The sequence below is a fragment of the Nesoenas mayeri genome (assembly GCF_963082525.1).
Source record: "Nesoenas mayeri genome assembly, chromosome: 3".
Lineage (NCBI taxonomy): Eukaryota > Metazoa > Chordata > Aves > Columbiformes > Columbidae > Nesoenas > Nesoenas mayeri.
Window position 1 is genome coordinate 36,497,645 of NC_137544.1, and position 115,312 is coordinate 36,612,956.

The 115,312-nt window shown below is 40.0% G+C and overlaps 1 protein-coding gene across 26 annotated transcripts; it reads right to left on the reverse strand.

The window, feature by feature from the left end:
* Positions 1-6,078: 6,078 nt before the first annotated feature.
* Positions 6,079-69,627, reverse strand: SNAP91 (synaptosome associated protein 91; the record flags this gene model as incomplete). 26 transcript variants are annotated; one of them, XM_080340786.1, is made up of 28 exons in its annotated part: positions 6,079-6,171; positions 8,390-8,494; positions 8,565-8,648; positions 10,799-10,822; positions 11,708-11,819; positions 13,230-13,260; positions 14,606-14,755; positions 16,040-16,177; positions 20,602-20,685; positions 21,530-21,613; positions 22,068-22,139; positions 22,244-22,321; positions 22,529-22,786; positions 23,313-23,420; positions 29,527-29,697; positions 29,841-29,855; positions 34,545-34,645; positions 35,777-35,886; positions 37,892-37,919; positions 39,311-39,381; positions 42,017-42,058; positions 43,362-43,468; positions 44,923-45,034; positions 46,299-46,392; positions 48,269-48,371; positions 50,154-50,229; positions 51,306-51,448; positions 69,498-69,627. In XM_080340786.1, the coding sequence occupies 28 exons, from the start codon at positions 69,625-69,627 to the stop codon at positions 6,079-6,081; spliced, it is 2,724 nt and encodes a 907-aa protein (XP_080196912.1). The 26 variants fall into 26 exon arrangements, with proteins under 26 accessions (XP_080196912.1, XP_080196931.1, XP_080196932.1 ...); XM_080340805.1 differs by lacking the exon at positions 10,799-10,822 and having other exon boundaries at positions 22,532-22,786; XM_080340806.1 differs by lacking the exon at positions 10,799-10,822 and having other exon boundaries at positions 22,250-22,321.
* Between the last annotated feature and the right edge of the window lie 45,685 nt (positions 69,628-115,312).

A 115,312-nucleotide genomic window follows, 5' to 3' on the forward strand; every position in this document is an offset into this window, starting at 1 on the left:
TAGCAAGGAGAGAGGGAGATGTGCCCACTCCTCCATACTGAAGGAGGGAGGGGGAGAGAGAGGGCAGCGAGGGGGAGAGAGGGGGGGTTACATTCTGCCACAGGTGGATACAGAGGTAAACTGACAAATCTCTTCTGTCATACTAAACTATATTTCAAAAATAGGGGTCAGACTTCACTGTGTTCAATCATGAACATTTGAATGTAGATGCTTCACAGTGCTGTTGCAGGGTAGACATTCATCAGACCCTTCACAGGTTTCCCTGCAACACCAGGGAAGAAGTTTGCTCACCTTAGTCCTTGCAGTAGAAGTAACTCCCATGATCCCCACATTTCTTCACTTGTTTCAGTTTTTGCTTCTGCTCTACCACCTTTGCTAACTCCCAAAGACAACTATTCTTACACTTATTATTGCATTCAGAGATGTCTTGGCAACAGAATAAGCATCAGGCTTTTGCTACCCATATCATTTGCACAGATTAATTAAGGGAAAGGGAAGAGGTGGTGAATCTTTAGGAGCCAAGATTTATATGTATAGCCTCTCTCCTTCTGTAATCCCATATCTGAAATTCTTATTTTGTCCCGTCATTACCACTCAACGTCTGCCACTTCCCACACTGCTCAGAGCACCAGCAATATACAATACATGGAAAAAAGGTTTTATCTTTTAATAAAATTTCAAATATATTTCATGTTCTAGAAGAGCAGGATCAGTAACTCAGAGTATTATCTTTATATCACTGCCACTGTTTCTACCATAGGAAGTTTCAGGCGGCTTTTCTAGGCACTACGAGTTGTCGGGATTCTTTATTCCCCATGTAGAAACAGTTTCCTGAGGCAGCTCTTATTCTGGGGCAAGATATAGGAAGGAGGAGCAGGATCAAAGATTAATGCCAAAAAAGACAAAACAATGTCAGCTGTCACTACTGGACATTTCATGAACTAGATGCTGTCACCCACCAGTAAGTAGCACCTCATATTACCAAAGTCTTATATGCATTTACAAAGCAAATCTTCCCCTTCCCCCCGCCCCCAGCTATCGTTTTTGCTCTAGACTTTCCTGCCTGCTTTTTTTAAAAGCAATTTATTAGATTTTTCAGTTGTCTTACTAAATCTTAGGAATGGAACTCTGGCGTAGCCACCTGATTTTGCAACCATCCTGAAATGTTAAGGTGGTCCTCAGGATCTGAGAAGACAACAATTATTTAGTTTTCACCATCCAGGCTTTCACCTAGGGAAACACTAGCATCAATCCAGAAGCCCTCAACTCAAACTACAGTACATTTTGAAAGGCAAATATTATATAACACAGCTAAGAATCTCAAATAAAGCCAGTTAAAATGAGTGACCAATGAATGCAGAAGACAAACAACAGACAGTGCTAGCCCCAAACATTCAAAAAAATAGTTAGCTTTACAGAATCTTTTTTTTGTTTTGTTTTGTTCAAACATCTACAATAAGCTAAGCTCATGTTCTCCAGGTATTTACCAACCCCTAAGGCCCTGAAGGCTTAAAGGAGAGCTACCAAAGTCTCATGCAACCAGAGGTGCCAGCTTCTAAAGAAGTCAGCACACAGAATAGCAAGAACTTGGGGAAGGGTTATATCAGCTGCTTGAAACTTGTCCTCCCCTCATGAAAAATGCAGGGGAAGGAGACAGTTGCTTCCCCCTCACCCACTCTATAGATTGTAGTGAGAAGTGATTAGTCATTACAGAACACAGATGCGCTCATGCCTGATTGATGAAACTCAGATGGTAACAAGAACATGTTCTCATCTACAGGCCAGGAGACAACCACTTGTTTTACTTCCAAGACAGATTTTATAACTCCTTTGCGATGGGGAGAGCAAGAGTCACTTTTGTTTAGCCTTACTCAGCATGCTGGGGAAATAGACTGGTTTTACTTCTTACAGTGTGTAAGCTTCTTGCTATTCCACCAAGTTTGCTCTCTCTCTACGCTTCCATTTCCTCACAATTTGTCAAATGCCGCATGTACGACAGGCTTGCACGAAGCTGTTGGCCGTGAGATGTATACTAAACTAACAAGAAGAAGGACCAAGCATTGTGGACATGTTGCAGAAAGGCAACTGCAAGAGCATGTACCTGGCAGAGAAAAAGGCCTCATGCTGACGTTTTGCCTCTTGAAACGCATAACAGTATATCTTATAGAAATAATCAAAGTTTGTTATAGAGAACATTCATTGGCAATTCAGTAGTTCTGCATTATCTTAATTAGAACTACACACCAATGAACTGCTCTGACTACATTTGCATCCTGTGTTTGGTTATGACTGTCCTCTGGAAATGCCGTCCTCATTTTGCAAAGGCACACAAAATACAGTGGTAAGAAGTTAAGCACTCCCTGTGTACGGTGGCACACAGTGCGTAGGAAGGTTGGGCAAAACTTGATCAGCCAGAGCCTGAGAGCACCATGAGCCTTTCAGGGGAAGCAGTTACCTTGTTCAGGTCTTGGTGCTCAAATAGGGAGAAAACACAGTGATTTGCTGAGCCTTACCGATTTATAATCTAGGACAGTCTGACTCAGCAGGACACTCATCCTAAGGCTGAATATGCATAAAAATCAACTTTTCAAATGCCAAAATTGAGAGATTCAGAATATCAATGTTGTAGCCAGTAAAAAAACCAAAATGAATAATCAAAAAACCTCTCAGGCCATGGTACTGCCCTGCTGGTTGGACATCTTGGAAATGTCTTTGGAAACCAATTCAAGATTCAAATCTTACCAGAGCATAATTGAGTCGCTTCAGTGTTTTGTTGTTTATAGAGTACTTCTAAGCAACCCCTGGCATTCAGTGCTGCTTCATCTCTCTCATTTTGTTACTCAGTCAAGGAGGTGTCTACTTAGTCACCTCATACCAGAAAGGCTTTAATTTACTAGACTTTATGAAATGTTTTATCCTCCTTTTATCCTGCCATAAGATGAACCTTAGCACAAGCAATTCCTATAGCACCGTAGCTGTGCTAGGTCTCAATAAGCTCTTGAATGATACCTCATAGGAAAGAAATCAGGACTAGTATTATAAACTTTCACAGTTCCAATATTATTCAAGTTTAAGGAGATGGGGAGCTTTAATGAGGTGTGATATGTCAAACTAGAGAATTCTGCTCTCCCCACTTTTCTTGTGGCTTTGTGTTCAGCCTGGCTTTGTATGGATCTCTCCTGTACTGCTTAAAGATCAGCAATGTGCAGCAGAATCAGCAATCAGTGTCAGGACCTAAACACATTTTTCCCCTCTCAAAGTATATCATTATGTTCAATATCTCAGTCATCATGAAACTGGCAACAGAATATTTACTTTGATCAAGGTGTTTATTGCATCTCAGAGGGCACACATGCACTGGGGTTTTTTGTTTTTGTTATTTTTTTTTTTAACTGAAATACAAAGAAGAGCCATTTTGAAATTAGCTTTTTATAGAACTTTTCCATCACGGTGTATGTTATCCCCACAGCAAATTCAGATACAACCACTTTTAATGGTACCATACATTGATTAAATAGTTCATTTGAAAGACTTCAGATGAATATCTTTCCAACCCAATATGCTTTTACAGAGAACTGCCAAGCCACTTGTAACACTGATCAACAGTGACCTCATTGAAGAGTCAAGATCTTACGCCAAGCCATCAGCAGAAACAGTATGAGAACAAATAAAAATTAAAGAAACACAGTATGTACAGTAAAGGGCATGGATCTCTGGATCAGAATTTAATCTAATCACCAATAGTACAAAAGCTACTCACAGCGCATTCGGGGCAATGGAGAAAACACTAGCCTAAGGCATACACAGGAAAGCACTAAATTAAGAGATGTACGTAAGAACTGAACAGAGATGAGTAACATCACTTGTAATGTTTTGACTACAGATATACCAAAGAGTGCTCCCGTATTTGAAATTCCTTAATGCCAGCACAACTATGACTGCTTTTTTCAACTACATGGAGAGAAATGGACCCTTTACTTCTTTTCAGTGCGTTTAGCAAGAACCGATAAATATGCCAATTTTAAATGCAAAATCTTAAATAATTAAAACAGATTTCAAAATAAAAACAGCAATAAATATGGTATTCTTTCAGATATGATTTTTCATTCTTGGTAAATCATTGAAAAAGTACTTGGAAGTTTATATTACTTTAAATTATCTTAACATATACAGTGCCACAAAAATAAAACATTTTTTCACAACAATTGAGATTCCTGTGACTGGAAAAAAAAATGTATTCCACACGATTTCATAAGTATTTTCCTTACTATCTGGTATTATCACACTATGTTTTGTAACAGATAAAGGAGAAATTGAGTCCTAGGGAAATTTTAGGTGTCCTCAAAAAGTTATATACATTGAAACCTTCAAAAACCACAGACATCGCTCCAAATGGCTCACCAAACAACAGCTGCATAATCTGTCCCTGTAGGATAGGTTCAGAAAAGCACTAGAAGGCATCAGAAACATACATCCATTGTTTAAATTGTAAAACACAAATAACCCAAGTACACAAATTTCGAGAGAGTAGGGATAACAGCTAAGGTAGTACACATTCCTAATGTTCACTTTCACAGCTGTGCTACACGTTTCAGGAGGAAGAGAAAGTCTGAGTAAGCACTGGGTTTGGTACTGGTGGCTCACTTTGAAACTCTGAGCATCCATTTTCAGACTCCAAACTCACATTTTTATCATCCAGTCAGAAAAACTGCAGCTGTGAATATAAAAAAAAAAAAAAGTATTAGATGAAAACCAGAATAATGAGTTAGATAAAGCACGTTCTAGAAAGAGCACCAAATCTGATCATTATTTCACACCTCAAAGGAGTTGTTATCAGTGTTTAATGAAGCAGCAGTCTTCCCACAGAGATTTATGAACCTGTCTACTATAAACCCAAGTCCAACAGACAGTTATGAACCTGTCTACTACAAACGCAAGTCCCAGCAATGAAGGTGCATCTCCATGCCTGGACATCTCCACCATGTGCCACGTACACCTTCCCAGGGCTGGAATTTGGAGAATGGGAAAGAGGTAATGGGTGGTGCCTACTAAGAGTAGCCTGATCTCATCCACTGCTGATAACTCCAGCACAGAGGGGGCTTAGAATAAGTCTTAGAATTAAGCTATAGGAAGAAAGAAAAGGGATTTACAAATAATGCTTTAAAGATATGAAATGATTGTCTTCTCCTCATCTGGCAAGTTATTCCAGTCTTAATTATAAAATGCCTACTTCTGCAATATTATTTTTTAATTGGCTTAAGTGTTCAATCTGATGTTTCTACTTGGCCCTCTTCACATCCTACTCCAAAACCCTCACATAATGTTTTTACCTTTTTTTTTTCCTGCCATTCTGTAGTACTGATTTCTTGCTTCCATTTTTTTTTTTTCTCCTTCATTTTTCCTTTTTATTTACTCCTCTGTCCTTCCCCACTGATGTTCTACATGGCACTGCTCAGGACCTCATGCCTCAGCATCCAGAAAAGCAGTGCCTTGAAAAATTGTATGGCAGGGGGAGAACATTAGCTGGCAGCAGTTAAGAGATGCAAACAACCTTCTCTTGATGATTAGGATACGCAAGTTCTTCCTCTTCTGATCCCTTCACACCTATGATACCAAATCTGCCTCCACACACTAGACTGGAACAACCCTTCAGCAGTTTTGCACCCAGTATTTTTACCTTGTTATGATTCTATTTGTGATTCTATTTGTTTCAGTATTAGTTTCAGGGGGAAAAAAAAAAAAAAAAAAGAAAAAAAAAGAAAAAAAAAGAAAAAATGTGAACCCTTGGACCAAGTGGAAACAAGGCAAAAATGGAAGTTATAGATTGAAGGTAATTTTTCCTGGTTGTTACTTTTGGCAAAAAAATAGTAGTCAAAAGTCAAGTTTCAGGCTAAAATTAAGACTGAGAATTCATTTTTTTTGTTTAAACCATCACATTATCAGTGCATGTTTCTACCTATCTCTGAAGCTACAACTTGAACAGTCATATTCAATCTACCAGCCTAATCAACATCTGTGTGCCAGACACATACCACAGCATAACATGCTTAGGCAGGCAGTCACAGAATACCTTATAGTTTACAAGAAATCCTTGATGTTAAGATCCGCTAATGGGTCCTTTGTTGGAGGTTTCTTGGGACTCTGAGTAGCAGGAGTTGGGCTTGGAGAAAGCTAACAGACGGCAGCCAGGAAGGCAGAAGAAAAAAAAAGCAGACAGGGACACACAAGCATTAGGTAGATATAGCTGGTTCCCACACAAGCACATTGCAAGCATACAAAGTTCTAATTTTTCTAAAAGTTGAGCCTACTTCCATTTTGCTCAAGCATTGTTTAGACTCCATCATTACTACAATGTCAACAATGTTTGGCTGGTTTAATGCATAAGGCTATAGATACCACATATTTTAATTAGCATAGCTTCAAATCACTTTCTCCCAGTAAGACGGAATGTTGTTAGGATCATCAGCCCAGAGAGAAGTTATGCACTTGTTAGATGTTAAACACCAGGGTGCAGAATAAGCAGAGTGCGTGCTGCAGAGGACATGTGAAAATCCCAGCGACTGACATTTAAGTGCAAATTGTTCCAGATTAGTAGTGCAAATAAGAGCCTGAAGTGTACCAGAGATGTGAGTATACTATACTCTGTGCCTCCTTTGGTAGATATAAAAATCATCCATTATTCTACAGAAAGGGTTGGTTTTGCAAGTTCCATGCAACACTTTTCACTATGGAACCAGATGATTCTCCCATCCTGACCTTTCTTCCCCTTGTCCCCACCTTGCTCAGGGAACCAGGCATTTTGCACTGGAAGAAACCCAGTAAGCTAACAGTTCAAACCAGATCAACTTGCATTTACTGCACTTACTGTCATTAAAGAACTTGAGACCTTAAGCTTGTTCATGTGCAGAAGGTCAGTTTTCTGAAAAATGCTCTAGGTGGGCTGGGAGGGAGTATGCAGAGTGCAGCTCTAGTAAATGTTGACAAGCTCTGAACAGAATAGGAATGTCCATCAGCTTCATTTTGAGCTTTATTCAAATGTCCCCTAAAACCCAATCTTGGATGTAGTTAGCTGTAGGAGACTTTTCTAACCTGTTCCATTGGTCTTGTACAAGAGAATCGGAAAAAAAAAAAAGATCAAAGTGGTTCATGTGATCTGTTGCAAGTCAGCAGTTGGCTTGGATAGGCTTATTCTTTGCTGGGTAAAAAACTAGCTGGATGGCCAGACCCAAAGAATTGTGGTGAATGGAATTAAATCCAGTGAGCAGCCAGTCATGAGCAGTGTTCCCCAGGGTTTAGTACTGGGGCCTGTTCTGTTTAATATCTTTATCAGTGATAGGGACTAGAGGATCAAGTTCACCCTCAGTAAGTTTGCAAACAGCATCAAGTTGGGTGGGAGTGTTGATCTGCTGGAGGGTAGGAAGGCTCTACAGAGGGATGTGGACCAGCTGGATCACTGGGCTGAGGCCAATTATATGAGGTTTATCAAGGCCAAGTGCCGGGTCCTGCATTTGGGTCACAACATCCCTAGGCAGCACTACAGGCTCAGGGAAGAGTGGCTGGAAAGCTGCCTGGCGGAAAAGGATCTGGGGGTGTTGATTGACAGCTGGCTGAACATGAGCCAGCAGTGTGCCCAAGTGGCCAAAAAGGCCAACAGCATCCTGGCTTGTATCAGGAATAGTGTGGTCAGCAGGACTAGAGAAGTGGTCATCTCCCTGTACTCAGCACTGGTGAGGCTGTACCTTGAATCCTGTGTTCAGTTTTGGGTCCCTCACTACAAGAAAGACATTGAGGTGCTGGAGGGAGTTCAGAGAAGGCCAATGAAGCTGGTGAGGGGTCTGGAGTACAAGTCTGATGAGGAGCAGCTGAGGGAACTGGGGCTGTTCAGCCTGGAGAAAAGGAGGCTGACGGGAGACCTTATCGCTGTCTACAACTACCTGAAAGGAGGTTGTAGCATGGAGGGTGTTGGTCTCTTGTCCCAAGTAGCAAGTGATAGGATGAGAGAAAATGGCCTCAAGTTGCACCAGGGGAGGTTTGGATTGGATATTGGGAAAAATTTCTTCACAGAAAGGGTTGTTGGGCATAGGAACAGGCTGCCCAGGGAAGTGGTTGAGTCACGATCTCTGGAGGTGTTTAAAAGACACATAGGTGTGGTGCTTAGGGACATGGTTTAGTGGTGGACTTGGCAGTGTTAGGTTTACAGTTGGACTTGATGATCTTAAAGGTCTTTTCCATCCTAAGCAATTGTATTATTCTAAGTCAGGCAGCTGATACTGTAAGAAATCTCTTTTACAGTTTTATGGCTAGAATTGAACTGAGGTAATGCATCCACACAAGCTACTTTCTAGAGAAATATAAAGCAATTAAACTTTCATCCAGTGGTAATACTTACCTGTACACCAGGACCAGTGGCAGCTCCAAATGGTGGCCTCATCATAGGCTGCCCATACATAACTGGCTGCTGGGGCATCATGGGGACGCCTGTGCCTGCTGGAGGCTGTAAATTAATGCAGTGTGAGTAGCGTTCTGGGTGAAGAAAGGAGAGCAGCATAACAAGAGAGACTCACCATTCCAAATGCTGCTCCTGGCTGTGGGACAGGTGGAGTGCCGCCTGCAGCAGGAACAGCACTTGCTGGAGGCACAGCTCCTGTCTAAAAATTTTTTAAAAAAAATTAAAAAATATAATAACCTCTGTAACAGTAGCCATCTGGAAACTGCATGAAGTCCCTAGCATTTTCAAAGTTGTTCTGGAAATTAGGACTGTTATGTAGCAGATAATACCTAACCTAAAAACCACAATGCTTCAAAGGATAAAAGAATTGAATGAGTCCTTACACTGATGCTCAGCTTGCTTTTTCATAAGAAAGCAAGGGTGATGGACTCCATTCTCTTCATTAATGGAGTCCATTTACCGAATACAACTCAAAGTAGGCCCAAGAAAAGATGTACTTTCCTCCTCCTTCTACATAGCATAAGAAAGAAATCAAATTTCCTAACAGCCAACACACCATAACAGTTGTTATAGCACTGTGTTTTAGTAAAAGCTTAAGCAGATTGTAAAGCTAAGGGAGGCCACTGCTATAACTAGTTTCCAATTAAATTAAAAAAAAAAATAGTATTTTTATTCAATTAGATTCACTTGAGTTAAAAAATAAATTCACACACTTAAGCCACAATCGCAAACATTACATACTTTACTAGGGAGAGCTTAGTTTATCTTGTCATACTTTTTATTCACATACTTATGGTTTTCATTCAAATAACACAAGAAAAGAAAAAGGTAATCTTTCGCTAGGATTCAGGAAGATAGAACTGTTAGTTTAGTAGTCTGACTGGATATACAACACAAGAGCACCTTTGAATAAGGCCACCCCACTGATCTAGTAGAACCTATACATCCTTCCTTTTGGTTTCCTTGTCTGTAAGTTCTCATGCATAGAGTCTCCTTATGGCCTTGAAAGCATCCAAGTCTCTCCTTTTTACAGATGTATACACAATCCAATTTACTAATAAGTCTCAAGAGAGGCAGGAAACAGGGAAGGGATTTAAAAATGCTAGTAGGATTTTTTAGGAAACTCATTACAGCTATTGTGTGGCCTAAGTATATTGGCACAATTTCTCAAGTTATTACAGAAGCTGTAGGGTCATGCCTGAGTCTCCACATCCTTATCACCTACCTTGAGTCATTTATATCCCACTGCACTTTGAAAGCAGCTAGCACATTTTCAGCTCAAAGCACAGCACGTCTCTGGAGATATGTTGGAATTACTGCACAGTCCACTTCTGTGAATGCTACTTTTAGTGCCCTTGGTTGATCCTTGCTTCCAGACTAAAATATGCTAGTTTCTTAGGAAACTGGCAACAAGTCAAGATAAACTTAAGATTCATCAATGAGCAAACATCCTGCAGTTTCTGGCTAATAATTACAAACCTCTTTTTCAGTCTGAAAGTATTCTAGAGAGCTTTTCAATAGCGAGCTGTACTGTGCTAGCAGAACAGCTGTCCCCAAACTAAAACCAGCATCTGGACACTCAGATATGGAAAGCAGGGAATAGAAAGATACGGCTTAATGACATCAGATGCAGTGAGATCTGACTACAGCCACAGGAACACATTGTAGCTCAAAATCCAGTTAGGCAGATGCCAAGAAAAATGGCCATACAAACTGAATCTGCTTTTGCCTCAAAGCACTAGGGTCACTTGAGGGAATGAGTTTTTATGAAATTCTGCTGATTTTAATCCAGAAAGTGAAAGGTCACAAGGAAGGGAAAAAGTGACCAAAACTTAAGTGGTTCAACTGTGACATGAAGGAAAGCTTAATTTTGGTCTCCACATTTATTTTTCCTGCACATTTATTTTTCTTTGGTTTCAAAAAATAACTAAGTGTGTGATTGTGAAGAAATAAGTGTAGCACCTGTGTTGCATTAAATCCTATCAAAATCACACAGCTTTCCAGAAAGTCTAGTTACTTATCGGATCATATAATCACTACAAGATCATGCTGGTGTTACAGAATTTAGAAATTTCATGTAATACAAGTCATGAGACAGTTCACATCCAAGTAAAGCAAAGACAGTTTGAAGCGATTATTTTCAAGCTTACAGCACAGAAATGGTTAATCACTATTACCATATTGAACATATTGCCTGAGAATTGTCAGCTGGACAGACAGTCCAAGAGTCATGTTAGGTAGCTTATAGCTAGTTTTAAGCCAGCAGTAATAACTGTAGTGCAGGTGAGGTGTTGTTAGTATCTTCAGGTTTAGTAAGTACAATACGAGATAAAAAAAAAAATCACTTACACTGTACAGTATTGCCCATCCTTTCTATTAAGAAAAAAAGTTGACATTACAACTAATACATTCAATGAAGTACCAAGTTTGGGGTATTTTTGTTTCTTCCCTAGAGCTAAGGAACAAGCTGGAACATGCTTAGTGTCACATTAACATCTGTCCGTGGCAGCAGGGAACTGAACTGGTCATGCTCCCCTTTGACAGTCCTTTCCTTCCCTTCCCTTCCCAGCCCAACTTTCATAAAATAGAGGCTGTTTTATGCCATGTGTGGCTTTGATGAGAAGAGGTATGATCCCTCTTTAGATTAGTGTTGTAGCTTACTCATTATGAAGTTGCTCTTGCGCCAAATTTAGATTTTTAGCTCAATTCAACTTTCTTCTCTCAAAGTTAGTGCCATCTAATGCATTTTACAGGGCAATCTTAAGTCTTCCAACAGACAGCTTTACTCTGCTAAACAAGCTACCCACTTCTAATAATAATATTTTTCAATACTGTGTAGTCTTTTGATTTGCTTCATTCAGGAAAGCTTGAGAAAAACCTTTTTATTTTCTCTCCTTCCAGTACTTCAGCTTTGCATCAATACCATTGTTTTGGGGTCAATCTACCTGGGCCTGGTGCTGGAAAGACCGATATGGCTAACTACATGTTGGAAAATGTCCACGGGCACTACATGTACATGTAGAGTAACATCTAGATACATACACTAGTGTATTTTCATCGACCTGAACTCAATGACTTATTTATGCCAGCTGTAAATCTGATCTTAAAAATGTGACCTGAAACAATCAGATCATTTATACAGAAACAAACTCTTTAGCTGAAGTAGACAGGAGCAGTGCCTACATGTATGCTTGCATAGTCTCACAAAATATGAGCAATATTTTCACTATGAGTGGTATTGATAGATTAACCACCTACCAATGGACCACCTGGGACACCACCAGTTGACCATGTTGCAGGTGCTACTTTTGGCTGCCAGTTGGCTCCTCCTGTTAATTTCTTCTCTCCAGCATTCCACTGAAGGTCTCCCCTAATAGAGAGGAAGACAGACAGAGCTGCTGTTTACATACCATGAAAATGAAAAATAATTAAAGTATATATTAACATTAAGCTTGCCGCTACATTAGTTTATGGCGTATGCAGTTTAAGTTATTAATGCATAGATACACTTTTAGTACCACTCTGTTTCAAGGGTTGTTAGTGGTAGACACCACCACACTCTATACTAAAGTCAGTTACATGGTTATGGCCTTTGTGGTGAAAATTAGAGAAGTTTTATTTAGTATTGACTGAAGTTAACGTATTATTGCATATACCCTTGCAAAGTAGGAAGAGGGACTGCTACTGCCTATTCTACTGGGACCAGGCAGTAGAGCTGCCTGCTAGAAGTCTTTGAAAGGTCATTTCATTGCTGGAAATCTTGCTCAGACAGCTGGAGGAAAGCATTCAGTTCTGAAAAAAGTTGATAGATACAAGAGAAACAAGTCATTCATACAATAAAAAGGCTGTTACAAAACCAGGTTTTGTTAGAAGCCGCTCTATGCAGAAAAAGATACACCATTTGAATTAAGTAGATTGATGGAAGCTAAGTTTTGGGGATAAACCTCGTGATTTGTTTCTACCTATCCCTCCTATCATCTCTACAGAGGGAAAACACATTTTGAAGTACACTCATCACAAACTGGTCCTGTGCACAGAGGACCACTCAGCACAGAAGTAAGCAATCAGTTAGGTCAGGGGTGTCAAACTCTTTCACCGGGGCCCACATTAGCCTCATGGTTGCCTTCCAAGGGCCGAATGCAATTTTAGGACTGCAGAAATGTAACTACTCCTAAAATTACATTCAGGCCTTGGAAGGCAACCTTGAGGCTGATATGGCCCCTGGTGAAAATGAGTTTGACACCCCTGGGTTAGATTAAGAAGAGTTACTGAAAAATAAATGCAATGCTGTAAATATTTCTTCCTGCAAAAATAAGCTTTTTACTGAGTGGAATGAACTACTTTTCTATTTTACAAATATTCTGGTGCCTACAAGAGAAGCACATCCAGAATCTGTAAAAAGATAATGAAACTATTCCATATTATCCTGGATTACTGAGGAGAGCATTCCAATTTATTATCTGGACTATTTGTTCACTTTAAAGAGTTTGGAAATCATCTCTCCAACATAAAGACAGCAATTTACAGAAAAAAAAAAAAAAAAAAAAAAGAGACTCAGATTAAATCCAGCAAGTTTAAAAGCTACGTCAGGAACATTTAAACTTAATTATCCATTTAACCTATATAGAATAGAATACTTTTTCCAGAATTTTTTGGAACTGATGTTTTGGGGAGATGGAGCACATGACCAATTCATTGATTCTTAATAAACACTGAAATAGATGTAAGACTATACAGCAGAGTTAAACACTTTATTTTTCTTAAACAAAGTTGGACTCACTTTTTTGATGCGGTACCAGAAATTCCAAGATCTGAAAATTGTAAGGAGAAAATAAATAATAAAAAAAAGAGTCATGTGCTTAGTAAACTAGAGCATGACAAAGTAATACTTCACATTTCATTGCACATGGGGTTATGCAGAGTAATGAAGTTTCAGCTGTCTTCATTTAAACAGCACCAGAACACTGGCCACATCTACTTCTTTCTTCAGGACAATTCTGAGGAGCCCTGCAGTTGTCCTGTGCTTCAGGAAGCCATTTTTGTCCATGAGCAGACCAAAGTATCAATATTTAGATCTACAAAATGCTAATTATTTAAGAGCACCAAACCTATTTACCACGAATGACAGCACTAGTTTCTGCTCCCTATTATACATACTGAAATAAAAAAATATTTTTCACATACACATAAATCTGAATGTTACTTTGAACATTTGCACTGTTTTATCTGCTCTGTCATACATGGGAACTCCAAGTATTTTCCTTAATTACTCTTTGGGAGAAGTTTTACGCTAAATTTTAAATAATACTCTTCTTAAATGACCAGTACAAGTCCTGTAAGTCACAAATTACTAAGTTTATTATTTTGTCCCCCAAACTTGGATATACCAAATGACTTGCAGAAGAGGTTTCAAGTGATTGAGAGTCCTATTGACTCCTAAGCATAGTAGTTTCCACCCACACCTAACAGAAGAATATGCATCATAAGATCAGTTATGTTTTTGCTGTGGTGTGTTTACATATACTAACAGAATATTTAATTTATGCAATCCTCCAGAGTAGAACTTGATAGTATTATACCTTAGCCTACGAGGGCCTCTGTTAGGTTTTTTAGGAGGATAGAGCTTCTGATCTCTGGTTATAAAGGCTCTGGGCCTTTTTCCTACTGCAGAAAAGGGAATACTTTTTTGTTCAGCGTTTTAAACTTGTTTTGGAACGTACACTGAGAGAAGGTGTTTTCTTGGCTGTGATGCACACTTCATCCCGCTGCAAAAAGCCAGCTATTTGTGTCAACCAGCTTATCTGCTTAAATTCCACAGTGCTATCAGATGTCTTGGACAATTTTCACCTTTCCATCTGTTATTACACAAGTGCACATTCACTAAGAGCCTGATGTGCCCTGAATGTACCTGGGACTTTCACATGGTAAAAATCATACTTACCAAACATCCCATTATTTGGCTCAGATCCTGGGCACAAACAAGGACATGTTACAACCCCAGACTACCAGCCTTACTCCTGTCTATAGCTTCTCCCATGTCCCCAGGGAAACAGGAGGACATTGAAAAGAGTAAGCTAAAACAGACAGGTATTTGGCTCCACAGAAGAGTAACACAGTTGTATGACACACCACTTAAAATGGAAACTTGTCACTTACTGCCTACTAAGTTTGCAAGAGACGAATCCAGATCACTTCCAAGGCCTTTGCTTGCTGCCGAAGGGGCAACTGTTGCTGTGGCTGAAGGTGCTATAGACTGACCAGAAGGAACCATAGTTGGCATAAGAAGATCACCTAGGCCATCAAACACTGGAAGCAAAGGGAAAGCAGGTTAGAAACAGCAGCTGTGGTAAGAAATACACTACCTGCCACTTTGCTGTTGCTCCAACAAATACAGCACAGACAACCATGTCACAAGTCTTACCAAGACACAGTTTGACATTAAAAGTAATGCCAACAAGGGCATGCATTTCATTTTACTAGACACTGAATGTACAGTAATCCTGAAAAAGCTATACCAGAGAGAACTAATACGACAGGACATGGCCAAAAGGAGTTTAATCGGAGAATTGAATCTACATATATATAGCATCACTTCCACATGACACAGTCTTTCTTACAGCCATCATTAGAGAGATGTCAGGTGCACACACATTTGTCAGGAGATATTCATTTAAAGGCTTTTAAAATGAACATCTTGCAGCAAACACCAGTCAGAATTACTGTGGCAGTCTTACACCTCGACATCTTACAACAATAGGATTGAAAGTCTCAAGATGTTACTATTCACTTGCAAGCAGCAGGGAGTCAGGAAAACCTACTAATAATTTATGAGATCAGAAGGAACCAGAACCATCCACACTGACAGAGCTACCCTCCTTAGTCCAGTCATCTAACTGAGAAGTTCATTTTTCAGATCCCTTGAAGTCAAACCACCTGGTATTTCTCATGCCAGCATTCTATCTTCTGATCTGTATTTGAGGTACATGCTAATGTTAAACCAACAGGAAGGGGTAGCATGTGCACTGGCAAGCAACCACATAACCAAGCAGCAGTACTACTCCAACCTTTTTTTTTTCTTGTACAGTTGCAGAACTCACCAATTTTAAGTTTGTAGCAAGGACCCAGCATGGAAAACATAGAATGGAAGAGATACAAACAAAATGGTAGCAGTGATGAAAGTTTAAGCTTAAAGTCACGCAAATAACATGACCTCAGTCTCTGCCTTGTGTATCTTCAGGTGCCATGCAAGCTCAAGAACAGCTTCAGCAGCAGCAGCAAGACAACTTGCCTATATACTTGATTTATAGAACAGTGTTTTCCTTGACTAGCTCCTGATTCATGCAACTGAGCACATGCAAGGATAATGTTACAATAGTTTGATTTTACTGACATGGTAGAATAAAAAAATGGGTACAGAGACCTCTTGGGCACACGCCAGCCTCAACACCACCCAGAGTTTTTCCAGTAGAGAATGAACAGGGAAATAAATCACTGATATTGCTTGTACTCAGAGCCTAAATATGGTGTAATTAACTCGTCTAACACATAAAACATGTTAGAAAACACACAGGAAGAAACCCTGTGGCTCACCTGATGCATCAAACGAACTGCCAGTTGTTGGAGCTGTTGTCCCAAAAGCTGCATCAAAGTTAGGCTGTAGTAAGCTGGTTTGAGCAGGAGTGACTGGGGATGGTGATGGAGAGGGAGAAATAAAAGAACCTCCAAAGCCTTGAAAAAGCCACATAAGAGAGGTGTGGACATTAGAGTCAGTCTTGTTGGGCTGTGTTTAACAAAAGCTCAATCTATAGAAGGCAGAATCATAGACACAATTCTTACTAGACCATTGCAAATAACTCAGTAGTACACAAGCATTCTTGGTATGCCAGGTATGATCCAGGGAATTTAAGCTTTTGTGAGAGTCACCAATAAAAACTTTAATGTTTGTTATTTAGATTTCTGCAGAGGCAAAGCAATGGAGTAGAGAACACAATTCTTCCAGTACTACACACTATATAGTTCTAGGTAAGTAATCTCACAGGCAGAACGCAAGAAACGAGAATTAGTTCAGAAAAAAGAGAAACTGAGAACTACTTTGAGAAAAGCATATGAACACACATCAACTCTTTTGGAATCTCAATTCAGAAAGCAGTGTTTTACTAATCCAGTTTACCCTCCCTCACCATCTTAAAATATCCTGGTCTCCCCTATCAAGCTTTGGCTCACCCACACGCTCCCATGCCAAAGCAGGATCAACAGCATCCACAAGTGAACTGCTTGTAGGCTGAAGAATCTCCATGATTAAGTTTAATGTATATATGACAAATCCTGTATTTATAGAATAAACCCTACTCATGGAGATTCTCTAGCCTACAAGCAATGCACTCTCATGTTTGACTATTCTTATTCTCCCCTGCCCACTATATAATTTGACCTTCTTTGCTTTTTAAACTTATTTGTATTATCTACAGAGTCTGGAGGCAGATTAAATACGCAAAGACTCTGCCAAAAGAAGAACAGACATATGACACTTCTCAATTCTCTTTAGTCTATAAGCCATTCCTCTTGTTCAATCTCTTCTTGACAGTAATGTCCGAGACCTCTGTACTACATCTTCAGTCTTTCAGGTTCCTTTTTTCCCAGCTGCCCTTGCACAGAAAGGATCAGACCTGAGCTCAGTGCTCTAACCGCAACTACATGACTACAGCAGGAATATCACTTTGCACAGCCTGCAGCCTGTACTTTTTTCCCCTGTATCAAAGTAGGAAGCAGATTATTTTGCCACAGCACAAGACAGTAAGGAGCCAGCACTCAACCACTGTCTTCAGTTTCTTTTCAGGCAACATCCTGCCTTACAGTCTACTGTCCTTATTTGTCCAGCTGCCTGTGGACCGAAGCTTTAACATTTATGCATTTGAAATTCCTCCTTTAGACACTTTTCTCCAGTTTATGAAGACCATTTTAAGTCCTATTCTCATCCAAAGTAAATACAGATCTTTTCATGCAGGTGAACTCCGAAAAAATTAAGCATGTTACTTCAGCAGTTGCATTGCTGAACTTAAGTACCAAAAACAATTTATAAATTTAGAAGAGATAATCTATTTACACTGAATTCTTATCACCATTTTCTGTCTTTTTACTGAGATAGTTTGTATCAGTCTTGTTTAAGCAGTCAATTAATTCCTTCATTCCTTTCTTGGTGTACTCTTGTTTAGTTTTTTTGGTTGGTTGCTTGCTTGGTTTTTGTTGTTTTTTGTTTGTTTGTTTCCCCCCTCCCCCCAGCTTGCTTTAGTTTCCAGTGAAGTGAGGGAGTCAGCTTTCTAAAAATGAGAAAATAAAGACAATTCCGAAATTGTTCTAACCGTGTTTTTATCCAAACCGCTTTGCATGGTCACAGGGTATATCAATTACAGCACATTATGCAGTCATCTTACAAACAGTGACAACAGCACATTTCCCAGCTATGAAATCAAGCATCTGCCAGACATTTAACTACAAGACAGATTAGAGGTCAACATTAAGAACTTGTGCTCAAATCGTGACCATCAGTTATATCAAATGTTACTGCAAGGTTTTTCAAAGCCCCATGAAGTGCCCATTTCTCCAGCTACAGAATAGAGTTCTCCCCAACTTCAGGTGAAGTTTGCATGATGATTGGTCTTAATTCCATTGCTTTTAGCCTTGTGCAGTTTAACAGCAACATCAGAAGCCATAAAAACGCTTTAGCAGATTAAGTTCCTAGTTGTCTAAGGAATAAGACCTGGAGCAAGTTTGCAGAAACAGCAGCAACTACATTGGGTGTGTTGTCTGGACATCCCCAATTACCCCATTTTGAGGTCAATTTTACTTAGTAAGGTAAGAACACGCTTTTATGTAGTACATACTAGGATATACAGGCATACAGGTTAACTGGATGGAAAGATCTAGAAGGGAAAGTGGTGAGACTATTGTATTTATCAGCATAGTTCTAGTCTTGTCTGATGAGAGGCTTAGAAGAGTATGAAAACAATTCTACTATATTTTCTATGTGAGCCAAGAAGAGACTACAAGCTTATTTGAACACTTAAGGCGATGATGCATAGTAAGTACACTTGCAACATTATGCATATAAACAGTACAACCAAACACTCATAAACCATGAAGGACAAGCCTTCAGCCACCATATGAATTCTGGACAATCTTAAAACTGGATTACACTGCAGGCTACACATCTGCCATTATCTAGGGTGAACAAATGCTTAGCAATATGCTGTGATGTTTACAGACTCCCTGTATCTGCCAAAAAAAAAAAAAAAATCAAATCTACTTGGAGCCTTTTAAATGTATATTCAAAGCAAAAAATTAAACGTATTATATTTTTAATGAAAACCAACATCTATTGACCCCAATTGCTTCAGGTCTGCTTGGGTATTTAGACTTTTAACATCTTTTTTATAATTTAGGTTTTGATTTAATGTGACTCATCAGATTCAAAGAGTACACCGCTGAAGTTTAGGCCATCTGGAGCATCATTCTTATTGGAATTTAAGCTTAGTTACTGATAAGAACATAAAATATTTTGTATTGCAGCGTTTGCAGAAGCAGAATTTACATCTGCCCAACAATATCTTTGCAAAAACATCTTCTGTCTCCCAATAATGCACACAACTGCAAATGATGGGTACATTTCAGAATATGCTAGTCAAAGCCTGATCTCCAGCCTTAAGCTACCCATGGACTCATTAATGCAAAGATCTACTGAAGCAATATTAAAACAAAGGCGGTTCTACCTGAGGCTGCTTGTACTAAAGCTTTAGCATGCATTTATGCATTATGTTCCACTAGCTTGCCAGCACTCAAACCAATTGAGAACAGACATGCATTATTATTATCTTGACTCCTCCTACCTTCCTGCAGCACAACTAGGTGATGCCTACACTTAGAGCAGGTCCTAGAAAATGTATCCTCTTCTGAGATGGCTTCAGTATGTGAGCACTCACTTGTGTCAACTCACAGCACTTAGAGCAGATTACACACGGAGGTATCTCACATTATGTATTCTTATAACAGAGGACCTCTCACGAGCATATGAAGGCAAAACATACACAGGGTTGGACTTCTGACATAGCATAAGTTAGCATGGGAGACCTTCAGACATACAAACAGGAGCTGATGTCAGGGCTCACCATACCTACAGTGGTTAAGTTGCATAAAAGTGCAGAATATCACTCCAGCTCAGAATTAAAGCCACAAAGGTGCAATTAAGCTAACAATCATCTTTGAAGTTCATGAAGGATAACCTACCAACCAATTCTACTGACAAATTCACCTTTCAGAAACATGGGGAAAACTAAGCCAACTCTTCCTCAAACCAGAAGCACATCAGTTTCCCATAAACCTGAGAAAGACATACTGGGATTTTGTTCTCTACAAACTTAAAACAGAGATGGGGATAAGTCACAAATGTTTAGCACCATCGCTATAGCCACTTAAATACGTGGTATAGCACATATTTTGGAGAACGGTACAAGCAGAATTCGGCTGAAGCTGTTTATTTGTAGGATGCAGCCTACAATGATAGTCATTCAAACTTTGAGATAGGTGATGCCACATTCAGCACTAGCAGAGACCTCATCTCAGTATAATTAGAGTGCTTCTGTTGCTTCTATGCCTTTATACTCAGAAAAGATCTCCCTCATCACCACAACTCTCCTTGGCTACACACAAGACTGCTACTAAGTTATCCATTCAATCTCCTAACATCTAAGTGTGTAACTTGCCTCAGTTAAGTCAACCAAGAAACAAAGATGAATTACCAGTAAGGAAAAAGTAGCATAGCCTCCAATACTGCTTAAGTACTGCTACAGTCAGCCAAAGAAATTTTATGTATAGACTTCTATTCAGTGAACAGTACAGAAAAGTAAGGTTGGTGTAGGAAGTAGGAAAACAGAGACAATCTAAAGATAATCTATGAAGTCAACTTGTACTTCAGTATAATGCCTCTATTATAAATCACTGTACTTTTAATTTAAGACATCTTAAGTACTAAGAAATCTTGCAAACAAGAGTTTTATTCCACTGCAAAAGTCCACTTACACCCAAGGAACATAAATATTTCAAGGATTATTTCTTAGTTTTGCCTTAAAAAAAATAAGTTTTTAGAAGTTCTTTATTACCAGCAAGTAGGTCTGCAGAAGCTGAGGAACTAGAAGCAGCCTGGGTTGCGGGCTGGGGTTCAGAAGCACTACTTCCAAAAGCATCTAAAGGGAATTCCAGAAAGCATCAAGAAAGGGTAAAGAGTTCAATATTAAATGCATCAATTTATCGCTTATCATAAACAAAAGGTGATAAAAGGATAACCACTTCATTTGTCAGAAGAGGAAAATGAAAGTGCTTGGCCATCTTATTGCAGAGCAGTGCCACAGACACAAAGCTCAGGTGGGAAAAAAGGAGGTGCAACAAACCAGCACTTGAAAGAAATCTCTTCTCCTTTTAGTTGAACCTCTTCTCAGAAAACCCATACAAACCACAGCATTCTATATTAGAGGGTTAAGCCCTTTGGAGATGAATGCATCAGATGAGATTGGAGTAATTCTCCAGCTAGAACCTGCTGATTCACACTAATTTTGAAATTTACTACTTCTAAGCAACATTTCTGTTCTACAACTTTCCCAGAGTTGGTTGTGCCCATCCTAATTTCCACCTTATCAAATCCAACGATGATCTTGTGATTCAGATACCCAATTTGAGACAAGTCACCCTCAAAACTTCAGCTGCTTTGAGAAACAGAACCAAGAGAAAACATGACCAGAGAGAGTTGAAAAGAAAAAGGAACACAACAGACTTTCATTAGACCTCTGAGGAAGAGCCATACATGCATTGACTGAAGACAGAATGGCAAGTGTCATGACAACAGAATGACCACGCTGACAGCTTATTTGCAGTTCGTTATCGTGCAATGCAAAGAACTGGACATGCTGGTCTTAGCGGTAATGCCACACAGGAAAGCTCTGAGAAGGGGAAATCTGCAGCTTTAGCAAAGTGCAAAGGTAATTGAAATGAAGTGATTCAACACTGAAGTGGTGAGGAAAGAAAAATACCCACCACCAAATAGGTCAATCACACCTGAAGAATCCACCTTTGCTGGAGAGGCAGTGGGTAGAGGAGAGGGGGCTGCAAATGCATCCACTGCAGTAAGCATAGGATAAATAATATTTAGTATCAGCAAGGCAACAATGATAGCTAAATATTTCAAAGTCTCATGGGCTCCACCAGTTAGAACCACAGGGTCAGTAAATTCAGGTAACAGTCTTCAGAACTGCAAACATAAGTGTTACGTTTCTCACACAGCAACTGAAAACCACAGTACTTTAAAGAAAGCATTGTTTATTAAGAATTTTCTTATGCTTAAGAGGAGTATTTACTCTCTCAACAACCACATTACTTACTCAGCTTCAGTGTCAGCCACTTTATGGTTTGCATTTTCATCAGCTGTTAATTTTGTGACCAAAGTGTTAACAAACCCACAACTTTGTATTTCAGCTTAAAGATGTAGACTGGCAATAAGTCTTGGGTTTTTTTCACTCTTGAGGAATAAAACACATAAAAGTCTGCAGGATGACCTGTGAAGACAAGCACTCACCAGATAAGAGATCAGCAGTGAGAGAACTCTCAGGCACGGGAGAAGCTCCATGTGGCGGAGATGAAAAAGCATCTTCCAGAAATGAAAGAAAAACCGAGAAGTAAGTATCTTTCAAGTCAGTTTACACCATTGCACAGCATCAAAGTGGCAGAGTATTGGAAGAATTCTCTCTTTACCTGTACCAAAGAGATCTATGCTAGGAGTAGCATCTGGTTTAGGTGCTGCAGGTACATCAGGAACAGACTCAAATAAATCTAAGGCCAAGAACATAACACGTCTTTAACTCAATTTTGAAAGGCAGGACTGAAAGCAGAACTTTCAAGTTTTGCGCATCATATTTGGAATTAATAGGCTCTCTGGTTTGAAAGCCTAGCACACAGCATGCACGCAACAACAATTTGTTTGTTCTGTACTCCTGACAGATCAATCCACCAGAATCAAAGAGTTAAAAACAAAATTACCACCAAAGATATCTAGAGCAGGAGGAGCGGAGGTGGTGGCGGTAGCAGAAGTGGTGGCAGTAGTGGTAGTGGCAGTAGCTGTAGTAGCGGTAGCAGCAGCAGCAACAGCAGCAGCTGGAGAAGGAGTTGTTGCAGGAACTGGAGTGGCTGCACTAGTTGTAGGGGTAACTACAGGAACAGCAGTCTCTGTTGGCTTCATAGCAAAGAGGTCCAGCTCGGGAGCAGCCTCAGCACTACCTTCGGATGGGGCAAAGGGGTCTTGTAAAAAGGAGAGGGGAAATATATGTGTATGCATACTCAGGACCGGTGAGGGAGGAAGTCAAGAACAAAGCAACTACAGGCAATGCACATACTGCAAATACACACACGCACAGACGAGTTTGCTCTAACATCTAGCCTATTTATCCAGACATGTTACTTATGTTTTTCCAAAATAAAGACTATTTGAAAGGCTGAGCAATCTAGTTATGAAAGAGCAGAACTTTCAAAGGCTATTTGGCAAGGCCAAAAATAAATAGAAATATGACAAAAGAACATCCAGTTTAGCAGGTTACTGCTTACAAAACTCAGCACTCCCAGAATCATTTATTAGAACTACCAAATAAGCACAAAGTTACTGGGACTCAGAAACAGGCAGTTTCCTTAAGCATGCTCTTCAGTCTAAGGTTTGTTTTGACCAATTGCAAACACTATGAAAGTTTCAGAAAAACACACTGCCATGTAGTTTAAACAAACCAAAAAAAAACCAGCAAAACAAGAGACTATCTAATGACATAAAACCCACCATTTCCTGAACATGCATCAAGAGCTGCTGCTACAGGGGTTGGGGTAGCTGGTGCTGCTGCCCCTTCAGCTGCTGCAGGGGCTTCCCCAGGAGAAGCTGCAAAGGCATCTTGGGTGCAGTAAAGAACAGAAATTAAAAGGGGAAAAAAAGGATAAAGAGAAGAAAAATATAGTAAAAGAACCCAGTTAAATTGCACAGGTAGATTCCCTTATACAACATGAATGTTGTTACTTTGACAGCAAGACAAGTCATGCAACGCAAAATGGTTTGTCTCCCCCAACCCCACACGAAGAAGTTCTAGACAGGGTTTGAAGATGGAGCTTCTCGGGTTGCCCACAGGAAGTACAGTGAGTGTAAAATGTGTTATTATTCTCATTGTATAAGGGTTCAGAGCAGCATGCTCACGTACTACCCAAATTAACTAATGAAAAAGAGCAGAGGTATGGCAGTATTTGTGTGCTCAAAGCCTGTAATACATGTGATTAATCTGTTACTGTGAATTTACTTGCACGGTGCTTTGCAAACTTAAGCACTGTTACGAATAAAAATCCAATTACATTGGCAGAGATCTGCATGTACCTTTTCTAGCTTTTGAGTCAAGACAGTCATGCATCATCTGAGAAATTGAATTTACATGTTTCTTAAGTTTTCCAATTGGATCTTTCTGAAGTCATAACCTGATGCATAGGTTACATTTACTTAGCTTGCTTCTGACAGATCAAGAATGTTCATCTTAACTACTGGCCAGACATAGTTTGTCTCTCCTTCTTTCAAGATCTCCTCTAGGCCAACCAGCCAAGTCAGAGAAAACAACTGTTTTGAGGTTTTGGAACAACTTGCTCATGAGTTTTCTTTGACTGTCTTTTGTTTGCCACTTGCTAATTGATATGATTGAATTTCAAGCTCTGAACTTTTACAGCATTATTCCTAAGCTTAAACCACCATCTGTAGCTCTTAATTCCATGAAGTAGTCCTAATGGACAGTGCCATTTGAACTATCCTCATAAGCAAGCATTTTCTTCACAAAAAGACTGCACAGTTAAGAATAAATAGATCAAGATGCTCATAAAGGCCATTTTTCTACTGCTACAAAGTTAGCAAGTTAAAAAAAAAATTGTCGGGGGATACTGCAATTGCACTGTCAAACTAGTACAAGAGAAAGCTTAACATGCTTTAACTTGAATGTCAATTTTAAAATGAAAACAACCATTTTAAAAACAAGTTTGTGCCAGCTAATCTAAAAAGCTCAAAAGAACATGCATTGAAACATCAACAGAAGAGATGAAAGCTAATTAGACTTCTACAATAGAATTAAAATGAGTTAGTAGCAAAAGAAGACCTGCTAATAAGCCATTTCAAATATAATTCTATTATTCATGTAATAGGTTCAACAACAAAACTGGATGGCAGTTGTCCAAATAAAAAAAATCATAACTAGTTAAACATCATAGTATCGTACGTCTACCAGACACTGGCATATACTGAGTAGCAGAAATTCAACGCATAATTGAACTGAAGAGTTTCGAACTGTCCTAGAGAATATGCTATACGTATGGTCATGTGTGCTGGGTTTTGCTCTACAGGATCAGCTTTCAGGTGGAGGATCACTCTGAGCTCTTTCAAAAAAGCACATTTCTATCTAAACAAGCTTGTAGGTCAACAGCACAGAAGTCGATCAATAGTACTTGCAATTATTTCGCAGCATGAAAGGATAGACTCCAGATTTCTTATAAAGTGGGATTTCAGAATGCATTGAGTTAGTCATTAGTTCTATGTTAGGACCACTTCAGCCTCAGAGTAACACCTATTCCTGTCCAGATGTAGACTATCAAAGTTCCATATGCAACAGACATAGAAATTTGAGTGGGCATAAATTCCTTCCAGCCCATAGATGGAAGGGAATAGCTAGCTTGGTGCCGGCTTTATTATTTATTGCCACTTCTGAATAAGTTTGTTGCCAAGCACAATAATTTTCTTTAGCATCATACTCTGGTTAAGAGACAGGTGGGATAAACACCTAAGTTCACAATCAAATCTAAAGGAAAAATGTCATATTAAGAACTTTAAATATTAGTCACACTGAGAAGTTCAAGAAACCTGCATCAGCAGAGACAAACCAACCTGAATATTGGACCCTACAACTTACAGTTCAATTCAAGGGTTTGTTTGGTTTGGTTTGTTTCCATTTGTTGGTTTGGAGTTTGGTTTTGGTATGGGATTTTTTGCTTGTTTGTTTGGTTTTGTTTGTTTGTTTTATTTAATGCCTATCAAGTTCTTTGAAGCTTTTCACCAGCACAGATGCAGTTTGCTAAAATCTACCATGACATGCAGAAATTGATACAATTCACTACTGCATATTTTATTAGTAAAAAAAAGATGGACTATTTTATTTTTTGTTCCCCCATATTGCCATAGTAACCCTATATTTGCATTTCCAGCACTGCAAGAGATCTTCTCCCCTTAAAGTAGTTAGCATATTTTCTCAATTTATGCCACTTCCTTACATTTGTGCATCTTCTGGTTCAAAAATAAATCTAGAGTGTGATTTCTAGAATCAAGTGGCACATAATCCTCACTTGGGTTTATAGACAGCCTGGAAATTTAAAGAGATGTTGCTCTGCAAAGTTCACACTGCATGGAACATCTATTAGGAGTGATAAGTATGTATTATGTACTGCATAACTCTTAAATTCTTAAATAAAAATAGTTCTTACTGAAATGATGTGCAAACAACAGCATTTTTATGTTCTGAAGCACTGAAGTAGTGCTTCAGTACATCTCGTCTGCAGCAACATAAATGTTCCTGAAGAGTTGATCTGTTTAATTTTATACATTCAGGCTTTATTTGATGCCATGGCATCAACACATGATAGAAGTTCCTCACACATCATATAGTTGACTTATAATCATTTAATGTATTATGCAACATGTGAAAGAACTCTACGGAAAGCCACAATTATAGGAAAGATCATAGAACTAAAGTGTTACAGGTGAAAATAATTTTTTCCGTTTCCACAGTTTTTTCCTCTTCAGTCACCCTTCATTACTTTTTGACATGACGAAGATGACCTGAGTTAACAACAAATATTCCACTAGGCTCAGCGCTAGGAAAGAATCATAAGAATTACAGGATTTTTGTTGTTGTTATTTTTTGAAAAATAAGTGCTAGTTTGCTATACCTGCATGTTCCAACATAAGGGACATTCATCAGCACTCAAGTGTCAAAAAGTCTTAATCACTTCACCTTTAGTTTCTTTAAAGGGAAAACAATAGTTCTACCTGCAAACTATTCATGTCATCTGAATGCCTAATAACTGACATTTGCGTAGTATCTACTACAACTTGCAGTATAGCCACACAATGGAATAGAACTCAAGAGCACATTCCTAGCGTCCAAAAATACTGTGTTCAAATTCTATTACTGAGATACATGGCATTTCAAGATATTTCGCCTTTCTTCTGCCTTTACATTTCCCCCCTCAGGAACGATTCCAGCTGCACTTTGAAAACAGCCTCTTGTTTATCTTAGAAACAAGATAAAGAATTCTAAAAATATGGCCAGGTAACTGAAAGCTTGTGCATTAATCAGATTGAGTTTTTTAAAAAAAATGCTATGCTGGATCAATCCTGCATTTCTCATCTACTTTCCAAGATCATGTCAGAGATAAGGACATAATGCTTTTCCTCTGAAAGACAAAGCCCAGTCATAGGCAGCATGCAGGCTCCTATCAGCTAAAGTACCAGCAATATAGTGCAAGAGAATAACAACAGTCAGTCATTCCTGCAAAACCTCCTCCTCTGCTTCTTCCATCAACTTGGCTGCCTTTTTCCTGCAGCATTTGGCTCCCTTTCCCTACCCAGCCAATTCCCTGTAGACTCTTTACATTCTTTCTCCCGAGATCACCACTCCTGTACCTTCCCCTGCCACAACTCACAGCGAGGAATCATGTAAAGAAATTGAGAACTGGCAAGATGCAAAAAGGTGACCTTGAAGACTCCATCTCTAGCAGACGTCAAAGGTCAAATACCTTCTTATTAAGTGTAAGCATGCCTAGCAGTGTTGGCCCAAAAAGTACCACTTTTTGCACTGTACATAGTGGTAAAGTAACAAAGAATGTTAGTATGGGATATCACTTACAGCAGAAGTTTCAGAAAAGCAAACAAACAAAACCCAAACAAACTCCCATGAGTAGAGAGACAGGAGTTTAATATGGACTCCAGGATCTTAAAAGAGTCTGGCCTGTGGGTGTCTTGAAGGCACTGCAAACACACCTACACTGCTGAGTGTGTTTAGAGATTCTTCTTGAGAACTAGAGGTTTTCTCCTATTGTAAATGATAAAACCTTTATTCGCCCTGAAGTGTTCCAGGAAAAAGTCAGCATTCATCTAATATACAATCCACTGGAGATTTATAGTATTTGAGCAACAAAATACATTCTCTTTAAAAGAAGAGATCAAGTCACAGAACTCTGGATACTGTAAAAGTAAAATTCTTTCCATATTGGAGGATGAAGGCAACTCCAGTACTTAATATGTGCCACTAAGTAATCTAATGATTAATTAAACCTCCAGAAACTAAAAGCATCCAGCTCTTGGCCACTTTATAAACATGGAACTAGACATATGATTTGGTAGCAGACATTCTTCCAGGGACAGAATAGTGGAAAAGGTAGAAAAAAAGAAGGGTACATCTTGGTGCTCTAGTACTGGAAGAATAGGCAAAGGTAGGTGTTTTCCTAATGCTGTTGCAAGTTTACAGTGATTTCTAGCCATGTAACTATGGCTCCTTTTTTATTTTTTTTTTAAGCTCTATATATATGCTAAATTAATAATACAATTTGAAAGTGCTATATCTAAGAGTTTCTTGACCCAAACATCTACACACCAGAAGCTTCACACGCTGTGCATCTGCAGGGGTGTTCGTGAGCACAGGCCTTGGCTTCTACCACAGGCTTCTGAGAGTACCCAGTGTAACCAACATCAGACTCTCTCTTGCTGCTAGTGGTGTCCAAAACCAGTGCCACCGACTATTTTAAAATTGCTTCTGAAGTACCTGATCCTGTGGCACTTGGACTATTATTCATTTTTGTAAAAGGAGGGGTTAAGTAGCAGGTAGCAGTTTTAATCCTTACAGCTTCTCAGAAGCTTTATTGGGATATCTTGGAGGCATTCGCTGAAGTCAGTCCTAAACAAAACTTCTAACTGGGAACTTTCCATCTTTAGGAAATACCTTTATAGTCAAACTGCTTGTGTATGAGACCTATCTAGCACTCCTTTACCTAGAAACAATAGATAAATGCACTTCCGCAGGGAATGTGCTGGAATCCAGTTTTGATAGCAAGTAAATTATTCCTAATTCCTGACATCCACTGTCATGCTGGAACTATGCATCACACGAAGGAACAACTAGAAAAATACAGCAGTCAGGTGATCTCAAACATGTTAGTAGTTTGTAAGTCAGAACACTTCTCCACTAACCTGGGCTGGCATAGTACTGAAAAGAAATGATAACTTCTGACTTGCTGTTGAGATGTTTTCTGCTCCACAAGAGTGACAAGGAAGCTGACAGCATACAGGGGGGACCTTATTCTTACTCAAGGGGTTAGCAGCTAACAGTGGAGACTGAAAGAGCACAACTAAGCTAAAAGAATATGTTTCCTATACATTAGCTGTGTAGTTGGCATTTGTTACAAGTTCCTTGTCACTTTAATTTACTGCTAATGCTATTTGAAACAACACCCAGACTCAGGAATGCTGAAATGTAGTAATTTCAGCTTGGTCAATACTCTATTCACAGGAAAGATCCAAAAGGAACGTAATGCAACTGAAGTGTGACAAGTAATGAAGGAGCAGGAAGGTGCCATGTCCATCCTTCCCAGTGCAATAACTAAGAAAGCACACTGCTTTTCCCAGAAATTTTAGTACAGTAGCATAGTTATTGAATGACATGAAAAGAATACCTGCTTACTCCAGTGTGGATCTGAAAACTAATGTTCTTAGCTGCTCAACCATAAGGTAACTCAATCTTAAGTGTACACAGTTTTCCCTTTCCATGTATATGCAGAGAAGTCTATTAACTAAAAGCACAGCAAACAGAGGCAGTTGGACAATTTACATCTCCTGTTCCATCAAGCATCCAACACACAGGCACCTCTGGTATAGTTAGTTAAATACCCTATGAGCTAATGTAGAGCACTAGAGCAACCTAACTAACCTCCAAAGAGATCCACTTCAGCAGTGGTAGCAGTAATAGTTGTAGTTGTAGCAGCAGGGGCTGAAGTAGTTGTAGTATCAGTAGTTGCAGCAGTAGTTGCACTGGGCTCTGGAGCAAATGGATCTGAAATCTGTGGCTCAGGTGTAACACTGGAAAGTGCAGCCAGATTATCTATATGCAACCATATAACAAAGATCAAACGGGAAAAGTAAGAGGAAGAGGGAGAGACCACAAATATTCATCTCCAGAAAGCTGGAGCTTTTAATAAGGAGTCTTAACATTGAAAAGTCTTAGAAATCAAAAACATTACTCACCCTCTCCCAAGAGATCTAGTGATTGTCCATTAAAATGACAGCAGAATAAAGAAACAGACCAATTAGTAGAACTGCCAGACTGAAGATGTTAATTAGCTATAAATTCATTCTCCAAGTGACATGTTTGGGTTAAACAATTTTTGCACTTGATTTTCCAGCATTCAAGAAGTTATTGTTACATGACAAAGATTATTCTGTTCAATACTTCTATTCAAATCAGAACCAGTGCATAAGACTCATGTATTTGATTAATTCCTTCATATCTACTCAGCAAGATGTTCAAACACTGGTAGTATTTATCACTTCTGTTTTATACAGCTGATTTTCTTAAACTGCAACAGAGAACCAAGTAGTGGCCTGTAAGGTTGACAGAAAGGTCTCCTACCTTTCACTACTCCAAGGTCAGGCCAAGAACCACTTCTAAAGAAGCTCAGTTCAGCACTTTACTATTTTTCTCTTGCATCTGGCTTAGCAGTATCTTACAGTAACACCAGTAGTAGGTAGACTTCTTCAAAGTTTATGAACAGCTAACAGTACCCAAGAACACTGAAAATTTTGAATGCAAGTTCCTGGGCTTAACAGCATGCAGATTCAAGACTCTCACCACCTGTACATGGGAAGAGTGAGCCCCAAGGAACCTCAGTGATCACATATAAGTACAGTAAACAGGCATAGTTCAAGCTTATTTAAATCAGTGAGCTATTAGCAGAACATACTCAGATACCAAAGAGAATCTCAGGATAATTCTGCTTTAGTTGAAAGTATTTTCTGGACCAAAGTAGTCAGAAAGCAGTTAAAAAATCAACATTACAGTCACTAAAAGTAGACAGAATTCAGCTTACTGTTCTGCCAAAGTAAGCTGTTGTGTTCCACCCATCAGCCCTAGAACCCTTCACAACACTGGTACTAAAGCCAGTGTTGTACTCCAACAGAGACCAGCTTGCAAATACAGTGTTAAATTACTTCAGGATACAATTCATGGCATCCCTACTTCCCCAAGTATATTCTGAGAGGCAGACAGGCTGTAGTTCTTGTACTTGAGACAACTGTTTAGCAAAAAAAAAAAAAGGAAAAAAACAAAAATAGGAGAGCACTCATCTTTGAAAGCTTTTCTTGCATTTATGATAGAGCAAGCATACTACACAGAAACAACTACCTCCATTAACACTCGTTATGAGGAGTATGATTGATTGACAGCATAAGCAGGTTGGTTCCTCCAGCTTTGGTCCCTTAACTGTTTTCAGAGGTCAACAAAGCATCTTTAACAGACTTTCCTACATTTTTATGTTCTCTGAGATCAGACTGAGCCCAGACAGAAGCAGCTTTGCCTACATAAAGCAAATAAAAGCTATAAAAACCTGTGAAAACGAAGCAGTTTGGCCTACTACATTTTTATATTGCAGTTAGGCTAGTCTGAGCACAACTACCTATTTACTAACTAGTAGTTCAGTGTTGCTTCTAGATTCACTGTATTCCTTAACAGGGTCATGGGTTCATCTGATCCACACTGAACAACAAGCACAGATGCTTTACTACAGGTCAGAATGTAGGAAGCAAAATGCTCTGAGGAAGCACAGCTCCATGAGTTTGTCTTTATTTTACAACATTTGTTAAAAAGGCATCAAGAAACCACATGTAGGTATTCTTGTAGTTGGTTCCTTGGGGGAGCTGTACTTGAGACTGAGTGCACAAGCTGAGGTAAGTCAAAATACCAGCATAACAGCATATTAAAAATGCAGCAGTCTGGTATCTCATTACTGCACACCAGGTGAATGTCTCACAGCTAGGCTTGAGATAAACAACTGTTGGCAAACTTCTACCCTCTATTAGCTTATTCTTCAATGCATTTTTGTTATCCAGTTACATTATAGATCATAATACAGTGAAATTATAATTTTCTAGCATGGCAATCTATACTTACTCATAATATGGGAAGGACTAAAACCAATGCTTTATTCTATAGTAATATTAAAATGACAGTGCTAATAGCAAATCCATGTTCTAAAGCACACTGCAAGGTAGTTCAGAGCAAAAGTTCAAGTCAATTTGGTTTTATATCTGAGAGTCAGATCTTGCAAAGACGCAGAATTTGACGTACTGTATTTTTGGTAACATTACAGCCCAGCCTGCCTGCCTGCAAAATGCTTCTCTATTCACCTTGTGCTATGCTGCAGGCAACATATAACACTACCTTGGTCATCTCCTATGAGCACAGAAGTGTAGATTTGTACAAGTTTCAGTTCATTTGCTAGATAACTTTACATCATATTCAGAAATATGCTAGGTATACAACAAAATATACAGTGTACTGTATATACCACTAAATATACAGTGTACTATATTGAATATACAGTATATACCAGAATACATAGAATCTACATTGCCAGTGAGACTGAGAAAGCAGGATTGTTTGTTGATGACATGTATTCATGAGGTTTATGTGTCATTTAAAGTGCCAGTCTTGAAAAGTCTCCAGAAATGTCCACTAGCTCACATCAGGGATCTGCTCCAGTACTGCCCTACCCTCCAAGTGAACTAATTTTTTCCTCATGTCCAATCAACATCTGAAGTTGCAATCTGTTGCTATTACCCTTCATTATAATCAACTCCTATTTCCAAGAAAATTTTGGCTCTGCTCTGTAACTCCCCCTTAAGTAGTCATAGACCTCTATTAAGAGAGCCCTTTAGCATCCTTTCTGCCAGATGACAGAGGCCCAAATCCTCAATCTCTTTCTGCAGAGGTGTGCTCTAGACCCTTGGAGTCCTCGTAGTCCCCTGCCAACCCCCTCTCTCTGAAATGGGAGAGCCCAGGACTGGATGTAGTATTCCTGATGTGGCCTCTCTTGCACTAATTAAAAGGCTCCATAGTACCTACGAGAATGTACAATTTATAACGAATACCAGCCTCATCCTGCAGCTTTACTTTAAAAAAAATAAATAAAATAAAATGACCCTTAACACAGGCTCAACGATTTTCTCATTACCAGATGAGACATGAATGGAAATAACAGTATAACCATTCCAGTTCTTAATTCATGCATGTCTGAAGAGTGTTTGGCAATTATTTAAAAGAGTTTAAAAATGAAAATAAAATAACAGCAAGATTCCCATGCAGTAACAGGTCATCATACCTGGACTCCTGCCAGCAGTAAAACAGACAAACTTGAAGTATACTAAGTTACCAAAATGCCATTCCGAAAGTTAAGACTGAAGTATACTTGAGGAGGTTAGTGATAATCTTGGCCAAAGGAAAAAAGTCAGCTGTCCTTTTCCATTGTGGAGTAAGAGGACTGGGTACATTACTAGTCCATTTTAAAGTTTTCAGTAATTCAGAAAAATAAAGACACCTAAGTTCCAAACTATAGGTGCTTTGTCCAAAGGAACAAAGCAAAAACTCAAATAAATCAGCTTTCAATTGCAATGCAAATCAATATTTTACAATATTAGTGGCTATTTACTCTGCATAAATGAGGAAATGCTTAAAAAACCAAGAAGCCTGAGCTCTTTCGAACATCTCAAAAGCTTATGTTCCAGTACTTGGCCATGACAGAGCAAGACAAATAGGATGCAGTCAAAAAATTGCAGAATAATTAGTCCCAGGCAGCATAGAATAGATGATTCTTTGGTCTTGCTTTCTGGGTAAGATTACATTTCAGTTAATAAAACTGACATTTCTGAAAAAAAAAATAAATAATCAATTCAACAGATTAAATAAGAATATGCAAAACATGGTCTACACGACAGCCATAGCTAGCCACACATAATGAAGTGTCTGAGACACAATGTCATCTTTAATGAACTAAAGATAAGAACAAAATAGGGAATGCAGAAGCCACTAGTATCCAGTATTAGCATTCACAGCAGAATCACCGTGACTCAGTGTAGCACTCCTGCTGTGAGGGGGCTGATGAGTTCATTAAGCTGCCAGGCAAGTGCAGATCTCTTAAGATTACACCACAGTGGGTTTACAACTATGTAAGTTAAATCACATTTACTGGCCTAATTCCTTGTCTTCACAGGACAGGAGTGAACATTGCCTACATTTATTGCGGTCGTCTTAGATCACCAGCTCCCAGTGCTGCCTGGAACAACAGGCTCAGTTCATCAGATTGCTCAGATTTCAGAGAGCTGGTTAGGAATTCCTATTCAATTGCAGTTAGCCCTCTACTTCTCTCTTCATATTATTATTCTAAGCAAACAAGGAAGATTTTATTAAAATATGTTAAGGATTGTCAGAGATACTCATGCTTGCAGCAGAACTAATTTGCCACCATTGGCTTTAGATGCATTGTTGTTTTAAAATATATTTTTGATCCTCTGTCTACTGATCTCCTGGCTTTGCTTTATGAACCGAAGAGCCAATTTCTGCCCTCACCTTGCCAATAAGCACACGAGCAGTTCTAGTTCTTCTGTTTTAAACTGCCTACCCTACCTGTTCACCTTCAACCATCCCCTTCCTGCTCACTTTTAGTCACTTAATCCTGGTTCCCCCCAGCTTTGCAGTCAGGCCCTTATAAGCAGCTTATACTATTATGCATATCCCTGGAAAAAGGAGTAGCCTTGTGCTGCAAAGAGATGCCTGACTGTTGGGTCAGCAGAAGTCTGGGAACATCCTATGCTAGCAGAGAAAGAGCCAGGTTTCAGTTCAGCTGGGCAAGAAGATGGAGACTGCAAGAACAGATGTTGACAGTGAGGTTTCTCTACCTCCCCATGAAGTTGCTCCAGCAGAGGCTGCTGGAGCCGCCTGCCCAGTAGCAGCAAAATCTGGCTGAAGATCCAGAAGATCACTGGATGGTTTGGAAGAGCTGCCAAGGAAAGGAAGAGAGGTATTAAACACTGGAGGAATTTGCCCATTTAAATCAACTTTAAAAAATTATGACTGGGTTGTTGGAATTACCCTTTATTTGCATGGCTGATGAAATAATTTCAGGCCTTAGGATTAGAGCAGCGGTCATAAGCACCTCTATTGCAGTAAGTGCCAAGAATAAACTATACCCCAGAATGGGACCTTAACTTCCTTTACTTGATAATGACATTGCAACAGATCTATGAGACTTTTACAATCCTAAAAAAATGAACAAACAAAACAAACAAAAAAATCCCCAAACCAAACCCCAAAATCTTCGGCGTTCCATAAGAATAGAACAAATAACTGTTGTGACTGAAAACAGCTTCATTCTATTAACACTTCCATATTTCATTATGCCGTGTCAGAAAGCAAGAAACCCACATTTCCAGGCAATAAATAGGCAATAGATAGAAGAGAGATGGTAATAATTCTGTGGCTTAAGCCGGACAGATAATTGCTTAAGAAACATGGTTTTGTTCATTTAGAACATTTAAATAATAAACAATAACTTTTTCTTCAGTTAATTACTTCATCTGACATTTAACTGAAAAGTTAGTCATGTCTTCAGACTTTTGGTTCAAATTTAGAGCTTCTACGTGTCTAGAGTTCATTCATTGTGCTCATTACAATAAGTAACAGTGGTTTGTTCCGGTTTTCACTTGAAAGCAAGGTTCAGATTTTCTCATTGGTCAAGTGTTCATTTTTTACTTTAACCTCCAAAAGTTCATTATTTTTGTGCTTCATTAACTGATGTGAACAGCAAGATAAAGGAATCTGAATTCAGCAGGTTTAGAAACAGAATAACGAAAGTCAGTAAACACTACTTTGGATTTGCACATTATTTCAGTCTATTCAATCAAAAGTTTTCACTGAGAATGATACAACATCACTACTACACTAAAAGCAAATCAGAGTAACCACAATTTTTTTGTTTTGTTTTGTCAGAGTTCACTTGTGATCTATGCTGGTAGAATAATATAGCCCAATCAATGCAGATGTACACTACCTGTAAAGTAAGAACAATCTTGTAGGCAAGCCTCCTGTTCAAAGTATGACTTTGGCATTTACATTCAGCTTTTTAGCTTACCTTACTGGAGCAGCTGTAGATGAAGTTGCAAAAAGATCAACTGGAGGAGATGTATCAATAGTTTTTGCTGGAGTAGAACTAGGAGATGTAACAGTTGTGGCTGGAGAAGACTAGAGAAATATTTCAAATACACATTCGATATAGCAGCCTTTCTCCACAAACAACTCATGCACAGATTCACATACTTTAAAAATCCAATTTTGACATCAGATCATCTTATTGTGAGCTGTTTCCCGCTTTGAAAGAATCAAAGGAAGACTGGGCTAAGTTTGCAGAGGATAGTGGAGTTGAGGAATTCCAATGTGTCTCCACCTAGCAATGCCTGGCTCAAAAGGAAATGCCTATATTGTGCATTCAGAGCACCTGCAGACACCAGCAGCTGGTCTCATATGAGCTTTAGACCCTTGGGTTCCAGACTCAACCAACATCTAGGCAACTAATTCAGAGACCTGTAATCTGAAGTTGCCTTACCTGCATTTTAAAATCCCAGTTAGGGTAACTAACAGTTCCTGTGTGTCACAGGATTCTCAGCAAGTTCCAAGAAGATAGTTTGCTGCCAGAAAACTCCTTCCTCTCAGTTTTAAGACCATCTTGAAGATGGAAGAAACAAAGTATTTTTGTGGTTTTCTTTCTACATTTCTCAGATCTTTCATTTTGTCCATGGAATTAAATATCTGTTCACTCACAACAGCACCTTAGTGCTCCATAGAAATGGTGGGAGAAAAGAAATGGTTAAAAACTAAGTTAAAAGTGTGTACGTAAACCTTCAGACTGAAGAGAGTTTAAGGAGCCATCAACAGTGCTAAGGGTTAAGTCCTTGGGAAGATATAAAAGACAGCTCAGCCTATGATTTTCTTTCATTAGCTCCTCCAATTCTGGATAAAGATATCTTAAGTACGGCAAGGACAGACACCCAGGACAGTATATTGCAACTTTTCTGTGCACTTGAAGCTTCAAGTTACCTTGAAGAGTGTCAACTTAATTCTAAAAGATACTGTGATCTTTGCTACAGCCTCTCACAAACTAGAGAGATCCTTTTCCTAATGAATGAAAACAAGTCCTATGTTTAGTAGTCTGTCATTCTGACCACTGCCAAGAAAGAATAAGAATGGCAAATCTGAAGCAATTTTCTTCTGAGTTCTGCTACTGCCATTCCATCATCACAAGTCTAGCAGTAGGTGGATATCAGCTTTCCAGACTCTCCTCAAGGCTTTACTGAGGTTTGAGACTAGAGCTGTCCAAATTCTTCACATAAACCAGGGAAGAGAGGATTACTTCAAGTTGTAAGAATGCTTTCTGAGCCATCATGTAGTTCTCACTGCTACAGCATTGTCAAGAGAGTTTTTTGGTTGGTTGGTTAGTTTTTGGATTTGCCTTTTTTTTTTTTTTTGAAGGACTTATTGGAAAGAAATTGAAGAGCTTTCACGAGAATCAACTATTGAACTGTCTCCCTCAGATTCAGAGGTTTTAACTGAGTTCTTCCTGCACAACACCTGCTATTAAACACAGAACTATGGCACCTGGCAATGCTTCAGAGATAGTAGAAATTACTATTAATAACACCATAAAACTCACTAGATTATCTGACACTTAAATCAAGATGTTTTCACTGGCAACTCTTGCTTTCAATTAGGGTAAGCAGTCTCACTAATAAAGGTCAATTCTCAAATTAGGTATATCAGATGAAAGTTTTCTTCTTAGCTTTTCACATAAATAGAGTTTTATAAGAGTCAGCACTTCCTCAAAAAAAAAAAAAAGCAAATTAAGTGAAGAATTTGGATGAGAAACAGTATGGAGCAAGTTTCTCAATGATATAAGGATTAAAAAAAAAAAGCTGAGACAAAGATATGAGTATTTTTTATGTTTTCAAAAAGCACAACCAACAAATCCTGCACTGGTGTAAATACTATGGCCCTTCAGATCAGCAAAGTGCTCTTCTGGGGCCATGATTTACAAGGCCATTAAAAGATGCAGCTTTGTCGCTTAGGTAGGGCCCAGGTGACAAAGCCTAAAAAGCAGATTAGGAGATGGAAATTTAACTCCTTATGCCCTTAAGATGTTCTAAATCATATACCTGAACAAGAATTAACTAGTACAGCAATTGACAGTATTTACCTTGCTCAGAGGAGAAGGAGCCCCAGATCTAAGGGAAGGAAAAAAAAATATATATATAAAAAAAAGGAGTGCTTTCAGGTAAGTACACTTTTCTAAACTGTGTTTCTGGTAATAAAAGCTCATGCATAAAGACCAAAAGCTAAACGTGACAGCTTTCTGAAGATCTCTACAATTCACATGACCTTCCCATTTCTCAAACTTTCACGTGTCACCTCAAAGATGAAAATTGTTGTTTCAAAGCTTAAATCAATCTTTTAAGCTAGTTGGTGTCACAGGATTATTCTGCCTTTTAAATAAGCTCTACTAAATGGAGGAAATGCAGAGATGCATGCAAGTGTCTTGTGTTAGGGCCTACAGAAGCCAGCAGGAAAGAGTTATTGGGGCAAGATACTGCCATATTATAAAATCATGCAACAGCAGCAGAATAAGACCAATATGGAAGCAGTTATCTAACATAAGTCTTCTGAGGATGCGTCATCGAATTTTCGAAGTCTACTCTTCTTTTACAGAAAGTCAGAGTTACTTTAAAGTAGTGATATCTAAAAGTATGGAAACAGTTAGTTGGCAAGTCCAACCTGAAAGTCCTTCCACATGCAGGAAAAACACACTAATACTAAATGACAGAGCCTTAATAATGAGTTCAAATGTGTGTCAGTGCATTTGCTTACTTTCGTTATTATGAGATATGAAAATACTGCTACATATTTTTAGAGCTGCTTTGATCTTAGAGATGAAAGGAGGAGTTGAAGTTAAAACTGTGCCAGTATTGAACTAATCATATCCATCCTATGGGTTACTTGAATTGGGTAAGTCCTAGGAGCTGTAGAAATGATTAGAAGATCTGGAGCTAAGACAGAAATTACTAAAAATAACTTAAGGACTCTACAGAAAAGTAAGCAACAGTTTAGGTACAATTAAAAGCTATCTATTTCTAATTTTTCAAGCCATCTTATAAAAAAATAACCACATCTGCATGCAAGTGATATGGAAACATATGTACTTACCCTTCGCTAAATTGCAAGGAAAGCAACAGTAAAAGAGAAAACACAGGTTTAGCTTAATCCTTCCTAGACTTAGTCACAACAAGTGTATAATAAGAAGATGCCAAGTCATTAGAAAACAAATCAATTTTGATGACAAAAGCCTTAGTAGCAAGGGAAAACAGTTACTTTTAGGAGTTTTCCATAGTTAATTTTAATTCAATTCGGAAAGCGTCTAGTTGTTCAGTGTGTCACTTGGCCCTACCTGAGTTAGAAAAATAAAGTTGCCATTAAGACAACTTTGTAAGGCAAAGGAAAAGCCCAGTCTTACTGCAGCTTATTTTCCAGCTAAGTGGCAAAAGGAGGATGGGGAAGACAAACTTAAAGATCAACTAGTCTCACATTTCACCTCGATACATAGTAAAATATATACACTTACTTGTTGCCAGGTTTTTTTCCTTCCAGCGAGTTTAGATGTTGCTCAAGGGTCTCCATGAGACTGCTAGGAGCCTTAAAGCAAAGAGAAAGACACACTTCTAAACACATTGCACTGATCCAACAACATTTTGAAGCCCAGCACCAACTTCCCTGAAAACAGTCGATTCCCATGCTAGAAGTATTCAGGCAATGACAGCTTTTGAAATATAATACTGTGTCCAAATTTGCAGAGAGAAAACATTTACCTCTACTAAAGAGCATCTGAAGCCTAAATCCAGGATGTGCTGCTGATCATGCTTTGAGTCAGTGTTAAACACTGACAACAGCACAGACATCCACAGGGGCGAATTTAAAAGTAACAGGTTCAAGGTCATCTTTTCAGTTTTGCTTTCGGCCAGACCTCCAACACCTTTTTCATGACCAGAGGGCTAGATTATATGTGCAGTATAAACAAAACAAACTAGAAGTCCTTTCCAACATCCCCAAAAGCAATTTCCTTTCATTCAAGACTCTCAGCATCACAAAATCTTACAGCTGTGTCTTCTCAAAATGGTGGCCAGACACAGGTTACTGAGCCCAGCAGCTAACTCAAAATTGGGAAGGATTATGTTTTTAGACAACTACAAAAACTAAGCTTTTTCAAACCTCCTTGATCTTAGGTTTGATTTTAAGCAATACCCACAGGCATGCATTTGCTGTTACAACGGTAGATAGGAAAAGTAGCCCTAAATACAAATGACAGTGAGCTTTGCTACTCCAGCATGAAAACAGCAAGGAAGAAACCCTCAAGAGAAACAGTAGCATATAATACTCATGTATTTCATCAGGGTTACCCGTTCATCAATGGTACAGTCTTTCATCAAGAGAATTCCCTGTTTAACCTCTTTAAGATCAACCACAACTCTTGACAGCAATACCTATGGTGTTTCTCATAAGGTCTTTAATTTCAGGGTTTGTGAGTGCCATGAGGATGGAGCCAGGCTCTTCTCGGTGGCAAAAAATGATAGGACAAGGGGTAATCGGATCAAGCTGGAACACAAGAGGTTCCACTTAAATTTGAGAAAAAACTTCTTCTCAGTAAGGGTGACAGAGCACTGGAACAGGCTGCCCAGGGAGGTTGTGGAGTCTCCTTCTCTGGAGACATTCAAGACCCACCTGGACATGTTCCTGTGCCACCTCACCTAGGCGTTCCTGCTCCAGCAGGGGGATTGGACTAGATGATCTTTTGAGGTCCCTTCCAATCCCAAACATACTGTGATACTGTGATACATATGCATCAAAAAGCCAGTTTGTGATGCTTGAAAACAGACTATCCACTGCTCATATACACAGGATGCTGAAAAGCAGTTGCCTGGCTAAATCAAATGTTTCAGGATGCTTAGTACCTGCTGGTACCAATGTACAGCTAAGCGTACTTAGAGGATAGTGTCTGCATATTAGTTTTGGCATTAAAACTGAGCAATTAGGTAACTTTACACATGCAGAAACTTAAAATGCTCAAAAAATACTTAAATGATGGCTTGAGTTTATATATGTCCTACGGACATATTCAATACAGAAACATCTTAATCATTGATATTTTATAGATATATTTATTCGTTTTCAACTAATTTGAGGACAAGAAAGAATTTCTTAAATACATGTGACTTATTTAGAATTCTCCACAGCAAGAAAAAGATGAACAAAGGCTCTCAATTGCAGGGAAAAAAAAAAAATCAGACTTATACATATTAAAAATGGCTATAGTGTAAGATACAAATTGTGTCCACTTAAACACGTAAGCAGAAAGCTATGTTTCAAAAAAAAAATCCATTATTATTTCCTATTACTAGTTACCTCTACACACTTTAAATAGCTTTCCAATATATTATTCATAGGTTTCTTAAAAGCCAGCAAGGTAATATGAAACTCTTTTGTCTAAAGAGGAAGCTTTAGAAAATTTCTACCCAGATGCAACAATTTGGAAATTAAATATTGTCTGGTGACCAGTTTGCAACACTTAACATTGCTTAATTTCTTCTAGATGCTGCTTCAGCTATTTGGCACAAAACTGCCATACTTTAAGAATCACTAATACATAAAAATGAGCCAAGCTCTTTGGCAGCCAAGGTGTCTCCTCAGCCTCCAAAACTTTGCAGCCAAACTAAAAAGTCCAAAGATGACAGTAAATATCCTTTTCACATTAGACACAAAGCCATGCACCCAGGCCAATTTGCAAGTGTTATTGAAAATGGACCAGAACAATAGAAACAGCTACAGCATAAGTAAGTTTTGATGTTCAAAGTTTTGATGCATACTGACAGAGAAGTTCAGCAATCAAATCACAACTTCTGCATTTAAACTTCAAGTTTACTGTACCTAGACCAAGACAGTAGTGCTAGTGCTGCTCTGAATTTCATCTCTGGAAAAAGACTGTGTCAGGGAGAGATTATGAAGCAAGTCACACCACAACCTCTACGCTGTCTGTTGTCAAAAATGGACTTGAGTTACAAGCTGCAAAACTCTGTCCTTTAGCAAGGAAAGAACAAAACAGTCTACCCTTCAACTATAGGTCACAAGTCATAATGAAAGATACTATTTTAGTTATATCAGTCTTAAAAACAGCTTTGGGCACTTCCTATTTGCACACATTCCTGGCGTGCTTCCTAGTAACAGAAATTTTAGTTATTACACAGATCCAACAAGACTACAAGAGAAGCTTACCTACCTGTGTAAGATCAGGGATATCACCTTTGTCAATTCCAACTTGCTGTGGATATAAAAAAAGGTAAAACTTAAGTGCATTATTCCATTACAGCAGGCACTAATTTTGACTAGAACTGTGGTACACTCTTCAATGTAGAAAAAGACTACAGTACACAAGTGCAGATGCCCAGCTTTCCAGTAGCTACCTTCAATAGTTTGTGTTTGGGTTCTGTGTGTTTGTTTTCTACAAATTACATACCCATTAAAGAAAAAAAAAAAGTTTGATTCCAGCCAGATAAAGGTTCATGCTCCATAATGTAAGTCAGGCAGGGTTTTCTGGTCACACACAGTTGTGTCAGGGGACAGCATCACTGAGCTGCCAAACACAGACACCTGACTATCCTAATGAAGTTCTCTGAAATTCAGCCAGTGAGCAAATCCTAGAAGACATCACTTCCAAAAAATGGTAAAGCTCAAGTCACTTTGTTGTTCTGCCATTCTCTCCTAGCATTTCGAACACAGCAAGGTGAGGTCTAAGTCTGCAATCTTCTATCAGCTGTCTTGTTGCTTCACTCTGTCTCTTCAAGTTGCCCACTGGTTTGGCTTTTGTGGAAGAACAAGCTCCACTGCCCCCTAGTAAATCTGAAACATAGTCACTACAATACCTGTCCTGCAAAGCTGACCTATAGGTGTCTAAAGTACATCACTCCCTCAAGTTAAACATTCATCTCAGACATACGTGTCATTCAGGAGTCTAGCACGTTCATTCATAAATAGTAAAGTAAATTAGCAAAGAAACAAACTTTTTATTCAGCTAATTACTGCTGTCTACCATAATGAAGCATGAAACATGGAAAATGTACATCTTGTGCCAAGGAGACAACTAGCACAAATGGGAGCCCAGCAAAGGAGTTAATTAACCATGTAGTATTTGTATTATCCACATAAGAGGATGATAACCTCACATACCAGTTAACTTGCAGTTGGCTGCAAAGACTCAAAAAGTAGACTTATAAAATCCTCATGTGCTTATTCCTAATTGCTGTATCTTCCTCTAATGCTCAATGCTGTCCTAGAAGCATGCATGTATTACAGCATTTCCAAGAAAGATTGATGTAGTAGAAGTCATGTCACCTGTTACCAGGAAAGTTGAGGCTGGCTGAACAGTCAAGACAGGTGGAAGTTCTAAACAAGGCTTAATGAGTTCAAGAAGAGCTGAACAAGCAGATCCAGGAACTTGTATATTGCCTCACATTTACACACACTAAGTCAGATTCTTAACAAATGCTATTAATATTTTATATAGGTGCTAAAAATATTCACAAAATACTTAAGTGCCAGACTTCAGAAGACTAGAAGTCACTTACCTCTGCAACTTTAAGAAACTCTGATACTCTGGTCATTCGAGTAAGAAATCGTTTGTAGATTTCAAGAGCATCTTTACATTGTCCCTTTTTCATTTCAAAAAATTTCTCTAGAAAAAATAATTGGGTGAATTTCAGTTAAGATATCTTACATTATGTTTGCATTCAACAGCAACTCTAGTTTTCAGGAAAATCATGTTTCAAGAGCATTGCACTCCATTAAGATTTTTTTACTTGGACACTAGTCCAGTGATGTTCCTAGTCCTTAGCAGAATTTAGAAGCTGGGCTTGCCAAGCAGTGGAAGGGTTATATAGCCTGGAAGATTGCAACCCAACCAGCTATAGCATTGTGTTTGATCTTAATCAGGTTCTTAAGGATAAAAAGTAAGCAGGTGAAGTAGCCACCAAAGTTAAAATTAAAAATAATTAAGGGTACTTAAACCTATATTATTAGGACCTCTCCCAAGTTGTGTTCAGCCCAAAGAACAGTACTTTTTCCGCTTGAGTAGCCCTTTAAAGTTGGTTCATGTCCATTATCAAGCACAACTGCCACATATTTCAACTTGAACTTACACTTCAATTAGCAGTAGGCAGCAAAATCTTAATCCAATTGTTATGCTCAACACATTTGTATCTGCTCCAAAAGCTTCTCATGTCTACAGTTTCAGCCAAAACACCTAAGATTTCCTTTTATGAAACCATCAGAAAGCATTGTAACACAGGCACAAAAAAGCTGTCTGAGCTTCATGGCTCAGGAACATCTTTTGAATTGCCTGTTCAATCTCTGTAACCCCTCTGTTCATTCCTGTTGCAGTCAGAGTTTCAGGTCAGTAACGCTCACCAAGCAATCTCAGTTTTTAGCTGTCTTTATAGACCCACTGAAGTGCTCACTAGTTTTAACAGTTAAAGCTCATTTTCTAGAGGACCAGTTAAGTTTCCTACAGTTTACAGCAACTCCTGGTTTTAGACTTCATAACAAAGCCTTTTGCGGGTACAGCTTAAAGTACATTATGCTGGTGATCAGACTAAGCTGTCTGAGCTTCAGAATGTGTTCACAGCCTCCAATAGACTTTGCAGCCTGATGGTAGGAATTGTTCTGTTGAGGATCCAGCTGTGGCAGTCATGCTTTCAGGCAGGTCAGGAATGTTATTCAGGAGTATATTACTTCATGTAAGGCTATCACATACCATGGATAACAGAATAATCTGGGCATCTTAAAAACACAATCAAATAGCAAAAGCTGCCTTGCTAACTTCACAGAATACTGCACATTTCTTTGAGCACAGAAATGCTCCCTACCTATAAGTAGATTTCTGTATGATTTTAAGGGCATATGACACTAAGGGCATATAACAATCCAGCCTCAGATGAACACTGATATAAGAGATTATGGCTTAAAGTTTTCTCTCACTTCAAAATAGGTTAGTCAAGAAAAATGTATTCATTTTTTAAAGAAAATTAAGTAAAACAACAACATCAAAAAACCAAACAAAAACTGAAGCAGATCTGAAACTCATTTCTCATTTGCTCATGATATGTGAAATATAGACACCAGATTACTTACCTAGTAAGTTAATAACTCCATCATTGTAGCAAGCAAAAAGTTTGATAAGATCTTTAAATAGAAGCATGAATGCAGCATTTATGACGCCATTTGTCAGTTCATTTGGATGAACCTACAAATAAAATATCAGTTATTTATACCAGATTTACTGAATGCAATCAGAGGTTTTAGCTTGCACCAGGTATCTGATGCTGCTATAGGATCAAGCACAGAAGACAGGCTTTCACACAAAGAAACCAAACAAATATTTCAGTTAGCAGATCAAGGATTGTTTTCTTCACCACTCCCAAGCAATCCACTACAGCAGAGGAGTATTCCCATCAACAGTAAACATTGTAGTCTTGAATCCTTCACTTATCACAGAGGTGGAAAGCAGAGAAGCTATTAACAAAGATGTAATGAAACTGGACAAAAGATGTCAGTTCACAGTAGAGCTGAACAAAACCTCAGTAGTTTACTTGGTAATACATTTGGGTTAATGATGTCAAGACCTTTCCAGTTCTCACATGAACTTGGGCAGAAAATAAGTGCTTATTTATTAAAAGATCTTTGTTTTATTAAAACATATGTCCTCTTTCAAGACCATTATCACAATTCCAATGCCATTTAAGTAATGAAAATACATTACCAAGACATGTATTTCTAAGGCTTTTTTCCCCTGAAAGCTCTAGTGGGCCCAGTATCTGGGAGTGTGTCCTTCCGCCCACAAAGAACAGAAGGAACTTCAAGACTGATTCCTTCAAAGACCTCTTTCCAACATTACACCGTACCTCCTACAACAACTGACTCCTATATTTATCCTTAAGGCAGATAAATAATTCCACCAACATTCATAACATTATTACATTATAAATATATTGTAGACGCTTATTTCTCTGAATAGTCTAGATCAGAGTTTATCCAATCCAGTTTACAGCTGAAAACAAGATGAAGGTTTTGAGGAAGCCAAACAATGGATGTGTGATATTTTAACTGCTTTTTCTCTATCCCCAAAAAATAATCTGGTTGCCAAGAGACAGAAAAAAAGATTCTTCACTCTCCTTGCTTTGTCCATTTCTTCCCCTTAGTAATGCAGAAAACGAAACTCCCAGCTCCGAGTCATCGTTCCTCAAGAGCCCTCATTTCCCACACTGTTCCCCTACTCCCTCTACAATACAAAACAACGACAAAAAAGTAGAATCTGCACATTTTGTACATATAGGAAAGGGCCATCCTTCACCTTACTCTACCCTAGTGGGATACAGAAAAGGGGATTTTTTTCCCAACATAATGGGATGATCAGTAAAGCATTACCTACAGAGTGAAATGTTTAAATTACAATGCAGCATTTATAAGTCACTGCCTAGAGTCAGTGCTGGGTCAACTTCAATACATACATCAAATTCAAGTAGTGCATCAATTTGTTCCTGCAGTATTGGCATACTCTTCAGTAGCTTTTCAGGAGCCATTGTTCTCATTACACCGTCAGCTCTGCAAGAGCAAACACAGATTAGAAGCCATGGTGTTTCCCCTTTCCTTCTCCTCAAACTGATTTTTTTGTCTGAATTTCAGCTTAAAGCTGCCATAATCCACTTCAAACATTTGGAGCACTGTCTGATTCTCCTGCTTCGCACATCGCAAGAGCTGGCATGGAAAATATTTTACCCAGACACCCCCCCCTGACAGCAGGCAAAGAAGGATTTTGTGTTAGAGTGATGAATGCAAGAGATTGATCTCTTTATGGAGAGAAGACACTCAGAGTTTAAATAACTTGACAAGAAATACTGTCACAGAAGTACTTAGAGAACTGATAGTCTTTGTGAATTAAGTTTGTTATGAATAAATAATGACAACTCAATGCTAAAAGTACTTTTTAATGATGTATCTGTGGTCAATGAAGACAAAAAGAACTCTATAGGTGGTTGGTTTTTTTCCCCATTAAGTGCCACAATATATGCATGTCACTTTAGTGACAGTTTAAGTCTGGGCAATCTTTGCTTAGCACTTCCTTCCTCTGTATTTATGGGTATTTATAATTGCATTACTCCTTCATAGCACTTCCACTGACTTTGATCTGTCTTATCAGTCCTGAACCATTACTTCAATGGGATCACGCAGCAGTCATGGATGTGTAGCATTCCTTAATTGCCACCTATAGTTTTATATGCAGTTCTAACACATGCCCATTTTTTACCTCTGAATATCACAAACCTGCACAGCCACCATTGTGTATTGCCCCATTCTATTCACTGACAAGTATAGCATCTCTTCTCAGGGAATACATACCACTATTTTTACTTATCTTATGCTATACTCTGAGGCAGCACATTGTTTTGAGAATCAGAAATGACACGCACAGAAAACCTTTCCAGGAACATATAGCAAGGCAGGAACAGAAGGATCCCCAGCAACTCAAACTCATGCTTATTTAAGGTGAGCGTTTAAAGGCACTAGGTGACAAAGGGAACCTAGGGTAGATGCTAGTACTATGGCAGCCTGCTGGATCAAAACCTGCCTGAAACATCAATCCAACTAGCTGCTAGTCTTCATGTCAAAAGCTTCTTAATGATTCGTATTCCAGACAGGTTCAAGAGATAACTACCACTGTAGCAATGACATCCAGCTACACGACAGTGAGAAGCAGGAGAGGAAAGCTTGGCAGCGATGCCTACACTAACAGCTCAGAATCCCAAGCTGCAGAATACACCAGAACTGCCAGAACAATCCTGATTAGCAGGAGCATCTTTGACATGCAGTCAATTAAGCTGCATCTTCAGGGTGTGTTAAGCCACTTGCTGCATTGTTTGTGCTTCAGGAGAGAATCCAGGGCCACTGAAGTCCCAGTTAGAGGAGTCAGAGGTGAATAAAAATGTTCTGATAAATAGCTTACAAACGTATTCTGTTGAGTTTATAACTGTTTGCTAAGATCTTCAGGTGTTCAGTTTTCCTTTGTAATCAGTCATCTTTCGCATGGAAAGGGTCTGGAGAGTAATGAAACATCCTAAATACAGTTTCAGAGCATTTATTTCTCCAAATCCTAAACACAGTCTCACTGCAGCACAATTTAATAAGAGTCAGATTTAACACACAGCACTAAAAGCTCCCAGTTCTGCAAGGCACCTTATTTTAGTCTTCAGTTTTGCCTTACTACCCCAGTCTTTCTTCTCCTCCTTGTGCAATTATTAACCCATTACAAATACTTAAGAAATCCAACCAGTTTGGTATTTCATTGCGGCTAAACAAAGAATGTAAGAACTAAGTCACTGAGACACTAAAATTAAGCATAAAGCCACAAACAAGATTTTCATGGGTCAGGCAACTCTATCAGTTTATATAGAGTTGCTTCCCCTTATATAGAGTTGCTTACCCTTTCTTCACTCTTGCAAAGTCAAATGCCATTTGTCTGTAGGAAAACGCTTTTTCATTCAAGTATCTACTATAACGCCTTATAAAGGTGGACATGTCATAACCTGTAAAAGACAGTTACATGTTTTACATTTAAATGTCTTGCTTGTTTGGAGGTTCTTTAGTAAATGATAACAGCCAGTCAATAGGCTCTAAGGTTATTTGATCTCTGTTGCACAAGACAACCACACATACAGAATGGGCATCACAAGACATCTTCCAGCTTCTGAAGAAAAAGCAGTAGTGCTGCACCAAAACAATCTACCACTGTCCTGTGCTTCCAACAGACTGATGGAATGCACCAGGTGCATGGTTCCTGGGGAAACACGCTAGTGGCTCCTACACACTTATGCAGCAATATTTTTTGATGGCAAAATGAGTTACCCCTCTATTAACGGGGAAAAATGCCAATTTAACAAAAAGTTCATACTTAAATAAATGATTTCCAGGAAAAAGATTGATTGCAACTTAAACGCTCCCACTATTTTACATATGCCAGTCCCTTCAACTCTTACATCTGCCTTCAAAATTCTCCTGACTAGGTTTACCAGAACAAAAAAATTATTATGACATTTACAGAGATTAGCGTCTTCTTCGAACTGTTACACCAGGGATCATCAAGGCACATGATACTGTACAAGCAGCCTCAAACTTCAGTGACCTTCGAGCCTGTAAGACTTCTGGACAGTTAGTATTACAGTCTGTCCTTCAGGTATTTCTTTCAAAGTTTCTTCCCCTAAGCTACACAAATGTGTGCAGAAGACAACTCATCCTCCTCTTCAGAACAAGTACCTTTTTGCTGCTTTTGTTAAAATCCACACCCCTTGACTTAGTCATTGAGTATATTTTTCCTTCATTAACATTAAGTATCTCTGCCAACCCATGCTTAACACTACCAACTTGGATGCCTCATTATCTATGACACACTGTTTTATTAGCTATGAAATAACAATTTAAAGAAAGAGGCAAAGAACACAAAAGCATGCGTTTAGCAGAATTCATTGTTGCCAAATACCAGTATCTTTGAACATACAGACCATCTTTTGTTTAGACAAGCACAGTTTTGATATTTGTTTAGATTTGTCCTTGCCCTGTGTTACCATTTCTAAAAGATGCTCAAGTCTTGGTGTCACATATCACCATCCAAAGATGGAGTAACATAGCATTGCTTCGATCCTGCCCATTATTGCAGCATTACTGCATTTTGTATACAGTCAACAAAAATTCTGACAGCTGTAGAATTATATATTCTCTCTTGTCTAGAAGATCTACCATGAAACAAGCTTTTCTTCTATATAAGGGAAGTAACAGGAAAATTCATTGATTCCAGAGTCAAAGTATAAACAGACTTTGTAAGCTTTAGAGAGAAAAACTCCTTAATTTCTGCCTAGATGTCCCTAAATTCACTACTCAGATAAAAACAGCCAGTTCTTTTGGTGTCTTCCCACCCAGTTAAACACTTCCAGACAATTCCTAAAAAGTGTGGTGTCCCCAAGGAACCACATTACCATTTAAGACTGAGTAAACGCCAAAAAAAAGGAAAGTTATCCATTTCATCCTTAACTCCCATAACAGCTAAGGAGATAGCTGACCAGGTCCCAGTTTCAACCAGCATTTTCTAAGGGAGTTGTATGGTTTCACCTTTTGAGTAAAATTTTTGCAGGAACTGAGACACTTTGTTTTGAAGTTGTCCAGCTGTTCACTTGAGCTGGTGTATTCATTAAGTACTTACAAAAAGGCTTCAGCAGCACATTTTTACATTATTTGCATCTTACAAACGTAGGAGAAAAGCACCAATAGTATCTTATTTAGAATCTTGTTAAGATTATAGACATGAGTAGGCTTACCATGAGATCCGCTTTTATCCAGAAAATTGCTGAGATTGAACAATGTGTTTCTAGATGCCAGGTACTGGATAAATCTCTGCAACACAAAAGTTATTTTCTTATCACAGGCTGTATCTGAAGGCTTTGTACCTCCTGCCAGGAAGATTACCAGTCCAGCTCCAGCATACACACATGAAAACCCAGATTTTTGTCTTAGCCTGCAATACCTTCCTCAAAATTTTTTTCATCCACTCACATTTAGCCTGAATGTCTACTAAATATCCTACTGTATACATAAAAATAGATTCTGGGCAAAATATAAAAAGAGACTGTGGAAGAAACAGTAAAAATGGTAAATTCTTTAAGAGATTTGAGGAAGCACAAGATTTATCTGCTTGCAAAACAGAATATTCAGGCTAGTTCCAGACTTTTCAATCCAGCAGCCCTCAGTTTCTGGCGAGCCAAGGGCCTGTTTTAATAGCAAGCAGGCCCCACATTAAGTACAGAGACTAACAGCCCAAAACAGTTACAGAAAGCAAATCAGAATGTTGGCCAAAATTCGGAACAGAAAAATAGGACAGGAGTAAACATTTACACGGTGACATGGGAGAACTTCATTGCAAGAAAACACTTTGTATATAGCCACGGAGGAATTATTTCACAGTCATGTTGAAGTTCGTTAAGTACGCTTTTTATTTTATGCAGGCATACCAGTCTTTACAGGTCAATAAAAAGCAAGGGCAAGGAAAACACAACCCAAGAGGCTATCAAGTTGAATTTACAGCTCTAGGAAGCTTCTAACGCTCATGCAGAGAGGGCAGCTATTTGGAAGGGAGTACATGCGTTCCAGAACATCAACTTTAACCCTGGTCAAGAAGTCCCAGGTAGTCTTTAATCCTGCATAGCTCTGTTTTTAGACAGCACATAAATTGCCAACATCCTGAAACAGGCTGCTGCTTGCTCTTAAGCTACAGTTTTGTAAGCGAAGAGATAGATATTCGGCATGGCTCCAACTATGTTGCTAAAGGTAAGTTTGCTCCTCATCACAAATCATTCTTGCCCTTTGTTCAGGTCCTTAGTGGTTCAGAAGAGATGCCTTTGCACTACTAACATGTTATACTTGGAGTCTGCTCAGTGCCAATGTGGTCTCGAGAGAAAGTTGATTACGCTTACCTCATTGCCATGAACCATTAGATGATGTGTGGTAACTAAGGCTTTGAATACGACCACCCAGCTACTATTTGTTGCTCGCTCAAAAAGTGTATCAGCCATCTGAGGAATATTCACATTTGTTTCATTTGTTGCTTGGATCAAGTCTGTAAGAGAGATAAAAGGAAGGTGTTAGGTGCTACAAATAAGACAAAGTTTCTAGCATGGACAAGCTCCCAGCCCACCAGACTGAAGGACATGGTTATGAAAAATAGCAAGTTCAGTACTAATGTTGTGCATTAAAAAATGAAAACAACAACAACAACAAAAACCCAACCCAACAAACAAAAAAAAAACCCACCCACCTTTGTGATTATATTAATACATGGTGATAGCAACATTGGTCTGGCTCTTCTCACCCAACTGTACTAGTTTTCCAAAAATTCTGTCCTGAGCTATGTCCCAACCTTTCTCCATCTCCATGCCAGATGAAGTCAGGGTACATAACATTACTTCGCTGCTTGTAGGTTTTCAGTCTGGGTTAGATGAATAAGTATTACTGAACTCTCCATTTACAGGTAATACATCAAGTATACTGAGCCCAGTCACATCAACAAAAATAGGTATCACCAGAACAGATACTCCAGTTATCTCGAAGGTTAGAATTTCATCAGCATGCTACAGCACACCTCCTAGAGTCTCTACAGACCTAGGGAGCAGAAGAGTGCATTCAGGTGTGCCTTAAGACCTCTTCAACAGTAGGAAAGAAGACAAGGATAGACATTAGTTTACCCTGAAGAATAATAGTCTCCTGCAAGCAACTGCTCCATAAATAGAATAAGACATTAGTCTGTCTTAGAGAAAAAGCTCTGCATCCTGTACTTTGCAAAGGTGTAGACTTGCACAGGAGAGTACATGAAATTAAGATAAGTACTTAAATCATAAAGAGTAGGGCAGCAAGCTTTCCACTAGCATCTCTATTCCACATCTACTGATAAGATCTTTGATTTACTACATCACCTATTACCTACAGACTCTTGCTAGGCAGCCAGCCATGACCTTCTACAAGCTATTATCTAGTTTTTTAGACACAGCTGGAAACTGCATACTGCAACTGCATGACAAAAACCTGTGTGATGCCAGACACAGCCTTGGCAAGACTTCAAGAAAAGACTTCATGCAACACAAAGAACATAGAACAGAGACCTAATTATAGGGCTGAGGCTTAAAGTTCAAAGACCTAAGTAGAAAAAGTTAAAAATTAAAAAGCTTAACTAGTAGACTAAGCATTATCTGTGTTACTAATGAAAATACTCATCTTTTACTCTTTCTGAGAGGACAGTAACCATTGTTAATGACTTTCCACATGTTTGTTTTCCCCCTCCCCAGCCTAGAAATGTTCTACAAACTCAGTAATGCTACCCTAGAAGGAGGCAGTTCTGCCAGCAAAGTGTCACAGTAGTAAAGCCATTTTATTGCATGACAGCAGCTCAAAACCATAGACCTCCAACAAGTATCCTTGCTCTTGTACAAATAGGCCAATAATTTCTTATTCTGTACTGTTGATTAATGCATTATAGGAGACAGTGGTTTGTAAAAGCCCAGAAGCAAGTCACAAGTGGCTTGCTCACCATTTATTCTGTTCAGAAGTTCTAGTGAAGATGACAACTTTTGTCCTTTATATAAGGAAATATGCATCAAATTTGCAAGCTTTCATTCCCAAGTTTTAGTACGTAGCTCACTATGGAAGCAGGGTGCTATGAATTGTGTATTCTGTCGGTCGACATTAGATAATGAAACCTGAGAGGAGTTTCACCCACAGCAATGCTGGCAACAGAGCCTACTGCTATATGCCGCTGCAGCACTCCTTCCAAAGTCACTCCATCATTTCTGCCTCCTCTCCAAACTGCTGGAGGGCACAGCATCTCAGTCTGCAGCTCTAGATGTTTTAGGACATGAGTAATTATAGTGTGCTGAGCAGAGACATATGATTAAATTTAAGCCTTCTACTTTCAGTGCACAGAAAAGATTTAAACCACGCATGAAGATTTTACTCATCATCTGAGGGGTGGGAAAAAAAGAAGATGGGGGTTAATTCTTGTAGAGCTGTTTCCCATTAAGTCACACTGCAAAGTTAAGGAATTCAAGCTTCCTGAGTTTCTTTCCCTAATAGCATAGAGTTTCAACTTGACCTGCAAATGTCAGCATCTGCAGCAACTCAGAAGCAAGGATAACTTTAACAAACTCTGAGCAGCAGAGTTTGGTGGCTAAACTGAATTTCAGAATAAGACTTGGCAAAATTAATTTGCCTTCAGCATGGTAGGGAAGAAGAGGTAGAAGGAAAAAGAAAATGTACACAAGAAAAAAGAAAATCTAGAAAATAGATTTTTCCAAAGATTCAGACATTGACTGGTGGGACAGAAACTTAGTTTTCCAAAGGGGCAATGAAGTTCAGAGTCTAACAAGCAAGTCACAGGTAGACTTGTTAATACAAAATAGATCATACTAAAGAGTGCCAGCTAACACACAGCCCGTCGGAAACCACATGAAGCAATCTTACAAAGGTGATTCCGTTTGGGGTACAAAGAAGTAGTACAAACAAGGTTTAAAGGTACCTCCCTGATGAAGTTTCTGCTACTGCAGGCCTCCATGTCTACTACATTGACAGCTAATATCCAACCCCAAAAACTGAGTTCAAATACAAATTCCAAGCAGAGTAAGAAACTGGGAATGGTACAGTAATAGCAGCCAATGCTTTCATCATGACTTTCATCATGACTTTCACACAAGTGGAAAAGATGGAGAATGAAGGCCTATAACCTTCATTTAAATCTGCTTTACTGTAGGACTAAATTATAATTTCCAAATCACAGTACATGATTTCTCTTATTTCCTCTCTTCACATATTGGTAGCTGTTATTTTGGTCTCTCCTTCAGTCTCGAGACATTTAATTTGGATTTGAATATACTTTTTCTAGTTAAGTTTTCAGATGGAAAAGCTATACACATGGAATAAATGCTTGTCAATTCTTTGACACTGTAACTGAAATCTAGACAACAGCCTTCAAACTCTTTGACTAGCCAATTTTTTGCCTTGGCCTTAAGACATCTGCAACCTATTCAGGGAAGAGAATCAAGGCTAGAGTATGGTTAAGACCTTCATTAATAAAAAGACTAATCTGCAAAACCAAGGAAGAATGGTACAGACTTCAATGAGGAAGACTAAACTAAAGTAAGTTAAGACACCTGAGCACTTTGTGACCTTTTAAATAGATCATTAAAAGAAATAACTGATTCTGGTGATTGTTAAGCCCATGAAGTAAAAAAAAGTGAACAGTGAGAAAGTCTCACTGTCTTAGAAATTTCAGGCTTGTTCAGGCTCATTAAAAACCACTTCCTTATGTTGATTTTTTTGTGTGTGTTTTTGTTTGTTTGTTTTGGTAGGGTTTTTTTTGCATGGGGGCATTTGTTTTTTATGACAGAAATTCTACAACACTTAAAAGAATCTACCTTATTCCTTTACTTTTTCAGATTGTACTCTGCATCAGGACAGAGATTTTTCTAATTCGGTTTTGCTAGAGGTGGTTTTGTTTGCGCGGGGAGTTTGTGGTTTTGTTTTTGTTTCTTTTGTTTTTTTTTTTACACAATTGCTTAGTAGACAGACCTGGGATTCCTCAGTTCTGAGTTAATTATTCACAATTTACGTTTCAGTATGCAGAGAAACAGCAGCAGAGCACAAGACCTCTCTGTTCAGAGGGATATTGGTGCCAACTTAAGAGCAGCTGTCATTCCAGGTTGAATTAACAGGCGAGCTGCCTCAGCATCTGAGCTGTGTCATACATTCAGTTCCTAAACTTTGCCAAATGTCTGAGAGTAACCCCCTTACAGACCTTCCTTACTATTACACTGAATGCTACAATAGTCTTCACAAGTTATTTTTCTGGCTTAGAATTATTTAAAGAAAGCCTTGAACCTGCAGAAAAGGAAATGCAGGGTTGTTCCAAAACTAGGCTAGTCAAGAACAGGAAGAAGTGTCTTAAATTAAGAGTTTACAAGCCTCAACTAAAGAAGTCAAATAGGCAAGTAACAGTAGAAGTTCTCCCTTGCAAGTCAACTGTATCAGGAAGCTACTACACTCATGTGCTAACCAACACAAGTGCTGAACTTCCAGGTCTGCATAAGACAGACCACAAAACAGTACTGGAAGCAGAACAAAGTTCTCAGTTTCTGCTTTTACGGTAAATGCTTATGAGAACCTTAGGTGATTTTAATGTTGTTGGCTTTGACTATCAAACAACTCCAAAAACAAGAGTAGAAAATTTATCAGTGAGGTTAAAGTATACCATCTACTCTTTTAACCTTCACCTTGCCCCATCTCCACAAACATGCATCATAATCTGGCTTGTAATAATGTCCCAAGCAGAACAGCAATTCATGCTGTCTGCTCCTTCCTCCTCAAAAGGCTTCCTCAAGAGTTACTACACCTTACCTTGACCCCAACAAGCCTACCCTTTATCAAAGTCCAGCATGTTCCAGATATTTCCTATGCACTTTCATGCCTACATCAACTCAACAAACCTAAACACAATCTTCCACAGAGTGCATGTGCTCCAGGTACTACAAAGACTTTCCCAGTAATGCAACTATAATCATTGTTAACTACAAATAACTATGGAGACTGCTACATCCCCTGTCCAGCCTTACTTCACAGACCTCCTTCTTCCCGAGCATTTCTCAGTCTTGTGAGGACAAATATTTGCTGCAGGTCCTGAAGTTTAGGAGATCATGGCCATCAGTCTTTGAACCACATGACTGCATCCCACACCAAAACAACCTTTTATATACAATTCCTTCCTCTCTGCCTACTCATGGGCATGCTCGTACTTCTTATACTATTAAGTGCTTTGCAGAAGAGAAAAAGAGTTTCTTCTTCCCCATCGATCACATGAAGAGTTTGCGGAGAGACAGGGCAGATGACATTGAGTACCAGCAAATATATCTTGAAGCTTATTCCAGTTTCTCAAACTGGGAGTTTAATTAGCCTTAGAGAAGGAGTGTCAAATTCATTTTCACTGAGGGCCACATCAGCCTCACAGTTGCCTTCAAAGAGCCAAATGTAATTTTAGGACAGTATAAACATAACTAATCCTCCTAGAGTCACCTCATTACACTGCTCTTTTTTAAATACAACAGTGCACAACTTCCCCAAATACCTGTTTTGAAAACAAAGCTGAAAAATCTACTGCCCATAAATATTGCTGGATTTTATTCTAATGCACTTTCATACAGTCTGAGCCCTTCCTTCCCCACCATATCAAGGCAAGATATTTGGGCTTAAGTCATCTGCTAAAACCATCCTAGCTCATTAGAAGTATGAAACTAGTTATGTTGGATTTGTGACCGTTTTGGTCCTTGATGATTTATACATACTTTTCCTCCCAAGAGGCTAAGGTGCAGCTCTCTTGGAAAAGGGAAAATAAAAGCCAGCTGTTAGGTAGTCTTCTACTGCATCTGAAAGGGTGAAATGAAGGCAGCTGTTTCCCTAAGTACTAATAATGGGGGAAAAGTGTGATTATAATGTGTTAAGAAACCTTGTCATAAGCAAGTCTTTCAAGTTCCATGAACTATGAATACATTTTACTTAAAACAAAAGTTCCTAAAAATGTACAGGTCCAGTGACTCTAAGGAAGAATTATGCACATTACCTTTAGTGTCTACATTTGAGTTTTCTCCTTGAGGGTAATATGACTGAAAGATGACATTCGGGCCACCTGCAGAAGCTCAAGTTTAAGCAGCCGTCATAGGGGTTTTAAGTATGGTCTTTAAGACTGCTAATTAATTAGTGATGAATATATTTTATGGACAAAGTCCAAGACCTTACTGACACCCATGACCCAACTATTCAGAAGAATAAAATCTTTGATTTTACTCAGTAACTAAGTATCTGGAACAACAGAGTTGTCATCTAGAAGCTGGGATACACAAACTCCCTACTACAAATATTCTAAAGAAAGCAGCTATTTAGCCTCACATACATGAAGCCAAAACACTAACAGGGAAAAAGTCCCATTCCCAAACAATTCTGCCTGGTTTCTTCCTGACCATGGCCTCCACAGTGTTTTCAAGCAGCTTCACTGTAGTAAAAGCCTTAGTTGTTAAGCATGACATTTTTCCCCTGTCAAAAGCAGCAAGAAGCTCAGTCTGGAACCGTATTTGTACAGAATTTACTCACTTTGAATACCAAAGAATTTGTCTCAGGCAAGAATTCAAGTTCAGTAAAGCAGGAGAAAGAGGAGAAATCACTGCTCTAACGTTCCTTTCCTCTCACCCAGAGACATCATTCTAGATTCTCATTCCACCCAAATCCTGCACAACAGACATATGTATTTTTCTGCCCAAAGACAAGAACTGAGCAGTTCTTTTTATGTTGATAGGAAACATCAATTAATCCTGGAGCTAGATGTGCCACTTGTCTATTTTATTGATTTACTGCAAATAGCAGTCGAGCCACAAATCACCATTGTACTACCTTTTTTGCACATCTCTCAATAGTTTAAGAGATACAAAATGCCATTTGCATTTGGTGGACACCAGCCAATGGTTCTAAAGTTAAAATACAGAAGCAATTGTTTTGGAGAAATGCAATTCTCCATTCTATTGTAATATGGCATCTTAGATGCCAAACTCTAGGGGAGACAGAGACATGGAAGAAACCCTGCTAACATCACCAGTAGCATATGTGTTAGCATTTGACCAACAACTTGCACAAAAAAGAACTTTCATCTGACATGTCAAATCTCATGCCTCGTTTTAAAAGCCATTTCATTCAGCAGTTCAAACCTGAGAGCCTTAATCAAAATATACATTAATTTAGAGAAGAAACAGGAAACTGCAGCCACCAGCAATCTCCTGCCAAGCCTTCAAAGCATTTATTCAATTTCCTCTAAGGGGTAGAATTGTTCTCTCCATCCATGCAAGCATTTAAGCCACAGTCCCATTGCATCCTAGATCTTGCTGCATAAAACAGAACAATTTTAAATGGGGTATATTGTTGCAAGATTATTGCTTAGGAGGATAAAAGCCAATAAGATCTAGTTAACTGACTACTGTAGCTGGGTAACTGGATACCAGGATTCCAGCTGTGGCCTCTGATTATCTTTCCATGAGGGTGAACAACCCCCAACTTTATCTGTTGGTTATATCACTTCATAACTCTCATCACTTGGTTGTTTACTAGAATATCAGCAACAGCATCAACTGCAGCTTTTATCCAGCACAGCTACACTAGAAAAGTAAGGATTTCATGTTTTCCACAGCAGCATGGAGTCATTTACCATAATCTCTGCACTAGAGTGTTTTCTAATCAGCCTTTACATGTTGGACTGATCTTACACTCCAACCACATCTGGCAGAAAGTGGTAATCAACCGAGGCATGGTACATGAGCTATTTCAGTTGCCATGCTGCTGTCATTTTTATTCTGAGAAGAATGAACCCTGGTTAGCACTGTCCATTCCCAAATGATCTATGTTCCTCAGAAAAGCATTTGTTTTTAATAAACTTGTAGAAGTGAAACTGTTACTAGCCTATCAGTTCTGCCCAGAACAGCAATTTGTAATCCACTACAAAACTGAATGGGACTGAAAATATATTGGAAGGAGCCTGGTGTTGCAACTGCACTGCTTCACTGTTACACATTGGGAATACTTAAAAAAAATAGGGTTGAGGATGAGACAACATGCGAGTAACTTGAGTGACGTGTTAATTAGCTACAGCATGTATGCTAGAAACAGGTCAGCTGAGTAGGCAGGTTCAGCAGCTGACACATCTAACTTTCAATATCCAGACCATGGTCTATGTTTTTCCTACTGTCTCAGCCAGATTCTTCTAGAAGTTCAGCTATTTTGTCATGGAATGATGTGACCTTCAGTAAGGTCAGCCTGAAAAATAACCAAATGAGGCCAGAGTCTAGGCACTCTGTTGAGCTGACAAGCCACCAGAAGCTTAGCATGGGTTGAAATCCTTAACTGGGAATGGAATGCCCACAACTATGCAGATAGTCCTATTGAAAACATGAACATACCTGTAGGAAAAAGAAAATGAGTGTAATCAAACCTGTCTGTAGTCGGTGCAACATTATGACCTCCTAGAGGCATCCTGAAGCAGCTGCAACTAAACAGCAAATTCTTTATAACATGAGTACAAAAATTTCTATCAACTTTGTCTTGTATCTATGTATATATAGTGCAACAGAAAGACCGTAAGAGTTCCTTAAACCAGATGGCAGCCTCTTATGTGAATACTGTGCCTTAAAACAGTTATTTTACAAACTAACTGATATCCTTCATGATTAAATGGAACTTCGCTCTCTTCTTCCTAAAAAACAAAAACCAAATATGCATTTCCTTTATATTCATTCCCTGTACTACACCAGTTAAACAAGAATCCCTCTGCTTCTGCCACAGACAGGCGAGTTTAAGTCTCAGAAATCCTGAAAAAACTAACATCAACTACCAATAGACTTTACTCTTCAACATGAACCTGCAGGCTTTCATATACTGCAGATTTCTTAATGCTGGGGGGAAAAAAAAAAAAAAAAGTCTGTTAAACCCTGTGTAACATCCTCCAGAGAGACGGAAGATGCAGTTAAGACTGCTAACCTTTAAAAAAAAAAAACAACTGACAGTAGTAAGTTGCTATCTAACAGTTCAAAGTCACCAGTGCCTCTGGAAGATGTGTTTGCCACTGGCAAAGAGAATCTCCTATCTAGCTGTTGATGAGTGGGGAAGTTGGTATCCATCAGTTTTGTGCAGAATCAGATTCTTAGACTGGAACACCCAGAAGCATCAATTAAACTCCTGTGTACACTATGGAGGTAAGTTTTGAAATGTAGCTTCTGATAATACTGCCTAAGCAATTCTAGTTTCCCAATAAACAAAAGGTAGTTCTTTAAACTCATCTATTCCATACATAGCAAACTTTGCCTGTTAATATTCTTGTCAATCACAAATAACAGGGCAATTTGAAGTTTAAATCAAGCTTAGCAAATCTAGAATGGCTCTTAAATGACACAGAATGAAGGATCAGATCTGAAAGTCACAGGCAAGGCTTGCATATGAAAATAGCATTCTGTTTCAGATGCCACTTATGAAACATCAGTCATGATAAAATTTACATGTTTTCAAAATGCTGCACACTAGATATGCTGACTTCCTCTGGCTTGTTGCCCCTTAGCAGGATGTACATTCTCCTATAAATAGGTTTAAATGAAGCTATAAGAGCTACAAGCACAATAACTGTACTTCAGATTCCAGAATCATGCAGCAAGATCCAGACCTAAGTCTCCTTTTGAAAAGGTTAGGTTTTAAAACTCCAGGGTTGCTAAAGAACCAATGCAATGATGTGTTAAAGCTTGCATCTATATTCAACCTCTATGTAATGAGAAACAGCAGCCTTCAGAGCCAGGAAACAGGCCAGCTGGCTTCCCCCTTTCATGTAAGTCCTACAGTCTCTGAAATGAGAAGTGAAAGGAAAATAAGTCCTTTTGAACTCCTACTTAAGTGCATCTATGTGGAATCTTCAATTATGTGTAAAGATGTAACTCCTGCAGCTCTGCACTGGGGCAAGATAACTGATCACTGCCTTAGTTTGAGGACCTCCTAAACTTGCACACTTTTTAAGAAGGTGGGTGACAAGCATGTTTTATTCATGCTTTGAGCAGCCATGTCTTCCTCTCACTCCTACAGAGGACAATTTTAGAACATTCTGTAAACTATCTGACTTAAGAGATATAACAACACTATGCCAGAGGCACTAGGAGCATGCCAGGATCTGCAGGGTAACCACTGACCATCTGCTGTGGAAGCAGCCACTGCCATTGTGTCATCCACACTTGTGCCAAGCCAAGAGTCAGTTTGAAGAGAGTGACTATACTGTCAGTAGTCAAGCCACAGTCTCGTCCCACCTCTTTAGAACAGCATGTTTATGACACTTTCTTGAAAATATATATGAACTTTGGTCCTTTAAATATATGGCAGAACAATCTTAGCTCAAGTGAACACTGAACTCTCCAATCTACCTTCACTGGGTAGCCATAGCCCAGTCTCTTAACGACCTAGAAACAACAGCAAAGAACATCGCTTTCATCTTCTTTCCTTCTTTGAGAAAATAAAGCCACCTCTCAAAGCACATGGCTCAACTGTTTTGTTAGAGCTCTGTGGCCCATCTACAACACAGGAGTTCCTGCCAACTTGCTTTCTACCTGTGCTAATTTCACATATTGGCCTACAACCAAGAAGACTTGACTGCCATGAATCAGACATGAGCTCCAAACACATCCTGTCAGCAACTTGCAGTTCTCAGTACATACGAGAAGCAGCATGTGCTTTCTTGGTGGCCTTCAAGCATGATCATGCCTATGTACTTGCAAAATCTCCTCTATAAGAAATATTGTAACACATTTGAGTGTTGTCCATAGCTAGAAAAAACAGACTCCGGGACTGACTGACATGCTGCCTCAGCTCTAATGGCCAGAGTACAGATTACATATATGCACAACATTAGCATGACACCAGGACTTTTAAGCATCCAATCCCTTTCATTAAACTAAGTTAAGATACAGATATAATATAAAATAAAGCATGAGATTGCATTATCCTAGGCAGGGAGGCGGAACAGAAGGGTATTTAGACTTGGTTCATCTGGAAACTGGTGGTAATGCAGCACACTGGTATTTCCTATATTGTACCTACAACTAAGCTGCCAAAAGCCTCAGATGCACAGTGGATGCACCATTTGCCAGCAGCCTAGAAAACACTGTTCTAATATTCCACCTACATGCACAGTGACATTTCAAGTCTGATGTCCAATACCATTTGTGGCACTAGTCTAGATTGCTCGTGTATTCCCTCTCCTAGTGGAATGCATCCCTCAACTGCTTCAGCAGATGTGTTTCAGAGCCTAAAGAGAACATTTTTTGTGAGCACAAGCAGCTTAATGGCTACCAGCTATGACTCGAAGTCCACTCTTATAAAATTTGTTTTATACTGGTTTTCAGTGTTTTCAAGTAGCTCTGCAGAAGTAAACATGATCAAAAGTACTAAAACAGTTTTCAGGGTCTAGCATGTGGTTTGCAAGACTCCAGAAAAAGCAGACTTAACCATACCCTGCAAAGTGACAAGCCAGCCTCTGCCAAGTATTCAGATTGCCTTCTAGCAACTGCCAACATCTGGTTTATTCAGGTTTTATTTAAGCCACTAAGCTCTCAGCCAAGCAAAATTTTAGCCAGCAGGAAAATCAAGTAACCATGCTGAGTCTGATGGAGCGGGATACTCTAATATCAGCTTACCAATGAAGCTCCACACTGCAAGCTTGATGGTCCTGCTGACTCAGGGGAACAAAAGTACTGCTGCAAACTCTGTGCTACAGATCACTGTCTGCAATGCTGCTAGGAAGGCTTCTTCTACCATATAATTTAGCTTGAGTTCAGGGTTCAGCCCTGTGTTAGGTGACCCATCCTTTCAGCACACTAGATGTCCTCTGCTGAGATTCAGATCCCGATTTCCTGGCTTGTTTTATTTCTTGCTTTTTAGTTTTCACGGTATTTTAAACTCCTCTCTCTAAGCTAGGTAGAGTATTGTTCCTAATCCGCATGCCACAGGTTGAAGTTTGGAGATTCAAGTTTCATCAGACACTCATTGGTGAGCCCTATGCACACATGAGAACTTGTGCTTTTCCACCCTTACCTACATCCTGATCTGTGCCTTGAAAAGCTTCAAAAAGGAACAGAGCATGTTAATTTAATGATACTGTTTGGTACCACTGACTCATCTCTGGACTACAGTGAGACAAAGGAAAGAGATATAATGTCATCCCCCCCACCCCAATTTTTCTCCATCCCCAGAAACATTGGACCCAGCTCCTTCAGCAATAACATGTGTCCGCAGTTGACTGAGGAAGTTCTCAGTAGACATATTGGGTGCATGTGGCATGATTTCGGTAGCAGGGTGGGATGCTGCAGCTGTAACCTCTCAGAATCAGGGTCTCTTTCAGAGGCTGCAGGGAATATCTGCTCCAGCACTACGGAGTACCTCCTGCTCCACCTCTGACTTTGGTGTTCCTGTGGCCGTTTCTCACTTTTTCTCTCCTCCTCTTCTGCCTGTCCAATGTTTTCAGCCCTTTCCTAAATACATTCTCCTGGAGGTGCTACAAGGTTGGAGGATGGCTGTGTCCTCTGGTGGGTCCATTGTGAAGCTGGCCATGTCTGGGATGGAGCAAGCCCTTGTCTCTTCTCACAAAGACCACTCCTGCAGCCAACACCTTGCCATGGACACCTAGCACTGGGGGGGAAGGTAAGTTGGGTAGGAAGAGCAAAATAGTCTTGAGTATCTTGAATATAAGCAGAAAAATACTAGAGGCAGGTGTGCCTTTGATATACTACTATTTCTTCAGAAGTGAGGACTAAGAGGGCAGCAAATTCTCCTCTTTGGCTACCAATTTCTGCATTCAGCAAGAAGCAGGGAAGACAGATAGCATCCAAAGTGCTGTATGTCCTTCAGGGTTATCCTGACTGCCATTTACTTTTAAGCGTTTCAGAGGATTCTCTTCAGTACAGAGGCGTAGGACCATGGATTGACAACACCAACAGAGCATTTTCTTCTAGATTTCACAGAATTCCTCACTAGTAGCATAGGCCTAGGTAAGGCACACACAGAAAATGGAGGGTTTAAGAGCCCTGCTGGGAAATCAGAGGCACAGATCAAATCAAACTGCAGATTTGTTTGTTTGTTTAATAGACGTTCAATTGCTGACACCTAGAATCCAAGGGAGTAACACTATGAGACTATTATGAAATATATTCAACTGCTAAATAGAAGTGATTAAAATTATGGACTAGTTACTGTCCTACTGACCATCTCATGAATAAGAGGCCTCAAGGAAAGACATGGCTACCCCATTATCAAGGTCTACTAACACAAGTCAGTACAGCAGAAAGACATGACTTGTCCCAGAATCTGTCATCCATGACCTTGACAAAGAATGTTTAACAGAAAGATCTTGATAACTACTGAAAACAGACAAAGAATACATGCCTTCAGCTGAGGAGAAGCCAAAAGGAGGGAGGGTAGGACTAGTGAGTCTAGCTTTATCAAGTTACACTGTTCAGACGAAAGAAAGTTTAACATTACACTGTCTACCTACTCTTCTGTTCCCTCATCCTCCCTTTCCTCAGACACTGTACCACAATAAGACTTAAACCCAGAACAGTTCAGATATACAAGATCAAGTGGTCTTGCCCATGTTTCAACTTTTGGATCTTAACATGAATACAAACTTCTACCCAGCTTCAAATATATTTTGAAAAATTATTAGTTACCTACGTCTCAGCTTAATTACAAGGGCAGTCTTCTTTTGCTATTACATGTGCCTCAAAAACAGTATGTGACCCAAGGTAGAACTGAAAGTTTTAATGCCATGGAAATGCTCAAGATCAACTAATCTAAAAAGCCTTCTTATTAGCTCCCCTCACCCACAACACACATTTCCACTCCTATTCAGACAGTAACACACCTCCAAGCAAAGCAAGTCTTCAATACTGCTTTGAGAAAGAACATGAGAGAAGCCCACAGAAACAGAGAGCTATTCAACATAGAGACTGATGGCAAGTCTGTACACATACAAGATTCACTGGGGTGACAAGGGGGAGTTCTCAGTTTAGAATGCACTCCAGCTGTGACAACAAGAGCCAAGACACTGTATTACAGCTGATCTTCAATGCTAACCTTTAAACAAAGTCAGTTCTCTCGGACATGGAAAAAGTGACAAATTACTGCAATACAAGATACAAAGAAACATACAAAAGTAGTTTAATTAGTAAAGTGTGAATGATTAAGCCCAGTTGTACCAGGACTCTGTTCTTGGTGGTTTTCTTGAAGGTATTTCCACGGCCATAAAGACAAAGTGTCACCTGGACTGCAGAGCAATGCAGCACTCATACGTCTGCGCTACTCCCGCTAGGAAAGGGCCTCTAGTGCCAACAGACTTGGAACACTCCCCAGATCACTTCAACAGCAGACAGCTTCTGAAATATGCATCCAAGTTAACCTTAACAGTCACCGAAGTCTGGTGACTCAAGATAGCTCCACTGACCCTCACCTCTCACCAAAAAGCAGAGACAGACATATTCTTCAGGAACAAGATATAGGTTTCTAAGACTAACCTGTGGGATCTAGCAACTTTATCTTTACTGAACCTAGGAAAAGCGTTTAACTCATTGCTTTTGGTCAACAGCCACTTCTGTTTCAACACCAGAGACCACAGTGATTGTTAGGTCATCCTCACAGTTTGCAGGAGAAAGGCAAAACACTGCCAGAGCGCAAGTGTCTGTGTAAGGAAAATATTGACACCAGCACTGCAGTTCAGTTACCAGCACGAATTGAACTACAAATTCCTTTTACAGTCTTTGTTCACCAGCCACATACAAATATGCAAAATTAGATTTGGGACTGAAAGATGTTACTACAGATACACAGATCATCTCCACAGCCACAGAAAATCCAGTCCTGATCTTCATCTGCTTTGTTTCCACATTTCATGAAAAATTCCCAGCTCTTGCTCAGGCCTTCGGAAGGGCCTTATGAGAATTATTTTGAAGAAGTAAGGTCTAAAAAGACCATGTGGTCTTTTTAGAATACACACTCCAGAACTTCCTCCTGCTGCAAAGCAATTCACTTAGCAAAATAAGTAAAAGAATATCCCAGCCATTTTGATCGTTTTCAGAAACAGGAACTTGTTACGACCAGCTGCAGATGCAACAGCCTCCCTGGTTTCCAATTCACTTCCCTAAATCAAAGTTTGATGGTCTGTTTCTGAGCAAGATCCTTTATAAAAGGAGCTGAGTCCAGATCTACCTATTTTTCCCTCATCTATCATGTGTTTTAACATTTGGAAGTCAATATATTTCCCTTCTGAAAAAGCTTCTCCCTGTCGATACTATCAGAGTTGCCCCCATTCGAGGCTGGACACTGGCTTTTACTTGCCCTGCACAATTAAGCCATCAATGAAGCCTTGACATACCTTTCAGAACAATTCTGATAATGAAACTTCTATGCTGTGCACTAGGATTGCCTTCCTAGTTGAATCTACACAGCTCATATATCCTTAACATAGTCCATATATTTCATTCACCCACAATGGCCCTTCTCACTGCAGCAAAATCAAGCTGCTCATCCCCACTTCCGCACTAATATGTTTTCCTCACTTGCTGTATCTAATTCTAATTTATTTAACACAACGTGATTAGCTGAGGAAGATGAAGCCACCACAACAATATGACTTCAGGATGACAAGGTTCTTAAGTCCGAGCTCTTAATGTGCCAACCGCAATGGCTTGTCCCAAACCATCAGAGCATCCCAGTTTTACACTCCTTTTCTCCCCACAGGGACTTGGGAATTGCACTTAGTGCCATCTGGCACTACTTCCCACAGTTGCTAGAAATTCACTAGTATGAGAAATGGAATTCAAGAAAATGGTAAGTCTTACTAATAAGTATATGATAGCAACCTAATCGTCCTTTAGTACTTCCCTTCCTCACATGCATGCACTCGTACCCAAATAATGCTTTTTATTCTTCAGAGCAAACTTCCTCTAAGCAGTTCTCACTAAAAAAAACTTAACCAAGTCAACAAACAAAAAAAAAGACATCCCACACCTTAATCACCTATCATCTTTCCATAACTCTCTGGAATGAACATTTTCTGCAGAAAAGATATGAGGACAGGCGTCATTGTGTCACATCCTCACAGGACTATTTAGTTCATGTTGAATAGTTGACTTCTCAATTTAGTTTACAAAGCCCATCTGATAAGCAGGGCAGTAGAAGATAGGTTGTGTGCCATGACACCTGGCCACTAAGACACTAAATAAAATTATGGAGTTCCCTACGGACACAAAACCCCCACATCAATATTAGAAGTACAGTTCGTCATAAAGCGTCACTCCAACCATCTCTCTCTGGTACCTTAAGTTTTAATTGTCTAAATCTTTTGCACTTTGACTCAAAACATATCTTAAGGCATTGGCAAGTTTTACCCTTCATTCCTTTCTCCACATTGTCAAATGTTACTTATCCAACTCGAAATGCAGTCAGCCATGTGGCTCAGACCTACCTTCACCTAGCAGTACTGCTCACATGCATGGGAGGATTGCTCTTTCAGAGGAAAAACTTTTAAATTTACTCTCTCGTTACAATATATAAGGCCCATTTTAACACCTATTCACAAAATACACAGCAGAATTCAAGGAATTGCCTATAATTCTGAGATGCCTCAGGTTCAAGAGCTTGCGAATATTTTTTCTTCTAAAACATGAACTTGATTTTAATTTACAGTCCACAATTTTTAATGTGCGTATCTCCCACTGACAAGATTTTGTCTTTAATGATACCAGTAAGTTAACTCTCAACTGTTATATACAGCTGGCAAAACAGAAGGAAAAATGATAAACGATGTACCTTCCCAGGAAATGATCATGTCTCTTCCTCTTGTGTGTCTAACATACAGGTGGGTATGAAATTGCATGGAATGCTCCCAGCTTCAGTCTCTCCCACATTCATTTTTTGAAGTAGTGATATTAGCACCAATATCCAAACAAAATCCCTTTCCAGACCTTAATATAGCACTGGTAAATTACTTCTACCTCACTTTAATCCTGCCTATTCCAGATACTACTTTTATTTATATATACATGTGTGTATGTGTATTAAAATACACACAGAGACACAGTATGCTTTTAAACATGAGGTAGGCTTTTTTTTTTAAGCTAAAACTTCTAGTAGCAGATACAGTAGGACTGTCCAGACACAGCCTACAGATTAAGAAGTGTCGACAGCTACCAAACAGCAACATAGAAAACATCAATATCCAAGATGATTTTTTCAAATATACAAGAAAACAAGAGTGAACACATTATACCAAGATAGCTAATACATTTAAACAACAGTTTAGACTCAAGTCAGTCTTCAGTCAATCCTGCATATATCAGCATGTCTTAAGACATATATACAAGAGTATTTAGACATACTGGAAGACCTACATGCTATTTGTCACTTTAGGGGTTAGCTATGAAGTCATTAGCACTAAAATCTGCAATTGTTTTCCAGAAGTAATTCTACCTCCTTTTTAGAAATATAGCATCATCAGAATTGTACTTACATGCACCTGCAAAAGCATTACCTAGTAATGACCAGTAGCCAAGAGCCTGCTTGGTGTAAAACCTACTGATCTTTACTTGAAAGTATTTCTTACCACACTTAATTTTAGACATTAAATTAAAACCTGCTGTTGATCTTTTGAATTCAATGATGGACAGAGTTACTACTGGTAAACAAGGCCAATTAACATCATGCAATTAAATTATTTCACCATTCTACTTCTTGATGTCTCGAAGCAGGGACTGACAGTTGAGTGGGTTGAAAAGAAATAAAATTGTCAAGACAAAACATCACTAGCTCGTTGTTTTTCAAGAAGCATTTTGACTTCAACCTCGTTTCATGCATTAACTAGCTAATGCCAGTCCAGAATAGATCATAAATCCATGGAGCAAGGCCAATAGCCATCTTCAAAAAAACATGATGTAAACTATTGGACAGCTCATGAAGTTGCTCTCAGGTATTTGGGACCTCAGCAATAGCCCTTAAACTCTGCAAAGGCTGTCCAAATCTACAGTCAAGCATTATCCAAGCACCTTGCCATTTAAGCACACCATCATCTAAACCTCTTCAGAAGTCTGCTGTGGAGATGGCCACACTCCTACCAGCACTTGGCCGGTTCCTGCCGGAGCATTCATGGCTCTGCCTAGCTTAATCCTGACCAAAGCAGGCAGAGACAAGTGTGTGTCCATTTTCCCCTGTGTCCAATACCTTCCCTTCTTTCCAAGCCGCTACTCTGCAGGGCATGCTTCACACTGCCTTCCTGGATAAAAGGTAAGGGGTCATGGGTGGGGGGTGGTGAGAAATGGCCGAAAGAGCAGTATTATGCAATAAGAGAATAAATGCACTAATAACTCAGCCTCTCCTGGAGATTTCTAATAACCCTCATGGTTTGCAAGCTGGATTACAGCAAGTGTGACAACCAGACAGCTCAAATGCACGCTAAAGAGCCTCGCGAGCAGCCTCCTCAGCCCCGGGTCTTCTCTGGGGACACAAAAAGGGATGCTCACAGTCCAGGTGCTTTTTCTTGGGCCCCATCACTTCATGCGTGGTGGCTTTGCAGACGGCTCTGGCTACGGCTGATCCCGTAACGCTGTACTGAGCAGCTGCGATGCGATCTGTCAGCGTCTGACCCGACATCTTCGCTGGCGTGCCTGCTGCTGCCTGCTCTGCAGAGGCGGAAAACACGGGAGGGGAAGGGGAGATTCCGGGTTTATCGCCGAGGAGAGGCGGGGATGCGGGAGGGAGGACACAGCAGAGACACGCACACGCAGGGACACGCGAACACGGACACACACAGCCACGCCACACGCACAATGGTCCTTCAGGCAACCCGGCCCCTCCCGAGGTGCAGCCCCCCCGCCCCGTTGTATAAGCTTTTGCCTCACTAGAAGCCGCATGGGGCAAAAATAAAGGGTATTTTAGAAGCTACATGAGAGGATGAAGAGGAAATAATTATGGTAGCAGGAGGAGGCTGGACACAAATAACGTACGAGCCCCTGGGAAATAGGGAAAGGACCCCCCTCCCCCTCCCGCCACCTGGCCCGGCTGCGCCCGCACCCCAAGACGGCCCGCGGGGGAGCCGCCGCCGCGCCCCGACCCCACCGCAGCGCCCGCCCCGCCGCCTCCCCGGTGGGAGATTATGGCACCGTTGCGCCATGTTATGCCCTCCTGGTGCCTCCCCCCCACCGCCACTCCCCAGTATCGATGGGGACACCCCGCGCCAGGAAACGGGGCGCCGCTGGATGCGGCGGCGCCCAGCGCCATGCAGCAGCCCGAGGCGGCGCGGCTGGGGAAGAAGAGGATGGAGCGAGCGCCAGCGGCCGACCTGTCAGTGCGTCCTTCCCTCCCGTCCTCCTGCCGCCGCCGCCGCTCCGGGGAGGGCACCGCCGTCTCCCGCCGCGACCGCTCCCCGGCCCGGCCCGCTGCGCTGCCCGCTGGCAAGGCGCCCCGCGGCGCAGTAGCTTCCCCCCGGCCCTCCCGCCCCCCGGCCCCGGTAGCCCCAGGTGAGGGGCGGACTGCCCCCTCCCGCCGCCGCCGCCGCCGGGGATGCGCTGAGCGTCCACGCCCGGGAGCCTCCGCTGCTATTTCCAGCCGGCGGCTTAATCCTCCCGCAGCCTAATCCCCGCGCTACTGCCGCAGCAGCGCCGCCCCCTACCCCGGTGCAGAGGGCGGGACGGAGCGGAGCGGACCGGCGCTGCCGTTACCGCCGCAGGTCGGTGGCCCGGCGCAGTCAGGTGACCCAGCGCGGTCGGGCCTGGCCGGGCTGCTCGGTACCGGGGGGCAGAGCCCCCCGCTCCGCCGCGCCTCTTAAAGGGGACGCCGCGCCCCGCCGCCCGCCTGCCTGTGCGCTCGGTAGGTGTGCAGTGAGGCGCGGCCCGGGCGGCCACCCCGAGCCCCGCTTGCCTCTCGCTGCCCAGAGATGTCGGCGGGGACGGGCGGCCGGAGCTACTCCCACGCGGAGCTGTGTGGGGGAGCCCGGTGGGGATTCGCGGGGCCCGGAGGTTGCGGGGGAGCCGAAGCCACTGGTGCTTTCCCTGTTTGCAGTGTAGTCCTGTCCTTAATGCTTGTAATAATGCGTCGAGGGATTCCAAAACTGCACATACACTAGATCTCTCCAGAACATTTTTATGATGTTGTTGTTGTCAAAGAATCCAAAATAAGTCCCTGAAAGGGTTGCCTTTCTGTTGCCTAAGATATCCTAAAGGTCTTTGTTACAATGCAGCTCTACGCTATGGAGGATATATAGCCACAATTTTATTGTGTAATTGAAGCCTAATGGAGTGATCTGTGGAGTATTGAGAAGTGTGGCGTGCGTATATTACCATAAATTGGCTGAACTTAGTCTTGGAGTAAAGTGAATTAGGTGGGTGGGGTCTAAAGGAAATGGTACTGGTAGCAATTACTTCGAGCTGCCTTCAGAACAAATTTCAGAAGACAATGTGTTAATAATTAGCTGAAGAAAACAGTATGTACAGTCAGTATTAAAGATTTGTGCATATGAAATGATAACTGGGTTGTGTTACATACAAAGACATACGGCACCATTTTCATTTGTTATGCCAGGAGAATAATAGTGACAAGAGATTGTGGGCTGTAACGGTATGAAACAGCAGCTTTTTTACTACTTCTTTTTTTACCTAACAACCAAGAGATTTTAAAGTCCTAGGCAGCCTGAAATCTTTCGAATCCTGTTAAAACAATGTTCAAAAGTTCAAGTTACCATTTCTATGCCCTCTACATCAAGAGAGGGATAGAGTGTGAAGAGCTGTCTCTGAAGAATAGCCACAAGGAGGCTGAAAGCTTATGGGTAAAAATCAGAGACCAAGGCAACAAAGGAAACCTTGTGGTTGGTGTCCACTACAGGCCACCCAACCAGGGGGAGACTATTGATGAAGCCTTCTTACTCCAGCTACAGGACGCATCACACTCGCAGGCTCTTGTCCTGCTGGGGGACTTCAAGCACCCTGATATCTGCTGGAAGAGTAGCGGGGCGAGCTGTAGGCAATCCAGCAGATTTCTGGAGTGCTTTGAGGATAACTTCCTCAGCCAGGTAATAGACAGCCCTACCAGGGAAGATGCAATACCGGACCTGATGGTCACCCGTGCAAGAGAGCTACTTGGTGACATCAAGATTGGAGGTAGCCTGGGCTGCAGTGATCACATGCTTGTGGAATTTGCAGTCCTGGGGGATGTGAGACAAAGAGTAAAGTCAGAACCCTGAATTTTAGGGAAGCCAACTTCAAGCTCTTCAAGGAGTTAGTCAACAGGATGCCCTGGGAAACTGCCCTCAGGCACAAAGAAGCAGAATGGAGCTGGCGGATATTTAAGGACATTTTTCATTGAGCACAAGAGTTCTTGATCCCCAAGTGTAAGAAATTGGGTATGGAGGGCAAGCGGCTGGCATGGCTGAGTCAAGACTTGCTGGTCAAACTAGGCCTGAGGGAAACACACAGGCAGTGGAAGTAGGGACAGGTATCCTGAGAAGAGCACAGAGACACTGCCTCGTTGTGCAGAAGTGGGTTCAGAAAGGCCAAGGTGCTCCTGGACCTGAACTTGGCAAGGGATGCACATAAGAACAAGAAGGGCTTCTACAGATATGTCAACCAGAAAAGGAAAGTCAAAGGAAGCGTGCCCCCTGTGATGAACAACACTGGTAAACTGGTAACAACGGACGAGGAGAAGGTTGAGGTACTCAACAACTTCTTTGCCTCTGTCTTCACTGGCAGGCTCTCTTCCCACACTTCTCAAGTGGATGGACTGCAAGACAGGGACTGGGGGAGCAAAGTTCCTCCCACTGTGAGGATCAGGTTTGTGACCACTTAAGGAACCTGAACATAAATAAGTCTATGGGACCTGCTGAGATGCATCCAGAGTCCTGAGAGAATTGTCTGATATAGTTGCCAAGCCACTCTCCATGGTATTTGAGAAGTCATGGCAGTACGATGAAGTCCCTGGTGACCGGAAAAAGGAAAACACTGCACGTATTTTTAGAAAGAGTAGAAAGGAGAACACCGGGAACTACTGACCTGTCAGTCTCACATCTGTGCCTGGAAAGATCATGGAACAGATCTTCCTAGAACCTATGCTAAGGCACATGGCAGACAGGGAGGTGATTTGAGACAGCCAGCATGGCTTCACCAAGGGCAAGTCCTGCCTGACCAACTTAGTGACCTTCTACAATGGAGTAACTACATCAGTGGACAAAGTGGGGGCTGCAGACATCATCTATCTGGACTTCAGTAAAGCCTTTGACACAGTCACCCACATCTTTCCCTTTGAATTGGGTAGGTATGGATTTGATGGGTGGAGTGTTTGGCAGATGAGGAGCTGGCTGGATGGTCACACCCAGAGACTAGTGGTCAATTGCACAATGTCTGGATGGACACCATTGACACCTGGTGTCCCTCAGGGGTCTGTACTGGGACCAGTACTGTTTAATATCTTAATCAATGGCATAGACATTTGGATCGAGTGCACCTTCAGCAAGTCTGCAGATGATACCAAGCTGAGCGGTGCAGCTGACACACCTGAGGGACAGGTTGCCATCCAGAGGGACATGGACGCACTTGAGAAGTGGGCCCATTCACACCTCATGAGATTCAACAAGGCCAAGTGCAAGGTCCTGCACCTGGCTTGAGGCAACCCCCGGTAACAATACAGGCTGAGGGATGAAGGGGTTGAGAGCAGCTCTGCCAAGAAAAACTTGGGGGTACTGGTGACTGAAAGGCTGGACATGAGCTGGTAATGTGTGCTTGTAGCCAGAAGGCAAATCATATCTTGGGCTGAATTGAGAGGGGCATGGCCAGCAGGTTGAGGGAAGTGTTTCTGCCCCTCTACTCCGCTCTGGTGAAACACCACCTGGAAACCTGCATCCAGCTCTGGAGCCCTCAGTACAGGAAAGACATTGACCTGTTGGAAAGGGTCCAGAGGAGGCCACAGAAGTGATCAGAGGAATGAAACACCTCTCCTATGAGGACAGCCTGAGAGAGTTGGGGTTGTTCAGCCTGGAGAAGAGAAGGCTTCAGGGAGATCCTGTTGCAGCTTTTCAATGCTTAAAAGGAATCTATAAGAAAGATGGGGACAGACATTTTAGCAGGACCTGTTACGACAGGATGAGGGGTAATGGTTTTAAACTAAAAGAGGGGAGATTCACACTAGACATGAGGAAGATGTTTTTTACAATGAAGGTGGTGAAACACTGGCCCAGGTTGCCCAGGGACGTGGTAGATGCCCCATCCCTGGAGTCATTCAAGGCTAAGCTGGACAGGGCTCTAAGCAACCTGATCCAGTTGAAGATGTCCCTGCTCATTGCAGGGGGTTTGGACTAGATTAACTTTGAAGATCCCTTCCAATCCACAACCCAAGCTTTCCTATTATCTCTTCCAAAATAATAACTGTTCAAATGGTGTCTCTGTCCACTGAAGAAAGGTGTTTGAATCTTCAAGCTTTTGGTATTGGTTAGATAGTCTTCACTTTTGCAGAGCAGATAGAAATGTTTTCTCAAATGCAGTGTTTGAATATGGAGAGGGATTTCATTTCAAAAAAGATGTGAAGGATATGTTACTAACTGCTAGCAATAAGTGTTAAATGTCTGCAAACTTTGAATGTTCCCATAGGTGAGACTCTCATATTCCAACACTGACAGGGTGTACAACCACAGTGTCCGTGCTTCTCAGCTCTATTTAGTAATGAGCAGCAAATTAATAGATGCTGGAGTTGCACAGAAAGATGATGTAACACTGTGTTCTCTAGCATTACTACAGTCTACTCTCCAATTACAGACAAATTTTAATAATATTTAGAAACTGTGTTTCATTTACCACAAACATGTTAATTTCCATTCCTAGAAATTCATCATCAGTGGAGTGATCTGGGGGGGCTAGAAGCATGTTTCAGCAGAGGCAAACGCAAAGTTTTCCCTTTGTACTTTATGGTCAGTAATTGGGGTCATAGTGCCAATTGATTTCAGACGAAAGAAACAGTTGGGATTTACAGGTACTTCATGTTCCATTACTGGCGTTAAGACAGACTCTGAACTCTTCCTGGTAACACTGACAGGAGTTTAGAATGGCTTGACTTTCCAAATAACAGGAGGTTTCTTTTTAACTGATACATTGTAGTGAAAAAAAATACACAAACAGTTTCAGACTTTGCTGATTTCATCCAACAGAAATTTAGAGTAGCTTTACTTGCTGGAAGCAAGATAGTTTTCAACTTTACCTTAGGAAAAGTGTTTAATTACTGATGCAACCTTTTTATTAATATCTGGTGTACATATTCTGAACAAATATTAATGTGAAGATCTGGATACTTTCTGAAGTAGTCCATATTATTATCAGCAGCTTCTGTCACTGGAATTCTTGTCTGTGTCACCAAGATCTGATTGCTAAACCTCAGCTCATTTTATGTTTTCATATTGTCAAAATATTTAAGGAAAAGATAAGTCAGACAATTTGTTCTATTGCCTTAAAAATTATGCATTGCAAACTGAATTTAAATGCAAAGCATAAAGAGATCCTCCAGTATTTTGATAATAAGTCAGCAGGTTGCTAAGTCGTGAGCTGAGGTAGGCAAAAGGAACACACTGCAAGTTGCAATTACAGAAACATTTTTAAAGTATTAATTCATCTCTCATATTCAGCACCAAATACCTGGTGTCATGAATACAAACCACTATGAAAACTTGTCTTATTTACATCTGTGTCATGTTTGGTCAGTACTGCTCTGCATGGGGCTTCTCTGTATGTTTTGTTAAAGCTGACAGATAGGCTTCCATTGACCACTGCATGCAAAAATATTGTTGAGCAAAACCAAGACCTCTTGACCCTGATAGGTTCAAGAAGTATTGCAGACAAATGACATTCTTGACAGGCATGTTGTCTGAATTTTTGGTGCATGATGATTCTTCTGACAACCTAAGATGCTTCAAATGGGTGAGACAAGAAAACATCACAGAATCACAGAATCACAGAATGTTAGGGATTGGAAGGGACCTCGAAAGATCATCTAGTCCAATCCCCATCAATACTCTTGAAATTCATAGTAAAACGATGTGATCTACTGAAGCTGCATTGCTTTTGGATTTAAAAACAATTACCACCACCCCTCAAAAAAATCCCCAATAACCCCACAAAACAGGAGTTCAGATCTGCAATAAAAGCCACACAGAAAATAGGAATCATCTTGAATAAGGAGAGACCATGGAGGGAGTTACCCAGGCCTAAATAGTCAGGCCTTGGGGTTACCATTTGGCAAGGCAGTTTTAGACTCAGTCCTGAGAAGTCACCTGGTGTGCTGGCTCTGTGAATCCCATGTTCACAACTTATCTGGTGGGATGCACCGCAAGGTCCAGATGGGGGCCATATAAGCAGCTGAAGACAGTTCTTGCTGTTAAGAACAACCCAGAATGGGTTTTGGTTTTCCTTTTTGTTTTCTTGTTTGTTTGTTTGATTTTGTTTTGGTGTTTGTTTTTTTTTGTTGTTGTTATTTTTCCTTGACTATTTGTAATTGTGCTTTCAACTTCATAATGAAGATCCTAAAGGAGAGAAGATGTATTAGTGACAAGCTGAACATTTGAGACAAATACTCAAAGATAGTTCTTAACTGATATTTGAAATGAGAAAAAAGAGTTGGTCTTTGTTAATCTCACATTCAGGCACCCATGTGGATGGAAGGAGGCATGTCTAGAGGCTGATTCATCACACCTCACACCTGAATTCTGCACCAGAGATACCCAAGTCCTGGGTGATGTAAAGCATGTAGGACTCTATTTCACGCACTTTAAGTTAGGGGTTTCTCACTGTATTTCTGCTTTTTTGTGTGTTTCCCTGGTTTTCCTCTCACGACTTCCAGTTCTTCATGCAGCATGGTTGCCCTTTCCTCTTGCTTTCACAACCTGGGCAGAGGTTCCTGTTTATGCCTGAGCCAGCATCAGGCCCAGCACTGTTGCTTTGCATCTCCCTCTTGTTCTTAGGGCCAGTGGTACAAACAGAGCTCCTGGAGAGGCTGGCTGTAACCATAGTGATAGCAAGGCAGTCCTGAACAGATCTGCTCAGTGCTGGGGAAGGGGAGAAAAGGACTTTCGAAACAAGGAGCAACCTCCCAAATTTGTATCAGACTGATGAAGCCAGGTAGGTAGCAGTATTCTCCCTCTGTGGTACCTGCAGCAGAAGTTGCAAAACACAAGTAGATGCCCATATTATGGAATACCCAGAAGTTTCTATGCTTCTGCTGTTAAATATAACCTCATTGCTTGGTCTTGTGTGGCTTCTCTCCAACACAACTAATTTAGCCTCCTTAATGACAGCTGTTCCAGAAGTTCATTTGGTTACTGTCATAAAAAGCACCAATGAGAAATTAAAACAAGATGTCAATTTTCCAGAAAGAATTATGGCTCAAGAAGGACATAGACAAGATGCACTCATACAACCCAAATAGACTATTCATTAAATTTTAGGGGACAACTTGAATTACTTTTCCTGCATATGAATCTAAGAGAATAACAACAGACAGTGGTAAGGCTATTGGCAAAGAGTTGTGAGTACATACTCTACATCCTGTAGGAGATGCCTTTTCTGTGCGTTTGAAGAACTTCAAAAAATAAAAAGATATTTCAGATAAGAAAGTGAATTAATATGAGGGAGAAAGAAGAGCTATCAGGGTCTTTTACTGGTTGTTACACCATGTCAAACTGAGGTTGTGTTTGGCAGAAGATGGAGTGATTGGCATGTTGCAGACTGGATGATTACAGAAAGGTGGTGTTTGGCACACACTGTGCTGTTCTATACAGAGCAACTAGTTATGCTCCTTTCCCTGATCCAAAATGCTGGTTCCCACAAGAACCACCTTAGATCTGTATAATCTTAGAGACCTCTGTTGGCTGATGCATTAGTGGACTTGGTCATCCACATCCCAAAGATAACTTTTGCTTTTGGATTGGGTCTGTCAATAATGTCAATGTTAATAGATCAGAAGTGGGGTACCTATCCCAAATGGGACAAAAGTCCTGTAATCATGAAAATCAGTACACATGAAACTCCTCACTACTTGGTATTGATTTTGGTCATTAATTTTATAATCTGGATAGAGCCTCTAATGCAAAAGCCTGGAGTTATGAAATTACACAACAGACTCAAGATAGGCTCAACATCTTTTTCACCTTTTCTTTTATACTGAGCACTAATCTCATTCTATGGTTCTATTTAAAGAAGCCCATGTAACAAAATCTACCTAATTTGCTGCTTCTATAGGTAATGTGTGTTCTAATATATTGGATGTAGAAATAGCAGTTTTATATTGATATTAGACAGATGTGAGAATTAGTTTAAGGAAGTCTTCAAGTCAGCTTAAATACAAATATTTAATATTCCATTGAAGCTGCTGATAGCGGGAAGGGGGAACATCTGTCAAACAATTTAGGTGAAGTCATGCTAGGTTTCACAGACATTAGCATGAAACAGATTTGCAGGATTATACCGAAACAGATAATTTACTACTAATTAACTTTTAAAATTTATTACTCATTGACGGTCCTGTCTTTGCACATAGAGTAACTCTGAAGGCACTTATAACAGCTGCACCATTTCCTCAAAGAGGGAAGAATGCTGCATGAAATAAAGTCCAAACTTCATTTTTCCATATGCTATACTGTGATTCATGGAACAGACAACAGACTTTTAACTTACCTTGGCTTTACGATCATGAAATATTTCTGTTCAGGCAAAATCAATTCTTTTTGTAAAGGTGCATTATTTTATTATTCATACTGACAAAGTGCCAGCATTTCACTGTCGGTAGTGAATTGCTGCTGTATTATTAATTGCAATAATTGTAAAATTGTAATAATTATATTTTAATACAATTGTGGTTGTATTCTGGCTGCAGCCATCATGGCTGGGGGTGTTTCATTGACTGACACTTGCCCAGCTTCTGTCTGCTCTGCCAGTACAAGCCTTACGCTGCTGTAGATTACACTGAGGGAAAGCAGCACGAGTGGCTAAGAATGTGGCTGAGGAGCAGCTAGCCATGATCTGCAAAGGAGAAAGCTTCTCTGTACTCTTGCAAAAGGAAAAGCCTGTCAAGAGAAGGCAGTTTCGTTTCTTTGCTGTGCTAAATCAAGAAAGCATAGCTGCCATCCTGAAAGGAAAAGGCTGGTCCCTCACCTGCTTGTCTGGCTCTTGGCAGCAAATCTAGGTGTCAAATTGTCCATTTCTGTAGAAGGACAGCTGCCGTTAAACAGTAACATTAATGTGCTGCATACTTTTTGGTAAATTATGTGTATTTACAGCATTTTTTTATTTTATGTGTTGTCCAGTATCTGCAAAAGCCAAGGGACAGACAGTGTTAGGCAAAAGCTATCCAGAAAGTGGGCCTGCGGTCAAGGCCAGGGAGGACAACACATCTACTGTTCAGGAGCTCTGCCAGGTGACATGAACTATTTATTTGAGCTTTTCGGCATCCTAGAAGCAGGTTTAACCAGATAAAAACTTGATGCATTGTACAAAAAAGCTGAACTACAAGGAAGAGGTTGCTTGGGTTCAACATAATGTATTTTCTTCGTGGTCAGTGGAAGTGTGGTGCCATCCAAACTTCAGGACGGAGCTTTCAACCACATACCATGTGCCTCATCTGCTGCTGCTCTGGGCTCAGAAATACACAGCTGTACAGTAGAGTGACAGCAAAGTATTGTCAAAGTCTGCTAAGAAATTTGTGAAGTTATAATTTCACTGACAGATTTCAATAGATGTCAGATACACGTCAAATAAAAGTAAAGTTTTCAACCCAGAGGGCAGAATAAGTTGTATGGGGAAAAAAAAGCAAGCACACATATTTAATAAATGAGGGAGATTATTAATTGTAAATATCTTGTGGATAAATACAAACTCTGTTCATTTGAAAAGAAGCTGAATTAAGCAATTAGATGCATGAATGTATGCTAAAACTTATATATGAAGGTAAGGATATCATAGTGAATTTTCTGTTTTTAGCAATAGTCAATCCCTAATCTTTTAATAGTTCTAGTATTTTCAGTGCGCATTATAATTTTGCTAAGGACTCTGAGCATAAAGCTCATTCTGCTAATGTAAGACCAAATTCTTTAGCTATGCCTTTGAAATGGTAGCATGACTGATATGGCTTGGTCTGTTCTCAGCTCCTACTCTTCCAAGGAGGACACTTTTGATTGTACTGGCTTCCAGTGGCAACCTAAGGGCTATTTCAGTGATGGGATGTAGTTAGTCAACTCCTTCGTCATGACTTTGTACATTATACATTTAAATGGTCTTGCATAATGTTGACTGTGTCACAACCATATAAAGGACTAATCCCTTCTGATTTTGAATTGCTTGGTAAACTGGGGTCGTTACCAACACTTGAATACAGTCAAGTGCATATATCTAGAAGCAAATCCTATAAGATTACTTGCTGGAAAGCTTTTACTCTGAAAAAGGATTAGGGGTCATAGCAGGCAAACAACATATTTGAACTTCCAGTGTGATGCTGTCTGAAAAGACCTGATCAGACTTAGGACTTTATAATCAGATGCCAGCAACTGGACTGGGATGTGGTTTTCATTTCTGTGTATGACATGGATAACACTGGCACTGGCTTAAATTCTGATTTTCATGTCCTCTTTAAGTAACTTTGAGAAAATGGACTAGAGTGTTAGGAAGCTCTTTCTGTTCTCTTTATACAGAGCCCCATGTTTCCCCTCATGATAGACAGATGGACTGTGTCAGTAGTCTGCTTTCCATAACAGGGAAGAATTTTTCTACCTCCCCCAAATTAGCTAAATCATTTGATAAAAAAGGAAGCAGAAAAGGACAAAGGACATTTTCTTTGTCAAGAGTGTCTATAAGAGGTACAATTTTATTTCTGGCATTTTTTCTGCCCCTTTTAGATGTTGCTGCTATTTTTGGAGAGAGGGGAGGAGCATTCTTTTGCATAGGATGTTTGGCTCAAGCTGCCTCCAAGCCAAGAGAGATTTTCTGCTGGCTCTCACAGGGGCAGAACTGTATTGAGGCTATCTGCAATCTCCAGTCCTAACAGAGAGAACTGTAATGAACAGTGACAAATGTTAAGTTCCATGCCTTAGCTCACTGTGCAGTCTGATAATGACCACTTACTTGGAAAAAGCATATATTCCAGCACAGGAGGAAAATTGGCCACTCTTCTGTTTGCACACACACCATGCAGGTGAATATTTGGCATAGGCATTGCCCAGTGCAACCAGGATGCTCACTGCTGCTCTTCCTTAGCAGTTCAATCCAGTGCACATAATGAGGCTGTGTTTGCTTGCCTATGGGGCATTCCTCATTTCTTTTCTTGTACCTTCTGGTTGTGGGATGATTTTCTCACTTCATCAAAGCTGCTTATATTTGAATAGAAATTCAGAAAAGTAGTCCTCAACTTCTTGAAAGTCAGGACTATAAAAAACAGTCATAGATTTGGCAGTGGGTAGACAGATGAGTTCATTTTATTAAGACCATGGTAGGAATGTTTCCTTGTAGGCTACAGTTTTAGGCTGTCACAAGAAAGTATAATTTCCACAGCAGGTACAGGACCTGACTTTAGTTATTAAACCAAAATTGTACCTAAATAATATTCATTGAAGGTAATTCCTCCTTGAGTATAGTCCTGTTTGGTAAGCACAGTGTTGACTGTGGAAAATATACAAAAATATACAAAATACGACAAGAGGTCTTTAAGCATCATCCTTAATTAAGCCAAACCATGTTTATCCTGCTGCTGTAGAATACCCAGTCTAAGAAGAAAACAATTACCTGTTAATTACTTTGTGTTCAGAAAAAGAGCCAAACAAATTTCCTGATGCCACATTGAGTTCAGTTTATGAGAACAACAAGCCAAGTGTTACTGAGATTTTTTCAATCTTTCTTTAGCTATCTGGTGAGACAGCCTGTTTCCTGGAAATGCTGAGTGGCAGCGGTCTCCTTGAAAGTGGTGGTACTATGAGTCTCTTGCAGCTCTGGAAAGTGTTGTTGTTTTTTTAAGATCCAAAGACTGACAGCAGCAAGTTATTGACCCTGCCTCAGATTAGAAATTACATATGTGGGAGCTAATATTGTGCTAAATTTAGGGTGAAGTATGAAATTCAAGGCTAGAACTAGAAAATGTGATGCTTTTAAGGATGCACACTTGCATATGTAGCATGCATGGGTTAATCAAGAAATGCTGCTTCCAATGGGCAGAATGGTGAAAATTATCTTGAGGAGGAACTGTGAGAAGGGAAGTGACTTGATAATCAGGTAGTCCCAGGGTGAGTCCATGTACAAGGAAGCATAGTAGGGCCTGCAAGAGCAAGAGGCTAACAATGATTACAAATTCTTATGCTTGAAAGAGAGGGACAGCCTCCAGAAGCAAACATGGATCAAGGTGAAGATGTGGACAGAGATTGCCTACCTGACCATGTCTACCAGGCTATTTATTTATATCCCTGGGTATATAATTAAGTGCCTATATGCAAGACTTCATTCTTAGATAAGAACTGATCCAGATCTAGCATGAGTCACATTTCTGTGTGTTGCTAATAGTAAAATTATGGCCATTATTGAATAGCGTTAATTGTTGACATTTTTACTTCACAATATACTTTGCTTTAGCCTTCATTTCTATTGTATCCTTCATTCAAAGAACTCCAAGTACTTCACAAATGCTAATTTAACCTCCCAACCTCACTGTGTGGAAAGTAAGTATTATTACCCCCAGAGACTGCCTTCTCTTTATGTCGAGGATCTCCTTACCACAATTGCTGGCATTGCTAGAGACCTTCTGTAATAAGTTGTTTACAGCACTAGAGACCTAAGGAGCAAAAGCAATAAGAGGCTTTATTTGTTCAATGCGAAACAATTCTGCTAGTAAACCTCTAAGTAGTAAGTTTAGAAATGGGCAGGAAAACACAGCTCAGTGAAAAAAATAAAGACACAGCAAGGATGTCACGCAGAAAAATGCGTATGCCATGTTATACTCCACTTATATTTTGATGTACAAGAAGTATTAGTTAAGCACATGGATGCATATGTGATGCTTTCAGCTGTATAAATGGCAGTTAATTATTCTCATGGCTGTACTTACCAGTGGAGAATATGGAAGTTTATCCTTTTGCATCTTTTTTTGCATTTACAGTGTCAGACTTGGCTGATCAGAGCAGAACACTCAGTATTTGTGGGTGTTTCATCTTGATGAGTTTGAGTGGGACTGTTGTAGAGGGAGACTAACCCACTGCATAATGCTAAAGTACTTAGATGTTTTTTTCAATAATGAATTGTATACATTTATGTCTCTCTCATAAGGATTTGTAGGAATGAACAGCCTTTTCTCTATAACATACAGAACTAGATGCTGCTTTTTACTTATACTGAATTTCACTGGGATTATAAAACTATTTGATAACTACCATGAAAAAGACAGAAGGTACATACCATTCCTTTAAACCTGCAATGTATGCATTTTATGTACATTAATAGTAGTAACATTGTGAAATAAATTAACTTTTAGACAGGCATGAACTATTCTTTCTCTCTGAAGACTGATAGTGGAGAGTTCACTGAATCCATTATGAAATTTAGATATACAGAATGCCTGATAGTCATTCTGATCTCCAATAATGACTTTGGAATAGATGTAATGAAGTGGAATAACTCATTTAGACTGAATCTTGTCAACATCATTATTAATTTAAAATATGCATTTTTGAAGATTAAAAGTAGATGTCGATGATCTACATTGGCAAACAAAGAACTGAGAGGAATAGTGGGGCTGAATTTCCAGTCTGCTGCTGCCCTTTCTTGTGCCACTCCTGCCCCATAAAGGATCTGGAAACCTACCAGGATCATCCCACAAGTATTTCTAGTGGCATAAAACCAGTATATGGATGGCACGCTGTCTCTTTCCAGACCTTCAGAAGGAAAAATGGCGGACCTCAACCATGAATGACAGTAATGGGAATGCTGCAGCCCTTCATCATGTTTTTTCTAATCTATATCAGGCGCCAAATAGAATTTTAGTGGTCACTGCAGTGCATTAAATAGACCATAGCTTAGCTGTATTGATGAAACTAGGCCTAAATTATGTGGTAAGCCTTTATTTAAAATTCCAGAGCAATTTGCAGAGTTAATTCAAACTATTAGAGATTACTGTAGCACTTGGACTGTTTGAATGATACAAGACAAAATAGGAATACCTGAGTGCTCGGATTTTTAGTGTCTTGGTTCTTCACTGTACTCAGACCACCTTGAAATGTTATTGACCTTCCTCAAAAAATTCTGAAGGAAGACAAATAAGTTTGCTCCTGATTCACTGGCTCAAAATCTGGGAAAAACAAAACCAGAATTCTTCAAGCTTACTCTTGTGCACTAGCAGCAAAAGATCATGAGGTACCACCTATCTACCCAAAAATCAGAAACGGGCTGCCTTGCCTGCGCATCCGTCACACACTCACGATTCTCTGCACTAGTTTCCTTGGAGGGTCAATGCCTGTTTGTCTTGCTTTACAATTCAGCCATGCTTTGGCCCAGTACTCCTGCCGAAATTTTTCATATAAATACTTTATGAGAGCATGGGATGTAAGAGGAGGGTATATAAAAGTATAGAATATCCCATGTTAAAATTTGGCAGATTTTCTGTATGTTTGATGCAGATGTAAAAGAAGAAATTTATCTATTCACAGGTCTTGAATTCAGGTTTAATTATGGCTTCTGCTGTCAACTGTGACACATGAAACTATAAACAAATAAAAATTATCTCTGAAACTCACTGAACCATCTTTAAGTTTTGAACTGACATGCACTGATTTTAGACAACAGCATGAAGTGGATCCTTCATGATTGCTAAGCACTGCGAGTCCATAGTCTTGATTCTGGCTCATGTCCAATCCACAGCAATGAGAAACTTGTTGTGGTATTTTACAGGAAATTTATGTAGCTGAGATATCTGTTCAAGTACATATGCATCTTCAGGTTGTGGGTTTGTTTTTTTTTTTTAAGCAAGGAGAACTAAGCATTTCTTCTCCATGTAACATACACAGCAAATAAAGATTAGATCATATTTTTGAGTGCTTTGGATATATTCCAGCTTGGGTCATTATATTTCTCTTCTCCCAAAAGAAAAATACTAAATTACAAAAATGCAAAAGAAAATTTTTTTTTAAAAAAGTATTCTTAAAACAATAAAAGCTGCAGTGAACCTGGTTAAGCACCCACTTGAGGGACAAATATAATAAAAAGCAGCTACCTAACATTTAATGATCTAAAAAGATGAGTTGAGTCATACTCAGCTTGAAATCAGTTGAGGATACTTTGGGGATAGTTTCTTGAGAGAAGGTTACCTAACCAAGGAATACTTCCATGTTGCTTTTTACAATACCTAACATGTAAATACTGTCTTGAAAGAAATAAACAATGTGAAATTTTCTTAGAAAAATAATCACGGGGGAAGAAAAAAAATATAAAAAATGAAAAGAAGCTAGACACTTGTAACTGGGGAAGCACAAGATCCTTATGGAAACATTGCCCTCTAGTTCTCACTCAGAAGGGTGATGTCCTTGTCTTTGGCTGTTTCTATACTCTATAACCTTCTTCAAGGTTACGTGTGGTGTGAGTTCTTGCTTACACTCCTGTTGTCATTGTAGCTCTGGCAATATCACAGGTTTGAAGAGATGGAGATCTAGTTCTAGGAACGTGATTCATTTGTTGAAATGTGAACATCTATCTGAGCTATTTATTTTCTTTTGAGCCAAGAAGTAGTAATTCTGAGGTGCAATATATGTTATGATAAAATAGATGTCTTAAAAAAGATCAGATTAATCCCATATACTTCTCTCCCTTGGCAATAAGGGAATGCCAGGTAACGAGCTCACACACAAATATCCATGATGTGGGCACTAAAGTGACCTGAGATTAATCTTAGTCCTGACTTCACTAATATAATTAAAACTCTGTGGCCTTCACTTCCCTGTTAACATTATTGTTATCCTTGAATGAATGATGTGAAGCAGAGATGATGGGATAGGACACTTGACATGTATTAGCTCTGGAAAGCACATAACATGCTGGAACCTCTCCAGTGTCTTTGTATGCTTCTGCCAGGGATTTCAAGAATGTCACCAGTTCCTTATAGCTGACAATTTCAGAGGCTGTCAAAGAGCAGGATAAACACCTGGTCTTCAGCAGTAATAAAGGCCCCAGGCAGTATCAAAGATCATAAAATTTCAGACCTGCAGAGCTGCTAAAAATACTTCAGATCATCCTTCTTTGCAGTCCCCTTTTAAAACAAAAAGACATTTTAGAGGTGCTGAAATTAGAGGTCTCCACAAATCCTGAGTAAATGGGCTTTAATATTCTTACTTGAAGCTGAGTGGGAGAGGCAGGGAGAGAGAAGGGAAAGGAAATTCCTTGTGTTTCGCAGGCGCAGATGAAGGAGGAACAGGACATCTGCTCCTCCAGCAGGATGCAGTAGTGGCTGATTCCCTGGAAGTGACCATCAGGAGGGTTTCTGACCTATTTGTGCCATGTTCTTGTATCTTCTGCTCCTTACGTGACCCAGTAATACCAGAATAGAGAAAGTTACTGTGATTTATTCAGCTGTCTATATACCTGTTTCAGGAACTCCCCTCTTGCTTTGCTCAGGCACCCCCCTAGACTAATTCCCAGCCTGCCCATGCAGCTCTGTAGGATGGGTAAAATGGTTCTACCTTAATACCATCATATTCCCTCAGCAAGTCAACTTCAATATGAAAGATCTTCCTAGAAATACAACACTGAAATCTTCAGTGTAAAACCGCACAGTGCTATTAAGAGTTATTTTATCCTAGGAGAAGGAACTGCCTGTGACATTTAGACAAGATGCTCTGTACTGTTGATCCAGTTCAGTGACACTTAGACCTGGTGGCAGCTCTAGGGCCTTTTAGCTAGTGAGGGTGTCAGAAGAAAATTTAGTGACAGGCTCTGTGTGTGTGTGCGTGTGAGTGTGCACAGGCGTGCGAACAACCACATGTAACATGATGGAGATTTTGAAGAACACAACCACACAAACCAAGAAGGCACCACAATACATGGGAAGGATTTGAAGATGTGTCTGCACAGCAGACCTCTGTGCATTTTCTAAGCTCATGTAAATCTGGAAAAAAAATCCTTCCTTGAAGGAGAACATAATTTAGTTTGCTTATGTAAGCACCAAGGAAGCAAGTAGTAGGAATAATGCAGGTCACTGTGTGTATCTACTGAAAAGTCCCTCATTGTGGATGGTGACCACTGACTATGGGACTACAAAGGTCATAAATTACTCCTTTATGCGAATAACAGTTTTAGAACTTGAATCTAAGAGAATAACCTGAATGCGTTTAGATTTCCCTTCCCCAAAGTTTGAACTTGCATAGAAGTACCAGACGTAGATTGTCACAACATATACTTCTCTAACACTCTTGCAAGAAATAGCTAATGCATAATCTTTCAGAACTTTAAACTTCATTTCATTTAATGTTTCTCTCTAGGATTCAGTAACTTCTGTGACTTCAAGATGCATTTGATTGCTGACAAAATTAGATACATTTCTTGTAAATATTTAGTTCCTTTAGTTTAAAAAAGTAGTGCTTTCGCCATCAGGATGTAAACTTTAATAAATATTATTCTACCTTCTGACTTTTTTTTTTTTTTGCATATTAACAGGTGACCAGTAGAGTACACATTTTGTTCCAGATTGCCATGTCACATTTTCTGTAATAAAAAATAGCTGGCATTTGATCACCAGTTAGCCAGCATCCTTGCTACAGACTTTGAAGTCACTGTTAGACATGATGTAATACTAATTCTGATATCAATAACCAATCAGGGAACAATTCACCACGGTAAACCCTGAATTAAGCCCAATCTGTGCACATATGGGAGATGGTAATATTTTGTTTCTTTTTTCCTTTTTTAAAATTAAAAATCTGTAAGACCAATGGACAAAGTTAAACATGACGTTGATTTTATATACTTTCTTTCTGGCTCACTTGTGATGACAGTGCTTAGAGCATGTCAAGCATGTCAAGCAATGCCTGTTTAACATGATTTACATAGTTATTCTTCCTGATTTTTTCCTCTAAAATCCAACTCATTCTGTCATTAGTAGGACCAAATATTGAAAATACAAATCAATTCCATTGTTAAATCAGAGTATATATATTTAAAGAGTTATTAAAATAAACTATAATTCAATTCAGTGGGCTAACAGTAAAGGCTAAGTCCTATTTGCCTTACTTATGCGACTTATTACATTGCAATGAGATTAGTCACCTAACATAAGTAGGAGTTGGTTCTGTAACAAATCTGCAAACACACACACAAAAATGGAGTTAATCCTGAAATACCATTTTTAGCTTGCTCTCATTGTGTCTCTCTAATATTATAGAGGTCTCCTAGTAGTGACAGTTTTAACCTTGGCTCTCTTGCTTTTTGAGAGATGAAGTCAGCCCTTCATTTGAACGCTTTTTTCATAGTTTAATATCCTCATCAGTTTTACTTGAAGCTGGGCTAAAAAAATGAATAATAAATTTGATGAGAGCTAGTTAAAGAAAGCACGGCATTGAATTTGGATTGCTCCCAGCTACCTTAATTGAACAAAGGGAAAGTTTCCAAATACACCTTCTATATTGGCCGACTGCCTTAAAAGTTCTCTGAACCTAGAAGTCCTTCCTCTACCAATTAAAATACATGCTGAAAAAAAAAATCTGTTGTATAAAGTTAGACCAGAAATAATGTAAAACAGATTATTTCATTAGAAATTGGCATCAGAATTAAGTTGTATCTGGTTTGATGTTGGAATAAATAACAGAGTTCTAATTTCTGTCATTGTGTAATTTTGCATATAGCTAAAAACCTGATTTTTAAAAGCAAAACCTCCTGTTCTTGTTTGGGTAGACATAAATTAGTAATAGAATCAGCACAAACTCCTGGTCATGTGGAATGCAGTCTGTAAGTTCTGACCCCAAAATCAAACGGGGGCTGCCAATGCCTGGAAGCAGTTGAAGAGAGCTGGTTGGTGGCATCAAAAGAATCAACTGGAGCTTAAATTATTTTACCAACTAGAGAGAAGATAAACCCAAAATGTGGTGTTTCATTGAGCTGCATTGTCCCTCAGAAACATTGCTCCATAGTTTGTCCTAGCCACAGGTCTGCATAGCCTGGTTTTCCAGCAGCAGCTGATGCGGCAGGTAGATTGGTAACTACCAGTAAAAAATTTCCAGCCTTATTATATTGATACTTTCTGACAGTGGAATGGTGTTTCTGCATCCCTAAACCATCAGGAAACTTCCTCTAGTAACAGGAAGGCCCCTAGGAGAGGCAAAATGAAGACAGAGGTGACAGCAAAGCCTCACGAGGACTTCTCCTGGGGTGGCTGTCAGCATCCCTCTGCTGTGCAGATTTTGAAACACACACCAAGAAATTATTCTAAAATCAATGTATTCTGGTTTTGCCTGGTACGGCACATCTGGGGTGCACTCTGCCAAAACCCACCGGCAGGATGCCAAGGACCCCCGTAATGCTGCGAAGGCAGTGCTGGTGTAACTGTAGGCAGCGGTTTGTATGTTGTATGTAACTCTGTGCTCCTACCACGAGACCAAAGGTTTTTCCATATGGAAGGTATTCCAGCTTCTTGGGAGCAGCAGCAACGTTATTTTCACAGTATATAAGCCCGAGCAGAGGAAAGCCATACAAAAAGTACAATTTTAAAACAAAGGGGCGTTATTGATTGTTTTCTCTATGTGACAATTCGGTCTGCTCACAACAGCAGTCTGGCTTATCTTCTCTATACATAGTCCACTGTACTCATCACATAAATTTCAAGTTAATGGGAGCTGCTATTTGCCATTGTGTGTATGGCATTTACACACAAATTGTACCAAAAAATTAGTATACATAGAATTTAGTATGCAGAGGCATGTAATAAAAGAAAGTTAATGTTTTTAAAGAGCTCTTAAAAGTTAGAGAGTGCCAGAATTAGGAAAGTCACTCAAATTTAGCTCACTTGTGAGCACAGTTATTACACAGTCACATCTTTTTCCCCACAGCATTCCTGCCTTATTTTGTCTGAAGGATGGACAAACCTTACTGAGGGACAAGTTAATCAAAGCTTACTTTCAGTAAGCTCAAGCCTTACTTAGCCATTATTAATACAATTATTCAGATCCTCTATTGAATTATTAATCTCCTCATAAGATTTACTATGATGATTTCTTTGCATTATTATCACTGTTTGCCAACATTAATTAATACCTACAGTTCTGTTTCGAAGTTACCCTTCTCTTGATTTTATGCACAGGCACCTAAGACAGAGGGACTCAAAAAACAGCTGTGAAACCCAGAATTATCAAGAATTGTCTAAATTTGGGTGCCCAATTTTAGAAGCTGAGAGCCTGATTTTTCCCATGTGTTCAAATCGCAGCTAACAATTTTAAGTGCAGCTGTGAATGTTCAGCCCTTTTCGAATTTAGACCCAGATGTCCCCCGTTGGGCCACAAGAAAATGAAAAATGACAGAGGCAAGGATAGCATCAATCTCTCCAGGGCAGCATTCAATTGCCTGCAGGCCCTGCCTCATCTGCTGCACATTTTATAACTTCTGGAGCTGGTGAAGCAGGAGTCACGCTGACAACAGCTACACTGGCTACACGACCCTGAAACCCTCTTTAATTATAGGATTGCATTTGATATATTTCCAGTTATTTCTACTTGTTCAATGCACAGAAAAATTATCTTCGGAAAAATACCATAATTTGTTTGCACATAAAACTTCATTCCACCATTTCTGAACTATTGAGAGTCTGACTTTGCAAACTCTTCTTTTTTTTACTGCATGCTACCTAAGCCTTTTCTAGTACAACAGTGCACTAACATCCTGGGGGCATTTCCATGCAAAATATCGAAATTATTTCCTAATAAAAGGCCTTCTTCTTTTTTTCTTTTTTTTTTTTCCTTCTTTTTTTTTTCTTCTTTTTAATTTTTTTTTTTTCAGTGTTATGCTCTGGAGAGGAACAGTCTTGTAGTGAAAGCCTAGGGCAAGGAAATAGGAAATTTAGTTCCAGAATCACTTCTGCCATAGACTTTCTAAGTGACCTTGGGCACTCCTTATCCTTGTTGTCATTCCCTTTCATCATCTTGAGGTTGGGACTAGCACAAGGTCTGCTTCAGGGCAGCTTTGTGGAGCTCAACTCATTATTCTTGGTAGGGGGTCAGATTCTCAGGTGGAATGCACTACGAAATTATGAAATATTATGCAATAACATGCTGCAATAGAAGTGTCAAACACAAAGTGGTATTATGAAATACTAGTGATGCTGTAATTGTATTAGGAGATAAGCCTTTATAAATTGTTTACCTGCTGTACAAGATGTCTTTATTAACGTCACTGTTTCTCCTTATCCTGACCATGATAATTAGGTACCAATGCTCTGATGGCTAATATAAAATGTCCAGCATCACTGCCTGGCTTGGGAACTGTATATACCCAGTACACCAAGTAAATGCATATAGCTTGCCTTTAACTGGGATGCCTTGGAGTTTGAACAGAATTTCACTGTAGTTTTGCATATTTAATTCCCTGCTTCTGGCAAATTCTCTGCCTTTTCCATTTACTGCTATAGCCCTAGCTTTGTCAGCTTTGTAGGAGTCTTGCTTACAGGAGGCTGGCCCCACATTTTTCTATGAGACTATAACTTTAGTTGATAAATGTGGCTATGTGATTGCCACCTGAGAGATTTTATTGTAAGGACATTCATCTGGATTTCTGAGTATGATTAGGCAGCACAACATACTAATAAGGAATATTTAAACAGGATTGAGAAGAAGCTAAATGGAGCACTTCAGAATTGTCCTCAGAGATTACTATCAAAGGTGAGTATTTCTCAAGGGATTGTACACAGGATGCACGGACACAGCATGCGCAATGATCTCCGTGATGTGTAACAGATCTATAATGCCCCTGGTCTGCAGAGGACAAGGACTGGCAATATGGTAAATAATGATGAGGGCTGGGCTATCATACACACTGATCTGAAATATATTTTAATATAGCCCAAAACAGTCTTTTACTTCTGGGAACAATGTGTCTATATAAGGGAGATATGTTCAGGACACTTTGTAAGGACAGGCAGACAAGCAACTCAACATGAGAAGACACGGTGTGCTTGGACGGGATCACAACAAGCAGAAGTGTGGCAATGCTGTAGGTGGGGCTGGTGAGATGGATATTGAAATGCCACAGAGTCCTTTGTACACATCTTTAGAAGATAGAGGAGAAAGAAAAAAACATGCAGGCAAAAGACACAGAAATTAGATAATTTCTGGCAAAGTGCTGGAAATTGTAGTCATTACTTAGGGTAGTTAAAGATGTTGGAATTTTTAAAAGAGATTAAACTACAGTGAATTAGCATCTTTCTAATGAAAATATGATAGGTATCTGAAGTCGCTCCAATGTGGGAAAGAAATCTATAAAAACATCAGTGCCTGGAATTTTAAGCTGGGTAAGCTTAATAGGATAAAATATAAGATGTTTTTTAGTGGGATGGTAACTAATCATGGGAACATGTCCCCGACAAGGATAAGCAGTGGGTTTTCTGTCCCTTTGGATTCACAGCTTGGATGCCATCTGGAGGATAGGCAGTAATCCAACACAACATCAATATCAGTGATATACAGGACAATCTAATGATCTCTTTTGGCCTGATACTCAAGGAACTCAAGTTCATGGGAGTTCTGCCATTGACTTTAACAAAGGCAGGATTTCATCTTCTGTTCCCAAGGCTTTAATAATGGAAAAGGTATTAATTACCTCTGCTCAAATGAATGGAGACAGAGTGATGTGCAATACCCTGGAGGAAAGATGCCAACAGAAAGCAGCAATGATGCAAGTTGAAACCAACTTCCTTTTTCTTTTTTTCTTATTAAAATTTTCTACTTTTCAGCTGCATAGTCTCTTGAAGCACATCTGTGTGGTCAGTTCTAATTATAGAAAATTTCTGCGATGTAACCCTGTGTATAGAGGGAACCAGGGCTTTGGAAAGCAGCAGATGAGAAGGGACATCCTTTAGATCCAGATTTCACTAAAAGAACAGATGCAGTTTTGGTATTTTAAGGTGAATGAAGTTGTCAGAGATTGGGCAAATTGAAGGTCATCTGTGTTCTCTGTGAAGGGAAGCAGGATTAACAGCAGTGGATCATTCTGGGCTTTGGAGATGACTGCATCTCTGTCAATGAGCCAAGAGAAAAGATAGATTCTTCTGCTTCAGCGGGGTTGACTATTGCTTCAACTTCAGAAACTGGCTTATTTGTTTAGCTGCATTTAGATGCCTTGCCAGAAGCGAGACTGATGGCTATGTACTAGTTTCTTTTAATAAAGACATGTTCAAATGTTACAAATCTGCAAATGTTTCCTTCCTCTCTGTCTCTGCAGCATACACTGCACATAGAAGGCAGCTGAGTTATTTAACTCTGTCCATGTTAAGAAGAACTAGAACATTTGCTGTAATAAAAAATGTTCTGGGTTTAAAGGTCAAGTACAGCAAATACTCTGATAAGGCTGCAGTTACTGAAAGTATACTCTGATTTTCCTGTTTTCATTTAGATTTGCATTTTTAGGCACCAAATCGTGAGTTACAAGGGGTCCCTCTAAGGTATGAACATACAATTGATTGGGAATTCTGTGAAGTATGGCCCAAAAGGATTTCAACATCAAATATTTCACGTATTTTTGATAGTGATTATGTACAGTGAAGTCATTAGAATAGTCAAACAATAATGATTAATTTTATGCCTTAGATCTTTGAAAATGGCAGTTCCCCTGTGACCATGGAGAGAGAGAATGAGTAAATGACCAGGTTCCACGTTATCAACCCTCCCTGGTATATGCCTTTTTCATTCAGAATATCCTTAAATTCCAAATTGAGTTTGTAAAGACCTCATCCTGGAACAAAGATTATATGAATACCCCTCTGCCCCAGCCATCCAAACACAGGGCTTGGACCCCTTGATCTTTCTTGGGAGGCAGAAGCGTTTAAGATCTGGCCCACAGTGTCGAAGTTTGGCCTCTGCTTGGGGGCGATTGATGCTGGCACCTGTGTGGTGCAGCTGAGACAGAGTTTAGGAAGACAGCCAGCTTAAATCACTGCACTAAGGCCATGCGAAAAACCCTCTTTCCTACTCTTATGAGTCCGTTCTGCGAAAAAGGTCAAAAGAAAGGTTACGTTAAAAGCAATATTTTGAAAGAGCCAATGGATGTTGTACCATCATATGGTCTACTGTGAGACTCTGCTGGGGCTACAGATCCCAGATTAGGATACCCTCATGCAAAATAAACAAATTATAAGATTCTTATGAATGGCTAGGGTAAAAAGTTAATAATCTAATCACAGAGAGGTAAATATCAGGCCATAAATCCAGAATAGAAATTCTAGGACATATACTGCAAAGGTTTAGGGCCTGTTTATACTATAGTGACCAGTCTTATAAAAACCAGTATGAATATGCTGAGATCCAAACAGGAAGGAAGAAAACACAGCATTCATAAACTTGCATTTACTTTCACATGTTTGATTTGCATAAAATTTCTGTGCTTTTTGTTGATAAACAGACCCAGGACGTATGAATTCTGCACTGCTCTTTCTGCCATGGCCTACAACCTAAAAGATTCACTTGGTTTCAATGTCTCTTCATCTCCTTATCCAAAATCAAAAAGTTTTTTTGTCCTGTTGAAATAAATGTACTTCTAAGTGCCCAGCATTAGAATTTGGTCGGCTGAAGAAGGCCAAACTCATCATTTCAGTTGTATGTTGCTGAGGTTGGTCACAGTGTTTACTACCCTTAAAGTAATACATGTATAAGGCTTAAAAAATTATTTCTCTGACTATTTATTGATCAGCTAGATTTTGAAAAGCCAGATACTTGTCCAAGGCTTCTATACACTATACTCAAACTGCAGACAATTTACCAGCATGGTCACTTCAGGGAAAACACCCGTATTTCTGAAGTTCATTGTTCCTTGGTTTCCTAGCTTCTTTTTTTTTCCTTTTCTATCTGTCAGGAGGAGAATGATAGCATGTCAGAGAGATCTGTCTGCTCCAGCATTCTGCCTCTGGTCTAAATTGGAAAATAAGAGGATAAAAGAGGAAAAGACCACCTAAGAAATTGCTGTGACTATTAGACTGTTAGGGTATAGTTTTACCATCACTGACCAAATTCAGACACTCTTGACAGTGTCATATCCTGTCGTATTTCCTGTACTTACTTTTGATATCACAAATGCCATCAAATTTCTTTATAAGTATGCACCTACTCACATTGAGAATAAAAGGTCCCAGTACTACACTAGTTTTGTAATTTCACTGCTTCATCACATTAAACTCTCTCTTTCAGTGATCCTGCACCCACTTTTGATATATTCACAGTTGGCTTGTTTTTTTCTCTTTCATATTCTTGTGTATTTTCTATGTTGGGAATACACATCTATTGGGTTTTTTCCCTACTCCGCAGGTACATTCATTACTTTCTATTTTATAAATGTACATACATATATGTATCTATATAACAGTTCAGATAACTAGGAATGGTCCATTACATTTGGATCCTACAGATGTTAGAATACTTGGAAGCAATATCTCTTTCTACGTATTATTATTTTCTAAAATCCAACAAAGTAATTTACCGTCTATTAGCAAAACAAATCTCACAAATAGTATGTGGCTTTAAAAGTCTGAGCCTTCAAAACCCTGACTAGTAATATTCTTTCTCACATCTACTCTATGGCAATGCTATCAATGTGAAACAGCAGATCCTCATCAAAATACAGCAATGCATCTCCCACCTCCTTTCTCTGTCTCACACGGACAGCATGCAGATGCACACCACCTTCTTCACTTGAGTATTACATCAGAAACCTCACCAATGTTGTCAAGAGATGCATTGCATGAATAAACATCAGATGACTGAGGCTACAGATAGGGACTTGTAGACAATTTTGGAGTCATTTGGCTATTTAAATAATGAGTTAAAATATCCTTCTTCTTTTAAATTCAATAGAAGTTCCCACAACCTAAACTGACTAACCAACACTGCAGACATTAATTATCCCAGCAGAAATTATTGGTGCAATATTATGAGTAACTGGAGGAAATTCTGAGGTCTGTTTTATACAGAGACTGCACCAGCTGGTCGTGTGTTGTCAGAAACTCTGAAAAGATAGCAATGCAGTCAGTGAGATTCAGCTCCAGCTCAACACACACATGAACTTAAGTGTCTTCTGTTGCATCTAGAGCCTTTTGAACATCCCTTGGGTGTCCTGCTGAGATACTCAGGGCATCTCTAATGGCACAAGGTGTGTGTGCATGAGTGCGGCATCCCATGAGTGCCCTGTCTCAGTGCTGGTGGCAATTTGGACTCTTGGCCCATATGTAGACCTATACATGCAGACATCTACATGCAGGTATTTGCATCCTTCCCTGTAAGTCATCTAGGAGAAAGAATCCTTTCAAAAGGCTGTTTAGGCATATCCAGGATTGGTCCTAGTGTTGGTGTGCCCTCAGTTTCTCCAGAGATACTTTCGGAGGCCTCACGGCTGTCTGCAAACAGACAGTGGGACTGAACTGAGAGGCGGGAGAGAGGAGACACAGACCTCTGCCTTGGGATGGGGAGGTTCTCCTGGCAGCGTTGGGTTTGTGCACATGCCCTTGCCAGCCCTGCTGGCTGCCCCTGCAGAGAAGCTGCTGCTGGGGAAGGAGTCAATAAGCAGTGCTGCATAGAAAGAGAAGGACACACAGACATGCTGCAGCACAACCAGGGACGAATTATACTGCTAAGACCTCTGCTTAGGCCCTCAGTAGTTTTGACACCTTTGCAAAGCCATGGACACAGCCAGACAGCATCCCCGAAAGAACACAACAACCTCTGGCTATGACACTGAGTGCTGCCTGTCCGTGAGGATGCCTGTCAGGAAATTGGGAAATCACATAGCAACTGACGTCTGTAACAAATATGTCATTCATGTGGAAGAATGGATACTGTGTCTTCTCCAGCAGCATGTTTCCTTTTCTCCAGTAAAGTTTTCTAACTCCAATCCCCCATAGTAATATACTGTGCTGTAGCTATGAAGGTCAATCTGAAAAGTATTTAGTAAATTCAGAAGCTACTAATAGTCTTTAGGAGCTCACTGGTAGTGTCCAACAGCTGGCAAAGAAGTGATATGTGAATAACCATAGATATATTTATAGATGCACTGTATATCAGTGTAGTTGCTGATCTCATTAAAACACATCTGCACGCTTAGCCTTCCGAAAATGATCCTGGGATGTGTGAACGAGTCTCAGTATCCGGCCGTAGATGGCACCAGACAACCACGAGTAGAGCAATCCCTGCTTGGTGCTGCAGCAGCTGGGCTGAGGCTGCACGCCGGCACATCCCCAGCTAACTGCCTGTCTGCCGTGAGCTGCTAGAAATTCCTTAATTTCTTCTTCCAAGACACAATTCTGCTTATCCCCCCCAAAATCTAATAGTCTTTCTGAGTTTCACAACTATTTTTTCATATTTAATTCCCCCCGCAGTGGTTCTTTTCTCAGGTTTTAGGGTTGTTTTTTTTGGATACAGCAGTACAAAAAAAGCCTACCATGGTCATGGATGGCACTTTGAAAGAGCATGGGAAGGGATCATTGCTGCTCAGAAGACCTAGCAATCTGAATAGGCTGTTGCACAGGTTTGTAAGGGACTTTCAGAGTCTTGAAGCCTAATTGTTGCTTTTGCAAGCAATTAGGTGAAGCAATCCCATTCATAAGCTGCTGAAGCTTTAACTTAAAATCTAATTCATGTTTTTTATTCCTCCCATGCCTCTCTGAAGCTTAGAAAGGTTTTAATTTCCAACCTAGATTCATTTGTGGACATATTGTCTTTTTTCATTCCTATACTAACACTGAGTTTTAGTTTGAATAGCCCTTCTCCCTACCTGGTATTTCCTGCTCCACAGAGCTCCGTGTCAGGCCCATGGTGTGAATTTTGGGGTTGTCCTATGCAGGGACAGGAGTTGGACTCAAATGATCCTTTTGTGTCCCTTCCAACTCAGGACATTCTATGATTCTATGGTTAGACTTGTGTGACTCCTAGCTACATGCTCATAGGCTTGAGAGACAGAGCACGTGCTCTTTAAGCCTTCATCTCCCTTCCCTGAAGATATGCCCAGAGCTTTTCCCTCCTTGGCTCCCAACACAACATCCAGCTGCCATCAGGGCTAAAGTGTCACAGCATGGGCAAAGGTCTTAGAGACATCATCTTGCTGAAGGCCATCTGGAGGGTGTGAGCCAGGTGAGATTAGGGTGCAAGCAGGCAAAGAGATGAGTGAGGAGAGGGAATCTCTGGAGAAGGGGCAGTGGGTTGCCAGTGGCGTAGACGGCTCAGGGCAGACTGTGTCTCTCAACCACCTTTTTAGGATTCTGTCATTGCAGGTTATGAGCATAAAAGGGAGTCTAGAAAACAGGTGTAATAGGCTGAACATGAGATCAATGTCTTCCTCAGTTCAATGTACACTATCACTTGTCCTGGGGTCTCCCCCATTAGGGTCATCAGTCTCCTCCAGCTTGCTAGCTGGATGTTCCCTGATCCACTGGTGTCCTGCGGCTGTGTGCACCTTGGTACACACCCATACCCCAAACTTGGCCATTAAACCAAATTCCAGTGGTGATCATCCAGCACTTTTCATGGAACCCTCCTTCCAATCACTAGCTTACCTTCAAGTACAATGAGCGATTATTGTCCAATCCCTCCTTCTCCTTCCCTCCTCCTCAGCTATGGCCACCTTGAAACTCTCCTAACCGTGCCTTCCTTGTACAGTTGAGCTAATATTCTTTTCCTCTTGAAGGGCTTATTAAATGCTTTGCAGAAGTCCAGTCAGACCTCCTTCTTCTCTGAAACAGGTAATTTATTTTTAAAAAAGGAAACTGAGACTGAGATTAAACAACAACCTAGTGTGCTGGAGGTTCATTTGTAGTACTTACCCAGAAGTGAGCAATTTGTCCCCAAACATAGCTACTATACTTGGGTCCAGCTCTACTATTCTTTTTGCAAACTTAAATGCATACATTGAAGTTTTGTGTATCCTCAGTTAAGAACTGGGACTGGGAAGTTTGCAGGTTTCTGGGGCTGAATGTCTATTTTCAGAATGCTGAACTCGGATGTGCTCTATTACATGCCAGAGGACTCCTTTCATTACATTTCCATTTCATTTTAGTTGATTGATATTGACTGTTTGCTTCTGGGACTAAGAAGTAGGAAGTACCACCTGGATATGGAAACATGATGGGCAAATTTATTTTGCAAACATAAAATCAGATCTTTGAGACTTTATTCAGCACAAGTCCCTCAATAAACATAGATTATAAGCTCCAGGAACCAAGGATTGTCTTATGCATTTTATAGCACGCTTTATCTATGAAATCAATAATAATTCAATTGGGAGTTTTGTGCAGAACTAGAATAGAAAAAAGGCTCTGTTCGCTCAAGCCAAAAATTCATATAGGGTCTTCATCCTAGGAGAAGGCAAAAGGACAGGGGGAACATAATGGGACACTGCTTTACATCCATAGCTTCAAGGAGTCTAGCTCTTTTTCTGGTACATGTTCTGCTTATTCTCAACTCATCTCACCATTGTAGTAAAAAAGCACTTTGAGAAGTTGCATCTTGTTAAATAAGTGAGGGTTAATCACTCTTGCTGCTTAGCCAGTTTATGCCCTCGACATTTGTTTCTTTCCTTTTGACCATGTGGTAGTGGCAAAGCTAATATACAGGGTGTTTCACAAAGATGAACCCAATTTCAAAGTAATTTCAATTTCAAATTGGGTCTTTCTTTGTGAAACACCCTGTAGTCTCAAGGCCTCTGACTAACACCAACATTTATTTGAGCAAATGGATAAATTATATGTAAGACAGATATACTGATACCCAAGTTCAGATACCACAGCTGCTTCTCTTACTTGGCACGAAGTAAAATATCCTAAGTGTCCCTCTTCTAATGTATTTGCTACTGATCGTATATGATTACTGTGATAGGTCCAAGTAACAGCTGTATTCCATATTTACCAGTTTTCTGTAATCTGTATTAGTATATTTTCTTCTTTAATGTGTATTTCCCCATTACTGGCCAGCAGAATGAAATGTTGATTAATACCAGCTTACTACAGGAAAACAGGAAGGAGAGATGATTTAAGTAGACTGGCTACTTTTTTTGGTTTTGCTTCATTTTCTGCATTACAAATGAGCCCCTTCTGAATTAATATTCATGTAAAAAATGTAGAACATTTTCAGCTTTAGTTTGGAATTTATTTTCTATCATTTCCTTCACAAAAATGAAGTCCAAAGCAGAGTACCAGAGAAATACACCTGCCTTTCTCCAGGTCCCAGGACACCTAATATCAAACTGATAGTTTTTAGATAGGCTGAACATTACTCATTTTCTAAAACTTAGCAGCACTGAGGGTGGGCTTGTATGATCACAAGCAGTAAAACCATTTCCACATGCACAGCTAGATATAATGTTCCTAAGGTCCCCAGCACACCTGAGCTCCTGGAAAATGAAAATACTTTCCTGTCAGGTCCCGGAGAGATTTGGAGCATGTTCTGCTGGTGGCATGGAGGGGGTTATTTTTTCCTGACCCTGAAGCCTTGAAGCATGAAATTTGATTATAATCATTGTCTCATTGAGGAGCTGCAAAATTTATGAGCACTAAGAGCACAGCAGTGAGCTTCCTTTTCTCCATAAAAGACCACTAGTGGGTATATGGTTTGCTCCCCAGATTTCAAACACACACACATACACATATAAACAACTTTCCCTGCTATATGCACAGGCTGGAGGGAGATAGCTAATTCACCTGAAAGCACACAAACAGCATCTATTGCTTTTCTGGGTAAAGGGATCAATCATTCTCTCCTCTTTCTGCTCATTTCATCTAAACTAAGCTGATAATTCCTGGACCACAGTTTGCTCCAATTTCAAAGAATGAAACCACCGCAGTGGTAAAACATTATTTCCATATGAGACATGGTTATTGAGTCATGTCCTAGCTTCCTTTTCTGAAAGGTTTTTCTTGATGTCTGGATAATTTCTGGGTCCCTTCTCAAGGTCACTGCAGTGTGGGAGCTCTCCCAGGTGGGCTGCACAGGGGACAGGTTTGCCTCCTGGCTCACAGGTCACCTCACTCCCAAGGTGACCTCTCCTTCCTTACTGCTGCAGAAGTAGCGATGCACCGTATATTTTTCTTCTCTCTAATGTTTCCCTTTCCCACTTCAGTCTTCTAGGAGCTGCTCATTTACAGCATATTCTGTCACACTAAAAATGTGTAGAAATAAGCTTTTCCCCTAAATAACTGGATCTTTTTTTTTTGCAGATGTTAGAACAAACCCTACTGCATCGGTACCATGTACACAACAGATCCAGAGCACTAAGTAGTCAATTCCTGGTATGTGTTACTGATGCAGTCTTCTGAGATCCAAAAATCCTGTCAGCAAAGACTTTGTGACTCACCCTGTGAATCATCAGCATAAATGCTGAATAGCCTTGGACCAGAAACTGAATGCTGGGAGACCCAACAAAACCAGTCCAGTTCATCAGAGGGCTCCATTGTCATCTAGCTTGAGACCTGTCTGTGAATGTCTGGACTTAACTCTTGCCTTCTTAATTTTGCCAGATAAAAGCTTTTAGATCTAAATATATAAATACATATGGATTAAAATATCAATATGTATAAATGTTTTGCAGAAAGCCAAGTAGATGCTATTGATACATTGTTGCTATTGCCTAAACTGTAGCTGAGTCAAAGACACTGAAATTTCATTTGAGAAGATCTACCTTTCATGAAACCATGACATTCTTTACTTGTATTTTTAGCGTCCACCTCTTTGCTGCTACAGTGTTATAGAAACCATTCCATACCTTCTGGATATTTCCCCTCTTTTTAATATTACAAGTGAATATATTGAAATATTTCAATATATTGAAATATTAGTGTTAGAGGTTACAAGACCTCTTCATATATTTCCTTTAAAGTCCCTGGTGTGAAATCTCTAGACCTGTACATTTGAAAATGTTTCAGTTTAGTAGGTATCACTTTGCATTCTCCTGTGTTGATTTTATGGAGAAAACCAAACCAAACCAAACCAAACCAAACCAAACCAAACCAAACCAAACCAACCAACCAACCAAACCAAACCAAACAAACAAACAAAACAAAACACAACAAAAAAACCTTCTGTGCCAGCTGAAAAATGGTTACTGTGGCTTTTATTTTCCTTTTTCCTTACAGAGGCTGAGCAGAGAGCTGGGTCTTTCCTGCCCCTGAAGTCTACAGAGAAAATCTGAGAACTTCACCCAAAAGCTTTTGGACAGAGGCTTTGGTGGCAGTGGGTGTTCAGAGCTCCACTGTGCCACATGCCCCTTGGAGTCTGTCACCTGCACCCACAGCACATTCATGGCTATTTCATCTTCAGCATCCTGTTGAGAAGCAGCCACAAATTGAATTCCCTTTCAGCTACATGATCTGCAGCTTTTGGATTTGCATCCTGATCAGATACAATGTGATTCACCACATGATTTTTCTAACCATTTGGAGAGCTGCAGAGAAAGCAGCATTTCTGGTTTTAGTACTCTAACCACTATTTAATGATACGCTGTGCCTTTACTCCTTCCCAGCTCTACAGCTTTTCTCTCCTCAACACTTAATTCTGATCTTCAGGGTGTATTTAAGCCCTATAAAATTTAGCAGACTGCAAAGCTGTTACTGCGTATCTTGGCAGTAATTACATTACCAGTCCTGTTTTCTCTTCACAGTTATTACTTATGATACCTATATCAGGCCTTCCCCTTGAGACCCTAATTGGTATTGATGTTATTGAGGACTGTGGTTTGGGAACTCTCTGTCGTGTTGGACATTTTGCTCTCAGATTGCACAAAATATTAATTATTATAAATTTTAGAGCACTGAATTTTAAAATACATAAATGGGAGAGGATTATTTAAATCATTTTGCCTTCAGTGCGGAAGTAGGCTCCCTAGAACTAGATTACATCCATCACTGGAGTGGATTTTAGGAAGACATTACAGTGTGGCCACAGTAACGCTGAGCAGGTGACTGCTGGGGTGGTTTGGGATCACTCAGTGCACTCCAGCAGTTTCCCCATGATCTACAACTGTTGTCGGTTGTTTCCTTCTTGTCACATTGCATAATGAAAGACAGTATTTTTTTTCCTCTGGACTATCATTGTTAAAGAAAGATCACAACAAAAAGCTTGCTGCTTCAGAAAGCTTAACCTGAAGAACAAAATTCCTGGCATTATGTGAAAGTGACCAGAATTGGAAGAGGAAGCAAAGGTGGCAGGATGGAGACAGCTAATTTACCTGAAAGCACAGGAGCAGCATCTATTGTTTTCCAGGGTAAAGTGATCAATTGTTGTTTCCTCTTTCTGCTCAAAGGAAGCTTAATTTTGTTTAAGTTCAGATGATAATTTCTGGACTGTGAAATGCAGGTGTGCCTACCTGGGTGCATATGGCTCACAGAATAACTGCTGTTGCAGCATTGTTGCAAAAATTTCTTTTAGTAAAGAGCCAGGTCGAGTTTACAAACCTCCTGTCCTTTTGTCCTGCTAGACAAGACATAGACAGAATAACCCAGACACATGATGACAGATACTTTCCAGCCTGGATTTCTCAATAGCCTGTGGAAAGAGAAGTAAAGGGCCACTGGAAGCTGCCCTGTGTGCTGTTCCCAAACCCACAGAAGTGGAGAAAAGAGACTCACTGTCTCCAAGGTATGCTCCCCTTTCCTCATTGTTTCATTTCCATAGCAGCTGCTGGGATGGAGAAGTGGGAGTTTTGGTATAGTTACACTCGCTTTCTGCTAAGCCCCACAAATGGAGTTGGATAGTTGGTATTTCTGAAAATTTGGAATCCCAGCCAAGGGTCCAATTCTGGCATTATAATTCATCATCTGGTCAGTAAAACAAGAATTTTCTTCAAGCCTAATTCTATTCCTGCTTGGTTTAGACGTTTAGTTCTCATGTACTATGGATGTGAACTTAAGCATCAACTGCTTTAACTGAAATACTAAAATAAATACTAAAGGCTTTCTGCTGCCAGTTGTTTGTGTAAAACACTTCTGATGGTTTAACCAGATTGGTCACAATAGCTAAGCAGGCAGACAAAATCATGTCCAGCTAAGAGGAAGGGACATGCTCAGATATACTTAAATATTTCATTGTATTATACTATTTTGTTCTTAAATTATCCTGACAGCATCTTTTTAAGTCAACATACCTTAGAAGGCATACATGTATGAGCCTAACTCATTCCTACCATGTTAAAACATTAATGTATAATCTCTCTCTCCTCTTAAGTGATGTCACATTCTCCAGGAAGTTATATAATACTAATGGGAAGTATTAAACACAAACCTATTTTTTATAATTACTAGCTGTGTCCCCAGGACAGATGAGAAATGCTGAAATATGTTGATTAAATGCTGCCATAAGTTGGGCACGCATGTGGAGCAGCTGAAGAGCAATATAATAATAAACATATAATTAGAGGTAGATTCTTCATCCTAAAGGAACCAAGCCAGCCCTTTCAGGAGCTGCAAAACCTGGGTAGCTTCACTGCCACTGGATCAGTGCACAGTCTGAGAGAAGTCACTGGGCCTCCATGCCTGGTGCTTCTTTCAGATGAGCTGTGTTTTTGCTAAAGTGTCAAAGATACATAGCATCAAACCAACTAAATAGCACAACTGAGCTTTTTTAGGTCACTCAGCTTTTTATACATGACAACTACAGGTTCCCTAGACAAGCAGTGATTCAATAGATACAACATTAACCCCAGTCACACATGCATTCATAGTGCAATAAAACTGTTAGTGTACATTTGGGAAAGCATTGCTTTTATTATAAAGCACATCTGCAAATGAATTTATTGTGTGAGAGCTCCTCCACTTCTCTTTCCATGGGACATGGAGAGGACGATGAAAATACCAAATGAAACACCTTGCAGTTTGAGAAGACATTTATTTCCCTGGCTTCTTGTTAGAAATGCAATTAGCTTTCCAAACCGTCACTTACTTCTTTCTGTGGGTAGCACAGAGGATGAAAAAACTTACAGTGCTCAAATAGAGCCACAAAAGATGGCAAGTGATAGGGAGGTTTTATCATCGAAGCCTTTTAACAGGGCCTGGGACTTCTGCAGTCTGCATGGCACCCCAGCCTGAAACGACAGAAATCCCCAACAATTCTTTGAATGACAGGTCAGCAAAGTCTGAAATCAAAAGCAGTTGCCTTTAGTGAGCTGATCTGAACATGGGAAGAACAATACCTTATTGATAATGCTTTCCCAGAGGATACCCACTTGGAAATTACAGCTATAATGTGGTATAGTTTAGTTAAAGGGCAGTGCTTTACTTAAAACATGTGAGAGTGTAACTCAGGAGTTACACCTCACTGGTAGTTGGTTCAGAACTAATGATCTGGTTGTAGTGAGTTTAAAAAGGTGTTCATCTCTAACATGTCTAGGCTAGTAGAGCAGGAAAAGAGAATAAGCATTAAAGTACAGAGCACGATCAAATGAAATATTATCCTTAAAAAGCTTTTTAAAATTAAGTGTCCAGTTTTAATAAGTCTGCACTAGAACATGCTAAATGGGCATTTCTGAGGCTTTCTGCATGGCTGAGAAGTTTAAAAAAATGGCTCCTCATTTGCGACGTTACAGAGCTTCAGCTTGTGTTGGTTTAGATTTCTCCAATATCCCTGTGAGTCCTGGTCTCCACTGAAGTTAAACAGAGAAGATTTAATAACAGGTCTAAGACCTACACTTTTTTTTTCTTTCTACCTTATATTCAGTTAATATGTTTCAATTTTTTCAGATTCCTTCTTTCTCTTACTTTGTATTATGAAACATAGTTATACTTGTACAACCAGCAAACCAGACCTTAGATGCTTTAGTGATTGTGACAAATGCAATATGATTAAAAACTTCAGGATAAAATCCTTGTCAGGGACCCCCTAATTGAATTTCGCAGGACATTGCTTTATTTTGTGCTGTTAAATCTATCTGAAAAAAAAAAGCAGGGTCTTTGTTTCTTAAGACTTTGTTTCCTTCTACTGTTACTTTCCTATACTAAGCCACAGATTGTAATCCTGTTTGTCACCATGATCTGTCGTGGGAATTATGATATGATGCTGTTCTCACTGAGGGCAAAACTCATTTTGACCTCAGGACACAGGCAACCAGATTGTATAATCTCTTTCCTCAGTTTATATGATATAGTGTCAGACTTAAGGTATGAAATAGGACAAAGAGTAAAACGTTCAGTTTTCAAATGAGGAAAGTAATTAGAAAGCAGAATGTCCTTGGTATAAGAAAAATCATCTCAGATCAATCTGTTTCTGTGTTGAATGCCTTAGGCAAGGCTCTTCAGGCTTGAGACAAACAAAATCAGAGATTATCAACAAAAATTTCATCCTGGGCTCTATGCTTTCTGCATGAGACTGTGCAAACTGTCCTGCAGAAGTGTGTTATCTGCAGTGGAGCAGGATCTCCCAATCAGGCACCAGCACTGCTCGGTATAGCGTGGTTTATGGCAATGAGAAGGGATGCTCTGGGAGCTGAATGAATCCCCAGGACCAATCTCATGTAATTTGCTTTCTTTTCAGGGTGTGACTCCAGTGTTGATATAATTTCATTATGAAGGAGTCTTGACCTTATTCAATCCCAACTGCTGTTTCCCTACACTGCCATCTTCTTAAATCAATATTAGTACAGGCAGTGAAATTTGGCTGATGAATGTTGGCAGCTAATTTTGATCTATTAAAAAATTGAAAAGAAATAAATTAAAACATCAGTAACTGTACAGATTTTTTTCTTAGAGACACAGAACATCTTTATCAGAAAGGAAAGGTTATATGAGAAAAATACACAGGGTATTGGGTACAACACAATCACCTGCAGACTTCCCACTATGCTTTTACTGCACCTGGAGCAAGGAATGAACTCTCAATCTATTTTTATTTTACATTGTGGAAATATCCAGCCTAAGAAGAGTATTACACAAAATCTCCATGGTTTGTGATAGAACATAAAGCTCATCCTCTAAAAGACTGCTCACCTTGAGTCTCTCCATAGGCACTGCCCAACAAAATGACAGGCAGTCTCCATACTTGCAAGTAATTGTACCTGCAAACTCTATACTTTCCTCACCTAATTTTGTACATTTTGTGAGATGAAGGTACAGCCAGATCTGCTCAGAGAATTGCCAAGGTTATCAAAATACACTCTCAAGGTTTACAGTGAGGGTGGGTAACAAAACTTGCATACTAGCAGCAGAGATAATGAGGGAAGAGATTCAGACAGCACACCGGTTCTTTTCTCCACTGATCTTTGAAGAAAAGACAGGCCATTCTCACATTGAAGAAATGTCAATAGGTAGAGTTTAAAATTGGAACTCAGAAATCCTGCACAGAATGCAGGAAAGGTGAGTAGAGCAGGGGAATAAAGTAAAATGAGCTCTGAGATCAGATTTGGGAGATAATTTCCTCTGTCTTAGGGCTACTGGATCACAAAATCACAGAATGTTAGGGATTGGAAGGGACCGCAAAAGATCATCTAGTCCAATCCCCCTGCCGGAGCAGAAACACTTAGATGAGGCTACACAGGAATGTGTCCAGACGGGTTTTGAATGTCTCCAGAGTAGGAGACTCCACAACCTGCCTGAGCAGCCTGTTCCAGTGCTCTGTCACCCTTACTGAGAAGAAGTTTCTTCTCAAATTTAAGTGGAACCTCTTGTGTTCCACTTTGAACCCATTACCTCTTGTCCTACCGTTGGTTGTCACTGAGAAGAGCCTGGCTCCATCCTCGTGACACTCACCCTTTATATATTTGTAAACATTAATAAGGTCACCCCTTAGTCTCCTGTTCTCCAAGCTAAAGAGACCCAGCTCCCTCAGCCTTTCCTCATAAGGGAGATGCTCCACTCCCTTAATCATCTTTGTTGCCCTGCACTGGACCCTCTCCAGCAGTTCCCTGTCCTTCTTGAACTGAGGGGCCCAGAACTGAACACAATATTCCAGGTGTGGTCTCACCAGGGCAGAGTAGAGGGGAAGGAGAACCTCTCTCGACCTACTAACCACCCTCCTTCTAATACACCCCAGGATGCCATTGGCGTTCCTGGCCACAAGGGCACAGTGCTGGCTCATGGTCATCCTGCTGTCCACCAGGATCCCAGGTCCCTTTCCCCTGCGCTGCTCTCTAATAAGTCATTCCCCAATTTATACTGGAACCTGGGGTTGTTCCTGCCCAGATGCAAGACTCTAGATTTGCCCTTGTTATATTTCAGTAAATTTTTCCCCACCCAACTCTCCAACCTGTCCAGGTCTGGCTGGATGGCAGCACAGGCTTCTGGTGTGTCAGCCACTCTGCCCAGCTTCGTGCCATCAGCAAACTTGCTGATAGTACACTCTATTCCCTCATCCAAATCACTGGTGACTGTATTGAATAATACAGGCCCCAGTACTGACTCCTGAGACACTCCACTAGATACAGGCCTCCAACTAGACTCCACCCCATTGACCACGACTCTTTGGCTTCTTTCCTTCAGCCAGTTTGCAGTCCATCTCTCCAGACTGCACTCCCTCAGTTTAGCTGTAAGGATGCTGTGGGAGACTGTGTCAAATGCTTTACTGAAGTCAAGGTAGACCACATCCACTGCTCTGCCATCATCTATCCACCTCATTATGTCCTCATAGAGGGCGATGAGGTTGGTCAAGCACAACTTCCCCTTGGTGAAGCCATGTTGACTGCCCCTAATGACCCTCTTATCCTCGATATGCCTTGAGATAATACCAAGTATAAGTCATTCCATCACTTTCCCAGGGATGGATGTGAGGCTGACCAGCCTATAGTTACCCAGGTCCTCCCTCTTGCCCTTTTTGAAGACTGGAGTGACATTTGCTTTCCTCCAGTCTTCAGGCACCTCTCCCATTTCCCAAGACTTGGCAAAGATGATGGAGGATCCTGAAATGCTTTTCTGGGCAGCAGAAAGAGTGTTCTTAGGAGAGTTAGAAACTTTCTCCCACCTTCATCAGGATGGCCTGTTGCTTTCTGATTAAGCCACTTTCTGGGGAAGTTTAAGACATAAATTTCAGTTCTTTCAGCCTGAAATAACTTGGGAACAGACTTTTTAGTCAGGCTTGTAGTGACAGGACAAGGGGTAATCATTTTAAACTAAAAGAGGGGAGATTTAGACTAGATATAAGGAAGAAAATTTTGACAATGAGGGTGATGAAACACTGGAACAGATCGCGCAGAGAGGTGGTAGATGACCCATCCCTGTAAACCTTCCAAGCCAGGCTGGATGGTGCTCTAAGCAACATGATCTAGTTGAAGATGTCCCTGCTCATTGCAGGGGGGTTGGGCTAGAAGACCTTTGAAGGTCCCATCCAACCCAAACTATTCTGTGATTCATATGAAACAGATATATCCTGTGGCAGAGCTCAGCTGAGATCTCCCAGCTGGTTTATAAGAATCACCAACCCCTTTCACCTGATAAATAAGGCAGCTAAACTGGACATATCTCATAGCAGTCCATGGTCCACCCTGCCTTATTCCTGAGTTTAGCCCTCCAAATGCAGTGATTTGTTTTTCTGCCCATTTCAAGATACACAACTCTGCGGGTACAAATAGGAATTTCCTGTATGCATTACGTCTATGGCATTTCTAATTGTAATATGATTTTGACTTTCAGGAAGGCTGGTCAGACATGAAAATGTAAAGGGAACTGATCTTGATGATAACGATAAGGACAACTAACTAACAAAGGGGCATTTGGTGTTTAGCTTATGTTCTCTGAGACAAGGGCCTGCTAATCAAAGGGAACAAAAGAAACATGGGACTCCTCAGAGGAAACAAAACACAGTTGCAAACAAAGATAGTGAAATAATAGGGATCTTTTAAACCAGTTGGTGCTTTCCCTTGGAACCTACAAGACACAATATTCACATAGTCAAAAAAGTTGACTGCTAAACATGCATGCATTTGTAAACAAGATGTAGTTTGGAGTCAGGAAAAGTGTAAGGACTAGACGATGTGTTGACGGAATGGAACATTAATTGGGTCAACTGAGCCTTCAGAGCTCATAAAACTTCAAAGATATTTAAATAATATTCCTATCCTGTATTTCAAATGAAAAATTACCTCAGATGTAAGCATTTCCCTATTTTCAGATTTTGCAACACAAAGTTTGCCACTTAGCAGTAGAACACAAGATGATAAGCACAAAAACTCAACAAGTGAATCTGGGTTTTTCTGCATCCAGTTTGCATGAAACAAATAATAGAGTTTCAAGGCAAGTAACCATGCTGAGGCCTCATATCTTCCAGTGCAAATGGACACAGGTGCTTTGGTTTCTTTTTACAGAAATACTGATGTTTTAGAAAACCCTTTGTTTTAGAAACGCCTTCTCTTCCTGCATTGGAATCAAAGGCATAAGAACAAACAACAAAAATCCCATTTTACTGTATTTTCACTGCTGAATTTAACCATAGCTTAACTCATAAGTGAAACAAGATCCAACTTCATTGCTCAGTTGCATTAATTCTAAGTTAAAATTACTGCATTTCTGATGCATCCCTGGGCCAGTGTGCCACCCCGTGCTCCAAAGCTGCCTTGCCCAACAGCCCTCAGGAAGCACCACAGACTCCCCAGCAGGCCCACAGGACCTCAGCTGTGCTGCCACTGGCAAGCCATCGCTCCACCATATTCTTGCTCCCAAATCCTCTTCTTGTGAACCAGTTAGAGTTTTAATGGCTGCAATGTTTTTCCTCTCTGAGTGCGCCCTGAGAAGACCACTTCTTCCCCAAGAGACCCAGAAGCTCCAAACATGTGCAGTTATTCGGCACTTTCACAGTATCAGGTTGGACAATTCCTGTACGGTTCCTCTGCATCCCCACTAGGCCATCTCAAACACCATTCAGAAGTTAAAAAAAATTCAATACAAATAAAGTGAATTCTGAAGAGTGGAGCATTGCACAGCCCCTTGGATAGAGAGAAAGGTCTGCTAGGGGAGCGTGAGCAAGTGGTTGTTCTGGTACAGAGATGCCATCTTGGTGCAGATAAGGCTAACTGAAATTTCTGGGAAATGCTGGTATATTAGTATTGGACTTTATTGATTGATGTATGGAGCCATGTATAACCATGTACATGCCTGTGTCCATGTGCCTTTTACATGTCTGTACCAAATGTAGATTGGATGGATGCAAACTTGGACAAAACTAACTCACCTGTGTAGGGTGGGTTGTAAAAATCTGAGCTACTCCATGTCACAGGGGAATATCAGCAGATTTACATTCTAGTTACTTGGGGAGGCTGAGTTCGGGTTATTTGGGCTTTTTCTTGGTTTTGTTTTGTTGTGGGTTTTGTTGTTGTTGTTGTTATTGTTGTGTGTTGTTTTGTTTTATTTTTCCTATGGAAGGACCATTTAGAGGCTTCTTAGCACAAATCTTCCCTGCTCCTCTTATCCTGAAGAAATCATTTCATGTATCCACACAAGAGATTCCACTCATAAGGTGAAGAATAACATACCTCCCTAAGTGAGAAGTAGGATTAACACTTGCTAGAAAACCTTCCCGGACCATTTGCAAAAATAGCTGAAGTTGTACTGTTTGTATTAGCACTCTGGACTATTCCCAAGCTAAGACTAGATCTTTGTGTTTGCTGAGGCATAAGGGGAAGCATTAATGTTTACCGAGTGAGAATGCTGTTGCTTAAGGAGCTTAATTGAATTTATCATTCCTGGCTCATGATGTCTCAAGACGAGTCACAGCATGCACCGAGCCATCAGAAAAAGGCAGATAAACACAGCATAATTTTCCATGTTTTCTGAGCAACCACCTGCAATAACAAGAAACATCAGTTTGAAAATAACCCTGTTACTGGTAACTTTTCTTCTTACCAAATTCTCACTGTAACAGAAGAATGTGAAAGCGGAAACAACTGAACTGTGCATTGAAAGGGATATATTTCATATGAGTTAGAGATGTTTATCTTCACTGAAATAACAAGACAGGAGGCTGCAGTGCTTCATTCAGTTAAGAAAGACTTGGACCGTTTATTTTCCATTTTCAAATGAGAGCCCCTGGGATATGGTAACTTAGCTGGAACTGTTCATCTTGAGATTATCACTTGAAATCCAGCATGGATTGCAATAATCACAGGTTATTATTTGATGGGTAGAAGTGGAGAAAATAATAATATTGTTTTTTCTCCAACTTTTAAGTAACTTTGGTGAGAATGTATGAATAGTATTCTATTCTATTCTATTCTATTCTATTCTATTCTATTCTATTCTATTCTATTCTATTCTATTCTATTCTATTCTATTCTACCCTATCCTATCCTATCCTATTCCATTCCATTCCATTCCATTCCATTCCATTCCATTCCATTCCATATTGATTTTATGGCACATTTTCATTCTGTTAGCAACTTGAAACTTAGCTTTCTTTTGGTAAGGACTAGCACTTCTCTAATGGCATAATCTTCTTTGTTACTCAGATATATTTGTACTCTACTGTATTACAATATCCCACTGATTGTCTTCTAGCAGATGCCTACTATTATAAACATTTAAAATTAAATGTTCTAGTTCACTTATCTCCATCCTTATATTCCCAGCACTTACAGAGAGCACTTTTATGTGGAATCTTGATCTAATCCTATTTCACATGCCTGATTTTCTTCGGATTGTTTGCACCAATCTCTGTTGTTTCCTATCTGGATTTTGTCACCTTCTCAGGCATGCAGAGTGTTTTTGGTTTTACCCTTTTGACAATGAGTCACTCCAACTGGCATGCTCTCCTGCACCTGTCATCTTGTCCTCAACCTTCCTTTTAAAAATGTTCCTACAGTCTTTTATATTATTTTTTTTTTAAATCCTGTGTGCTAGCAGACTCCTTCTGCTCCACATTGAAAACTGGGGGTTTCATACATTCTGCATTTGCCTTTATTCTGTTTACTGGAATGCTGGTTTATAGAAACAAAGATTCTTAAACACAATAGTAGACATGTTAATGGAAAATAAATCTTAACTGATAAATATGAATGTGTGTAACGTCCTCATGGGAAAATAATTCATAGCAGTACAATTCAACAAGAGAGCTGAGAGATGTGGTGAGTCTGTTCCTCTCGCGACAGACTTCTTTGACATAGCTCAGTTTGTTTGGGAGGAACTGCAAAACCGGTTCATGCATAGTTTATTAAAAATAGAGATGAGTGGTTTTAAATAAACAACCAAAATTCAAGTATTTCTCAGCCCCTCTGTAGTTATATTACAAAAACAAAGAAACATGCACGCTGGCACACACAGAGATGAACCTTTTGAAGTAAATGATTTGTTCAAAATTACATCCTTGGTTCTGGTGTTCACCGAGGCGTGCTATTAAGCGGAGCTAATTTCTTGTGTCTGCCTCAGAAAACCATTACCCCAACTGTCGCTATGGTTTGCAGGCACAGCAGAGAGGAGCACACAAAACCCATGTCCTCGTCCTCCAGGGAGTGCTTCCAGAAAGCTTATGCTGCCACTGCTTTCCACCCTTGATATTCATCCAGATTTGTCCTGCTACTTGGCCTGTGACAGGGAATCCCAGAGCCACATAAAGCCCATGAAAATAACAAAGCCGTATGGCACACATGTCTCTGCTATGTCTCCACCATTAGCCTTATACACAACCCTAAAGGATGTACTGGGGAGGCTGGGGCTGGTGCTGTTCATGAAACACTTTGCAGATTATCCCCAATGCTTTCTTTTCCACTCCACTTTGCCAAGGACATCTACGATGCAAGGGAGGATTAAGACTGGTCAAGCTACTACTTCCCAGGGATATTACCTCCCCCCCGCAAAAGGAAATTCTCTGTAACGTTAAAGATATTAGTATTTATGGTATGATGACTGAGAGTAAGGAACTGAAAACTCCTTGTGGAACTTCCTGTATGTGTTGTGCACGCAAAAACCCTTGGGTATTTTACACAGAAATGTTGATTATAATTATAGTACTAGAACGTCTTTATCTGCCAAAGCGTCTGCCTTGCACCTGCTCTCCTGTCATGGAAAGAGAGCAATGAGAGAGAACAGAGGCTGCAGGAGGAAAGGGAGGCAAAAATGTAGCCTCTTTAGAAAAGCTCCATCAGTTTTTCTTCAAACGAATCTTTTATTGGTCTCAGTGTGGGGAGAAACAAGCACAGCTCCTCCACTCTTTCCTTGCTCATGGATGTGAGCAAACTTGTGAAGAGCATCTCAACTCTATAGCTCTTTGAAAAGCCGAAGTAAAAGGATGGATCCCCGGAAGCTGGTACTTTGTCTGGTTGAGCAGGCACAGGTCTTGCTCTGTCAAGACCGGCTTTCTTTCTCCCCATCTGACAGGAACGTGTTGATTGGCACTGCAGCATCAGCTGAGAACCCGCACATCTCCCTTGCAGTTCAAAGCAAAGTCGCCGCAGGTTTCAGAGGGAGCGAGGGCAGGCTTCAAACCTGCATTCCCTTGTGAGGCTATTGAATCCCTTCTAGATTGCCAGAGTCCTGCCAGTCAACATGAGGGTTTTTTCCGATAAAAGCAAAAAATACATGAGGAAATAAAGGCCTAAACTATTCTTCAGTTATTGCATAGCTCTGGTTTTCATCTGTTACTAATATAGGTCCAAATTCAAAGAAAAATACTTTATTTCAATAAGGTGCTTAAAAACATAGTTGTATAAAAGTTGCTTCAGCAGAGCATTTACTTAATATTTGCACAAATTATACCTAGCACTTCGACTACTCATTCTCTAAATCATCTCTAAGTAAATCAGTAAATAAACACAACCACCATCAAGTACACACGTTTCAATGTATTTAAAATAGTTATTTCAGACCAAAAGCTACCTGATGAGTACGTCAAACAATATTTTATTTTGGAGTACTTGCTGAATGTTAATGTCACAGACAATATGAGTGAATTCTTGCACTGCCGAGATAAGGAATACCTGAGATAATCATTTCCATGATGAGCTCTACATTTCAGCTGCGAAACACTCTGAGCATTCTTTGCATTTTAAAATATTTCTTCTTAATGGCAGCACCATTTTTAAAAATATATATTTGTCAAAACCTATGTGCTTAGGAAGAGATATCTGATGAAGTCTAGACTTGTTGTGTGTCAGTTTCTCACCAGGTCATATATATTCGGGTAAAAGTTAATTTAATATGTATTTCTCACATATGTATATATGTAAACGTGCCA